Below are 144,179 nucleotides of genomic sequence, written 5' to 3'. Positions count from 1 at the left end.
ATGTCAGTATCTATGTATACTTTATAGAATACGTATAGAAGATGTTGCATCAAACATTAAAGTTGTTCATAACCACTGCTAGAAATGCCCACTGCCATGCATTCTGGCTGACCTGAATGTTTATTTATTTTTTCTATTTTATTTAATTTTTAATTTTTTAAAATTAATTTTTATTGGAGTATAGTTGCTTAACAATGTTGTGTTAGTTTCTGCTGTACAGCAGAGTGAATCAGCTATACATATACATATACACCCTCTTTTTTAGACTTCCTTCCCATTTAGGTCACCACAGAGCACTGAGTAGACTTCCCTGTGCTATACAGTAGGTTCTCATTAGTTACCTGTTTTATACATAGTAGTGTATATATGTCAATCCCAATTTTGACCTGAACGTTTTTATTTTTTATTATTTTTTCTTTTTTTTAAATTGGAGTAGAGTTGCTTTACAATATTGTGTTAGTTTGTACCATACAGCAAAGTGAATCAGTTATACATATACATATATATCCTCTTTTTTGGATTTCCTTCTCTTTTAGGTCACCACAGAGCATTGAGTAGAGTTCCCTGTGCTATACAGTAGGTTCTCATTAGTTATCTATTTTATGCATAATGTCAATAGTGTGTATATGTCAATCCCAATCTCCCAATTCATCCCACCAGTCCCCTTTCCCCCTTGGTATCCATACGTTTGTTCCCTACGTCTGTGTCTCTATTTCTGCTTTGTAAATGAGATCGTCTATACCAATTTTTTCAGATTCCACATATATGCGATAATATATATTTGTTTTTCTCTTTCTGACTTACTCCACTCTGTATGACAGTCTCTAGGTCCATCCATGTCTCTACAAATGACCCAATTTCGTTCCTTTTTATGGCTGAGTAATATTCCATTGTATATATGTACCATATCTTCCTTATCCATTTGTCTGTCGATGGGCATTTAGGTTGTTTCCATGACCTGGCCATTGTAAATAGTGCTGCAATGAACATTGGGGTGCATGTGTCTTTTTGAATTATGGTTTTCTCTGGGTATATGCCCAGTAGTGGGATTGCTTGGTCATATAGTAGTTCTATTTTTAGTTTTTTAAGGAATCTCCATAGAGGCTGTATCAATTTACATTCCCACCAATAATGCACAGGGGTTCCTTTTTCTCCACACCCTCTCCAGCACTCACTGTTTGTAGATTTTTTGATGATGGCCATTCTGACTGGTGTGAGGTGATACTTCATTGTAGTTTTTTTTTTTTTTTTTAGAAGGGAAGGGACAGGAGTCAGCATAGGTGAATTTTTTTTTTTTATTTTTATTTATGGCTGTGTTGGGTCTTCGTTTCTGTGCAAGGGCTTTCTCTAGTTGTGGCGAGCGGGGGCCACTCTTCATCGCGGTGCACGGGCCTCTCACTATCGCGGCCTCTCTTGTTGCGGAGCACAGGCTCCAGATGCGCAGGCTCAGTAATTGTGGCTCACGGGCCCAGTTGCTCCGTGGTATGTGGGATCCTCCCAGACTAGGGCTCGAACCCGTGTCCCCTGCATTGGCAGGCAGATTCTCAACCACTGTGCCACCAGGGAAGCCCCTCATTGTAGTTTTGATTTGCATTTGTCTAATAATTAGTGATGTTGAGCATCTTTTCATGTGTTTGTTGGTCATCTGTATATCTTCTTTGGAGAAATGTCTATTTAGGTCTTCTGCCCATTGTTTGATTGGGTTGTTTGTTTTTTTGATATTGAGTTGCATGAGCTGTTTGTGTATTTTGGAGATTAATCCTTTGCACCTACAGTCACCTAATCTATGACAGAAGAGGCCAGAATATACAATGGAGCAAAGATAGCCTCTTCAATAAGTGGTGCTGGGAAAACTGGACAGCTACATGTAAAAGAATGAAATTAGAACACTTCCTAACACCATACACAAAAATAAACTCAAAATGGATTAAAGACCTAAATGTAAGGCCAGACACTACAAAACTCTTAGAGGAAAACATAGGCAGACACTCTTTGACATAAATCGCAGCAAGATCTTTTTTGACCCACCTCCTAGAGTAATGAGAATAAAACCAGAAATAAACAAATGGGACCTAATGAAACTTAAAAGCTTTTGCACAGCAAAGGAAACCATAAACAAGATGAAAAGACAACCCTCAGAATGGGAGAAAATATTTGCAAAGGAAGCAATTGACCTGAATGTTTTTAAATTTAGCTCCTACAATCAATAACTACAATGGGCCAGGTGATATTTTCTTTAACTATTCCCAAAAATTGGGGATTGTTAGCATTTACACTTACTAAAGGCATTCCCACAAAGCTAGAGGGGGGATGATTTTTAGTTTAGAAAATATGGTGGTCAAAGGTCATTGATCATAATATGGTACCTGAAATATATTCGGAGCATTTCATTGTTAAACCATTTCACCTCACTGAATCCATGAATCATGTTATCTTGTCATTAATATGTTTGTTAAATTGATTGAAAGAGATGTTGGTCATTTTCAAAATTTAGAACTTTTATGAAGAACAGGTGGGTTTATGTATTGACTCTAATTTGTCTTAGTGAAATTGATGGAGTGAATCTTTATTTCAAATACAGAGGTTTTCTATAGCAGAAATCCATTGATTCATCCATTTTATCCACATGCATAAAATCAAGCTTCAGCTGAGAAAAACACCATGACTAAATATTCCTGACTGGTTTTATAAATCTTTGAACTCAGCATGAAGTTTATATCTAAACTCCTCTTGGCCTCATTTAAACGATTTTGAAGCAAAGTATTTCTCACAATAAACACACACTGCTGCCTTATGAAAGTCATGTTTACCACTATGATTTCTTGTAAAAGGAGCAAAGTGTTTTATCCAGAGCAACCAAGTCACATAGTATCCTCATTTCTCCATTTTGTTGCTATTTAAAATTGTAATAGCTGCAGAGATATTAAAGTGAAACATGTAATATGCCATGCAATGTAGAGGAACTTATGCATGAATTATCCCAAACAACTCAAGTCCCTTCTATAACAAAGCAGATTAAGCTAAAATTTTTATGTGGGGAATAATGGTTCAAATAGTTAGACATTTTTGATCTTTCTATATGATTCTTTGGGTAAAAATATCTGTAGTCTTTTCACAATAGTTAATTGAGTGAGTTGATTTACACATTTCCATAATAAAGAAAAATGCACATTAGACTATACTTTAGTCTAAACGTTAACACTTTTCAGGAGCAAATCCAGTTTTCGTACCTGGTGAGATGCACTTTGAGTAATAGCCTTCAGAGAGTCCTGTTAAAAATGCTTGACTAGTGCCTGGAACGAAGTAGGAGCTTGCTAAATGTGAGTGCTTTCCCTGTCCCCATTTTCTCCTGCTTCTTGAGAATTGAATCACATATTTTTCCTTGGTTTAGGATCGTTTGAGGTAACAGTCATTTAACTTAAATCATAACTAAAATTCATTTTTTTGTTCAAAGCATCCATATGAAATTGAGGCTGAAAAAATTGCCTTATTTCATGAACATCTTATGTTGTTTTTCTCAAGTGGCTTTGTTTCATTTTATACTGCTTTTTGAGAATTTCCTCCTGCTACGGGAGAATGGAATCTCATATATATTTTTGGTATAGGGTTGTTTATTTGAAGTAAGAGTCATTTAAATTAAATTATCAGTAAAATTCATTTTTTCTTCATAGCACCTGTATGAAATTAAGGCTGAAAAATTAGCTTTATTTCACAAACACCTTATGGTTTTCTTTGAGATGATTTTGTTTTCATTTTATACTTCTGATAATCATGGCTTGAATTCAGTTTACAGACACTCAGACTCTTCCAACACATTGAAGATTTGAAAATATCAACGTTTAACATAAACTAGGTAACTATATATAAAATTAAGAAGCACTTATGAATATAGCTATCCTTTAAAATTCCTTTTTAGTCTTTGTTTCTACTCAAAAGTTAAAATCAAATATATATAAAGCTTCCATTGATGTAACAGAGGCACTTACAGTTTTAGGATACCTGAGTTTAATATTTCCTCATTAAAAACAGAAACAGCAATTGAAAAAAAATGGAGTGGGGATGACAACTAGTTAAGTTAGTCCATTTAATATAAAGGTAGACAGTAAAATTGGCTTACCATGTAATTGAGTAATCCATTAAGATAAAATTATTCTATGTGAGAACGCCCAATTTATACCTAAAACAACATGTGATCTAGGGCAGTTAAACGTTGTTGGAAAAAACTACACAACTGTGCATCACTAAAATTTATGAGCACTAACCTCAAATGGGTCTAAAAGGCTGATATTCTTCTAATAAATTTACTTTTATATTCTCACATGATTATTTTACATTTTCTCCTCTATCCTCAAATCTCACACATTCTCTCTCTCGGCTGAATTCATCTTCTGCTTTACTGAGGAAGACATATTCAGATGAGAAATTACATCATGTTTCCAATGATAAATATATCAACCTACCGGCACGTGGAGTTGCTTACTGTAACTGCTCTCCTGTTACAGTGGAAAATCATTCCCCCTCTCTTATCTAAACTCTCACCCTCTACTTAGATCCATCTCATCTTACCTACATGAAATAAATGCTATCTCTTCCTTCATAAAATTCTCCCTCTCCTTCTCTCATTTTCATCTTTCCCCATATCTCTACTCTCCTATACAGCAATGCTTCTCAAAATATGGTCTGCATTTGTTGTCTTTCTGTTGACTTCCTATTTTCTTCTTGACCCAGTCTTATTTGGATTTCATCCTTACCATTCCACTACCTGTTCAACATTCCCACTTGTTCCTCCAACAGGTATCTCCAAGTTAACACATCCATATACATCTCTATTTGCCCCATGGAAAACATGTTCCTTAGATGCTGCTTTGAATTTTCATTTAAAATTGAGACATGCTTTACAGACAGTAAAACTTACATATATTAATTGTATAGTTTGATATTTACCGACACACAGACCTTTGTAACCTCCTTCCTGTACAAGCTGCAGAACAGTGTCATCAACCCAGAAAGTTCCTTCATGCCTCTTTTCTTGTCTATACTCCCACATGTAACCTCCACTGTCACTTCTATTATGATACTTTGGCCTAGTCTTGAATGTCATATACATAGAACAATATATGGACTCTTTGTGCTAGATGTATTTCAATCAAACAGTATTTCTGAGAGTTATCAATAGTTCTTTCTTAATGCAGTGTAGTATCCAATTGCATGAATATACCACAGTTTATTTATTCCTTCTCCTCTTGATGGATATTTCTCTATTTCATTAAATTCTGTTCTTATCTTTATTATTTTCTTCCTTCCACCTTCCTTGTGCTTAATTTGTTCCTCTTTTTTTATCTTCTTGAGGTCAAATTTTATCACTGATTACACACATTTCTTCTTCTCTAATATATGCATTTAGAAATAGAAAATTTCCTCTAAATCACTGTGTTAGCTATATCTCACAAGTTTTGATATTCTGTATTTTTATTGTACTTTAGTTCAAAATATTTTCTCATTGTCATTGTGTTTTCGACTCATGGATTATTTAGAATGTATTACTTAGTTTTAAAATATTTTGGGATTTTCTAGTTATCTTTTTGTTATTAATTTCTAATTAATTTCATTGTGATCAGAGAACATATTTGTATGATTTTAGTCCTTTGAAATTTATTGAAAATGATTTATATAGCTTTATATAGCATTCTATATATAGCATACAGCCTATTTTTGTTAATGTCTCATGTTCACTTGAAAATAATATGTATTCTGTGGTTGTTGGATATGATGGTGTATAATCATCACTTAGGCCAAGTTGGTAAAGAATGTTGTTCAATTGTCAATATGCCTTCTGATTTTTGTTGGCTTCCTCTATAAATTACAAAATGACCTGTATTAAAATCTCCAACTATCATAGTAGACTGTCTATTTTACCTTTTGGTTCTGTTAATTTTGCTTCATATATTTAAATTCATATTTAAAGAAATACACATGGGATTTTTATCTCTTTCTGGTCAACTGGACCATTTATCTATATGAAATGCCCCTCTTTGTCGCTTATACAATCATTTGATCTCATATCTCATTTGATTGATATAAATAGTTCCAGACCAGCTTTCTTTAAAAAAAATTTTTTTTTAATGTTTCAATCACCATTCACACCAGTTTTCTTATGGTTAGTGTTTACATGATGTAGTTTTTCTGAATCTTTTACTTTCAACTATTTGTATCTTTATGTTTAAAATATGTCTCTTGAAATGGCAAATAACTGGGTCTTTTTTTAAGTCCCATCTGACAATATCCATCTTTTAATTAGAGCATTTAATCTATTTATATAGATTTTAAGTAATTACTGATATGGATATTTTTGTTTTTCTGGGGTTTTTTTGATATGGATTTAAGTTACCTAATCTGCTATATGTTTATATTTGCCCCATCTGTCCTTTATTCTTTTTTTTTTTAATAAATAAATATTTATTTATTTATTTTTGGCTGCGTTGGGTCTTTGTTGCTGCATGAGGGCTTTCTCTAGTTGTGGCGAGCAGGGGCTACTCTTTGTTGCAGTGCGTGGGCTTCTCATTGCGGTGGCTTCCCTTGTTGCGGAGCACGGGCTCTAGGCACGTGGGCTTCAGTAGCTGTGGCACGCGGGCTAAGTAGCTGTGGTGCACGGACTTAGTTGCTCTGCAGCGTGTGGGATCTTCCCGGACCAGGGCTAGAACCCGTGTCCCCTGAATTGGCAGGCGGATTCTTAACCACTGCGCCATGAGGGAAGCCTCTGTCCTTGATTCTTTTATTTCTTTTTCCCTCCTTGTTTTGAAATAATCAACATTTTTTTCTCACTCCATTTCATTTTCTCCATTACCTTTTTAACTATAGCTCTTTGCATTACTTTTTTACTGGTCACTCTAAAGCTGTACTGTCCAATATCACAGCAACTAGAAAAATGGGGCTACTTAAATTTAAATTTACATTAGCAAAAATTAAATAAGTGTAAAAATTCAGCTTCTACTTGTGGGCAGTTATATAGGGATTATAATCTGCAAGGGGGTATGTGAGAGCAGACATCAATAGCAAGCAAAATTTTGGTGCACACATGGGTTTAGTGTCAATTCCTACAAACCTGGAATGGGGTAAAATCTGTCCTCACCTTCTCCAGTTTACCTTTCTGCTCTTCCTTCCTTGGTCTCCTTTGTGAACTCTTCTACATGTCACAAAGGATGAACCTCCTCAGGGTTTGGTCCTGTGCCCCCTTCTCTCCTCACCTGACATTCCTTGGGTGCTCTTATTTACCCCCATAGGAAGACTGTGTATTATATTTATTCAGAGCCTGTTGGCCCAGGGTCTACTATCCACTGGCCAGAGCCAACTGAATGTCCTACTATCAACAAATTCCCAAATAAAATATGGATAATCATAATATCTAAAGTATAACATTCTTGTCTGATAACTGAATGAGATAATCTATACGAAGAACAACAGTTGTCATAGTAAGTGCTCAATAAATAGTAGCTACAGCTACTATAATCATATTATCTTTCATTGCTAGCTCAATCCTGAATCTTATCATCACCTGACAAGTAAAGAAATTAGAGTTCAGAGATACTAAGTTTAGAGATGACAAGTCCAAGTTCACATAGCTCGACCACGAATAAGAGAGACCTCGTCTCTATTCAAAGTAGACCCCTTGTTACCCCTGAAAACGTAATGAATTTGCTCCCACATTCCTTTGCCCCTGCTGTTCTCCCTTGCCTCCACATTTGCCCAACCCTTGAGATTCAACGCCCCTGTCATCTCCTTTGCTAAGTTGTTCTAATATCTCCCTTCTCTCTGCTGCGTCTCTGTGCTGCCACCACACATCCTTAAAAGTATTAGTTTATCTTTCCAGCTCACTAAGATTCTCCAGGACACGTATTAGAGTTTATTAATTTTCAAACCTCTAGGATCAGGTATATGATGGTACTTATTGTGTGTTTCTTGAAAGAAAGAGTAAATGGATTAATGAAAGAATGAATTTAATGTAAGCCCTGACAGTTGGGTTTTCTTTTTTTTGCAAGTGCTGACTTAAGCTTTGATTGCCGAGGCATCCGCTTCAAAGAGGCATCTTCCACGAAGACGGCTCTACTGAATAAATGCATTGCCAACCATAGGACTAGTTAAAGAGCCAGGACCCCTCCCCTCCCTCCTATGTTTTAAAGATCTTGGTTGGTTTCCAGATAACTGACCGGTGGGCTGCTTGTTTTTTCTCTTCCTGCACATTAAATTCCCACTCTTATATTTAAAATTCACCAATAAAAAGGATCCTGCAAACGCCTTGGCTCCCTGACCCTTGACTCCAATAAAAGCAGAACCCTAGGCTCTCATGCTCATGCCCAGCCCCCCTTGCTCTCTCTCTCCCTCTCATCCTCTCTTTCTCTCTCTCTGTCCGTCCCTCCCTCCTCCCGACCTCACTGTGTGGCCCCAGGTGTGCTGTAATTTCTAGGACTTGTAGGTAATAAACCATGTCTCTTTCAAAATTTCCTCATGATTATTGTTGGGGGTGTCTTGCAATCCTAATAAGAACCACAAGGGCCAGTCCCACCACAACACTGGCTATGGATAGGCTGAGACCTGCAAGGAACAATGAATGAGTGAAAAAAACACGTGTTTAAAGGCATTTGAAGTTAAGAGGCGAAGAAATGGGAGGTATTTCATCACTCCCTGTGCTTGCTGTGGGGAAGTCTTGCCCTGGGTTAGGCTGTTCAGTGAGCCCTGCAGGATTATCAGCTCAGTCAGATAACGCCAGTGCTGTGGGTTACACAGGACTATTTCTGCCTTCATTCATAACTTGGATGACTCAGGAAGTTGGGGTAGCCTTCCTGGGTTGACCTTACTGTGCATTTTATTCTATTTTTCTAGCTGACTGCATTAGTTGCTGGGAAGCCAGTTGTAAAAGGCAGAGCTTTTTGGGTTGAGTGCCCCACATGCCCTTCAATTAATTAGGGTCTAAAACCTTCGGGGCATATATATTCTTTTCCCTGGACAGGCACTGAAGTGTGTCTAGTGACCAGGGACATGCAAAAGAGGGACACTGGGCCATGGGACAATTTTAAGCAATGAAGAAGAAAAATGTGTCAAGGGAAAAGCTCTAAAGCTGTCATCATGAATAGCACAGGAGACATCAGACCACACTACTGAGGACAACTCAGTAATATGAAAATAAAATGAAAAAAAGGCAATCCACAAGAGGGATTAAACTAGACAACACAAAATTAAGGAAATTGATTTTCCAGAAGTGGCAAAACATAAGCAATTTAATGGAAACAGTTTGCGCAAGTGACCTTGTACCCCTAGCACTATAGTATATAAAAGGAAATTCAGAAATGTTACTATCCTCCTTACTGCTTCTCTCTTTTTAGACAGTAATTACTAGACAAATCGTAAAGGAAGGGGCTAACATTTTTAAATTCCTGTAGGCAGTTTACATAAAACTTTTCATCAAGTCTTCCCAACAATATATGAGATACGTATTATTATTCTCGTTGGCTCAGGGTTGGTCAAATAATGTATCTAAGGTCACACTGTGCAGGAGCAGAGTCAGAATTAAAACTCAAATCTGTCCTTAAATTATATCCATTAATCTCCCTGTGCTGCCTTACAGAATAACCCCCTTATAGAACGATCTTTCCTGTGACTTGGTGCCACTGCACTGAATCCAAAATTAGAGTGACAGTGTTCTTCTTAAGTAATAATGTGGTTACATTGGCAGTTATAGAACATCATTTTTTCTTAAAGAAAATTTTAAAATTGAGAAAAGTATCATGAATATTATAACAATACTCATATTCCATATGAGAAATACAGAATTTTAAACATTAGAAGAAAATATAGAAAAAATGTGTAACACTGGTGCTAAGGAAGGTTGTCTTATATAAAAAACAAAAAGAAAAATGATAAAACATGCTTAATAAATTTTATATCAAAATTTTAAATGTATGTTCAACAACAACACATAATCAAAGTTGAAGGTATGGGGCACAAAAGATAGAAGATAACCAAATTTGTATACAGAATATTTTTGTAAACCACCAAAAATCTATTTGAAAAAGAAAAATAACCTCACTGAAAATGGACAAAGGATATGAACAGGTAATAATCATAAGAGGAAACCCAAATGGTCTGAAAAAATGCTCAGCTATTTGAAAAATGTAAATTCAAGCAACAAGAAGATATCATTTCTAGTCATCGAATTGCCAAGAACATTAATTTGTTGGCAAGAATGCAAGGAAATAGGAACACTATACGTGGCTGTGGAAATGTAAATTGGAACAACCATTTTGGAGAGCAATTTGGCAATGTCTCATAAAACACTGAAGTGTAATGCTACGTATAGGCATATATTCTGGAATGGTTTTTGCATTTATGCTCAAGGAAACTGTAGAATGCTATTCATTGCAGTGGTGTTTATAACAGCAAAATAGAAGAAAAAAAAGAAAACAACTTAAATGCTCATTAGAAATGAATAGATACATGACTAATGTTTCTAAACAAAATTCTATGTAACAGTTAAGAGAAATTATTTTTATACAGATATATAGATATAGATATAAACCTCTTCTGTGGAAAAAATAATTCACAGATCAATATTCACATTATATTTGTCATGTACAGTTTCTTTTAAAACACACAAATTTAAAAAGGTATCCAAATTGGAAAGGAAGAAGTAAAACTGTCACTGTTGGCAGCTGGTATGATACTGTTCGTAGAAAATCTTAAAGACACCAAAAAACCATTAGAACTAAAAAATGGATTCAGTAAAGTTGCAGGATAGGAAATTAATATACAGAACTATGTTGTGTTTCGATACACTAACAACAAACTATAATAAACAGAAGTTGAGAAAACAATCCCATTTACAACTGCATCAAAAAGAATAAAATACCTAGGAGCAAATCTAACCAAGGAAGTGAAAGACGATAAAATATTGATGAAAAACGTTGAAGACCACACAAACAAATGGAAAGCTATATCAGGCTCATGAATTGGAAGAATTAATATTATTAAAATGACCATACTACCCAAGGCAATCTACTACCCAAAGCAATCCCTATCAAAATTCCCAATGGCGGGACTTTCCTGGTGGTCCAGTGGATAAGACTCTGCGCTCCCAGTGCAGGGGGCCTGGGTTCAATCCCTGGTCAGGGAACTGGATCCTGCATGCATGCCACAACTAAGAAGTCCGCATGCCGCAATGAAGATGCCGAGTGCCGCAACTAAGACCCAGTGCAGCCTAAATGAAATACCTAAATTTCATTTATATTTCTCATATGCTGATTCTAACACTAGTTCCATTGACTGCTCCCCATGGTTGATCATGAACTCTGCCAAAGCCTGAGCTTCCAGGCAGGCGTCTACTTTCACAATGACACAATCTGCTGCCAGTCTCCTATAGGAGGCCAGTGTCATGAGCCGGTCATACCTGTCTTTTAAAGCATGTCTTGGAGCTTTTTCCTTTTTTTTAAAAAAGCATGTTTAGAAACTGATATCTTTGGGTATTTCCAGAATTACTATTTTGAAATATGTGTAATAAAAACTGTGACTATTTAGAAAAGCAGTTGTTAGCCATAAAAATAATAAGCTTACAAGTGAAAAAAAAAAAAAAAGACGAAATATGCTTCAAAAGCCCTTCTTGTTTCTGAAGGACAGTGAATAAAAATGCACATACATATTTAAGGCTATGGAACATATAAATATATATGTGATGATTTTTCTGAAATCGTTTTTCTGAGAATTTTTAAACTTCATCAGACTCCCCAAAAATTAAATTTCCAAGTCTGGAGAATCAAGTGAGAAGAGAGAGTCTAAAAGTGGTTTGGTGCTGCCAGAGTGCAGGCGCTGTGCTTCCCCAGTCTTCTGCATGGGCCTTGCTCCAATAATGGTATCTTGGCTTCAGCATCAAAGAACTCAGTTTACCTGTGAGATCACGAGCAATTATCCCCTCTTGGATATCACTGAGTTAATCAAATGCACATAAGCATTGATTATCTAGGTGGGAGTGTAGGGTGGTTGTAAAGGCTCATACTTTAAAGCTTTGTGTAAATCTAAAGGGAACTGAAAATAAAAACAAGTATTTTTCCATGTAGAAGTCATGGAAAGTATACAGGAGGCTGGCTTTATGAAGGTAAATTTCACATGCCCTTTTATGTAAGCTTAAGTTTAACTGGGCAATTCTTGTTTTTAATTATCCGTAGGGTTACTTTTAATTTTTCAGTGGTTTTATTCTCTTTTTCCCACTCTATTTCAATGCTATGAACAAATGTAGGAGTGAATTTTTTTCATGGACATTGGAGTTATTTCCTAGACCATACCAGTTGGGGTTAAAACTAAGATTCTAAAGCAGAAAAAGAGATCTCTCAAGGTCAAGATTCACGCCCCATTTATGAAGCCTATTTGGCCTGCCAATGATTTATACCATAATCATGCCTCCCTCTGCATTTCTGCATTTTTCTGAAACATCTTGGGGAACTCAGTACTCTGTGGGGATGTCTCAGACCAGCTGCATGGACATCACAAGTCAATATTTCTCTTGATCCTAAAACATCCAGAGCCTGGGGGAAATTCTTTCTTGTGCCTTATCCAGGAAAGGGGCATGGCCCTCTTATTCTCCTAGATCACCAGATCTTTCTAGGATCCTATAATCTCCAACACTCCACCCTGGCTTTGTCTGGGAGAGGAATAGGAACACTGCAATTTTCTAAAATTTTTGTTTCCTCTCTAATCCTTTCCTTTCTCATCAGACCCAACAACCTTCTAGGCATTTATCCCTATTTGAAATTATCTCGTTTTTTATTTTTACATCTTTATTGGAGTATAATTGCTTTACAATGTTGTGTTAGTTTCTGCTGTACAACAAAGTGAATCAGCTATATGTATACATATATCCCCATATCACCCCCCTCTTGAGCCTCCCTCCTGCCCTCCCTATCCCACCCCTCTAGGTGGTCACAAAGCATCAAGCTGATCTCCCTGTGCTATGCAGCTGCTTCCCACTAGCCGTCCATTTTACATTTGGTAGTGTACATATGTCAATGCTACTCTCTCACTTCACCCCAGCTTCCCCTTCCCCCACTGTGTCCTCAGGCCCGTTCTCTACATCTGCATCTTTATTCCTGCCCTGTCACTAGGTTCATAAGTACAGTTTTTTTAGATTCCATATATATGTGTTAACATACGGTATTTGTTTTTCTCCTTCTGATTTACTTCACTCTGTATGACAGACTCTAGGTCCATCTACCTCATTACAAATAACTCAATTTCGTTTCTTTTTATGGCTGAGTGATACTCCACTGTATATATCTGCCACATCTTCTTCATCCATTCATCTGTCAATGGACACTTAGGTTGCTTCCATGACCTGGCTATTGTAAATAGTGCTGCAGTGAACGTTGGGGTACATGTCTGTTTTTGAATTATGGTTTTCTCAGGGTATATGCCCAGTAGTGGGATTGCTGGGTCGTATGGTAGTTCTATTTTTAGTTTTTTAAGGAACCTCCATACTGTTCTCCATAGTGGCTGTATCAATTTACATTCCCACCAACAGTGCAAGAGGGTTCCCTTTTCTCCACACCCTCTCCAGCATTTATTGTTTCTAGATTTTTTGATGATGGCCATTCTGACTGGTGTGAGGTGATACCTCATTGTGGTTTTGATTTGCATTTCTCTAATGATTAGTGATGTTGAGCATCTTTTCATGTGTTTGTTGGCAATTTGTATGTCTTTGGAGAAATGTCTATTTAGGTCTTCTGCCCATTATTTGATTGGGTTGTTTGTTTTTTTGATATTGAGCTGCATGAGTTGCTTGTATATTTTGGAGATTAATCCTTTGTCAGATGCTTCGTTTGCAAATATTTTCTCCCACTCTGAGGGTTGTCTTTTCGTCTTGTTTATGGTTTCCTTTGCTGTGCAAAAGCTTTAAAGTTTCATTAGGTCCCATTTGTTTATTTTTGTTTTTATTTCCATTTCTCTAGCAGGTGGGTCAAAAAGCATCTTGCTGTGATTTATGTCATAGAGTGTTCTGCCTATGCCTCCCTCTAAGAGTTTGATAGTGTCTGGCCTTACATTTAGGTCTTTAATCCACTTTGAGTTTATTTTTGTGTATGGTGTTAAGGAGTGTTCTAATTTCATTCTTTTACATGTAGCAGTCCAGTTTTCCCAGCACCACTTATTGAAGAGGCTGTCTTTTCTCCATTGTCTATTCTTGCCTTCTTTGTCAAAGATAAGGTGATCATATGTGCATGGGTTTATCTCTGGGCTTTCTATCCTGTTCCATTGATTTACATTTCTGTTATCTTGTTTATTTTTATGTTGACTTATATACTGTTAGTACCTGATCACTGGAAACTAAATTTGAGGTTGAGACTTCTGTCTCATTCATCTCTATATTCCCAGTACCTAGAACAGTGCCTAACACACAGCAGTCACCCACTAAATACTTTCTGAACATGTGAATAGGATCAAGGGGACACTTTATTTAGTCATGGATAGAATTGCTTAAAAAGAGTGAACAGAATAAGAAAATTAATCAACTGTCCAGATGAATTTCAGCATCAATAACAGGTTCCTTTGGTACTGGTTTTATTTCAGAGAGAGAGACACACAGTGTAATTTTCATGAATGCAGAGAGCACAAAGGTCTTTTTGAAAAGGGAACATCCAAGTGACAAGAATGTTCCAAGAGAATGAGAGTGGACTGAAAAGTGTTAAATGTGTGTCAGTAAGGGAAGGAAAGGAAGAACATTTAGGGAAAAACAACTCTGGCTATATTTGAAGATGAGAGGCCTCAGGTTCTCACTTAGCACCCAGAACAGGATTCTGAATTATGAGAAACTCTGTTCTCAGCTGAATATTGTGCTATAACTAAGGAGGGCATACTGACTTTAAATATTAGGGTCTTTAGTGTAGAGAGTTGAGGGACCAAGAAAGAGTAAGGAAATACGAATGAAGCCAAAATAATGATAAAAGAAACTTATTGAGTACTGATTTAAAGGGTAAAATCCAAAAGATCCAACTGTATGCTGTCTACCAGAGATACACTTAATATAAAACGCACATAGGTTGAAAGTAAATTGAGTGGATAAAGAAAGATATGCCATGCAAGCAGTAAGCATAGGAAAGCTGGTGACTATATTAATATCAGATAAAGTAAACCTCCAGACAAAGAATATTAAAAGATTAAAAAGGCATATTAGGGTCAATTCATCAGGAAGATGTGAAAATCATCAATGTGTATGCACCTAATAACAGAGCACCAAGATACATGGAATAAAAATGGACAGAATTGAAGGGAGACAGACAAATCCGCATTACAGTTGGAGGTTAAACTCTTCTTTATAATTGATAGAACAATTTCATAGAAAATCAGCAAAGGCATAGGATTTTTGAATACACTATCAACTACTTTGACAGAATTGATATTTATATAGACCACAGCCAACAATGGCAGAATACACATTCTTTTCAAGTACACATGTGATATAAACCAAGATAGACTATTTAGTATAGACTATATAGTGGGTCATAAAATAAGTCTCAATAAATTTAAAAAGACTAATAAAATCATACAGAGTATATTCCCTGGCCACAATAGAATTATACTAGAAATCAATAACAATAAGATATCTAGAGGAAATGCTAAGCATTTCCTCTAGATAATATACTTCTAAACAACTCATGGGTCAAAGAAAAATTACAAGGGGAATCAGAAAATAGTTTTAACTGAATGGTAAAGAAAATACATCATATTAAAATTTGTATGATGCAGCTTAAACAATGTTTAGAAGAAACTTTGTAACTTTAACTGCTTATTCTAGAAAAGAAGAAAGTTTTAAAATAAATTATCAATGCTTTCACCTTAAGAATCTGGAAAAAGAGAGTAAATTAAATCTAGGGTAAGAAAAGGAAAGTAATCGTAAAGATATGAGTACAAATAATTGGAACAGACAACTGACAAGCAATAGGGAAATTAGCACAGTAAAAAAATAGGTTCTCTGCATGAGCAACAAAATTGCTAAACTCCCAACTCAACTGATCAAGAAAAAAGAAAGACACAAATTATCCATAGCAAGCATGAAAGAATGGTACTCACTACAGGTCTAACTGATATGAAAAGAATAGTAAAGAAAAATTATGAGTAGCTTTTTTGCCAACAAATTTGATCATTTAGATGAAATAAACAAATTACTTGAAAACTGTAAATTACTGATTCAAGATGTAATAGAAAATTAAACAGCACCTTTAAAACACCCTGAGGTAATAATTAGACAGTTCCCTTTTACATAGGTGAAAGGGTTTTTGTTCCTGTTTTATGTGTGCATGTGTATATATGTGTATATAAAAACTGCTATATTGTAGTACAGTAATCTCATTTGTGATATAATCTCCCCTTGAAATACAAATGTAAGTCTCTGGATATTGGGCTTAGTTAAATGAACAATATATGACTAGATAAATGAACAATGGTTAGGATTCTCACCACTTACTGACAATAACAAAATCGTGTGTTCGAATTCAAATGTGAAATTGCTCTATCTGTTATATTTAACACTTTTTCCAAGAGCTTTTGTTTCTCTATTTTAAAGTTCACTTCTCAGTAGGTATGTAATTTTTATTCCCTTTACCAGCATAACAGCTGAGCTCTGTTTATGCATGTATGACTGAGCAAAAACCAAAAACTAAAACATAAAACTCAGCTACAGTTGCAGAAATTTATGTGAAAAAAGATTCAAGCTGGTTACTTTCTTCTAAAATTTTTCTTAGGGGTCAGTGTCAGTAAACTCAACCCAGAAAAGAAATTGATGGGCAAATGGTAAATTTCAAGATCTTATATTCTTTTTGCTCACTGGATCTGCCCCAACAGATACTTGTAATTGTTTAAGGAGAAGTCAGAGAGATTAAAATACACCAGAGAGTGTGAAGGGTATAAAAATCATCTCATGGTTCTGCTTTTCAAAAGGGCCTGCTAGGGTCTCATATTCCATGCATTCCAGAGAGTGTGAAAACCATAAAAACCGTGTTTTACTGGTTTTCTTGTAATGCAACCAAAGAATGGTAAGTTTCCACTTTTGGCTCTAAATAGAAAGCAAACGTGTCTGTTCCTAACATATCTCAGGCTCCCCTTTGATTTAGGTCTAAATATGGCCCTGGCCACCCCTGGGGCAGGTCCTGCAGTCCATCACTTGGTGGGTATTCCCAGTACAGAGTTGTGTGTTGTTGTTCTTATTCTGGGAGTGACTGGATAAAAACTATGCAGTAGAAGAAAAGCCTCCCTGAAGAGCCAAGCTAGAGTACTTTTTAAGTCCCACTGTTTACAGAACATATTTATACTGTTGGCAGGCAGGAAACACAAAAATGCAGAAATAAATCATAATGCATATATCAACTTGCACATTTATGGGAAAAAAAGTGCTAAAATCCCAGAATATTGTGAATATAACAGTGATAAGAATAATTTAATATTAGTTCAGGAAATCGAGGGTGTTGAATAAGAAGGAGTAAAAATAGATTTGTCCAACTAAAACGTTCAAGAATATAAGGCAAAGTTTTAATGGTAAAGAGCGAGAGTTGATGGACAGGACAGGTGGGGAGAAGAGCACAGCAGGACAACGGCACCCCACTAACTTGAGTCCTTAAGGGCGCTGTGTGAGCCCAGGGTGTGTCTCTTCTCTTCCTCATTCCTCTCTGTGACAGGCCCTGGAAAAAGGCTTAATGAATCTCTAGTTTACGTTTCCCTGAGGCTTCCCATCCTGCTTTCCTCTGCTCCCTCATAAGCTGTGGAAGGAAATGCAGTCTCCTAGTATTTTCCCAACTCTCCAGTACAGGATGCATGCCCCCCGACTTATTTGAGTTTGCTAGGGATTTTGACTGTTACAGGGGAACTTAATGGTTTAACCATCCCATATTTTTCCCTCCTTCCCTTTTTTCCTTCCCTCTCTCCCTCTCTCTCTCCCTCCACACCCAACCCCCACCCCTGCCCCAGTGCCCTTCAATGGTTGGAAGGAGATGAGAGCTATAGATCTTCTCCGCCCAATCACCTCTCTACCAGGTGGTATGTTACAAAGAAATAAAGTCTCAGACAGAATTCCACTGTGCCAACTGTGACTTATTAGCCAGCAAGCACAAAACAGGCATCAAACTGTGCCTGCTTGTTCAGTGAATTTGTAGCTCTCTCTCCTTTCCAACACCTGACAGCCCCTTGCATGAAACACTCAAAGCAAATGCAACAATATCTTAACGATAACCTAGCAGCAGGAGTAGCAAAACCTCTAAAATGTTTAAACATCTAGCCAGATGGAATCCTAAACCTGAGGTGCCATTTTCAGATATAGACGGCTGGGATTACTGAGTTTTTATACTTGTTCTTGCAAGAATGTAAGCACAAACAATAAGAGTAGAAAAAATTTCCAAGTCAGAGAAAGCCTCCAAAAGCTCACAATAAAATCCAGAAATTCTTGGAATTTAAGTGGAGAAATCCCAGAATATTTGTCCCCATGGAGAGACAAATAATAAATAGTTTTGAAATGCATAAAATACCATGGTGGAGCTTCTTTGGAATAGGTTTTGTTTTAGGGAATGGCTCAATCTCACTACTCAGCTCAAACAGTTCTTGCACAAAAGACAGAAACTGAACCTGTAGTGAAATAGCACTGGGGTCTTCACAGTCTACAGAGCTGTTGTAATTCTTATAATGACCTTGCTCTCAGTATCAAGAGCCATGAAATATCATTCTAGTAGTGTGAGACCACATTAGGTGTAAAGAAAAGGCTATCATGATTTATGAGGTCTCAGATGAACACACACTTCTTATTCCTCATTCAGAGAAGGGAGAGATGTTTGGAGAGGCCTAGAACTCTAGGGGTGAGGTGGCTGTGGGTAGGTCATGCAGGTCAGGATTTATGAGAAACATGTATGCTGATTTAATCCCAAAATTTATTGCACAAAGAGCAACTGGAAATTAGCATAGGTCTCAGTCTAGACAGAGGTAACCTATTATTTTTATATCAAAAAGTATCTTGACTATTTGTCGCCTCAGTTACAGGCAGGGGTCATGACCTTGTCCCAGGAGCCTCTTCTGACTCCATTCAAAGGGGAGGAGTATTGTTCAGCTTGACCCTTCAGTAACATGAGCCCCATTTCTGGCCCGATCAACAAGTCATAACACCAGCGTCTCCAAAACCGTAATTACTCTTGTCCAGGTGTCTTTTTAAAAAAGAATCCAGGCAGCAGTCAATTATTCATATTAAGGGGATGTGTAGGGTGGGAATCATATGATTGAAATCCATAGTTATCTTAGTTTGCTGGGGCTGCCATAATAAAATAACAGACTGAGTGGCTTACACAACAAATTAATTTTCTCACAGTTCTGGAGTCCAGAAGTCCGAGTTCGGGATATCAGCAGCTTGGTTTCTTATGAGACCTCTCTCCCTGGCTGTGTCCTCACATGGTCTTTTGTATGTGTCTATGTCCAAATTTCTTCTTCTTACAAGGACATCAGTAATACCGGATTAGGGCCCACCCTAAGGACCGCATTCTAATGAAATCACCTCTTTACAGTCCTTAACGCCAACTGAATTACAGTCCTTAACTTCCATTCTGAGGTACTGGGGGTCAGGGCTCCAACATATGGATTTGTGGGGTGGGGGGAGAAGGAATACAGGTCAGCCTGTAACAACCAGTATTTAGGAGCTTCTTTTAAGTCAAATGTTTCTACTTTTTGTTTTCCTGAACTTATTAAAACTATTAATAAATTGCCATAAATATTTGGTTTGAGGTGGAAATGTCCTATCTGCTCAGCTGGCTGTGAAAACTAGAATTATGGTCAGGAAATAGACAGCTGGCTTCTTAAATTTAACCGACTCAAGTAAAAATCACCAAAAACACATATTCATCTTACAGTTTTGATGTTCTTTAGTTGCGCTGCAGCTCTCTCTTAAAAAGTGTGCAATATAATAAAACTTACATATTGCCTGTGTGAAACATAATACATAAACTTGAAAGATTAAGTTTCAAATATATATAAGGCCTCCAGTTAGGTATTTTTATTTCTTTTTAAGTGAAACATGAATTTTAAGGTCATTCCTCTTCTATGGAAAAATCAATATTTTAATACATAATGGACCTATGAGCATTGAATGTTTTTGCCTTAACAAATGCTGTGCCAATCCTGACACCCTGAGTGTTTTATTTCTACTCGATGTGAACAGCTGCAATGGTGAGAACAATAGCACAGAAAATTGCATTGTTCAAGATACTTTGAATATTTCAGGAGACTTTACAGTTGGAAGCCCCATGCCAGGATTTGTTTCGTAATGTTAAGCTGGAAAAAAAGTGAATATGTCATTATAGTATGGCAATTAATTTGCTGTGACTGAAATCTTCCTGCCATTTGCGTTTCTCAAAAGAGAATACTGAAAATCAGGATCTAATCATTAGATGCTAGCCTCAAGTATCTTTCCTATGGAGTTTTATATTTGTGGGCACAACGAACTGGACAGTAAGTGCATATTAGGGGCTACCGATCTCTTATTAGAGGCTGAGAACTCTGTATACTGTGCACAGTGAAGGGTTTGTGTCAATAAAATTTCCATTAGTTTTGAGGTTCATAAACACCGTTCCTTAAAAGCATGCGTTGGCTCACAAACTATATGTATAAGGTGAGACAGTCTTCCATCACAAGCAACCTCTACAACGCATTGGTTTTCCTTAAGGTACTTACCACCTTATACATTTACGCCTTCTAGTGTAGTTTTTAGGTACATGTCTTGCTTCTCCTTCTTGCTTAGCATAACTCACCAAGGCAGAGACTTCTTATTCATCTCTCCGTGCTAGCCCAGGGCATTACGATGCCTCCCCAACACAGCACTGTGTGTTCTTCCTACTGTAGCAATTAACTGTTCCATAATTCCCTGTTTAAATACCCATCTCTTCTACTATACTACAAACTCTTGAGGACAGACTTGTTGACTCTTGCATAGTGTCTACTATGAGGTAACAACAGTGAAAGCCAGAATTTGTTAAGCACTTACTGCTAAATGCTTTTTCCTTGACAACTTGGAGAAAAGATTTGTTATTATTCTCAACTTACAAAGAAGGAAAGTTTAGGGTTAAAATTTGCCCAAGGATATATAGCTAGTAGAGTCAGAACCAACACTGAAAACCAAGTATGTCTGACTCCAAAGATTGTGTTCTTAATTAAGGATGAGGCTAAATGCCAACAGATAAGAGGGCTGGGGGTTGAAGGAATTTTAAATTGGCAATTTAGATTTAACAGCCTATCACGCAAGTATTCTAAACTTGGTACTCCAACCAATTCATTTCAGTTCATAAATACAGACTAAAGTCTCACTTTAACACTTAATAGCTTGTTTTTCTCTTAAAATAGAAATGATTTTCCCTATTTTCTGACATAGTAATGATTTGTAAAGTTTTCTTAGTTAAAATAATTCATCAAACAACTCATGATAATTCTATCAGCTAATGATAGCTACTGTGTATTGAGATCCTAATGTACAGCATCCTATACCTGTTTTGTTATATGCATGACTCTTTAAATTACTTGTTTAATGTTTGTCTTTGAGAATAGAGACCACGTGTTTCTCATTTCCCTCTAGTTCCCTCTCCTTTTTCCCCCATCCAGCATGGTGAGATTAGTAGATGATCAATAATTATTTGCTGATAGAACCTGCCAGGCATTTAAATGTATTTCAGCATTTGACATTCACAACAATGTGGGGGCGTTATTGTAGATAATTTAAATTAACTTACACCATAACTGCCCACAGTAAATGCCAGAGCTAGGCTCACCTCTATCTGTTTGATCCTACAGCTCACTCATTCTGCTGGAGCACACTGTCTCGTACTTGTGTAAGGTCTTCCCCTATGGTGTCTTTTAGATATAGAATTACATTGTTCTACGAGTGTATACAGCATATAGTGTCACAATACTAGTTGAATACTATTATTTTATTCCTCAGTTGATGAAAATTACTATGGGGCAGCACTGTTTTTGAATAGCATATTGCTGGAATTACATTCCCTAAGACTACCTTTGTTGACTTGTCTTTGAGAATCATAAATACTTTTAGAAGTTACTGACTATAAGTAATTCTGTTTTGCCACTATTGCTAACAAAATATTTGGTTTACCAGTTAATTCCTTCAAAGTTATATTTTATTAGATGGCAAGCAAGTAGAAGAAAAAGAAAAAGGAAAGCGATGGATAACTAGGATCTGATTTTTTTGGACTACTTAGGCAAAGCAATAACCCTATTTTACCACATACCAGGATTTTTATAGAAATTTCCGAGAAGGAGGAAACTACAGCATCCAAGACAAAAGATGATGGTCCCAAATGGCCCAAAACACTAAAGCCAAACTGGGGCTGCTCTGATGTCTTGCTTGCTCTGAGACGGTGCTGACCTCTCTGACTGAACTGCATCTGGATAAGGCTGTGGTAGGGCTGACTGCACCTCCCTCCTGTCCCATACGTAGCAGCTGTTACCCAAATTCTCAGCAAAAGCTTTGCTGAGCTGATTTTTAACAGCACACCCCCTGACACGTGGAGAAATCTAAGTAAATAAACAGTAAGTTAAAAGTAATACTGTCTTTTGCTTCTAAAACATCCACAGGTTTTTCTGGAAGCATAAAAAAGAACCATGGAAGCTGGAAGAGATCTGGGGACAGATTTCCATCTGTCTACAGTCATTCCCAGCTAAAACAAGCTTGGCTAAAGGGGAGACTTTGAAGCAAGAGTAATGGAGCTGAATGAAGGAAACATTTCCTTATGCTTCTAACAGGGAAATCAGACTTATGTTGAGGAATGCAGCCCATAGGAAATAGATTGTCACATATACAGCCTTTAGGAAACAGCAACTAACTCTCTCTACTGTATGATGATGATTGTCTGAGGTTCAATTATTGGCTTATTTTAGGAAGAGAAAGTAGAAAGAAAATGTCTTACTTTTTTTTTTTTCCAAGCAAAGAGCAATTATTTATGCTTACACTGACTTTTTTTTCCTATCACCTCAATGGGATAATTATAATTTGTCTTGGAATCTATGTTCTGTATTTCATTTGCTCTTACTGTTTAAGTTGAGAGTTTCCAAATTTCTATCTGCAGCCCTGACCATTCTGCTAAGGTTCAGATTTCTATTTTTAACACACCAATTGACTCATCCATCAATATATTCCACTTGATAAACTTATCAAGTCCAATACTGAATTCCCCATCAGCCACCCAAACCAGTTCCTCCTCCTGACTTGCCCACTTTTGTTAACTTTACCACCAAAATGAATCAGGCTGACAACCTGGGCCTCATCTTTTACTCATCTTTCCTTTTCAGCCTGGCATCCAATCAGTTCCCAAGACTCTGTTCTACTTCCATCAGGGCTCTACTTTTTGAGCTGTTGACACTGGGTAAGTCATTTAACCTCTTTGGGCCTCAGATTCCTAACCTGTAAAAAGAGAATACTACTACTAACTAGCCCATTGGATTAACTCCTTCTTCTAAGCAGTAACTGCTAAAGTTATACATGTATAATATGTACTGCACTGCTTGGAATAAAGAAAAGAGCTTCCTAATTTTCTTTTTCCCTTTTGCAATCCTCTCCCTAAATCTGGCCCTGCTATTTCTCAACTATATTAATTCAGTGTTTCCTAACTGGTCTGCTTGCCTTTTACTTCTCCATATTCAGATCAGTCCTACATTTTACAGATGAATATAGCCCATATTATGGCACATCCCTATTCAGTAATCTTTCATTAATTCATATTCCCTGAGGATATGGCCTAAGCTACTTTGCCTGGTATTAAAGACACCAAAAAGAATGGGCAAACTTCTCTGTATTCCTAAAATGCTTTGAAAGAATTAATTTTTGGTCATTTTATTTTCACTCACCCCACTCTCGAAATTATTAGCAGAAAAATAATTTGGTGTTTCCTACTGGAGGTGAGAGCTAGGAAATTGTCCAGTATATTTATTTGGCTGTTTGGTTTTCATTTCCCTTTCATCCAAAAACTTTTCTCCTTTCCTGGGTTTAATGAAAGAAATGCAAATCTGAAGCTTTGGCTATGAGCCACAACTAATTTTGAAATTATTCATAACACCTTGTTTTCTTAATTTTTAAAATATCACGAGGCGAACCTCAACGTTATAACTTTAATTCAAAATATCATGTCTGGAAATTGTCATTTATAATATGCTTCTTTATTTTCTCTCCACCTTCCCAAGGTGCTATTTCTCCTTTCTTTATGAGCTGTCATTTAATTTAACGTTCAGGCTTAGAAATATCTTTACAACAGTTAAACAAAAAATCCCACTGGACATTTAGAAATACTGCTATAGTTATATACCTTTTATTAGTGTTTATTGAGAGTCAACAGTATGCCAGAGGCTGCTGGTGACCACAAGACAGAGAAAATAAACTCTAACTACAGAAAGAAAATCTACCCTATCACTGTCTCGCAAGTTGTGAGGATCAGTGAGATACTGCATGCATCATACTTTGAACTGTTCAGAATACATGATTGGAATTTATTTACAATCACTTTCTTCTTGTTAGATTTGGGCGTTTAAGTCCTTCCAGAAACTTGGAAAACTAGCTGGTGGCTTAAGTACGGTATGTTGCTGAAAAGTTATAAATTAATCAGTTTCTAATTTCACAACTTTTTTGGGGGGAGGTCTGTTAAAACTCTCTTTAAACAATACTACATCCAATATGTTATTTCTGTCTTCTTTTCTAAAGGCTCATCATATATGGTCAGAGGACAGAGCTCAAAACTTTAATGGATTCTCACTGGCAAATTAAGACAATTCCAACTCCCTGTATGTCATATTTGGCCACAAATGATCTTTTCACTTTCTCTCCCATAACCCCCTTTTCACATGCTGCTCTTTTACTACACTGAACATTTTGCAGTTCCCTGATCTATATGTTGGGCTTTCTTACCCCTTGTCTTTGCTTACACTGATCACTTTACTTGGAACTCATTTATTTATTTATTCAATTATTAAACAAATGTTTATTGAACCTCTGACGTGTGCCAGGCACTATGTAGGCAAGGGAGAAACAACAGCGTCCAACGCATATTTAGACACTGACCTCATGAAGTTTACAACCTAGCGAGGAAAACAAACAAACGGAAGATAAGTAAGCATACAAATAAAGGGAATAGTCAGTAAAACCATGGTAAATGTAGTGAAGGAGACAAATAGCTTGAAACAGCTATTTGAAATAGCTTGAAACAGATTCAGACTGTTTGGGGATGAATGGGGGAGAAACATTACAGATAAAATGGTTAGGGGCGGCCGTTCTGAGGAGGTCACAGCTTAAGCTGATACATAAAGGATGAGGAGTTTGTCAATTCAAAGGTGAGGGAAGAGTTTTAGGACAGGAGGAACATCGACAAAAACTCAGACAGGAATGAGATTGGCCTATTCTAAGAACTGACAGAAAACAAATATGCCTGAAGCGTAGTGAGTGATGGGGAAAGAGGTGTAAAATGAGGCTGGAGTAGTTGTGAGGTTGTGTGCAAGAATTGAAGTAGGGAGACCAGTTGAAAGGACTACTGCAGCAGAACAGAAGAGATGTAGATGACTAAGGTGGTGGCTACAGAGATGGAGAGAAGTAGAATAATTCAATACGTACTTCGGAAGAAAAAAATCAAGGGACTTGCTAACATACGCAGGGAGTGATAAAAAGAGAGGAATACAAGATGACTTTTAGATTTCTAACTTGAGGAATCAGATCAAAGGTAATGATGCAAAGAGTAATGAAAAAAAGACATAATACAGATAAGATAGATTAAATCTGGGGCTTCCCTGGTGGTGCAGTGGTTACGAATCCGCCTGCCGCTGCAGGGGACACGGGTTTGAGCCCTGGTCTGGGAAGATCCCACATGCCGCAGAGCAACTAAGCCTGTGTGCCACAACTACTGAGCCTGTGCTCCAGAGCCCGCGAGCCACAACTACTGAAGCCCGCATGCCTAAAGCCCATGCTCCACAATGAGAAGCCACCGCAATAAGAAGCCTGTGCACCGCAACGAAGAGTAGCCCCTGCTCGCGGCAACTGGAGAAGGCCCGCATGCAGCAACAAAGACCCAACGCAGCAAAAAATAAATAAAAATAAAAATAAATAAATTTATTTTAAAAAAGATAGATTAAATCTTTTTAAAACTTCATGGAAGTAAATTTGAAAAGTGAGAGAAATGTTTTAATTATCTAGAAAAAAACAAATTATCAAAATGGACTGAAGAGGATCAAAAAATCTGAGTAGACTGATAACCATTAAATAAATGCATTAGTATAGATATCTTACTCCAACCCATATTTCAGACAGCTTTATAAGCTAGTTTTGTCAAATCTCCAATGGATATAATTTATTTATAAAAACCATTCTAGAAATGGTAGAAGAGGAGAAACTACCCAATTTATGAGGCTGGTGTAAGCTTGAAACAAAATCGGGTGAGTACTGTGTAAGTAAAGATTATTACAGGCCGACTTCACGTATAAACACAGAAAATATCCTGAATAAATTAGAAGGAAGTTGAATTGAGTAATGCATTAAGAATTCATTATGAACAGGAATGGTTTATTCATGTATATTCGGATGGTAAACATTAGTATGTCTTTTAATGTAATTTTCTATATTAATTAAAGGAGAAAAACCATATGGATCATTTCAATAGATGCAGAATAAGCATTCAATAAAGTCCAACATCTAAATGTTAAAAAATAAAACAGGATGCTGCTTTCACTCTTGTCCCAGTCACCATTCTATTCTCAACCTGTAACTAATGTGTTTAGTATAGAAGTCACTAAGATGATGTCATTCCCTTGCTCAGAACTCTTCAATTATTTCTTATTACATTTAGCAAAAATCCTCAAGATTCTTGCTGTGACCCAAGAGGCCCCGCAGGGTGTCACCTCTGTCTACCTTTCCACCCTCACTTTATGCTAATACGCTCTAACCTCAGGACATTAACACTTGTGATTTCCTCTGCCTAGAATGTTCTTTCTTATGGTATCTACATGATTTGTTCCCTACTTTCATTCAGGTCTCAAATGTTCAAATGCTACCTCTTCAAAGAGGCCTTTTAGGACATCTTATATGAATTAACTATTCCCCCCACCTCAACCTCCCCAATCCTTCTCCTTATGCAGCTTTGGGTTTTTTGGGAGGGAGGGGATAACATTTATTGCTACGTGATATTCTATTAGATGTTTATTTGTTCTCTCTCTCTTTCTTCCTTTCATAAGCTCCACGAGGATGGGTACCTTCCTCCTCTCCACCCCTCAACTGTTTTATCCTAATGTACTCAGAACCGTATCTGATACCTGGTAGGGTCCCAATAAATATTTACTGAATGAATGATAGATGCATGAATAATCTATTTCTAGGGCTACTTTTTGTGAGGACTGAATAAGGTAATACACAGTAAGTGTTCAAAGAAAGTTGCTTTTATAAAAAGACTAAGACGTTTAAAAATATTCCTCAGGGCCAGTCCTATATTTATATTGTACATGTACATAATACATCTATACCATATAAGACTTACCATTAAATTTTCAAGACATCTTTATAAAGGAGTTAACCTTTTTTGATTTTTCTGCAATCTATTAAATTGAAACAAAATGTTAAATTTTATGAACTTATTTCTTCAAAATAAAATGTTAAGTCTTATGATGAAGAGTATAATATCAGGATAAAAAATAAGCCATTAGTGTAATTACTAATTATATTGGTATTTAAAAATTATATTGGTATTTTTTAACCATTAGAAGATCATGGTCCTGAATTTTTAAATTATCCTAGATATAACAAATCTCAGGATAGACTTTCTTCTCCTTTTTCGATCATAATTTATCATAAGGTATTTTATTAGGCTTATGAGGCTATACAAATACATTTTGATCCCTCAAGGCATTTATAATCTAAAAGGGAAGATATGCCATTATAGTGTGGGGTAGAAAATCATATATACCCTAAGTGGTTAGAGATAAAATGCTCTGGTTCACACTGGATAGAGACATTTCCTGTTGGAAGGATGGCGTGGGTGTGTCACTATAGTCACTTGTAAGAGGAATCAACTGGAGTTAATATATGACAAGTAACTATGGAATATCAGGGAAGGAATCACTATAGTGCTATCCTTTCAGTCAACCAATGCAAATTTTGAGTAAGAAACACCCTGTCCAACCTCTCTGAAATCGTTGGTAAAGGAGTTCAAAAAAGTGGGACTAGGAAACATGGGGGCTGCCCAAGGCATGCTAGGATATAGGCATGGAACTTTCTGAGTAACTAGAATAAACCAAAACTCATAGGTGAAAATCCCATGAGAGTTTGCAGCTTAATGATTTTATAGAACACATACAAACAGAAGTTTAAGAATTTTAAATGAAGTTCATGCATAATCACAGGGAGTGATTCTGCAAGTAGATGTGCTCTGGCTATAGACTTTATCATTATTAATGAATATTTCATTTGATTAAATGACTTTTTAAAGGCACTACAGAAGTCGGCAACAGAGCCAAAATTAGAAAGAACTCTGGGTTCACAGTCCAACGTTTAGACTTATGTTTTGGTCATGAGGTTTCTTTGCAAACAGTGCTACTAATGAAGTTGAATTATTTTCCAAACTTTAAAACAAGCCAGCTTAGAAAGACTCAGACCATGATAATAACAGCTACCATTTACTAACAGGCACTATTAAGCACTATGCAAATACTATTTTTAACTCTTACAACAGTGCAAAATAGGCATTGATTGTTTTTTGGCTTAGAACCTAACCTACTAGGTCTGTAGGCTGTATGATGCCAGGGGCCGTGCTGTCCACCTGGATCTACTCACACCTGGGTTGGCTTCCAACACAGCCTTCTCTCCTTGTATTCTAAGCAAGGAAAAAGAGCAGTGCTCTTTCATGTTACTCTCAGCCAGAAAAGAGAGGGGATGCCCACTGGTACTGATAGAACTAACATTTATTGGGTGTCTGTCATGTGTCAATGTTATTCCAAGGATTTATGCATTTAATCTTTACAGGAACTTCATGTGGTAGGTGTTAATATTTTCTCCCCCTTTCGCATGAGAACACTGAAGTACAGAGAGGTCTAGTAACTGGACCAAGATCATATATCTGGTAAGGTAGAGTACATTTTAATCCAATAGCCTGGTTCTAGAGACTGGGCAATGAATCACTCTGCTCTACTTCTCTTGGCAAAGAAATTTAGGTGAAGGCAATGAGACTCCTCTAGAATAAATCATTATTAAGGAGCCCAGATGCTTCTTATCCTGACAATTCAGTGCCTGATGCACATAGAAGTTTTACTTCCCATTCCTTCCTTTCCTCTCCCTTCCCTCCCTTCCCATCTTTTCCCTTTTCTTTCCTTTCCTGCATTGTTTAATGTCTTCCTCAAATTTAACAATTATATATAAATAACATACCAATACTTCCATGTACATATTCATTATTACAAAGTACCTAAAGAGTTAATGTTCCCTCTACCTCCCCTCTCATTCTAACGTAACTTGCTTTTTGCAAGAGTCCTAGCCCACCTGGGGGCTCTTTCCATGTAGGTATATATTAATTTTCCTCATTCCTTTTAATTATTGTGCATATCCAAATATAGATATACCATAATTTATTCAAATATATATAATTTTATATATAATTATATACATTTATATAAATTTATTTGTATACTTATATACATAATTTTATATTATATAGAATATAAAATTTTAACATAGTAAATATATTTTATTATATATTTATTTACTTATTTAACATATATCTTATATATTATTTTTAGATTACATACTTGTTATTTCAGAGAATGCGGAAATAAACATACTTGCAAAACTTTGTGTATGTGCATGAATTGTTCTTTGGAATAGATACTTGGGAGTAGAACTGCTGGGTCCAAGAAGGCAATTGCAAATTTTAATTGAAACCACTAATTACCCACCAAATAGGCAGTAGCAATTTAAAGCAGACCAATTATATCCGAATGCCTATTTCCCCATATGCCAATACTTGATATCTATTTTTTAATTTTGCTCATATGATGACCAATAATACATAATCTTCACATGATTTTATCAAGCTGAATATCTTTTCAGATGCTATTGGCTATTTCTTTTTCTATTTTTGCATCATTTCTTTGTATCTTTTTCCTATTTTCTATTAGTTTGTATACTTTCTTACTCATAGACTCATATTTTCTAGGTATTAAATGTGTATTTATTAATACACTGGCAACATTTCTCCCTATCAGTTGCTGGTCTTTTAATTTTTTCAGCTTTATTGAGGTATACATGACAACTAAAATCACAAAATATTTAAAGTGTATTTTAATTTTGCATATACTTCAACACACACTTTTCTTATTTTTTGTACAGAATTTTTTATAGGGTCAAATCTGATAATATTTTCTTTTAAAATGTTGGGGTTGTTTGTTGCTTAGAAGAACCTTCACTATCCCCAATCATTTTTTAGAAATTCCAATATTTTCTTTAATATTTTTATAATTCAGTTTCTTTTCCCATTTATTGATAGCTTTTTTTTCCCCCCCTTTTTTTAGTGAGGTCAAGAACAGTCTCATGTAGCCCTTATAGTCTGTTAGAAACCAATGCGAACATTCCCTTCCTGACCTCGGCACTTAGAAGTACAGTACGTGGTGGAGCTAAGGACCTTATGTGCTCATGGGAGCCCCTCTTCTGCTGCAGGCACAGATTTTAGTTCTTCTAAAATCAGCAAGTAAAATATAGCGGTATGTGGATTGGTTTTTCTCATGTTATTTGAACATTGCCAATGACTGCTTTCTGGAAATGACCAGAAATACTTTCCGGTAGAAATTGCTCTCTTTTGATCTGGGAGCCGTGGGAAGGATCACATCTCAGGGCAGCTGTCACAGTTAAATTGATCTGAGGATGTTCATGGAAAGGACCTGATTAACGAGTTCAAGGGGAAAATGGGCCCAGGTCCCTATGCTGGTGGATGTATTACACAGACAGTGAGCACTGGAAGGCATTCTCCACATCTTGTTCAACGTCTATAATTCTATGTCTGTATATCTATAATCAAAAATGAGGAAAGCAAGGTAAGAAAGTATCATTTGTCTAAGGTCACTCAGAGAGTAGGACAATGAGTAAACTAATATTGTACAGAAGACATGAAAAACAGAGAAGACAAAAAATATAAATATCACTTTATATTTATCAATATAAAGTGATAGGAACTATGCTGGCTTGCTGTGCTGACCTTTCAGCATTTCTGTAAAATATTCCAACCTTTGAGGTTGTTTAGAATCTCATCCCAAAATATGAAAAAATAAATATAACCTTGTAAATGTCCCCTCTAACTCATTCTGTGATAGAAAAGTCCTCATTTTCCCTACACCCTAAGGGCCCACAGACCTCTGCGGTTTTACCTTACATTAAAACTGTATATTGCTTTTCCTCATTTTCAAAGTACTTTCCCCTGAATGACTGCATTTGATTCTCACTTCAACCTGCTTCAATGAAATAAAATAAATTAAAATACATACATACATAACATCCCTCTGGTTTTTAGTATCACTAGAACATACTAAGATCATGCTTTTTCACCATCCCAACCTTAGACTTTTAATGATGTATTTTCTTTCTTGTGGCACTTTGTTAGTTCTCTCAGTAAAACCCTAAGGCAGTGCCTGCCACACTGTAGGACATCAATAAACTTTAAAAATTTTTGTTTGCCCTTTTGTAAATATGTGTTTAGTTATTTATTTCTGAATAGTGATATTTTTACAAAAGTATATACTATAAGAAGTTACCCTGGACCTCATCCCTGACCACCCGGTTCTCCTCCCACAGGGCTAATCCCAGGCCAGCACCTAGCAGTTGATTTAGAACTAGTGTGTATCTGGCTGTTTCCCAGCCCCCTGATCCAGAAAACTGTCAGTCTCTCTGCACCTGGAAGCCCCATTCTGGCCTTTGGGAGCTATGTTTAAGCAAGCGTTTTTCACACTTAAAAAAAAAAAAAAAATCACAACCCACAATAAGAACCATATTTAAATAACACACACATTTCGGGAAACAGTACTTACTATTGCTATATGATATACCCTAATATTTTCAGTTCTGTTCCATTTTTTAACAACCCACTAAACGTGCACATATACATTTTCTCTCCCCAACTTAATTTGACTGAAGAATATTTCTTATTTTTCTTGCTGTAAAAGTTAGAGGCTTTGGTCACCAGGTGACTGAATGTTCAAGTTTGCCAGAGCTCCCCGCGCCATCTTGCTCCCACCCCTCTATCAAGATAAAGGAATTTAAATAAAAGGGCAAGACCACAGGGGCTAAGAGGAGAAAATAGCAGCAGCATTCTGAAAGCTGGACAGTAGACGGGCAAACGATAACAGATTTAACTGAAGCCTTTCCCTGGGAAAAGAAAGCCTAAAGGTTTCCGGCTGCAGAATCTCAGAAAGACTCGGGAGATGGAGGTCCCAGCTCCCCGTGAAAGAAGCTGCGTTTACCAAGAGGGCGTGACTTTTCCATGCGGTAATTTTCTACGCGGGTCGGGGGAGGGGCGTGGAGTGGATCAGACTTTGGATACACGGAGATGTTCAAAGAAGCTCCCTGCCTTGCCCTCCACTTCTGGCTCCCGCGGTCAGTGTCCACGTTGCCTGGGGCTAAGCTCCCTGTGGGCTCCGTGGCGCTCCGTCCCTCCTCAGCTTTGCGCCTTCCTCCACGCGTTCTGGCTACCGCTTCCTCCGCTGGGCTCCCTCAGCAACACCCTCCAGACACTTTCTGTCTCTCAGAAACGGGTAGACAGCCCTGTTAGCTAATGGCTCTTCTTTTTCCGCTTGGTGCTTTAGAAGAAAAGCCTTTGTTATTATTATCAGTTTTTCCTTCAACGAGGGTTTATAAAGGAGATCAGGTAAGATCATGCGCTCATACTGAATAGGAGCTCGCAGATAAATTTTTGGCTGGTTAATATCTGTGCATCCACATGAATATAGATAATGCAATACAGATAATATACAAATTACACAGCACAATAGTAACCCACTCCCTGACCTGGGACAACGCCAGTGACGCTCCCTGATGCCCCTCCTCAACTGCATCTCCTTCATCCCAGAGGTAATCGCTCTCCTAGATTGTGTGCTTACTGTGCCTTTGCTTTCTTTTATGGCTTTATCACATCTGTGTATCTTATTTTGCTAGTTTTATGAACATTGGATTGCATATAATCTCTTGAGACTATTTTTCAGTTACCATTTTGTTTCTAAAATCATCTCTGTTGATGTGAATACTTGTATTCTTTTATTTTCACTGCCCTGTAGTGTGAATATGCTGCCATTTATTTATTCATTTATCTGATAGTGGGTCATTCCAACTGTTTCTTTTTTCTCTTTTCTTTATGTTTTTATTCATGAACAATGCTTCTATGCATATTTTTCTACATGCTTTCTGATACAGATAAGCAAGAATTTCTCTGGCTTAGGAATGGAATTACCGAGTTGTAAGATATGCCCATGTCCAGCTTTACAAGATAATGCTAAATTGTTTTCCAAAGATCTTTTGCCACTTTACACTTCTAAAAACAATGAGTTCTCATTTTTGCACATTCTTGATAAAAATTTGCATTGTGAGACTTTAAAATTTTTTCCTATTCTCCTGGGAATAAAATGATTTCCCATTGTGGTATTAATTTTTTAACATTACATTCTGCACTGTGTATTGTATAATACAGAAAAGCACACAGAACATAAGAGTACAGATAAATGTTCACAAAATGAACCCGCAGATCAAGAAACAGTATTACAAGTACCCCAGTGACCCCCCTCCCTATGTTCCTTTCGACTCACTCTGCCTCTAAAGAACCACTATCCCAACTTCTAACAGCATTGACTAATTTATGTATGTACATCTTTGTGTGTGTCTGGCTGCATGCCTCAGTGTTATGATTTTTGAGATTCGTGCATACTGTGCATATGGTCTTAATTTTGAATTCCCAGCAAGGTCACTGTAACTCTACCCTGTCCTCTCTTTTTGTTCTATGACTCAACACATTTGGGACACACAGGTTTAGAATTGCTGCCCTAAGCAGCTTAGAGATCTAAGTTCTGTTGTCCTGTCCAGAGGGAAAACACAGAGTGGGAGAGGAGAGATGGATCAAAAGACGTTAGAGGCCAGAAAGACAACAGACCAGAGTAAGAAGGAACAGGGCAAAAAGTCCTAGAATAACTTCTATCAATGGTCAGGGAGCCTCTGAGTCTCCTGGCCATGTTGGTGGTCAGCTTGCTCTAAGTAGACTTTAGTAGACTTATACTCATTCACTATGTGAGGCGCTGAGGATTGAATGGTACACAGACCTTGCCCTCAAGAAACTCAGAATGGGAAAGAGAACTGATACATAGACAAACAAGTAATTGCAATATAAAATGATAGGAACTATGCTGGGAAGGGTAGCACCTAGAGGGAATTATGAAAGAGATGACCCTGCTTGAGAGGGAGGGGCTCAGGAAAGAGCCCTTTTGTTTTATCCAACAAAGAGCACTTTGCCTTAGTTTTTAAAGGATAAGCAGGAGTTTGCTAGGTAAACAGCAGTATACATACAGAAGAGTTTCCAGACACAGAAAATAATGTGCAAAGGAATGAGGTCTGAGGAAGCACAGTTTAATTATGGGACCTGAAAGTCTTTCACTAAATACACAGCAGAGTATGTATGTAGGCACTGAATGTTGAAGACTTAGGAAGAATTTTGATCATGAAGCCCCTTGTATGCCATGGTAAGAGTTTAGGACTTATCTACTAAACCACTAAAGTATTTTGTATAGGGAAAAACAACATTGGATCAGTGTTTTGGAGGGAGCGAGGAGAACTGATTGGTGAGTAGAAGATTGGCCAGAGGGTAACTCTAGTCCCATCTGTAGAAAATTTCTTGCTTACTCCATTCTTGCTCTGTTCTATTGCCCACCTGCTTCAGACTCTTTCCCTAAGTGTCCTTCCCATTGGGTGCTTTCACTTGACAGTAGAAAGTGGCTTCTATGATGTGGGGAATGGAGATGAAGGAAAGAGAATGAATTCAGTTGAAAGCCTCGATGGGAAGGTCAGGCCTAGGATGTAGCTTGGACAGCTGAAGAGGCGTGGAGTCCTCAAGGGTGGCAAAGTGGTGAAGAAACTCTTCATTTAAGGATGAGTCAGCACCGTGGGCACTGAGGTCAACTCAGTGGTAGAACTGAGTTGAAGAGGAAATACTGTGAGTTTGGTGCGAGAACCCTTGATGAATGTAAGGGATTGATCAGCAGGAAATTGACAGTGGCATGACAGCAGACATAGCCTATAAGCACAGGCTTGAAGGAAGATGGCTTTCTGCAGAAAGGGGGAGAAAAAGGATCTGGAAGTGACACTGGGTGGCTAAGAGAATGACAGCATTGTTCTGAGTCCCATGGCCATGGTGTATGGGAGGATGGTTGTCTCCATAGAAGAGGGTTCAAGGAGAGTAGTTTCACTGTGGGAAAGCCAGGTCCCATGAAGGGAAAGAGAGAGGAAAAATGGAAGGAGATATTTTTTTTTAAATTAATTAATTATTTATTTATTTATTTTTGGCTGCGTTGGGTCTTCGTTTCTGTGCGAGGGCTTTCTCTAGTTGTGGCAAGTGGGGGCCACTCTTCATCGCGGTGCGCGGGCCTCTCACTGTCGCGGCCTCTCTTGTTGCGGAGCACAGGCTCCAGATGCACAGGCTCAGTAATTGTGGCTCACGGGCCTAGTTGCTCCGCAGCATGTGGGATCTTCCCAGACCAGGGCTCGAACCTGTGTCCCCTGCATTGGCAGGCAGACTCTCAACCATTGCGCCACCAGGGAAGCCCCGGAAGGAGATATTTTTAAAAAACAACTATTTATTCTTTTTCTTCATTATGATGGTTAATTTTGTGTGTCAACTTGGAGAGTGTTTTTGGTTGAGATTAACATTTAAATTGGTGAACTATGAATAAGCAAATTGCCCTCCATGATGGGAGTGGGCCTCATCCAATCAGTTAAAAGCTTGAATAGAACAAAAAGACCAGCCTTCCCAAGCAAGAGTGAATTCTCCAGCAGAAACCTTTGGATGTCCTGAACCACTGGCTCTCCTGGATCTCCTGCCTGTCAGCCCAGACTACAGATTTTGGAGTGGTCAGCCTCCATCATTGCATGAGCCAATTCCTTATAATAAATCTCTATCTACACATCCTATTGGTTCTCCTTCTCTGGGGAACTCTGACTAATACATTTATCTGTCAGATTTTTCCTGTAGAGTATTTCACACAACATCAATCTATGGAGAGACTGGGGATTTAGGAGAGTTTGTTTACAAAGCAGCAAAGGTTCCAGAGGGCAGAAGGCAAAAATTTTAGAGGGAAAACAACTGTGGGTGGTCAATTAAGTCTTTGGAATAAGTGACAATGCATGGAAACTAGGAAGTTTGTGTGATGAGAAGCCCCATGATATCTAACTAAATTACTGATCTTCACACTAGAAATTGCAAACCCCAGGAGAGCTTGGAAAAATTCCAAAGTTGTGTAATCGAGATGCTGCTTGCAGCCTCTTCTGATGCATGTCAGGAAGCAACTCCTGTCTGCCTCTTTAGGTCACTTCCAGAAGCCACGGGGCTGAGACCTACTCTCTCAGCACAGGGACTGTGGTGCATCAGGGCCTAGGTCTTCAAAGACCCTTGACTCCTCCTTTTCTTCTCTGAACAGCTAGTTCAGATGTGTTCATCTCTGTGGCATTCTGGAAGAGAAGGTTCTTCTTCACGCTTCCTAAACATAACACTCCAGTGGTGTGCATTCCTGCTTAAATCTCTCAGGGAGAGGAAGCCACCTTGTGGTGTCCATATTTTACAGCCACAGGAGACAACTGTCCCTTTCCTCAGTTGGCCTGCAGCAAGGCTGTGTCTACCATCTCCTCTTCCATCAGAACTCAGCTACCTGGAAAAATGTGGCTCACTGTGACCATCCGCCGGCACACTGGTGATTAGATGACCCGTCTTTAGGATGCCTAAAGGACTCTGCTAACCCCTGATTTTTCCTGCATAGTCTATCACAGTGTCTGAAACTTCCACCATTAGTGATCACTTTTCAGTGACGGCAAGAAAAACTCCTTCTTGGTCTCTATTCCCCAAGCCTATAATATCAGGAGGGGAGCCATGAATTAGGGATGATGTTTGATTACACCTAATTATCTTTTCTCCTTAGGCCCATTCAGAGAAAAATCAAACTTATTATTTGCCTCAATTGCTCTGTTTTCTTTTTGATAGAAAGTTTAGTAATGCTTAGTAATAAAGATGATGTTTTATCTAGGTGTCTCCGGTATTAACAAGTTGTCTATTATTCACATTCTTATAACGATATATTTTATCAATAATACTTCTCAAATATGCAAGTGTATAGTACCATCAGCAATATTATATAAAACCTTCTCTATACAAGGATAATGCAGTTCATACATCCCAACGGGACTTACTTTTTTTTTTTTTGGGGACTTACGTTTTAAGAAGCCTCCTATGAACACCTTCCCATGTGCACATGCCATTGCTCATCTCATCATCATTATCACCTCAGTGCCCTTCCTGTTGCTTTGATGCTGGGCCATCATCTTCAGGGCCAAGAAGTGCAGGTTACTATTAAAATGTAAAAGATGAATAATCAAGTCATTATCAATTACTAAAAGCTTAGAAGTAATTAGGTTTATCAAATTTGATCAGGAAGCAGTCAGGAGTTGAGGGACTAGGACCCAAGAATGGTGAGTACACTTTGCTGAGGAATGGAATAAAAGGAGAGTGAAAAGACTGCATGCCTGGAGTTCTTCCAGTGGGGATGGATGTGGCGATGCCTCACAGGAAGGCCTCTCCAGAGCCAGAGCTACATGAACACCCAAGTGTAAGTGGGGTTTCCGTTTGGCTAGCGGGCCACTTGCACTGGAAGAGATGGAGCTAGACCTGGAGCTGGGAAAAATGAGAGTCATCTTCTTCCCTGTTCTGCCTGGAACCAGAAGCTTCATTAACTTAAATGAAGTTTTGCTGTCTGGGGTAGGGAAGAGGACAGCAAGAAGAGTCAATATAGGCACTATGGTTGAACACAGAAAATATGCACTGTTTTTAAAGGTTTGAGTTGGAGGTTTCTGAGACAGAGTAGAATAGAAATTGAGAAATAAAAATAAAGTGGTAGAAAGGAAGAAGACGGACATAATAATGCTGATGGTTAGGGGTACTGTGAATGGGGGCCCGGACGGTGCGGGAGAGAGAGAGAGATTCATCACCACAGGCCTAAAGAGTTCAGATAAAATCCCAGCAGCTCAGAAGCTTCTCAGGTATATACACAAAATGGAAGTCTTAGAAAAGATACATTTATCTGAATGGAAGACCAGAATTGACATGGTGGTCATTTGACTAAATGAAAGCACTGCAGGGTATTTTGTGGTGTATCAGCCCAGCAAGAAAATAAACAGTGATCTATTTGATGTTCTCTTTTCTGACTCATCTAGTTCTCTGATAAGACATCTCTTCATGGAAAACATAATCTCATGGCTAAGAGTGCATCTCAAAAACATTTTCCTAACTTCATATAATTTCTAAGTGAATTTCCCCAATCTATACACATAAAGAATAAGAGGTATGGGAATAAACTACTTTGATCTGCTGCACTTAATGGTGATTCAATTGATTCTACCATCTCTTACTTAGTGGATGTATTTCTTTGGTTTTATGTACCCCAAGCACCATCCCTTTTAGCACTAATAAAAATTTTAGAATAGTTCAGGAAGGTATTCTATTCCTTGTAATTTGGAGCCATGAACACTAATTACAGCTATTATATTGCATATAATATATTATTTTCATGCAATGATACAAATAATTATCTTTTATAGAACATTCCTTTAGGGAAGCTCAAGACTTAGACAGCCAAAGCACTGAATTAGCTGAATTAAACATGCATGCAAAGATCTAACCAAAAGGAGACTCTGGAAGGGTTTATACTAGAAAAGGATTAACCCTCAACCCCACTCCACAAAAAGTGTGGTAAATGTGCCCATCAAAAGTTGGCATAACCAGTTTAATGCAGTCGGGAAATATCTTAGACTTAGTATCATAGAGAATCCATAAACTAGAGGGAAAAATAACTTAGAAAGTTAGAAAGAAGTTGGGAGGTGATCTGGCACAGCTGCCTGGCTTTATGAAGACAAGGTATTAATATTTTTACTTGGCAGATGAGGAGACTGAGGTCTGAGCCCACCCAGCTAGTTAATGGCCAAGAATGAATTCAATCCTATGTTCTCATCTTTGGTACGTGTTATCTAGAGTTAATAAAAATTTTTTTAAATTTATGATATTTTAGAAAAGCAGAGCCAAAACCTTAATATATTAAATGAGAGAATTCAGAAGGGAGATGCAGGGGAAATAAATACTTACTCTTATTGAAAGCATAACATAGAAATGTATGGCTATATGACCTAGCATAGGAGACCTTGGGGAAAGAAAAGTTTTCTTCAATCATGGTGTAGGAAAAGGAGGTAGAAAATATTTTTAAAATCGGCTTTTCATGATCTGTGTTCATCTTTCAAATTTTTCTTCTATATTATTTCACCTAACCGCAAATACTTTCACAGAAGCACAATAGAGCTCTTCGCTAAGAGATCAAACAATTTGGCATTGCTTTTCTCTATTACAACCGCATTGCCACTGAAAGTTTCCCTAGGCTGTCGAGAGAAAGTATGTTTCCCTCTTTCCATATGGCACAAATATATTTAATTCACATTCTACTATTTATTATATGTTTTAAGATATAATTGATGTTCAACAGGATGAAAGAATTATGAACAAAATGACATATTCTCTTTCCTGTTATACTGTGATAGAAAGATCAGATTTCTTCTTTGCTTAAAAAATTTTTAATATATTAATCAAAATAGATGGGATAATTTTCTTCTTTGTTTTAGGATGAATTTCATATTTCACTTTTCCTTTGGGAAGCTTGGAAACTGAAATATGCTTTGGAGTAAACTTCGTAAGACTTACTATGGAGAGGACAAATTAAATTAATGTATAAGACTTTTAATAAATTAATTTTTATTGAAATATAGTTGATTCACAATATTATATTAGTGTCAGGTGTACAGCATAGTGATTCAGTATTTTTGCAGATTATACTCCATTATAAGTTACTACAAGATAATGGCTATCATTCCCTGTGCTATACAGTATATCCTTGTTGCTTATCTATTGTATACATAGTAATTTGTATCTGTCAACCCCATACCCCTAATTTGTCCCTCCCCACCTCCCTCTCCCCTTTTGTAACCACAAGTTTGTTTTCCATATTTGTGAATCTGTTTCTATTTTACATACACATTCATTTGTATTATTAGATTCCACATATAAGTGATATCATATAATATTTGTCTTTGTCTATTTCACTAAGCATAATATTTTCTAGGTCCATCCACATTGCTGCAAATGGCAGAATTACATGCTTTTTATGATTGAGTAATACTCCATGTTTTACATATACTACATCTTCTTAATACCATCATCTCTTGATGGGCACTTGGGCTCCTTCCATGTCTTGGCTATTGTAAATAATGCTGCTATGAACATTGGGGTACGTGTATCTTATCGAATTAGTGTTTTTGTTTTTTCTGAATATACACCCAGGAGTCGAACTGCTGGGTCATATGATAGTTCTATTTTTAGTTTTTTGAGGAACCTCCATACTGTTTTCCATAGTGGCTGCACTAATTTACACTCCCACCAACAGTGCAAGTGTTCCCTTTTCTCCACACCTTTCCAACATTTGTTATTTGTGGTCTTTTTGATGACAGCCATTATGACAGGAGTGAGGTTATATCTCACTGTTGTTTTGACTTGCAGATAAAGTACAAATCTTTTATCTTCACAACTAAAAAGGTTTGAACTGACCAAATATTATAAGACTAAGAAGACATGGAATGATCTTCTGGACAAAAAGAATCAAAATTATAGGACTTGAAGCAACTACAAAGATGATCTCCTTTCCCTTACATAGAATTACAACTGAATATGAGGCTTTTTGATTTAAACGCAGGAAAATATATGCTACCCTGAGAAAATTTTCTTGCATTTCCAGTTGGAAATGAAAGCAGTTGAAGGAAATAAAAAGTGCTCATCAATGGAAATTTTAGTGGACTAATAGAGTATCTCCATGAATAATTTACATATGCTGCCTATTCAAGATATCTTTGAACCAAGATGATGCGCTAGGTAAAAATTTTCTTCTCCTCAAATGACTCTAATTATTTTAGATTGAATAAGTCTTGCTTCATGATAGAACATTAAAGAAAACCAGAATCTGATTCTCAACAAAATCTCAGACATCAGTTAATACAGCTTGCATTATTACATTATTTACATTTAAATTCACAAAGCATTTCCTTGAATTTTTATGTCTTTTCGTTTCAAGGCATCGCTCTTCTTGATAATCTTATCTTGGTGAGGTACGAAGTGTATCATTTCATGCATTGCATAGGTACAGAGAGTTTAGGCAATTTGCTATAACTAATTCTAGATTATAATGTTCTCTTCTTCCTAACACATCATGTCTTTCTAATAAGGAGGGTTTTTCAAACTGGAGACATGAAGGTCATAGGTTAATCTAATACACACATATAAATAAAAATATACATTCTGGATCTTTTGGGTGGCTACTTTATAACTGAACACTCTGATAAAGTTTCAGGGCTCAAAATTATCTTGGTGTTTTCATTTATGCTGAGAGAAGGTCAAAAGATTTTAAGGCTTGTTGTAGGAAAAAGGCTTGTGATAGTTGAATCAGAGGCAAGCATACAGAGTCAACACAAGGTCAGAACTGCCAGCGCTATGCCACATTCAAGTTCCTGCATTATAGGAATCTGTATCACATGCATTTTAGGAGCTGATGTACTGGGCAGCTTATAATTAACAGCAAGTAGGGTAGTAAATAAACGATGAGCAAATATTCTCATTGTGATTTCAGTAACAACTGGATCAAATATCAGTGTAATGCAGATTTTAATAACACAACAAAGCTAATTTAAATTGAACTAAAAGGATTTATATAATTTAATTGAGAATAAATTAAAATCGACATTTGAGGAATGAAGGTTGGCAGGGTAATATATGTGAAGTGATATTATTCTGAGCTAGCCAACAATGACATTTTTAAAGACAATTTTGTCCATTCTACTTTTGTGAACAAGTATCTCTGTATTGGTATCATGAAGTTACAATACAAATATGGATCGAATCTAGAAATGGCCAAGACAGACAATCTTTCTGTTATTAACTTCAACATTGTTGATTTGTTTTCAGCAAACTACATTTATTACATTGAATTAATCTTTGAAAGTTGATGCACTGAATGAGTAGAGCTCTTGAGAAGCAAATCAACTATATTTTGTCTTCCATTGTTCCTTAAAATATATTTGGTGGGGATGAACGTTCCCTTCTGTGAGATGATGCATGAGACCAGGGCTAGCCCCATAGCATATTATAGTCCATCCACTCACTCAAAATAATAAAAAACCATCTGGCCACTTTAAAGTGCAAACACAGTCTTAATTTTGTATTTACAGGGGGCTTCCGTGGCTTCTTAGTTCAAGAGGAATTTCTTCTGTTTTGTCAAGAAAGGGCAGTTTCTTTAAGACATGGTGTCTACTTTGTGGGAGAGGGAATCTCTCTTCTGCTGGTTCTTTAATACTATTTTGTTTTAGTAGGGTCCTTATCTTTGCCTGCTTTCTTCCTCTCTTCACAAAGCCTACAAGGGCCACCACTTGAAGATCCTCCCTTTTCCCTAGAAGTGGAACCTTCCCAAGGGTGCCCTCTGTCATCCTAAACACTTTTAGGCCCTTTCCTTTACCCTCCCCACCTTCCACCCCCACCCCAGTGGCCAGAGCTCTGATCTACGAGACCACACGCCAACGCAGGGTAATTCTCCTTGAGGGAAGGACTCTCCCTCTGGGTGTGTCCTCATTGGTGTTACCCATGTTCCAGCATGACTGCAACCCCAAACCTGCTGCAGTGGCTTCTACATTCTGCAATCCCTACAATCTTATTCCAGCTGTGGGCTCTAGGACAATGGCTGCTCGTCTCTGATGTTAAATTCCTCATTTAGGTGTACAGTACACTGAATAAATCTGTAGTATTTTCTGTCTTCTAATTGGGCAGTAGGCAATGGGTGATTTTGTTTGCTTTCCTTGTTGATCTGTGTGGTTTTTGAAAGTTGTTTAAAAGAGATTAAAATTTATGTGACTGCCATTATCCTATGGAAACTCAAAGGCTCCAATTATCTTTGAGAAGAAAAATAACCATAATTTAGAAAGATCAATTGTTAAGAATGTATGCTTTCTCAAATCATTCCCACACCCTTTTATTTAATCTTCAGAGAAAATTAGTCACTTCAACATGAGTAAATCAAAACAGATGGTTTTATGGTTATTTTAAAATGATATTTCCTTCACCCTCTGTTTTACACGTACTTTAAAATTTGTATCTAATCTACGAAATGCTGAAAGTTACCTGGTGTTAATTAGTTGTGATACAGTGTTTAATGAATTTGAGGGTCACTCATTTGGAGAAGATCAGAGATAGAATTCATGGAGCTTTCTTAATTACTGACTGCCCTTGCATAAAGAAAAGAGATAGAGACCCTCTTAAAAGCTGCTTTTCTCCTGGTTGTCTGAGAGATGAAATGCTATTACAAACTGCAAAACTTTAAGAGTTCATATGTTTGAATTATTTCAGCATGCATTTTCAGTTCTAGTGTAATCCGAGGCTCAATATATTTTTCTTGGAAAGTGCAATTTTTTTTAAAAATAAATTTTTATTTATTTATTTTATTTTTGGTTGCAGTGGGTCTTCATTGCTGCGCGCGGGCTTTCTCTAGTTGCGGTGAGCAGGGCTACACTTCATTGCGGTGCGGTGGCTTCTCTTGTTGCGGAGCCCGGGCTCTAGGCACGTGGGCTTCAGTAGTTGTGGCTCACGGGCTCTAGAGCGCAGGCTCAGTAGTTGTGGTGCATGGGCTTAACTGCTCTACGGCATGTGGGATCTTCCCGGACCACGGCTCAAACCTGTGTCCCCTGCATTGGCAGGCAGATTCTTAACCACCGCGCCACCAGGGAAGCCCGGAAAGTGCAATTTTAAAGCTATTACTATAACTAGGCATTATATTTTTTCAAATCTAATTCTATACTCAGTGTATGCTAAAGTTCCATTGACATCAAAGTAATTTAATTTTGAATTTATGCAGGGTCTTTATCAAAATCTATTGTTCATTAAAAAAAAAATTACTTGAGTCTAACTGAAATCAAAAGATGCTTCAAAATCCATTTAGCTTTTTAAAAATAACTTAATGTAGCTTTAACCTTAATAATAATTTTACTATTTAAGATTGGTTTTGTTCAGAGATTATTCTCATAGAGCGCGAAAATGCCACTTATTCTCTAGTGTCTTTTGTAATCATTTGAAACACTAAAAAATATTCAGAAGAGTATCACTATAATCAAATGTTCTATTTATACTGTCTTCTCCTCCAAGAAAATTAGAATTTCCTTATCATAGAAGAAGCTGTTTGATATTCTCTAATAATCACCGAGCAGTTCAAATCAATAAAAAGCTATTGACTCAGCACCTTATGTGTAAGGTGCTGCAAAGGATAGGACAGAAGTAACATATGCCTTACTTTAAGACATTTATAGTTTAAAAGAAGATAATCAAGGATTTAACCAGTTAAAAAACATATGAATATGAATCTTACCATAATAAAGGGAGAACTAATATATTAAGGAAGTACAAAAGAGATACAGATCATCTCTGAAAAGGGAGATTAGGAAAGGATTTAAAGAAAGGTAAGCAGTATAGAATAATGATTAGTAAAGAGCCAGACTTACGATTTAATTTCTGCTACAACACTTACTAGCTGAAGAATAGTATTAATCAAACATTTATTAAATGTTCACTACTTGGCAGCACTATGCTAAACACTGTACATGTTATCTTTTTTAGTCCTATTATTAATTCTAAAATATTATTATTATAATATCAGATTTACAGATGAGAAAACTGAGGGTTGAAGAAGTTAGGCAACTTGTTCAAGTTCACACAGGTAGTGCCAAGATTTGAAGCCAGAAGCTGGGCTCTTAACTGCTACAATCTACTGCCTCCCTTTCCTAAGTGTAGATAAGTTGGCGTCTTTGAGCCCTAATTTCTTTGTTTTTAAAGTGGGGATAAGAAGACTAATGTCACTGGTTTGTTAAAGATTGAGTGAAATCGTTTGGAAAACCTCTAGTCCAGTACATGGAGTAATTGCTCAAAAATGGTTGCAAAAAAATTATTGACAGTTTACAAGATAATAAAATTTGGGATGGAGCTTGAAGAATGCATGAGGTGCAGGTAGGAAGGGAGGTCAGTGAAAAAGTTGGAAGTACACAAAACAAAGAATGAAGAACCAACATGTAACTGGAGCACAGGTATGGTTAGGGATTGATAAATTGATACCTTCCTGAGTAAAGTCTTGTGTCAGTTAGGAATATTAATATTTCAAGTGTTCAAAAAACCATCTCAACCGACTTAAACCAAAATGGAAATTAATGGGTTGAATGGTCCTGGGGGAGATCCTCTGGTGTAGGTTCAGCTTGATCTAGAACTCCAGCACCATCACTGATCTAATTTTCTAGCTCTGCTTTTTCTATGTGTGCTCTATCTGCAGGCAGGCTCTTTTGACTGGAATAAAAAGGCTGCAGCAGTCCTAAGCCTCATATTATCATAGCACCAAGCCTAGCAAAAGAGAGTCCAGCATATGCAGCAAAACTCCTGAGGTTCCCTTTGATTTGACAAGATTGAGTTTTCTGCTTTACTTTCTTTTGTTTTCCCCAACCCTAATAAGAGTGTCAGAGGAATGGGGTATTCAGAATCTAATTCTGTAACTGGGAGTGGAGTAAATCTCAGCAAAACAGATGACTAAAAATAGGGGATATGTGTTCTCTCAAAAGAAAATCAGGTACTTGTACAAGGAATGAGGGGGGATGGATAGAAGAACCTTATAGGTCTTTAAGGCAAACTGATAGTGCACTTGACGATAGAGAATCATTGAAGAAGGTTTTAATTTTACTTATTTTATATATTTTTTTAAACGGAGGAGTGATATGGTTGGAAGCTTTATGAAGAGTGATCTTGTAACAGTGTGAGGCTTTGTTTAATGGGAGAAGCTTGGAGGACTGGAACTAGGAAGCTATTTAAATATGGGTGGGTGGTAATAAGGATGTGACCTAGCATGGTAGTGGGAAGTAAAAGAGAAAAATGTGAAATAGATATTCCAGAAGCAGAGACCACAAAGTTTTACAAGTGATCAGATGCAGTGTACCTGATAATGTGCATGAAATGATTATTGATCATCTGTTGGAGTTAGATTATAAAGATGAGACAGCTAAAGATAGACCTTGGGGAACTAACTAAATTTAGGTTGCAAGACAAAGAAGAGCCAAGAAGGAGGAGCCAGAGGAAAAAGAAGGGAATCAAAAGCCAATCATGTCAAAACCAGGAGCATGGGATCTAGAATCAAACAATCTTGGACTCAAATACTGGCTCTACCACTTACTTATGATCTTGAGAAAATTCATCTCATTTTGGTTCAATTTTCCTAACCACAAATGAGGGAAACAACTCAGGGACTATTTCATATTTGGCTGAGATTAAATGAGATCATATATGGAAAGTGCCCAAGGAGGTGCACTGAGTAATAACTGCTCAAACATATTAGCTATTAAAAGAAATACAGGCATATCTTAGAGATATCGTGGGTTCAGTTCCAGACCATCACGACAAAGTGAATAAGGCAATAAAGCAAGTCGCCTGAATTTTTTGGTTTTTCAGTGCATATAAAAGTTCTGTTTACACTTCACTTTATACTATTAAGTGTGCAATAGCATTATGTCTAAAAAAAATGTACATACCTTAATTAAAAAATACTTTATTGTTAAAAAATGCTATCAACTGAGACTTCAATGAATTGAAGTAGTAACATCAAAGATCACTGATCGCAATTCACTATAACAAATATAATAATAATAATGAAAAAGTTTAAAATATGAAAATTACAAAAATAGTACAAAGACATGAAATGAGCAAATGCTATTGGAAAAATGGTACCAATAGACTAGCTTGATGCACGGTTGCCACAAACCTTCAATTTGTAAAAAATACAGTATCCTGAAACTCAATAAAGTGAGGCACAATAAAATGAGGTATGACTAAACAGTAGAGATTTTCAGAAAGGGGATGATCCACACTATCAACTGGAAGAAAAAGATGAAAAAAGCCATGTGATGATTTATAGACGTGATTTTCAACAGGACAATTTCTGATAGGCTTAAAGTCATACTGAAGATGATTTAGGGTGTTCTGAAGACTAGAAACTTCTTATTGATGACTATGAGTTGTGAATTAATGTCATTTGCAACAATAAGATAGAAATTAAGTATGATGAGCTGACATGAATTCATAATAACAGCTTAAGTATCAGAATTTCAGTGATAATTTCAGTAGAAATGAATAACAAAATTGTAATAGCTGTTGATGTGCATTATAAAACTACTTTGGGTTAATATAATTTAATAATAAAATAGAATGAAATAACAATTGACATAGAATCTCTAAGTCAGTGTTTGCAGCATGAAACTTGGACAAAAATTCAGAACTGCTGACTTAGAATATCTGGGGTAGGCCTTGAAATCTATCTTTTAAAGGCACTCTCCAGATTATATGCACAATAGATTTCGAGACCTACTACTCTAATGCAGTAGCATAGTAGCCCACATAAAGTAACTAAAAAACAAATTTAGTGAGTAAATGATTTCAAAGAACTGCTACCCAGAGGCTGTTTCCTCATTAAAAAGCTGTCATTAAATGCAGAGGATCACCAGCCCCAGAAGCTCCAAGAAGAGCAAAACATTGACATTAGGTCTATATCTTGGATCAGTGTAGGATTGTTACATTTTAATTTATATGAAATATTCTACTCCTACCATGATTATTACTGGCTACCATATTTTGAGCCTTTTTTTAACAAGGCTATTAAACACTTCATATGCATTATATCACTGAATCATCTACACAGTCCTAAAGAACTATCAATGTTTGGTAGTGCAAACAAAGGCTTAGAGAGTTAAAACTTAGTAATTTTCCTTCCTTGCCCAAGATCTCACAGCTAGTAAGTGGACAAACACAGAGAGATCTTACTCTGGAGCTTAAGCTATGAACCCCTGTGCCATACTATCTTGCATTCTGTCAGAAACAACAGAGTCAAGGTCCAGAAGAGCAACAAGTAAATAAGTCACTAAACACAGAGAATTTCCACATAGGAAGGGATTTTGCAACACTCTTGACAAAAATGAACCTTTTGGGGGCTTTGGGTTCCTTTTATTTGGAACTCTCTGGGTTTCCTGGATCTTGATGCCTGTTTCCTTCCCCAGGTAAGGGAAGTTTACAGCCATTATTTCTTCAAATAAGTTTTCTGCCCTTTTCTCGATCTCTTCTCCTTCTAGGACCTCTATAACATGAAAGTTAGTATGCTTGATATTGTCCCATAAGTCCCCTAAGCTATCTGCACTTTTTAAAATTTTTTTTTCCTCGGATTCAGTGAGTTCCACAACCCTGTCTTTGAGTTCACTGATCCTTTCTTCTGCTTCATCTAGTGTAACGTTGAACCTCTCCGGTATATTTTTCATTTCAGTTATTGTATTCTTCAGCTCTGTGACTTCTATTTGGTACTTTCGTGTATTTTCTGTCTCTTGGTTGAAGTTCTTACCGTGTTCATCCATTCTCCTTCTGACCTTGGTGAGCATATTTATGAGCATTACTTTAAACTCCTTAACAGATAAATTTCTTATCTCCATTTCATTAAGGTTTTTAAAAATGAGATTTTATCTTGTTCTTCTGCTTCAAACATATTCCTCTGTTTGCTCATTATGCTTGACTTGTTTATGTCTATGTATTAGGTGAAGCAGCCACCTCTCCCAGTCTTGAAAGAGTAGCCTTGTGTAGAAGATGAAACTTATCATTTAACCTTCTCCTAACTCTTGGTTGTGTCTCAAACTTTTATGATTGTCCAAGCCACCTATTTTATTTTTCATAGCTCCCAAGGCCTGTCAGTTTCCCAAAGAAGAAGATCACAATCAGCACCTAGATTCAGGCTGATTGGAAGCCAGACCCTCAGGCAGCAGTATTTTTAAAGCATACAAATATATATCAGTCCTGTGGGACTGCAAGTGAAAGCCCTGCTGGCCACCAGAGCCAGGCGATCTGGAGGTGTCCCCTGGATGACAGTCACAAAAACTGGGGCTCTAGATAAGTGTATAAGCTACTTTCTGGGCATACCAGTAAGCAGTATTGAGGCAGAGGGAGAATGCAAAGATAGCGTTCCCCCCAGCCTACGTTCCCTGAGAGCACCTCAATAGGCCTCTAGAAGTGTGTGCAACATGAAGCCTCCACCTCAGGCTGAAGCTCCAGGACAAGCAAATCAGCTTCTTTTCCAGTGCCCTGGGTGGGGGTGGTAGACTGCTGAGAACTGTCTCTCTGATTGTTACAGTCCCATGAGACCCAGGAACAAAAGTCCTCCTAGCCATCAGAGCCAGGTGATCCAGGTGTGCTCCTTGGGTGGCAGCCACAAAAACCAGGGTACCAGACATAAAAAGCAGGACACCAGACATGTGTGAAAGTTGCCCTGAAGAAAGGGTTCTATTTGTGCTCAAATGACTAGCACCCATAGTCTCTACCTTCAAAGGGCTTAGTCTACTGAGATCCAATCTACATACACAAAGCATTTGTGAGAAATTACATATTATTTTTTTCATAAATACTAAATGAAATTGCAGAGTAAATAAGAGCTGGAGGAACAGAGAATAAGAGTGCTTTGAATGAGATGATTTTAGAAGGTCTTCTCTGAGCACTTTGGCAAAATAATTTTAAAACATTCCTGCCACCCATATGCTCCAGAAGATATCTGGGTTGTGTCAAGGAGAATATATGGTCCCTTTTGAAAGGTTTCATTTGCTGGCAGAACATTGAGCTCTTAAGATTGGAAATTAAGACTGGACAACTGAATTTGATCCAAAGTGAAGTAATACACTGCTGCATTTTTGTAACTTTGTGACTTGTGAGGTTGCATATATGTCTTTTAGGCCAGTTAATACCTTCTGAGTACTCTCCAAGTTGACATTTTTCCTTAGAATTTTCTCCCTATGAAGACAATCCAGGTCTGTGCATGTTCTGTGGCTAAGTTTAATCAGCTTGCTCTCCAAGTTAGATGAAAATGGTTAAAGATATGATTGTGATTATCTTCTCCTGAGTGCTACATACTCCATTTTATGGCTAATAAACCACCCAGTGGGTCAATTTTCTTGGAATATGATATAATGATTAAGAGTTGTGTCTCAACTCTGACTGTAAAGAGGTTACTTCAACACTCTGAACTTTGAGTTCCTAATAACAATTGGGAAAATAAGAATATCTACCTCTATAAGGTATTGTATAGATGAAATGAAATAGTTCATGGAAAACACTTAGCAAACTTCCTGGCATATAATTAGTGCTTAAAATATTACTATTATCATTGTTAATGGAAGAGTACCAAGCTTCTCACCCTGGGCATTCTTGCTGCTGATCCTTTCTTCATGCTCTTCCTTCTCTGTGGTACATCCTAATTCTTGCTCTTAGTTCACTTAATATTCCAGGCATCCAAAGATTACTCAAGTTGCATTATGAATTTTCTTTCAAAGATTACTCAAGTTGCATTATGAATTTTCTTTCAGCTGCTTTTTCCTTTGTATGATCTCTGCTTGCATTTTCAATATCAAGTGTGGTACTTAAATGTAAGGCCTCTGGAGCTAGACTACCTGGGTTTGAATCTTGGCTTCCCACTTACTGGCTGGATGACCTTGGTTAATTTAATTAACCTCCCTGTGTCTTCTCTGTATAATGGGCATAAAAATAGGAACTATTATTATCTATCTCATAGGGGTGTTGTGGAGATAAATTAAAACAGATGAATTAGAACAATGTCTCATAAGTAATAACTACTAAATGTATACTAACTATAACCATTACTTTACATTTTTATATGAATTTCTTCTTTAATTGGTTCATATACTAAGTCCACATTATCAATTATACTATAAACTTCTTGAGATCAAGAACCATTGCTCATGTAACATTTACAGTACCCATCACAGCAATGGGTACACAGTAGATGTTCAATATTTGTTGACTGAGTGAGGTCAAGCAAAGTTATATGTAAATTATTGAGAGAAGAAGAGAAACACCCACATACTGAGCACCACTTACCTGCATCATATACATCTTATCAATTTATCTTCATAGCACCTTTGTGTGTGGAAGCTTTTTCTTCTACGTAAATAGGGTTTGTATGAAAATGAAATAATATTGCATGTAAAGTGCTCATCATAATGCTAGGCATGTAGAAAGTTAAATCGATGGCCTGAGGTCAAACAGCTAGTAAGGAATGCAACCAGGGATTGAAACTATGTCTTTGGGTTTTACTAACTCTATTATGCCAACAACTGCCAAAACATTACTTTGAAAAAAAGGCTTTGAGTTTATGGTGATGAGGTGGGGCTCTTAATAAATCTGTTCCAGAAAAACTGTTTTAATATTCTGCTGTTGTAAGATGATCTACAGATAAGGAGCTGGTTATTGGATGAATGATAGGGTCAGAGAAAAAAGCAATGAATTAGGAGCCAGGATCTAGTTCTTACCTTGGATTTGCCTTTTATAACTATTTGTGATTGAACCTTCCTTCAGTTTTCATCTGTAAAAGAGAAGGGTAAATTAGAAGAGAAAGCATCTCTAAGCTCCTTTTAACATCTAACATTCAAAATTATGACCTTAGTATAGAGAATCTTAAGATGTGGCACTCAATAGTCTAAGAAAAAAATTTCCTTGTTTTGGGCAGTCAGGGTAGAACTTCTTCCTATTTTCAGGAAGAAGCTGAAAAAAAAAATGCTTTGAACTACATGTTTGAGTGAGATTTTTTTTGTCAGTATGTATTGCTGTTTCTGCCATGCTATCCTTAGTTGCATGGATACAGGAACACTGAAATCATTCCTCATTAATTGTGAGGAGAACATTCACAGACAGTAAGGCTATTTCCTTTGCTTCCAAAAAATGCAGAGCAAACATCATCTTCCAAACCCATTTCAGGGGTTTTCTCAGATAACCATGTTAGGACTTTAGTAATGTCATATAAGGTCAAAGAAATTCACATATTATTCCAGGATAAATGAGGTGGGGTCTGTGTAATGCCATATGTCTGAAGATTGAAAATACTGTTTATCAAAGGAATATTTTAATATACATAGATATTTGATACTGGGTATATTTTTAAGATGTTCTAGGTGGGGGAATAATGCTGAGTAGAATAAAATATCCCCAAATGGAGACTAATGATCTTGCATCAAAGGCAAAGAGAGCTACAATAAAGAAAAACATCTTGTTTTTAACTCAAAGGTAGATTGAACCTGTGATTTACATTTCTATGGAATCCTTAGAATACCATTTACTAATTGTATTTGTGGGAGTCCATTGTAATAATGAATCATTAAACTCTGAACACAACAGAGAATGAAATTGCCCTGAACTAAATGTGAGATGTGGAAAATCCCTTATTTATTTATTTTTTTGGCCACACCACGCGGCATGTGAGATCTTATTTCCCCGAGAAGAGATTGACTTCTTCTCAAGTCAATCTTGAGAAGTCAGTAAGACTCCACCCAAGCCCCCTTGCAGTGGAAGCATGGAGTCTTAACAACTGGACTGCCAGGGAAGTCCTTAGATTTTTATTAATAAATCAAAATTTTGTCTTATTTGTTGCTTGCTATATGTCCTAAAATGTACTGGACTTTTGGGAGCAGCAGAAGAAATATGCATGATTCCTGCACCCAGGAATAGTGTAGTTGAATGCCCTAAACTGTTGGGAATCACAGCAGGATGCTAATTTATAAGACACAGACTAAAACATTTTCAATGATTAGAGATTCAATTTGGGACAAGCTGAAAGGAAAGTTTTCAGGCAAGAGCAGTGATTGGTGCTAGACTTTAAGTGTCATTTCAAGACTTTGCTAAGAAATATACAGTAATAGGAAAATCAATAATATTTTCTCATGTTTACTATTTCCTGATTCCAGGTTTTTGCTCATGATATTCCTTCCCATCTGGAGTATTGCTACTGCCAATGTAATCAATCACTTCTTTCAAAATCTGGCTCAGAACACACCTCTGCAGGAAATCTATTCTACTAATTCTTTTGTACTTCATCATTTTCAATAATTTTGTCTGACTGTGCTATTTTTCATTTTAATTGTTCTTGTGTCATTGGCTTGGGTGTACTGGTTTTGCCAAAATTAAACTACTAATGAGCAAAAGATATAACATCTTGTTCATTTGATATTATTTTCCTTTTATTATTTCATAACTCATTACAAGTTTTTGTACCAAGAAGATTGCTTGTTTCATGTAATTTATTTTTCTGAACGTTTAGAATGAAGTGGCATTCAGAAAAGCTCTTCTAATTCCTTAGTTTACCCCCTCCCATATTTTTCTCTCTTCCTCCTCACTTTATCATTTTCTATTTTTTAATGAGAGGCAATAGGTACAGGTAAAGAGTATGATCTTTAACATCAGACTGACTAAATGGTATACAATTCCATTTGTATAAAATTTTAGAAAAGACAGAACAGTGGCAACAGAATCAAATCAAAGAATGTGCTCTTGGCCAAGCCCACTCCAGCCCCAGCTGCCCCATCAAGGCACTTTGGCCCAGTGCTCTCTACACACTGCCTCTGGCCTGTACCCACTCCAGCTCCAGACAACCTGCCAAAGCTGCTAGGTGCAAGCAATCTACACAGGGGACACTCTCACATAAGGGCACTCTTTCAAGACTAGGAGAGGTTGCTGTTTCACCTAGTTCATAGAAACAAAAACCAAAGTCAAACAACATGAGGAGACAGAAGAATATGTTCCAAGCAAAAAAACATAATAAAAGCCCAGAAAAACCCTAATGAAATGTAGATAAGTGATTTACCTGATAAAGAGTTCAAAGAAATGGTCATATGGATGCTCATCCAACTTGGGAGAAGAATGGAGGAACTCAGTGTGAGCTTCAACAGAGACATAGAAAATATAAGAAAGAACCAATCAGAACTGAAGAATGCAATGAATGAAATGACAAATACACCAAAGGAAATCAATAGCAGATTTAGATGATGCAAAAGAATGGAAAAATGATGTGGAAGATAGACTACTAGAAATCACCCAATCAGAACATCAAAGAGAAGAAAGAATTCAAAAAAAAAAAAAAACAGAGGAGAGTTTAAGGTACCTCCAAGACAACATCAAGCATACTAACAGTCACATTGTAACGGTCCCAGAAGAAGAGAGAAAAGGGACAGAAAACTTTTTTGAAGAAATAATGGCTGAAAACTTCCTTAACTCAGGGAAGGAAACAGGCACCCAGGTATAGGAAGCATAGAGAGTCCCAGGCAAATGAACCCAAAGACATCCACACCAAGACATATTAAAATCAATATGGCAAAGGTAAAGATAAAGAGAGAATTTTAAAGGCAGTAAGAGAAAAACAACTAATCACATGCAAGGGAAACCTCATAAGACTATCAGATAATTTTTCAGCAGAAAATTATTGGCCAGAAGGGAGTGGCAGGATCTACTTAAAGTGATAAAAGGGAAAAAAAGCTTACAATCTAGAATACTCTATATGGAAGGTTATTTTTCAGAATTGAAGGAGAGATAAAGAGTTTCCCAGACAAGCAATATCTGAGGAGTTTATCACCACTAAACTGACCTTACAAAAAATGATAAAAATTCTCTTTAAGAAGAAAAGAAAAAGCCACAGCTAGGAATAAGAAAATATATGAAAGGAAAATTCTCACTGGTAAAGGCAAATATATAGTAAAAGCAGTGGTTCAGCCACTTAAAAAGTTAGAATGAAGATTAAAAGACAAAATTGGTATAATTAACACATTCCAGTAAGTAGTTATGGGATACACAAAATAAAAAGATGTAAAATATGGTGTCAAAAACAATACGTCTTAATGGGGGGAGCAAAAAATGTAGTGTTTTTTGAATGCTTTTGAACTTAAGCGACTATCAGCTTAAAATAGATGGCTAATATATAGGTTGAAACATATAAACCTCATAGTAACCACAAACCAAAAACTTACAATGGAAACCCAAAAAATAAAGAGAAAGGAATCTAAACATAACATCAAAGGAATCCATCAAACCACAATGGAAGAAACCAAGAGAAGAAGGGAGGAACAGAGAAGAAATATAAAAACAGCCAGAAAACAATTAACAAATGGCAGTAAGTATATACCTATCAGTAATTACTTTAAATGTAAATGGACTAAATACTCCAATCAAAAGATGTAAGGTGATTAAATGGCTAAAAAAACAAGACTCATCTACATGCTGCCTACAAGAGACTTACTTAAGATCTAAAGACACACATAGGCTGAAAGTGTGAGGATGAAAAAGATAATCCATACGTATGTAAAAGTAAGGAAAGCTGGGGTAGCAACTCTCATATCAGACAAAATAGACTTTAAAAGAAAGACTGTAACAAAAGAGAAGGAAGGGCATTACATAATGATAAAAGGCTCAATCCAACAAATGGATATAACATTTATAAACATTTATGTACCCAAAATAGGAGTACCTAAATTTGTAAAGCAATATTAACAGAATTAAATGGAGAAACAGACAATAATACAACAAGGGTAGGAGACTTTAATACCCCATCTACATCAAGGGGTAGTTCATCCAGGTAGAATATCAATAAGGAAACACTGACCTTAAACAACACATTAGACCAGAGGAACTTAGTAGATATATATGGAACATTCCATTCCAAAGCAGGAGAATATACATTCTTTTCCATTACACATGAAATATTCTCCAGTAAAGATCACATGCTAGGGTACAAAACAAGTCTCAATTAAGAAAGTTGAAATCATATCAAGAATCTTTTCTGACCATAAGGGCATGAGACTAGAAATGAACTATAAGAAAAACTCCAAAAACACAACACGTGGAGGCTAAAAAATGTGCTAATAAACAACCATGGGTCACTGAAGAAATCAAAGAGGAAATTAAAAAAATACCTCAAGACTAGTAAAAATGGAAACACAACAATCCAAAAGCTATGGAATGCAGCAAAAGCAGTTTTAAGAGGGAAGTTTATAGCAATAAAAAACTTCCCCAGGAAACAAGAAAAATTTCAAACACTCTAACCCTACACCTAAAGGAACTAGAAAAAGAAGAACAGAAAAAACAGAAAAAATAATAAAAATCAGAGCAGAAATAAATGAAATAGAGACTAAAAAATAATAGAAAGGATCAATGAAACTGAAAGCTGTTTATTAGAAAAGATAAACAAAATTGATAAACATTTAGCCAGATTCTCCAAGGAAAAAGGAGAGAGCACCAAAATATAAACCAGAATTAAAGAGGAGAAAATACAACTGACACCACAAAAATACAAAGGATCATAAGAGAATACTATGAAAAATTATATGCCAATGAATTAGACATCCCGAAGAAATGAATAAATTCCCAGAAACATACAATATTCTAAGACTGAATCATGAAGAAATAGAAAATCTGAATAGACTGATTACTAGTAATGAAATTGAGTCAGCAATAAAAAAAAAAAAAAAACTCCCCCAAAACAGAAATCCAGGTCCAGATGGCTTCACCTGTGAAATCTACCAAACATTTAAAGGGTGTTAATGCCTTTCCTTCTCAAATTATTCAAAATATTGAAGAGAAAGGAACACTTTCACACTCATTTTCTGAAACCAGCATTACCCTACTACCAAAACCAAAGACACCACAAAAAAGAAAATTACAGACCAATATCTCTGATAAACATAGATGAAAAATCCTCAACAAAATATTACAAACTGAATTCAACTGTACATGAAAAGCATCACACACCATGATCATTCATGGGGGGATTCATTTGAGGGATGCAAGAATGGTTTAACATCCATAAGTCAAGTCAATCAATGTGATACACCACATTAACAAAACAAAGAATAAAAACCATATATCATCTTAATAGATACAGAAAAAGTGTTTTAAAAAATTCAACATCCATTTATAATAAAAACTGTCAATAAAATGGGTATAGAGGGAATACACTTCAACATAGTAAAAGCCATATATGACAAACCCACAGCTAACATCATACGCAACATGAAAAGCTGAAAGATTTTCCTCTAAGATCAGGAATGAGAAGAGAATGCTCACTTTCACTACTTTTATTCCACATAGTATTAGAAGTCCTAGCCACAGCAATCAGGCAAGAGTAAGAAATAAAAGGCATCCAAATTGGAAAGGAAAAAGTAAAATTGTAATTATTTGCAGATGACATGATACTATATATAGAAAATCCAAAGACTCCATCAAAAAACTATTAGAACTAATACATGAATTCAGTAAAGTTGCAGGATACTAAATTAATATAAAGAAATCTGTTGCATTTCTATACACTAATAACAAACTATCAGAAAGAGAAATGAGGAGAAAAACCCCATTTGCAAAGGCATCCAGAAGAATAAAATACTGAGGAATAAATTTAACCAAGGAGGTGAAAAACCTATACTCTGAAAACTGTAAGATACTGAAGAAAGAAACTGAAGACAGCACAAATAAATGTAAAGATATACCATGTTAATGATATTAGAAGAATCAATATTATTAAAATGTCCATTCTATCCAAGGCAATCCATAGATTCAATGTAATCCCTATCAAAATGCCAATGTTATTTTTCACAGAACTAGAACAAATAATCCTAAAATATATATATAAACACAAAAGACCCTGACTAGCCAAAACAATCTTGAGGAAGAACAAAGCTGAAGGTATCACACTTCAAGACTTGAAACGATGCTACAAAGCTGTAGTAATCAAAATAGTATGGAATTGGCACAAGAACAGACACATAAAACAATGGAACAGAATAGAGAGTTCAGAAATATACCCATGTTCATATGGTCAATTAATCTACAACAAAGTAGGCAAGAATATACTGATACAATACAATGGGGAAAAGACATCCTCTTTAACAGTGTTGCAAAAACAGGATAGCTACACACACAGAGAATAATACTGAACCACTTTCTTACAGCATATACAAAAATAAACTCAAAATGGATCAAAGACTTAAACGTAAGACCTGAAACCATAAAACTCCAAAAAGAAAACAGAGGCAGTATGCTCTCCGACATTGGTCTTGGCAGTACTTTTTTTTGATCTGTCTACTCAGGTAAGGGTAACAAAATAAAAAAAAAAAAAAAGGGACTATGTCAAACTAAAAAGCTTTTGGATAGGAAGGAAATCACCAGCAAAATAAAAAGGCAACTTACTGAGAATACTTGCAAATGATATATCTGATAAGGGTGTGATATCCAAAATATAAAAAACTTATACAACTCAATATCGAGAAAAACGAACAAACAGCAAAAAGTGGGGAGAGGACCTGAATAGACATTTTTCAGAGAAGACACACAGATAGCCAATAGGCACATGAAAAGGTGCTCAAAATTTCTAATCATCAGGAAAATGTAAGTCAAAACCACCATGAGATACCACCTCATACCTGTCAGAATGGCTATTATCAAAAAGAAAAGAAACAATAAGTGTTGGTGAGGACATGGAGAAAAGGGAACCCTAGTACACTGTTGGTGGGAATGTAAATTGGTGCAGCCACTATGAAAAACAGGATGGAGGTTCCTCAGAAAACTAAAATTAGAACTACCATACAATCCATCAATTCTACTTCTAGGTATTTATCCAAAGAAAATGAACATTAATTTGAAATGGTACATGCACCCCAATGTTCATAGCAGCATTACTTACAATAGCCAAGATATGGAAGCAACCTAATTGTCCACTAATAGATGAATGGATAAAGATGAAGTGATATATATATATACATATATATATACACATATATATATATATGTATATATATATGTGTGTATATATATATATATGTATATATATAAACATAAGGTGATATTACTCAGTCATGAAAAGAATGAAATCTTGCCATTTGTGACAACATGAATGGACCTAGAGGGTATTATGCTAAGTGAAATAAGTCCAACAGAGAAAGACAAATACCATATGATTTCACTTATATGTGCAATCTAAAAGACAAAACAAAAAAACAAACATAATAAAATGAAAACAGATTTATGGATACAGAAAACAAACTGGTGGTTTCCAGAGGGGTTGGGGTAAGGGGATGGATGAAATAGGTGAAGGGGATTAAGAGGTACAAACTTCTAGCTGTAAGGTACTTAAGTCATGGGGATGTAACCCACACTTGCAAGTACAGTCAATAATATTGTAATAATTTTGTATGGTGACAAATGCTAACTTGGTCTTAACTGTGGTGATATTGATAATGTACAAGAATACCAAATTTCTATGTTATACGCTTGAAACTAATATATTTTATGTTAATTACAACTCAATTAAAAAAGAGGGATGTAGGAGGATTAGAGTCACAGAAGGAGAGGTGCTGACATATAGGTATATATAGAGAGAGACAGAGAGAGAGAGAGAAGGAGGGAGGGAGACTTGAAGCTGCTATATAACTAGCCTTTGAGAGAGTTGGAGAGAACTGGGCCAGGAGCCAAAAAATGCAGGTGGCCTCCACAAGCTGGAAAAGGCAAGGAAACATAGTTTTCTCTAGAGGCTCCAGAAGGAAGGCGGCTCTGCCAACATCATCATGTAGCCTGTAAGTCCCATTTCTGACTTCTCACTTCCAGAACTGCAAGATAATAAACTTGTGTTTTTAGGCCCTTAAGTGGTAATTTGCTGCAAAAGCAACTGGAAACTAATATAATAAGAAAATACAGCGTTTTAGGAAATAGTGAGCAGCTCAGTTTGGATATGGTTTGTAGGGGAGTAATGGGAAATAGGGCTGAATCTGTAGGCTGGGGAGTGGAGCCAGCATCTTGGCATATAGTGAACATATAAATATTTGCTAAGTGCATTTTTTTTTTTTTACTTATAATTATGGCTTCAGTTGTCTGTTCCTCAAATTCATATATTGAAATTCTAACCCCTAGTACCTCAGAATGTGACCTTACGTGGAAATAGGGTTATGGTGGATGAAAGTAGTTATGATGAGGTTATACTGGAGTGGAATGGGCCCCTAATTCAAGAGTACTGGTGTCCTTATAAAAAAGAGGAAATTGGGACACAGACTCACACACAGGGAGAATACCATGTGAAGATGAAGGCAGAGATTGGGGTAACGCTTCTATAGGCCAAGCACTATGAGCCAGCAAACCATGAGGAACTAGGTCACGGGCATGGATCAGATTCTTTCTCACAGCCCTTAAGAAGAAACCAACCCTGCTGACACCTTGATCTCAGACTTCTAGCCTCCACAGCTGTGAGATAATAAATGTTTATTGTTTAAGCCACGCCATTTGTGGTACTTTGTTATGGCAGTCGTAGGAAACTAATACACATATATTTAGGAAAAAGTGGGGAGACATGGATGGGGTCAAAACTATAACTTAAAAGACTGACGACAGTGGTATGTGGCGTGGTCTGGAAAGTGAGAAAAGTCATAAGGGCTAAAATGGGAATGCAAGAGAAGGAAGAGAATCGAGAGTTAGCAGAGCAGTGCATTTTGGTGATTAAAATGTTCAAAGCTAAAATCATGGCACACAATGCTTAAGTGGACAACAGGACAAAATATTTGAAATCATGACTGTCCTAGAAAACCCAATCTGTGTCAGCAGTTCCCAAGAGTACTACACAGAACACTAGCCCCACAAAATGCTCTGAAAGAAAAGCATTTTTCAGTCAAATAAATTAGGAAAACAATATTTTAGAGTACTAAAGGCTCTAAGAAGTTTTGCAAAAAAGGAAATAAATTCAACTTGCTATAATTCAGCACTTCTCAAACTTATGTGACCATGCAACCCTTTCTTCATAGAACCCCTATTCATATACATGGAACATTCTTGGGACATCTTGCTCTAGCTGTGTCTCATTCTCTAAGACCCATACTGTCCAATACAGTATCAGTAGCCACATGTAGCTATAAAGCTTCTGAAATGTGGCTTGTCTGAACTGAAATACACTGTGAGTGTAATTATGCACTAGATTTCAAAGCCTTAGTATGAAAAAAAGAATGTAAAATATCTCATTAATAATTCTTATATTGATTGATATGTTAAAATAACAATACTTTGGATAGGCTGGGTTAAATAAAATGTTATTAAAATTAGTTTTACCTACTTATTAAAAAATTTTTAATGTGACTACTGGAAATTTAAACTTATATATATGGCCAAAAGTATATTCCTGTTGGAAGACACTGCTCTTGACTATCCTATTTGCTTAGTATTCTCTCTGATTTCTAGGTTCTTTTTAGAAAAGGACTGTTTTATTCTATTTGCAAACTATGAAGTTGGCTTACCACAGTTTCAGGGATGCTACTACAAGATATGGAACTCATGGACCAAAAAATAAACGATAGTTTACTACTCACAGTAACAATCACCAGAGTACCAATCTTTTTTTTTTTTTTCTTTTTGCACTAGTTCCCTGAGACCCAGTTCCCTTTGGCGATACGATACTTACATGCCTAAAGGGTGTCATTATAGGAGAGGAATTCTGAGTTTAGGAAGCCTTAATTTGTAGTAATCTGTTAGCATGCCTGTACTTTGCTCCAGAGGAATGCACTGCCTTTATTATGCTGAATGATAAGTATGTCTGCTCTTTGCTCTGGAAGAAGATACTATCTCTCTCCTCTAAGAGTGTAGTAAGCCTGCCCTTTGCTGTGAGTGAAGACATTAACTTTATCTTTGTTATACAAACGTCCTTGAAAAGATAATCAGGAAAAGGCAAGATGTGCAGAAATATAAGAATTGTCTCCTGGGACTTCCTTGGTGGCTCAGTGGTTAAGAGTCCACCTGTCAATGCAGGGCACATGGGTTCAAGCCCTGATCCGGGAAGATCTCACATGTCACAGAGCAACTAAGCCTGTGCGCCACAACTACTGAGCCTGCGCTCTAGAGCCCAAGAGCCACAACTACTGAGCTTGCGCACCTGGAGCCCATGCTCTGCAACAAGAGAAGCCACCGCAATGAGAAGCCTGTGCACCACAACAAAGAGTAGCCCCTGTTCGCCGCACCTAGAGAAAGCCCGCGCTCAGCAACAAAGACCCAATGCAGCCAAAAATAAATAAATAAATAGATTTATAAAAAAAAAAGAATTGTCTCCTAACAGTTGTCTTCTCCAAGTCCTTGTGACTGAGAAAATACGTGGAAATGAGGAACACTCATTGTCTTTCCAACCTGCGCTTAAGAGATTAAAGATGAGGAAAACCCTTAAATGGATATTCAGGAGAGAATCTTATTCTCCAGTGTATAAGAGAATGTTAGAGTCTAGAAGGGGTTATGCTCTTCCGGCCACATTTTTGCCCTCCTGGATGTTGTCTTGGGAGCTAGATGATCATCTCTACTCAAGCTTCCTGGACTACTGCAATGCATCTATCAGAGCCTGATGAGAGCTCAAGCATGCACAGTATCTGACACTCCTACCATCTGTCTTGGATGATATTTTGGTTGGTGCCTTAATCACATGTCTTAATCACATTTTTCCTGAATAATAATAAAATATAATAATCATAAAGCATTATATATATAAACATGTGTAGTCAAATATATAATAAAGTACAGTATTTATAGGACTTATGTGATCAAATTCATAGCATCCACCTTCAAAAATCCTTTCAGTAATGCAGAAGATACAAAGATATATGAAACAAGATGCCTTTCCTCATAGAGTTTACAAACTAGCTGGGAAGCAACCACTAAATCCAGTAATAATACCATTGCATAAAGTACCTTTTGCAACTATCTTCTGCATTTTCAGGATCTTGTTTTGATTATTCCTGATGGTGGAAAAATGTTTCTCCTTTGGCAAATGATTAGATTTCTGTAAACATATCAAAGTCATTCATAGCCAAGTCTTGTAAGTTGAGTACAACAGTAGGGTATTACTACTTTTTATTATCATTATTTTTTTTGGCTGCATTGGGTCTTCAGTGCTGTGTGTGGGCTCTCTCTAGTTATGGCTAGCGAGGGCTACTCTTCGTTGCAGTGTGCGGGCTTCTCATTGTGGTGGCTTCTCTTGTTGTGGAGCATGGGCTCTAGGCACCCGGGCTTCAGTAGTTGTGGCACGGGGGCTCAGTAGTTGTGGCTCTCAGGCTCTAGAGCGCATGCTCAGTAGTTGTGGCTCTCAGGCTCTAGAGCGCATGCTCAGTAGTTGTGGCGCATGGGCTTAATTGATCCGCGGCATGTGGGATCTTCCCGGACCAGGCTTGAACCCCTGTCCCCTGCATTGGCAGGCGGATTCTTAACCACTGTGCCACCAGGGAAGCACTATTACTACTTTTCAAAATAAGTAAAATATGATTTTAAGATTCTGTCTTATTGCTTTAAGGGGCTCATAAAGTAGTTTTACAGCAATTTCAAAAGAGGAGTTCCAAAACTATTTTGAGTTAAGGCAGCATTTCTTGAATAATTAAATAGTTACATAAAATGATTTGAAAGTGTATGCTCCTTCTGACTGCATAAATAATAGCAATAGTGTTTTAAAATCGTTCTTTTACTCAACAGCCATGCCCTATTCCTTTGTGAGCATATTAATAACTTTTAATTATGGATCACTTACATTGTGCTAAATACTTTATATGTATTCTTCATCAAAAAATCCTATTTACATGGAGGAAACAGGCACAGAAAGGTGTGGTAACTTATCCAAGACAACTCAGTTACTTTGTAGCAGTTTCAGATTTTGATCAAAGGCATACTTTGTATACATGCTGTTTCATCAAGCCAAAACTAAAGAGACAAAGTTTGAAATATGTGTAATTACATGTCAACTTCTGTGTTTTCGTAAACATTTAACCAAAGATTAATACTTATTGTGCTGAAAATTCTTTTATTGACTTTTATACTCTACATCATATATATTGGTTCCATTCAGTGTCAATAGCTCATTTTCATATTCACTGTTTCCCCTGAGTACAAAAAGGATGTGAAAATCTCATGAAAGATGCCAATCTGGTTTTGCCTTTAAGTGGGTTTTCAATCTGTTGTATTTATAGATTCAACATAATAGACTGGGGAGTCAAGAAGGCAGTGTGGGAAGATGCGAAGTTAGCATCTCCCTGCAACTAGGGCACCTGCCGGCCGCTGGTGGGGGGCTCTGATGCCCAAAGAGACGGGAGGAACCCCAAAGTGAACCAGTAGGACGCAGGGGGACTGAGGGGGGAGGAGAAGTGGAGGCCAGGCAATATTGGCGCCCCTGAGGCTGGGGAGATCAGGAGAGGCAGGTGGGAGGGACTCTGTGGGAAGAGCAGGAGACGCAGGCAGGAGGGACTTTCTGGGAAGGAGAGGAGCGGAGGGCAACCACCCTGGCCACTTGGGCACAGGCAGCCTGCTGAGCTCCCAAGCCAGTACCCTACCCTCCAAAGCCCCCTCCAGGCCGTGTGGGTCCCTGGGGGCATAAAGGGAGGCTGGGGAGATCAGGAGAGGCAGGCAGGAGGGGCCCTCCCAGATCAGAGGAACAGGAGGGGAGAGGAGGGCATTTGCTCCATCCACTCGAGCCCAGGAAGCCTGCTGGGCTCCCAGGTGAGGTGCCATGCCGTCTGAGAACAGAGGGCGGGCACGCCTGGGCCCCTTCTGTTCCTCGAGCCTAAGGCCCACCCCCAACAGTCCCCAGGACTTTTCCAGCCCTGTGGGTCCTGAGCATTGGCCCGCCCACTGCCCAAACCTCGCCCTTGCTTAGGCCCCACCCTCCACAGCCAAGGCCTCCCCCTGCCCCCTTTATAATTTTTTCCTTTTCCCTCCTCTTCCTTTTTTACAATTGTGGTACTGATGTACGCTCCGGTTGTTGATTCATCTATATTTTTATTTATATTCTTTCTAACATATCTGTTAGTTTCCTAGTCTAATTTTATTTTTTACTTTATTATTGTTCTCTTTGTTTTTTTTTTGTCACCCCATGCAGCTTGTGGGATCTTGGTTCATGAGGCAGGGGTTGGGCCGAAGCTCCTGCAGTGGGAGCTCTGAGTCCAAACCACTGGACTAACAGAGAACCTCAGACCCCAGGGAATATTCATGGGAGTGAGGTCTCACGAAGTTCCTCATCTTAGCACCAAGACCCAGCTCTACCCAATAGCCTACAAACTCCAGTGTTGGAAGCCTCAGGCCAAACAACAAGTAAGACAGGAACACAATCCCACTCATAAAAATAATAATAATAATGAGACAGCAAAAAAATATGTCACAGATGAAGGAGCAAGGTAAAAATCTATAAGACCAAATAAATGAAGAGGAAACAGGCAATCTACCAGAAAAAGAATTCAGAGTAATGATAATAAAGATGATCCAGAACCTTGGAAATAGAATGGAGGCACGGATTGAGAAAATACAAGAAATGTTTAACAAAGATCTAGAAGAACTAAAGAACAAACAGAGATGAACAACACAATAACTGAAATGAAAAATACACTAGAAGGAATCAATAACAGAATAACTGAGGCAGAAGTCAAATAAGTGAGCTGGAAGACAAAATCGTGGAAATCGTGGAAATAACTGCCGAGGAGCAGAATAAAAAGAATGAAAAGAATTGAAGACAATCTCAGAGACCTCTGGGACAACAATAAATGCACCAACGTTCGAATCATAGGGGTCCCAGAAGAAGAAGAGAAAAAGAAAGGGTCTGAGAAAATATTTGAAGAGATTATAGTCGATAACTTCCCTAACATGAAAAGGAAACAGTCACCCAAGTCCAGGAAGTACAGAGAGTCCCATACAGGATAAACCCTAGGAAAAACACACCAAGACACATACTAATCAAACTGACAAAAATTAAATTCAAAGAAAAAATATTAAAAGCAGCAAGGGAAAAACAAAAAATAATATACAAAGGAATCCCCGTAAGGTCATTAGCTGAATTTTCAGCAGAAATTCTGCAGGCCAGAAGGGAGTGGCAGGATATACTTAAAGTGATGAAAGAGAAAAACCTACAACCAAGATTACTCTACCCAGCAAGGATCTCATTCAGATTCGATGGAGAAGTCAAAAGCTTTTCAGACAAGCAAAAGCTAAGAGAATTCAGCACCACCAAAGCAGCTTTACAACAAATGCTAAGGAAACTTCTCTAGGCGGAAAACACAAGAGAAGAAAAAGATCCACAGAAACAAACACAAAATAATTAAGAAAATGGTAATAGGAACATACATATCAATAATTACCTTGAATGCAAATGCATTAAATGCCCCAACCAAAAGACACAGACTGGCTGAATGGATACAAAAACAAGACCCATATATATGCTGTCTACAACAGACCCACTTCACACCTAGGGACACATACAGACTGAAAGTGAAGGGATGGAAAAAGATACTGCATGCAAATGGAAATCAAAAGAGCTGGAGTAGCAATACTCATATCAGATAAAATAGACTTAAAAATAAAGATTGTTACAAGAGATAAGGAGGGACACTACATAATGATCAAAGGATCAATCCAAGAAGAAGATACGACAATTATAAATGTTTATGCACCCAACATAGGAGCACCTCAATACATAAGGCAAATGCTAACAACTATGAAAGGAGAAATTGACAGTAACACAATAATAGTAGGGGACTTTAACACCCCACTTACACCAATGGACAGATCATCCAAACAGAAAATACATAAGGAAACACAAGCTTTAAATGACACAATAGACCAGATAGATTTAACTGATATTTACAGAATATTCCAACCAAAAGTGGCAGAATACACTTTCTCCTCAAGTGCACATGGAACATTCTCCAGAATAGATCACATCTTGGGTCACAAATCAAGCCTTGGAAAATTTAAGAAAATTGAAATCATATCAAGCATCTTTTCTGACCACAACGATATGAGATTGGAAATCAATTACAGAAAAAAACTGTAAAAAACACAAATATATGGAGGCTAAACAGCACACTACTAAATAACCAAGAGATCATTGAAGAAATCAAAGAAGAAATTTAAAAAATACATAGAAAAAAATGACAATGAAAACACGATGACCCAAAACCTATGGGACACAGCAAAAGCAGTTCTAAGAAGGAAGTTTAAAGTAATACAATCTCACCTCAAGAAACAAGAAAAATCTTGAATAAACAATCTAAGCCTACACTTAAAACAACTAGAGAAAGAAGAACAAAGAAAACCCAAAGTCAGTAAAAGTCAGTAGAAGGAAAGAAATCATAAAGATCAGAGCAGAAATAAATGAAATAGAAATGAAGAAAACAATAGCAAAGATCAATAAAACTAAAAGCTGGTTCTTTGAGAAGATAAACAAAATTGATAAATCCTTAGCCAGACTCATCAAGAAAAGAAGGAAGAGGACTCAAATCAATAAAATTAGAAATGAAAAAAAAGGAGAAATCACAACTGACACTGCAGAAATACAAAGGATTATAAGAGACTACTACAAACAACTATATGCCAATAAAATGGACAACCATGAAGAAATGGACAAATTTTTGCAAAGGTACAATTTTCCAAGACTGAACCAGGAAGAATTAGAAAATATAAACTGACCTATCACAAGTAATGAAATTGAAACTGTAATTACAAATCTTTAAACAAACAAATGTCCAGGACCAGAAGGCTTCAAAGGTGAAGTCTATCAAACATTTAGAGAAGAGCTAACACCAATCCTTCTCAAACTCTTCCAAGAAATTGCAGAGGGAGAAACACCCTCAAATTCATTCTATGAAGCCACCATCACCCTGATATGAAAACCAGAAAAAGATATCACACGCACAAAAAATTATAGACCAATACCATTGATGAATATACATGCAAAAATCCTGAACAAAATACTAGCACATAGAATCCAACAGCACATTAAAAGGATCATACACCATGATCAAGTGGGATTTATCCCAGTGATGCAAAGATTCTTCAATATACGCAAGTCAATCAGTGTGATACACTACATTAACAAATTAAGGAATAAAAACCATATGATCATCTCAATTGATGCAGAAAAAGCTTTTGACAAAATTCAACACCCATTTGATAAAAACTCTCCAGAAAATGGGCAGAGGGAACCTACCTCAACATAATAAAGGCCATATATGACAAACCCACAGCAAGCATCACACTCAATGGTATTAAAATGAAAGCTTTTCCAGTAAGATCAGGAACAAGACAAGGATGTCCACTATTGCCACTCCTTTTTTTTTAAATTAATTAATTTAATTAATTAATTTATTTTTGGCTGCGTTGGGTCTTCGTTACTGTGCATGGGCTTTCTCTAGTTGCAGCGAGTGGGGGCTACTCTTCGTTGAGGTGCGTAGGCAGTGGCTTCTCTTATTGCAGAGCACGGGCTCTAGGTGCGCAGGCTTCAGTAGTTGTGGCACACGGGTTCAGTAGTTATGGCTCGTGGGCTGTAGAGCACAGGCTCTGTACTTGTGGCACACAGGCTTAGTTGCTCTGCGGCATGTGGGATCTTCCCGGACCAGGGCTCGAACCCGTGTCCCCTGCATTGGCAGGCAGATTCTTAACCACTGTGCCACCAGGGAAGCCCTTACCACTCTTTTTTTTTGCCCTTACCACTCTTATTCAACATAGTTTTGGAAGTCCTAGCCACGGCAATCAGGGAAGAAAAAGAAATAAAAGGAATACAAATTGGAAAAGAAGAAGTAAAACTGTCACTGTTTGCCAATGACATGATACTATCCATAGAACATCCTAAGGATGCCACCAGAAAACTACCAGAACTAATCAATGAATTTGGTAAGGTTGCAGGATACAAAATTAATGCACAGAAATCTCTGGCATTCCTATACACCACCAACAAAAAATCATAAAGAGAAATTAAGGAAACACTCCCATTTACCACTGCAACAAAAAGAATAAAATACCTAGGAATAAACCTGCCTAAGGAGGCAAAGACTTGTACTCAGAAAACTATAAAACACTGATGAAAGAAATCAAAGATGCATAAACAGATGGAGAAATATATCATGTTCTTGGATTGGAAGAATCAATATTGTGAAAATGACTGTGCTACGCAAAGCAATTTACAGAGTCAATGCAATCCCTATCAAACTACCAATGGCATTCTTCACAGAATTAGAACAAAAAATTGCACAATTCATATGGAACCACAAAAGACCCTGAATAGACAAAGCAATCTTGAGAAAGATAAATGGAGCTGGAGGAATCAGGCTCCCCCACTTCAAACTATACTACAAAGCTACAGCAATCAAGACACTATGGTACTGGCACAGAAACAGAAATATAGATCAATGGTACAGGATAGAAAGCCCAGAGATAAACCCACACACATATGGTCACCTTATTTTTGATAAAGGAGGCAAGAATACAGAATGGAGAAAAGACAGTGTCTTCAATAAGTGGTGCTGGGAAAACTGGACAGCTACACATAAAAGAATGAAATTAGAACACTACCTAACACCATACACAAAAATAAACCACAAATGGATTAAAGACTTAAATGTAAGACAAGACACTATAAAACTCTTAGAGGAAAACATAGGAAAAACACTCTTTGACATAAAACACAGCAAGATCTCCTTTAATGCACCTCCTAGAGTAACAGAAATAAAAACAAAAATAAACAAAAGGGACTTAATTAAACTTAAAAGCTTTTGCATAGCAAAGGCAACCATAAACAAGACAAAAAGACAACCCTCAGAATGGGAGAAAATATTTGCAAATGAAACAACGGACAAAGGATTAATCTCCAAAATATACAAACAGCTCATGGAGCTCAATATCAAAAAACCAAACGATCCAGTTACAAAATGGGTGGAAGACCTATATAGACATTTCACCAAGGAAGACATACAGATGGCCAAGAGGCACATGAAAAGATGCTCAACATCACTAATCATTAGAGAAATGCAAATTAAAACAATGAGGTATCACCTCATGCCAGTCAGAATGGCCATTATCAAAAAAATCTAAAAACAATAAATGCTGTAATGGGTTTGGTGAAAAGGGAACCCTTCTGCACTGTTCGTGGGAATGTAAATTGATACAACCACCATGGAGAACAGTATGGAGGTTCCTTAAAAAACTAAAAATAAAACTACCATATGACCCAGCAATCCCACTACTGGGCATATACCCTGAGAAATCCATAATTCAAAAAGAGTTATGTACCACAATGTTCCTTGCAGCTCTATTTACAATAGCCAGACATGGAAGCAACCTAAGTGTCCATCAACAGGTGAATGGATAAAGAAGATGTGGCACATATATACAATGGAATATCACTCAGCCATAAAAGGAAAGTAAATTGAGTTATTTGTAGTGAGGTGATGGACCTAGAGTCTGTCACACAGAGTGAAGTAAGTCAGAAAGAGAAAAACAAATACCATATGCTAACACATATATATGGAATCTAAAAAAAAAAAAAAAAATGGTACTGATGAACCTAGTTTTAGGGCAGGAATAAATAGGTAGACATAGAGAATGGACTTGAGGAATTGGGGTGGGAGGGGAAAGCTGGGGCAAAGTGAGAGTAGCATCAACATATATACACCACCGAATGTAAAACAGTTGGCTGGTGGGAAGCAGCAGCATAGCACAGGGAGATCAGCTCAGTGCTTTGCGATGACCTAGAGGGGTGGGATAGGGAGGATGGTAGGGAGGCTCAAGAGGGAGGGGATATGGGGACATGTGTATGCATATGGCTGATTCACTTTGCTGTGCAACAGAAGCTAACACAGTATTGTGAAGCAATTATACTCCAAAAAAGATCTATTAAAAAAATAATAGACAAAGTGAGATATAGAAAAGCCTTTGTATTCTATTAAACCATGTGTTTAAAAACACTGCATACTCCTAAGAAGGAAATAGCCAGCTTCAAAAATCAAAGAGTAAGGTTGGGGCAGGGCACTCACTCAGGGGCAATGGAGTCTGGTCAAACTCTACCCTCAGGGTTTCTACTTCAACAATTGGGTAGCAGACCCTGCCCCGACAGGGCAGTGTTAGCCATGGAGCAAAGAGGATACCTGCCCAAAATCCAGTGCAGGCTCTGGATACCACAACACCAATCAAACTTCTTATCAAGGGTATAAGGGGCAGCACACTCTGAGGAAAAACATGGCTGGCATCCACACCAAAACCAGCCCTCACACCAAAAATACTGGACTCACACAGTCTACACAGGGAAGCTCCCACGTAAAAACACCTCTTCAAGACCACAGTAGATAACAGTTTCTCTTAAATTCAGAGAGACAGAGAAAGCTAAGTAAAATGAAAAAGCAGAGGAACTACTCCCAATTAAAAGAACAAGAGAAATCCCCTGAAATAATAAATAATGAAACATGCTTCACCAGTCTACTAGACCCTGAGTTCAAAAAGGAGGTAGCTGGATACAAGATACATATACAGAAATCAGTTGCATGTTTTTACACAAAAATGAAATATCAGAAAGAGAAAGAAAAAATAATCCTATTTAAAATCATGTACAAAATACCTAGGAATAAACTTAACCAAGGAGGTGAAAGACCTATATGCTGAAAACTATGAAATATTGATAAAGGAAACTGAAGTTGATTCAAAGAAATGGAAAGATATCCCATGCTCTTGGATTGGAAGAATTGATATTATTAGAATGGCTATACTACCCAAAGCAATCTACAGATTTAATGCAATACCTATCAAAATACCCATGACATTTTTCACAGAACTAGAACAAATGATCCTAAAATTTATACAGAACCACAAAAGACCCAGAATTACCAAAGCAATCTTTAGGAAAAAGAACAAAGCTGGAGGTATAACCCGCCCAGACTTCAGACTATACTACAAAGCTACAGTGATCAAAACAGTGTGGTATTGGCACAAAAACAGACGTATAGATCAACGGAACAGAATAGAAAGCCCAGAAATAAACCCATGCACCTACAGTCAATTAATCTATGGCAAAGGAGTCAAGAATATACAATGGAGAAAAGACAGTCTCTTCAACAAGTGCTGTTGGGAAAGCTGGACAGCTACATGTCAATCAATGAAATTAGAACACTCCCTCACACTGTACACAAAAATAAACTCAGAATGGTTTAAAGACACAAATATAAGACATGACACCATAAAACTCCTAGAAGAGAACATAGGCAAAACATCTCAGACATAAATCATAGGAATATCTTCTTAGATCAGTCTCCCAAAAGAAATAAAAGCAAAAAAAACCAAATAGGACCTAATCAAACTTAAAAGCTTTTGCATAACAAAGGAAACTATCAAAGTGAAAAGAAAACCTACAGAATGTGAGAAAATATTTGTAAATGATGCAACCAACAAGGGGTTAATATCTAAAACATACAAACATTTCATGAACTCAATATCAAAAAAAAAAAAAGAACCCAATCAAAAAATGGGCAGAATATCTATATAGACATTTCTCCAAAGAAGACATACAGATGGACAACAGGTACATGAAAAGATGCTCAATATCACTAATTATTAGAGAAATGCAAATCAAAACCAGTGAGGTAACATCTCATACTGGTCAGAATGGCTATCATCAAAAAGTCTACAAATAATAAATCGTAGAGAGGGTGTGGAGAAAAGGGAACCCTCCTACAATGTTGGCAGGAATGTAATTTGTACAATCACTGTGGAAAACAGTATGGAGGGTCCTTAAACACTAAAAATAAAGCTACCATATGATCCAGCAATTCCACTCTTGGGTATATACCCAGAAAAGATAAAAACTCTAATTCAAAAAGAAACATGCACCCCAATGTTCATAGCAGCACTATTTATGATAGTCAAGCCATGAACACAACCCAGATACTCATTAACAGATGATTGTCTTATGAAGATGTGAATATATATATATATATATATATATATATATATATATATATATATAATGGAGTATTACTCAGCCATAAAAAAGAATGAAATTCTATAATACCATTTGCAACAATGTGGATGAACCTAGAGAATACTATGCTTAGTGAAGTAACTCAGACAGAGAAAGACAAATATTATATGATATCATTTATATGTGGAATCTAAAAAATAATACAAATGAATCTATATACAAGACAGAAACAGACTCACAGACATAGAAAACAAACTTATGTTTACCAAAGAGGAAAGGGAGAGGGGGAGGGATAAATCAGGAGTATACAATTAATAGATACAAACTATTGATACTATACATAAAATAGATAAGCAACAATGATTTATTATATAGCACAGGGAACTATATTCAATATCTTGTAATAACCTGTAATGGAAAATAATCTGAAGAAAACATATATAACTGAATCACTTTGTTGTACACCTGAAACTCACAATATTGTGAATCAACTATACTTCAATTTTAAAAAATGCAAAAAAAAAAAAAAATTAACAAGGAGTAAGTACCAGTCTTCTTCCATAATCTAATAGGCTGCTTTGTGTAGAAACTTCTAGGTATAGGAAAATTGTAACTGAAGTCATTCTTTTAAGTCTTAGAAATGGAATATAAGTGTTTGTCCTTAGCTTTGAAGAGCAGTATAAAAATATGTCCCTGAAAATGGCTTAGTAATAAGATTTATTCATTCAGTTATTCATTCATTCATTCACATTTTAAATTCAACAAATAGTTATTTGGGACATTCTATGTGCGTAATACCATACTAGGGGATGCGGAGGATACAAAGATGCATAAAACAAGATGTCATCCTTCACAGAGTTTACAATCTAGTTGGGAAAATTAAATTTGTGCACAATTAACTTGACTGCAATGTAATATATGACCCAAGGAAATTTTTTCCATTTGATACAACCAACTTCACTGAGCACTTGTGTTCCTATGTTTTACTAGGTCCTAAGAATACAAATATGAATACAACACTTGTAATAACAGAAAAAGTCTTGGATTCAAGTTGGTCTTTATAAGGAATGACTGTGTAGCACTTAGAGCTTGAGGAAGAAGCAAGTTTCTTATCATCAGAGGCGTGATTCATAGGCTGGTGGTGACATTTCGGGAATATAGAGAGAAGGACTTAAAACACAAGCTGATTGGTCACAGGATTTGACCATTACCTTCTTTCCAATCTTGAGACTTTAAAATTTTGTGCTTCTTTCAAAGGTAGACAGGTGTTTCAGAAATTCTCAAGTCATCACGTGTCTGCTCCAGGTTTAGATGGAGTCTTCCTCCTATAGTGGAGTTGAAACATTTCTTTAGAAGTACTAGTGTTTGTTTGTTTTTTTAATATAAATTTATTTATTTACTTTTGGCTGCACTGGGTCTTTGTTGCTGCACGCAGGCTTTCTCTAGTTGTGGCGAGCGGGGGCTACTCTTTGTTGCGGTGTGAGGGTTTCTCATTGTGGTGGCTTCCCTTGTTGCGGAGCACAGGCTCTAGGCGCATGGGCTTCAGCAGTTGTGGCACACGGGCTCAGTAGTTGTGGCTCACGGGCTCTAGAGCACAGGCTCAGTAGTTGTGGCACACGGGCTTAGTTGCTCCGTGGCATATGGGATCTTCTGGACTAGGGCTCAAACCCGTGTGCCCTGCATTGGCAGGCGGATTCTTAACCACTGCGCCACCAGGGAAGTCCCCTAATCAGTGTTTTTAAACATAGCGAGTCCCATCAGCCCAGAGGACACTGTTTGTGGTCATTTTCTTTTTTTTTAAAAGCCTCATTCAAAGAGCATGTTTCTTCACTTAAAAAACTATGAAGTAATCACAAAGATCGATCCAAATTCAGTACATAGTATTGATATTTGGCCCTCTTAATAATGGCTTCCCGCAGTTTGTCCAAAAATCAAAACTTTTTTCTTCAAAGTATTTGACTCACTTCAAATAGCATGCAGAGTACTGTATTTGGGGCCAATTAATTGAATTTATCAAAAGTGAAAGGAAAATAGAGATCTATTACAGCAATTGCATGACGAGGCGACAATGCTCATTTTTAAAATATATTTTGAAGTACGGTCCTCTAAGTTGGTCTGCTTTCTTATTTTGGTTTAAAGGCTCAAGAGCAATGAAAATGAAGTATTTCCACATCCAAAATAACAATGTAAATTTCCATTTTGCTTTTTTCCTATAAAATTAGCCATAAATAATTGGATTAAAAAATTTGAGATGTGGAATTTTAATTGTTAAATTTTACTTCTGAGTCTTTCTCCTAAAGCTTCTCTTATAAAATTTTATCTCTGAAAGAAGAAGAATTTTCCAGTGGTTCTAGAACTGTCACTGCACAGGTTTCTAATCAGGAGGTTTGTTCTGTCATGAGTCCTTACCAAACATCTACTATAGTAGATGGTGTAAGTTCTGGTGGCAGACAAAGGGATTTCGATGAATTGGAGTTATAGAAATCAAACTGATGTTTGAATTATTACATCATCGCAGTGTGTGTGGACAGAACACCAGGGCCATCTAAATGGCAAACTAGGGGTGGTTTGGCCCCTTAGAGACAGAAGGTCAGAGTGAGAAACCGCTGGAGAGCATGCTTGCATTTAGAAAGTGGGTTTGAAAGTTTGTTGTTGTTTTAAACTAATTTGCAAAAACGGCAGCACATAGCCATGACTAAGACTGCAGATTTATAACGAGATTAGCGGGGTTCATATCCAAACGCTATTGCTTACGAGCTTTTTATTTTCTCTTTAGACAACTTCTTTAATTAACCATTCTGTGCTTCAGGGTCCTCATCTTTAAATTGGAGATGATATTAGGATCTCAGTAGTTGTGAGGATTGAATGAGTGAGTGATACATGTTAAGAGCTTTGACCAGTGCCAGACGTAGTAAACACTCATTAAATTCTCAACCCCACGAAATAGGTGTGACAGTTAATTTTATGTGTCAGTTTAATTGGGCCAAGGGATGCCCAGATAGCTGGTAAAACATTTTTTCTGGGTGTGTCTGTGAGGGTGTTTCTGGAAGAGATTAGCATTTGAATCAGTAGACTGCCCTCACCAACGCTGGTAGACATCATACAATCATTGAGAGCCTGAACAGAATAAAAAGGCAGAGGAAGGGAGAATTTGCTCTTTGCTTGGGACATCCATCTTCTCCTACCTTCATAAATCAGCACTCCTCGTTCTTGGGCCTTCAGACTTGGACTAACACCACTGGCCCCCTGCCCCTGGTCTTCATGTTTGGACTGGAGCTGCACCACTGGCTTCCTGGGCCTCCAGCTTGCAGGCAGCAGATCATGGGACTTAGCTTTCATAATCTCATGAGTCAATTAAATTTCACCATATATCTAGGTATATCCTATTGGTTCTGTTTCTCTAGAGAACTCTGATTGATACTAATATCAAAATCCCTACTTTATAGATGAAGAAGTTAAGGCACAAAACAATTAAGTAATTTGCCCAAGAGTACCGCCTGGTAAGTGGCAGAGATGGGTTTTGAACCCAGGCAGAGTGGCTTGAGATTGCATATGATGATCCCAGTATAAATAAGAAATTTTAGTTAAATTTTAGTGGCACTGTCAAGATCAGGTCTTGGTTGGTTAAAATATTGAATACTACATAAGAAAAATGTCTTTAAAGTATGAGTATTGCTAATAAAAACATTTAAGGCTATTAAGCCTCAGGGGAAAAAGAACAAGTTTCCTACAACTATGTCACTGAACCCTACTTTAATAGATAAAAGGAGAATGTTATCATAAAGGCTGTATTTAGATGAAATTTGAACCAATGGGTAAGGATAAGAGTGTACAGCTCACTCACTTAGGGATATTAATCCAATAAAATTGAATAAATTCCTTCCATTATTTTTCTCGGCCTACAGGGAAGTCAGTAAAAGCTAAAGTATGATAGAGTCACGTTAGGTCAGATTCAACTCAGAGTAGGGGTCTTGAGGAAGTGGTCTGAATTTTTTACAAATCTTTTTGGCTTCTCTGGCCTGCCTGGAGTCACGTTTATACTGAACTCTCTACAAGTTGCAGTTTGAAGTGTTTGCTTCCTGAAGCCACCAGCTTTCTGAGCACCTGCACATCACACGGGAAAAGTGGGCAATTGCCATGCTGACACTGTGGTACAGCCCTGCGATTTAAGAGCAGAGATGGTGGAGTCAGAACAAGGGGGTTTACAGTCCAGGGCTGCCACTTCCTTGCTACATGACATTCGACAAGTTACTTACCGGCTCTGCACTTTGTTTTCTTCAGGTACAAAAGGGAGATAGTAATGAAACCCACTTCATAAGAGTCATTGTGAGGATTAAGCGAGTTCATATGAGTAAATCTTAGGTGGATGACCAACACATAGAAAGAATAATGGAAAGGTTAGCTCTTCTTAATGTTATTTGTGGTGGCTCACAGAGTCGCCTTGTTAACTTGGCTGATGTGTCCACTGGTGATGGATGTGCACGCATCTATGCTTTAGTCACAATGTAGTAACAGAGTGAAACCTCGTTTGAGAATCAGGAAGCTAATCAGATCTTTTAATTAACATAACTTAAAAAACACGTTGATTTTATAAGGAAATAGTAAATTAAAATAGCACCATATGCTTTGTGACCACCTAGAGGGGTGGGATAGGGAGGGTGGGAGGGAGATGCGAGAGGGAGGAGATATGGGGATATATGTATACATATAGCTGATTCACTTTGTTATACAGCAGAAACTAATACAACATTGTAAAGCAATGATACTCCAATAAAGATGTTAAAAAAAAAAATAGCACCATGATGTTTTAAGAACTGAGTAAAGAGAGAACAGTGTTTAAACAAAATACCAGAAAACTCCCAATCTCAAATTTTTAAGATATCAGTTCAAGTTCAGTTCCATTTCTAATAGGTTTTAAATCTATCACATGAGGCACTCATCACTGATAAATTCTGCCAATACTCCTCATGTGTCTTAGGTTAGTCCCATAACATTTCTGAACCTCAATATTCTCATTTATAAAACCAAAGTACTCTTTGCCTTGTTTGATTCACTGGACAGTTGGGAGGGGGGTGAGATGCTATACCTAAAAGAAGCCCACTATCATAAAATATCAAACTGTTATAAGTTGGGCAAAATACTGTGTTACTGTAAGAATGATTCTTAGGCGTCACAATATCCTCAGGTTTAGAAAAGCAAATTAATCTAGTCTCGTAAAATCACAAGGACAGAAAAATAGACTAAAATTTTATAAAGATTCTTACCAAGTGTTGAAATGAAAAGATGTGCTGATTATACGAGATATGTAAATTCCTGCAATATTTCAGCCAGAGAGGATATTGCCACTCCCAAATCAGTAAGGCCATCACTCCACTAAAGAGAGGATGCAGAAGGCTGCTGAAGACATGATTTTATCCTGGGAATTCCAGGCTTTTGAGCAGACCAGGAAAGAGATGAGTTCTGGCCAGGAAGGCTTTTAGGGACTCTCATACCATATCAGAAGGGTAGCCCCCTTCTCTGCCTGTGTGTCCTGAATTCTTCTTCTCAGGTGCTGGACCCCGGAGAGGTAGAAGAAATCAGGCTGCAATTGCTGCTTCTATCTTTGCATTCACCATGTAAGAGAGCACATTGACCCAGCAATTCTTCTTGTAAGAACTGGTCCTACAGAAATACTTACACTGGTATGCATTAATATATGTTTAGCATGCAACATTGCTTGTGACACTGATAGCTAAAAATTGGAAACAATCTAAATGCCCACCAATCCGGAGTTTGTTAAATAAATTATGGTACATACAATCTATGGAATATTTACTCCATGTATGCAAAGCATTAAAAAATGAAGTAGATTTCCATGTAAGGACATGGAATGGTGTTCACAACGTACTAAGCAAAAACAGAAAGCTACACTACAGTGTGTGAAGTATGATACCACTTTTGGAAAGAAATATAAAGCTCTTTTGCCCTCTCCTTATCCATATGTAAACGTGTATACATATATGTAAAAGCTCAGAAAAAATGTTTGTGAGAATGTACAACATATGTTAATAGTGGTTTCTTTTGGAAGGAGAACATGGGAGAGAGGACAATTTTTTACTTTACGCATTTCTGGATTGTTTGAATTTTTTATAGTGGGTGTTACTTTTCAATTAGGAAGACAGTCAATTAGGAAGACACTTTAAATACACACACAACCACACACACGAACTAAAGTCCAGGTAAATGTTGTAACCTGTCTCTTTAGCACCTTCTTATTCCCTCCTCCCCATTATCCTTACCTTGCCTAATTAATTCAAGTGCCACTCTGGACTACGTGCAGAGCTTCAAGGTCTAAATATCAAACCAGGAGGGTCCTCAGACTGTGTGGGTGACCACGCCCACTCCCTCCTTCTGGGACAGATTTTATTAGTAGCAGTTTGTGTTAATGGTCTTTGTGGCCCACGCCAAGCTGCTACCAACTCATCTTGTATGTATTACTTTAGGGCTCCATTCAGAACCCCTTGCACCTGCTGAGATTCTGCTTTTAATTTTCCATTGTTATAAGTGTTTTTCCTCGAATTTAAAAGTTTGCTGTTGGGTTGGACTTTATATTTTTTCACCAAAAAAGCAATGTTTGTATATTTTTCCCTAAAATGTTCTTTGTATCAATAATAACATGGTCTCTTGGTTCAGATGATCAACTACATTGATCTATAAATCCTGTTTAATTCATTGAGCATCTGTTGAAACTGGAACAACTATTCTATTTACTGGACCGTTGCCAACATTGGATAGCCATGTGGCAACTGAATGTACCAGATTGGAAGCTTCCCTACCAAATATACTTACAGGTTGCCTTTATCATTTTCCATTTTAATGCATGTTTAAAAATTTTCTGATGATAAATGAATGCCTTTTGGGGTCTAGAATCAAAAAGATTTCCTGACATTTAAATAAATACTAGCACACACTCCTGATGTTTGTAAGGAGTACATGTTTAGAATGATATAATTCCCAAGCACTATGACAGCAAACAATTTCCCCTGTAAGATGCAATACGGCATCACTAAATTTTTAAATAATTCCTTCAAATCTCTAATAATTTTATAAATACGCTACTAAAGTTATATTTGAACTTCTTTATTTATGGAGGTTTTTATTTGTGTTTGTTTTTGATTGTTGTGCATTTTAGAATCAAACCTTTTTTCTTTTCTTTTTTTTTTTTTTTTAATCATTTACTATAAGTCCCCATGTACAAGAAGACAAGTAGAAACAATGAAACCAACTTGAGATGTGGATACTCTGCAGACAGCTAGGCCCATTCACTAGTGGAGAGACTCGTTCTCCCCTTGATGCCACTTTGTAACCTTAGCAAGATCACAACCTATCATGGGAATCAGTCACTTATAAATGGTTAAACAATGAAGGTTAAATTTGTGCATGCTAAGTACCATATTATATCACTTATATGTGGAATCTAAAATATGACACAAATGAACTTCTCTATGAAACAGAAACAGATTCACACACATAGAGAACAGACCTGTGGTTGCCAAGGGGGAGGGGGCACAGGGGAGGGATGGAGTGGGAGTTTGGGACTAGCAGATGCAAAGTATTACATATAGAATGGATAAACAAGAAGGTCCTACTGTAGAGCACAGGGAACTATATTCAATATCCTATGATACATCATAATGGAAAAGAATATGAAAAAGAATGTATAAATATGTATAACTGAATCACTTTGCTATACAGCAGAAATTAACACATTGTAAGCCAACTATACTTTAATAAAATAAATTTTAAAAATTTGTGCATGCTTAAGTCCACTATATTTAAAGTGAATTAGCCAACACTAATAATCCCTTCTCTTTGTTGCTACTTGTCACTTTGTGGAAGAAAAGTGAGCCACCATTAAACAGTACTACCCGTCCGTCTCCAAGTTACCCTTCCAAACCTTTACATGTACCTTAGTGGAAAAGGGTACAAATGGGACAATATATTTTCTTTGCTTCAGGATTCATGTTTCTGTTGGAAAGAGCACTGGACTTAGAGTCTGAATATCTGCCATTTCTAAGCTACGATCTTGACCAAGTCACTTAATCTCCTTGATCTACAGTGTCCACATTGCCACATGACATGTTAGGGCAGCAAAGATCTATAAAACTCCTAAGCTTCAGATCCAAATGCCTACCTGCCTATTAGACAATTCCAACTGGGCATCCTTTGCATATCCATTAAATATCTCAAAGATTACATGTCAGAACAGAACTCTTAATTTTTCCCATCATATTTGTCCCTATCTTTGTCTTCACCTATTTCAGTTAAGGGTTTCATCATGTTTCCAGTTTTTCAGGAAAAAAACCTAGGGGTCAGACGTCAGCAAGATGGCATAGAGGAGACCCTAGCCTCCATCCCCCAATGAAGATCAACAGTTAGACAGCTATCCACAAACAAGAATAGCTCTAGGAGAGCTCCAGAGTGCAACTTAAGAAAATTCAGCAACACAGCAGAGGAGAAAATCTGAGAATAACTGTACAGAGAAGGAAGAACGGTTTCATTTTGATTACTTCTTCAAATGGGCAGATATCTATGCACAGCTACAAGGATCACAAAATCAGGGAAACATGACTCCACCAAAGAAATACAGTAAACTTCCAATAACTGACGCCCCAAAAATGGAGATCCAGAAATTGCCTGACAAATAATTCAAAATAATTGTTCTAAATATGATCAGAGAGCTACAAGAGAACACAGGTACACAATTTAATGACAACCTACGGGATGGGAAAAATTTCTGCAAACCAAATATCTGATAAGGGGTTAATATCCAAAATATATAAAGAACTCATGCAACTCAATAGCAAAAAAAAACAAATTACCAATTAAAAAACGGAAAAAGGACCTAAACAGACGTTTTTCCAAAGAAGACATATGAATGGCCAACGGGTACATGAAAAGGTGCTCAACATCACTAATCATAAGGGAACTGCAAGTCAAAAGCACAGTGAGACATCACCTCATGCCTGTTAGAGTGGCTGTCGTCAAAAAGCCAAGAGAGCAAATGCTGGCAAGAAGCCACCATGTGACCCTCTCAGGAACAACGACATGGTCCAGCAATGCCACTTCTGGGAATACACCCAAAGGAAACAAGACCACTATGCTGAAGAGATATCTGCACCCCCATGTCTACCGCAGTATTATTCACAACAGCCGAGACATGAAAATAACCTGTGTCCATCATGGATGAATAAAGAAGATGTAATACACATATATTATTCAGCTACAAAAAAAAGAAGGAAATCCTGCCATTTGTGACAACAGACAACATGGATGAACCTGGAGGGCATCATGCTAAGTAAAATAAGTCAGACAGAGAAAGACAAACACTATATGATGTCACTTAAATATGAAATCTAAAAGCTTCAAACTCATAGATACAGAAAGTAGAATGGTGATTATCAGGAGTTGAGGGGTAGGAGAAATAGGGAAATGTTGGTCAAAGGGTACAAACTTTCAGTTATAAGATGAGTAAGTTCTGGGAATCTAGTATATGGTGTGGAGACTAGAGTTAACAATACTGTATTATATACTTGAAAGTTACTATTAGAGTGGAGCTTTAATAGTCTCTCCGTAACAACAAAAACAAAATGGTAACTATGTGAGGTGAAGGATATGTTAACTAACCTTATTTTGGTTATATTTTTGTATTCACAAAATATACTTGTATCAAATCATCACATTGTACACCTTAAATGTACACAATGCTATATGTCAATTATATCTCAATAAAGCTGGGAAAAAAAATCCCTAGGTGTCATATCCAAACCCACCTGTTAATCTTATTAGCTTAACCTCCAAAATACATCTGATCAGTTTTCATTATCTCTACTTCTCATCACCTCCAGTGCGATCACTGTTTTATTAGCCTCCTCTTTATTTCATTGGTGAGGGAGGGAATTCCATCCTAGGGTTATGGGGATGGCCAAACACAGCCAGCACTGGACAGATGAAAGTGACAGCAGTTTATTAGTCACGTATACTTACAGCCCAGGGGACACCACACACTATGCAGGGCCAAACAGAAGTTATACTTGGGAACAGAGTGAACAAGCAGAGGCTGAAAGAGACAGGCTTTGCAGTAGCAAGACGATGGGGTGTGCCCCAGTTCCTGCAGGAGGATGTGACTGTCTTGTTTCAATAATCCTGAGTGCTGCTGAAGAACCAAAATTTGCTACTCAGGGATGAGCAAGAATTGCACCCAGTCTGCTTGGTAAGGAGGGTTGTCTGGCTAGGGGACCTTATCTATGGGGCAGAGGGGGAGGGGAACTCGTGGTTAGGCAATTTGATGCCCTTCTGATTTTAGCAGATGTCAAAGCAATACATAATATTAATATTAGTTCTTTCATCACAGTCACCCTAGTCCAAGGCACTGTAATCTCTTATTGGAATTACTGTAGATTCTACTTCCTTAAAATTGCTTTCTTACAATCTTTCTACAACCTATTCTCCCAACAGCAGTTAGAACCATCTTTTACAAAAGATAATCAGATTATAACTCTCCCTACTTAACATCCCTCTATGACTTCCTGTGACATTTAGAATAAAACCGAAACTTCCTATGAAGGTCCACAAGTTTCAGATGATCTGGTTCCCACTTCCCTTTTCAGTCTCAAATACCGAACTCTTGGGCTCCCTCCCACTACCCTCACTTGAGCATAACTTCTGTCCTTTGAAAACACCAAGTTCATCGTAATCTTAGGGCATTTGTACCTGTGGTTATTTCTACTTGGAAAGCTCTTCCCAAAATCTGTGTTTAAATTCCTCCTCTTTATCACCCAGGTCTTTGTCAAATGTCGCTTTCTGAGAGAACTTACCTTGTGACTCAGCAAACACACCTTCCCTGTCACTCTCTGGCCCTGTACCTTGCTTCATTTTTTTCATAGCCACCTATTGCCACTTAAATTATCTTAAGTATTTATGAATTGATTTATTTTTAAGTTTTCCAAGGGCGAGGATTTTGTTTTGTTCACCATTGTACCCCTAATGCCTATAAAAGTGCCTGGCACATAGTAGATGCTTAATAAATATTTACTGAACAAAAGAATACAACTTATGTGTCTTTAAATCTCTGTTTAAACACTTCAGTCTGATACTCTCCTGCAGCCCTAGCATGATCTTAGGAACTCAAGGCTTCTAGGAATTTCAGCCTAAGAAAATAACCTTTTCTATTATTCTCCAAATATCTATCCTCATACCCTGAAGCTGAATCTATCAGTGGCTTTCTGAGGGCTAAAAAAGGATTTACTTTGATGAATCTCACTGTTGGTTCTTTCAATATGAAAACAGTCCAGTCCTGGCATCACACTTGTTTTTATGTTGTAGGAACCCTGCCTATCCCTGCTGGCTTGCTAATGCTCCTCATGGATTGTGATGTGAGAAGCACCAACCAAAAGGAAAGTTGCTTCTCAATATCTTCTCCCCCTTTTTGTATCCAAATATAAAACTAACCAGATCATTCTCCACTGAAATATAACTTTGCTGGCTTTCTTAATTATCTGTAGTATCCCACCCTCAGAGAGCTTGAATCAGCCTAAATTTATGAAGAGACTAGGCAGGATTCAGAATTTTGCTTCACCAAAAGTATGACCAAAGACTTGAGAGAAGGGAAAAAAAAAAAAAAAAAAAGATGATTTGTCACAGAACTGAATTTGCCTTGGGAGAAAAAATTGATTTCCCCTAAGAAGTTGAGAGCTCTTCAATAAGCCTTAGGTCCACTGCTGACAAATTGGCTTTCCAATATTGCTTTCTTATGAAAATACATTCTAAATGGTATACCCCCTCCCACTAGCCATGGTGACTTAACAAATAAGGAAAGAATTATTTTCAACTTTCAAATTCTCCTTTGTTAAACAATAAAGGATGAGAGGTGAAAGTAAGGTTGAAATCCAATTTTTTTCCAAAGGCTGTATGTCTTTATTTTCACATTCTTACATATTCTTGCCTGAAGCAATGGTATTTTATGACCATTTAATTTCAAAAGTAAAGAGAAACGGCCCAGAGACATTCTTATCAGTATTAGGACACAATATCTACATCTTTTATGACAATATCCACTTAGTATTTACTTAACACTTCCCTCTCAATCATCTTCAATTATTATACAAATTGAGCTGGTGCCCAGTCAAGCATAAATACAAATTTATGGGTGAAATATTAAAGCAGAGATTATAAAAATGGCCAGTTACAAATATAGGCAAAAACTGATCTAAGGGAGCAAAATAATTGGACAACTTTTGTGTCTATAGTATTGCTGCTGAAGAGAGACAATTTTGGCTCAATACTTGACATATTTAGAATTCAACCTGTAGCTAAGTCAGTTTCATAGTGATTAAAATAGATGAATACTTTAGTGTTGACTCAGTTCACCCCAAACTCAAACAAACAACGAATGAAACAAATAACCAGCTTGATGTCTGGCTATATTGGTTATCTGCTGCTGCCATAAGAAATAACCACAAACGTAGCTGTTTAATACAACACACACATTTTTTACCTCTCAGGTCTGTAAGTCAGAAGTCCAGGTGGGTCTGACTGATTCCTCTGCTCTGGGTCGCGGAAGGTGAAATCAAGATGTTGGTTAGCCTGGGCCCTTATCTGGAGTCTTTGGGGGAGAATTCACTTCCCAGCTCACTCAGGTTGGTGGTGGAATTCAGTTCCTTGAGGTTGTAGGGCTAAGGTCCCCATTTCTTTCCTGGTTGTCAGCTGGGAGCCTCTTTTACCTTAGGGCTGCCTGTGCCCTTTATCACGCTGCTCACCCCACGAGGCTTTCAGTCTCTCTGCCTTCCCTTCTGCCTCACGCCTTCACTCACCAGCTGGAAAAAATATTCTGCTTTCAGCAGCTCATGTGATTAGATTGGGCCCACCTGGATAATCCAGAAGAATCTCTCTCTCGTTAGGCCTGTAAACTTGATTATAGCTGCAAAGTCCCTTTTGCCATATTCCAGGGTTTTATATGGCCATCTTTGTGGGACCATTTTGCATACCACACTGGTTTATAAAGCTCCACCTAATATGGATTATAAATGTGAATTATAAAACTCTTGTTTTGGTACGTTACAGTCCCACTAACCTTCCTTCTCTTTCATGAATATGCTATGTCTATTTTTCTCCTCCGTTTTTGTACATTCTGTGCCTTTTGCTGGGAATGCTGTGCCCCAGATCCTCCTAAAGCTGATTCTTTTTCTTCATTCAGGTCTAAGTGTAAATGTCACCTCCTCTGAGGTGGTCTTCTTTGCAAGTTGCCTCTGTCCCTCAGTCACTCTGTCCCATTACATGATTTTATTTTATTTATAAGTTATCTTTATCATTTGTTTGTCTACCTGTTTATTGACTGCCTCAACCCATATGATTTAAGCTTCCTGAGGCCAGGGGCTGTAGCTGTCTAGCTTATTACTGCTTCTCCTATGTCAAGATCAATGCCTAGAACATGCGAAGATCTCAATATTTGTTGCCTATCCTGTGTTTTAGTTCTTCCTTTGAATAAATAAAATGATTTTGTACCACTTTACCTTTTAGTTAAAGCCAATACATTATTTTAATGAAAGATATTATAATAAATATATTTCACTTGCTGTGAAAATAGGTACATGTCTAAGCCTAAAACAAAACCAGATTGCAAGCAAATCGGGCAGCTGACGTTCTGTAAGGCTTAAAGTTGGGCTTCTCCACCCTGGCTGCACATGAAAATCACCTGGGAAACATTAAAAAGAAATTGACTCTCAGTCCTCACACCAGACCAATTAAGGCAGAATCTCTGGAAATGGGGCTCTGGTATATTTAAAAATCTTCCCAGTGTCCTCCTGTAATGACCAGCAGCTGTTGCAGGAGCTCCAGAGCCTGAAAGCAGAGCTGAAGCTGGGGAAGTGGGTGCAGGGCCCACCCAGAGTGCCCCAGAGGAAGGGGCCCACAAGCAGAGTCAACAAATTCTACCGAAAGCAAAGTTACTGGTACTGGACTTAGTCTCCTACGACAATGTATTAGTTTGCTAGGGCTGCCACCATAAAGTACCACAAACTGTGTGGTTTAAACAACAGAAATTGTTGTCTCACAGTCTGGAGGCTAGACGTCCAAGGTCAATGTGTTGTCAAGGTTGGTTCCTTCTGAGGGCTGTGAGAGGAAGATCTATTCCAGGCCTCTCTCTTAGTTTCTCGTACTCGGCTGGCAATCTTTGGCATGCCTTCGCTTATAGATCTCTGCCTTTATCTTCACATGGCATTCTCCTGTGTCCTTGTCTGTCTCCAATTTTCTCTTCTTTATAAGGACTAGTCATATTGAATAAGGGGCCCACCCTACTTCAGTGTGACTCCTTAACTAATTACATCTGCCACAATTTTATTTTCAAATAACGTCATGTTCTGCGGTGCTGGGGGTCAGGTCCTCAACATATGAATTTGAGGGGAGGTACTGTTGGGCTGCACCCTGCAGGCCTGCAAGCCTTTTACTTGCCCAGCCTCAAGACTGAAGAAAGAGCCCTGGGTCAGTGACAGACATCGATGGTTAACAGATGGGATATCTTACATATCTGAAGCTAAAGGGTCCCGGAGCAACACCCTACTGTGGACATCAGATGGCAGGCAGGACAAGGCAGCAGCAGTCTTCGCTGTTGACAGGGCTGGGCGGCTGGGGGGTGGATAGGGAGACATCAGTTATAGGGAGAATTGACTATTGACGTCAGATTGGCTCATCGGTTACCAGGGAAACCAGCAGAGGGGCATAACTCTCTTAGCTCCTCCGGCCAAGTGCCTTCAAGAGGCAGAGGTCTTCCCTGTGTTAAACTATCAAAGGGGAGCCATTCTGATCTAAAGATTAGAACAGTCGCTAGCTGCGGGTAGGGGATAGGGCAAGTACGTAGGTATTTACTCATGTGCATAGCGTGTAGGTGAAGCAGGGGCTGGTGGAGCAGGGGCTGTACAGAGAGCTATCCTGGGTGGCCTGACCGTACAGGGACACACGGTTCCACCTATAAGTCACAAACACAAAACTAGAGAAGACACATGCCATGACTGTGTCCAGTCCTGGTCCTGGACTGAGGTCCTTGAGAGAGTGGAAGCACACACAGTGTGGCCTGCCTCTCAGGTAGGGACACTCTCCAGAGCTAGGAAGGTGGAGTGGAGCCCCGGCTGAGCACTGTGGTCACCTTGAGCTAAGGAGGCAGGAATGGGCGGCTGAGGCAGCTGGAATTTGCAAGATAGAGTACTAGAGAGGGAGGGCGTGGGGCAGGCTGGGAGGTGGGGGCAGAAGTCCACCTGGAGGTTCCCCGCAGGTGCTGGTCCAAGGGCGCAGGGCAAAACTCCATGAGGTATTGGAGGGTGGCCATTGCAGAGCTGAAAGCCAAAAGCTGAATTTGACCAATGGTGCTCTTGTAGACTGCATTTTAATTGATAACACTAGGGTTTTTGTACAAAATAGTAAGGATATGGATGTTATACCTTAATCTGTGAGGAATGTTCTTACATTTATTTTTGGGTCTAAATTAAGGATTAGTGGAGTTTTTTTTTTTTTTAATGAAAGAAGATAAATTGTCCCAGGATCCTGTATTAAGATAAATCTAAGGGTATTTCAAGTGATCTATCAATGGAATTAGATGAGAATATTTGGGTCTTTAGTTTCATCACCACTTAGGTTCCAGTGAATTTTGTGAATTTTTGCATCATCTGTTCCTAGAAGTTATTCTTCCCTGGCTCTGTGTCATCTGTCATAAGAGAGATACAAGTGAGAGCCCAGTGCTGGGGACATATGGCTGCCAGCTTGGCTACTGTGTTGAGAACAGATGGAGCACCTCTGACATTCTATTAAGACCCCAGAAAGTTCACACCTGAAGAGTAAGGGCCATCCCCTAGGATTAAAGACAAAAAGTAAAATATGTACTAACAAGAAAATAAATAAAACCAAGCCTGCTCAAAAGGATTGACTTAACAGATTAATACACAACACTGGAATTCCCTGGCAGTTCAGTGGTTAGGACTCCGTGTTTCCACTGCTGGGGTCTGGCGTTCAATCCCTGGTTGGGGAACTAAGATCCCACAAGCCGCATGGCATGGGCAAAAAAAAAAAAAAGAAAAAAAAGATGTTTAAAAAAATACACAACACCAATTGAAGGAAGACAACCAATCCAGATTCTCTACCATGTATTATACGCAACATCCAGTGTATTATAAAAAAATGACTGGACATGCAAATAAGTAGGAAAATGTGACCCATAATCAAGAGAAAAGAGTCAACAAGCCTTGACTCCTACACTACACTACACAAAAATCAATTCAAGATGCAAATGTAAAAGTTAAAATTATAAAACACCTAGAAGAAAAGGTAGGGGAGTATCTTCATGACCTTGGAGGTAGACTAGGATTTCTAAGAGAGGACACAAGAGGCACTAACCATAAAAGGGAAAAAGTGTTAAACTGGACCTCATCAAAGTTAAAACCTCCCACACATCAAAAGACACCATTTAGGAAAAGAAACTGCAAGCTACGGATTGGAAGTATATATTTTCATTTCCTATAACCAACATATACACTTATGACCGGGATGTATGAAGAACTTCTATAAATCAATGAGAATAAGACAAATATCTTAAATGTTTTTTTTAAACAAGGCAAAGATGTCTTTCACACAAGAATTTATACGATGGCCAATAGGTGCATGAAAAGGTAAATCAAAAACACTAGGACCATTGCACATGTATTAGAAATGGCTAAAATTTAAAAATAGACTGGAAAAAACAAATGGTTGGTGAGGATGCAAAGCAAATGTAACCCTCATGCATTGTAGATAGTAAAAGATTGTACAACCACTGAAAAACTGGCAGTGTCTTACACAGTTAAACATCTCCATTCCTAGGTATTTTCCTAAGACAAATGGAAACTTAAAATTTTATCAATAAGGAGAATAGATAAACAAATCATGGAACATTTATACAATGTCATAATAGAGAACTAAAGAGCGAACAACTGTTCTACTCAACAACATGGATGAAATTCAAAAGCATTGTATTGAGTGAAAGAATTCAGACATAAAGATTACATTCTCTATGATACTATTTATGGGAAGTTTAAGAATGGTCAAAATTATATGGTGATAGTAATCAGAATGGTAATTGCTTCTGGGGAAGGAGACTGAGGCACGAGGGAATGGAAAGAGGCACAAGAAGTTAGTGTGACGAACATGTATTGGAGTGTTGGTTTTACAAATGTAACCTGTCAAAAGTCATCAAGTTGTACATTTTAGATGTGAATTTCACAGTATATAATTGACTTTAATAAAAATGTTTCACAATTGAAAAATTAGAAAGAGAAAAGAGAGGCCACTATGGCAAAAAATTGTACCCGTCTTTCACTTTGACCAGCTCTACTGGCAGACAGCTTAGTTTGCCAGATGTGACTGGGTTCCAGGTGGAACACTGCAGGGTTCTCAGCAGTTTGTTGTAGGCTTTGGGAGCCATGACTACCCAGTGGAACTCTGGGGTGGACTTCAGTGCCACAGAGGGGGTGAGAACCACGATGGAGCTTGGTTTTTGGCTGTTCCTAGGGAAGTCACGAGAAGTGGTAGCAGAGCTGCTGCCAGATGACATGAGACCAGGCCTTGTCCACAATAGCCTCCAATGGGAGTCAGTGGTGTGTGTATCCGTCATTGGCTTTTTGGTGGGTCTCTTATATTTGTTCAGACTTATACATTAGGTTAGAAGCTTATTTTATGTGCAAGGCTGGCTGCACAAACACTGGCTGCACTGATTCAGGTGAAGCATCAAGTTTTTGACATGCTTAGTTCTGTTCAAGAGGAATATTTAAATACTGAGTCGTATTTAGAAGATACCAGCCTAGGAAAAGAGTCATCAAAAACACAGAGCCTGGTGGACACATATGGAAAGTTGAAGAGAACCAACTCAATCCCAAAGGAGGAAATGACTTCTCTAGTAAAAGGAATAAAGAAAGAAAAGTCCAGACCCTCAAGACAGAAGGAGAGGATGGATGAAATTATAAGAACGATCCAGTCACCAGAAAATGACTTAAGAGACATCACAGTACAAGAAGACTTTTCAAACACTGCAGTGGCTGGAAGCCTGCATCCTTACTGTCCCGCACTAAGGGTCGGAAAGCAGAGCTCTTCACCTCCCTCCACTCAGACACCGTGTGCCACCAGGTTTGGTTCTCTACCTCCCCCCCTCCAAAATGAGGTCCGTCACTGTCTGTGCTTCTGGGAAGCACTTAAGAACCTTCCTTCACAGGCTGGAGTTTATTTTGTCCACCTTCACATTCTGAAATCAGATGTGAGTTCCTTTAAGGCTGATTCAAACTTCAAATGAACCAACTCTGGAATGCCAGAAATACACCAAGAAACTTGGGACACTTTAGAATTGTCTCTTTTCAAAAGGAATCTTGTTCATTATTTTAAGAATGGATGATACTTATGAGACTCACACTTGTGCTCAAAATAAAGCTTGATGGAACTTAGTTCTCAGAATAGTGTTTTGTAACGATTATTTTCATATAAATTTTATAAGTGAATTAGTTCTATTATTTTTTATATCCTATACATATTATATTTGTTTAATATATACAGTTTATAGCAGAAGGAGATATTTTAAGTGCAAAGGCAATTTTGGTTTGCCCAGACCTATATTTACTATAGTTATAAATCAATGAAAAGTAAAGTTCTTCTTTTCTTAATAAATAGTGCTTAGTTAAAAAGTTTGTTTTTTTAAGTGAATATACCACATATCATAATTGTGGGGTGTAGCTAAAGTGCTATAGAGGGAAATTTATAGCATTTAATGTTTCTATTCAATAAGAATAGATGGTTATTCATATAAGAATAAAGCCTAAAAAGGAAAAATGAAGAAAAGCCATTTATAGTGCTTTACAGAAGTTTTTAGCAATCCCAGTTCCTAGGCTACTCCCCAGATGATTTAAATCAGAATCTCAAAGGGTGAGACTAGACAGCAGTATTTTGTAAAGCTGTCCAGGGGATCCTCATGTGTGGTGAAAATTAAGGATCACTGATTTTAATGGTATGCAGAGCATTATATATAATTTCATTGTAAACCCATATAAAACCTATCTTACAGCTACTTTATCTTAATTATATAATGAAATACTCTTAACTACAAAAGAATAGTCCCATATAAACAGAAGAAAAAAAATTGTCAACAAAAGAATACTTTCATATAAAGTGATAATGAGATGGTGTGATATAGTAGAAAGATTACATTTTTAATCAGGAGATTTATTTATGGATTTATAATTAATAAATTAGTCAAGATTAAAAATTTTTTCTCATTTGATATGGTGTGGTTTCTTATTTTGTCTTCAGTTTCCTTATTTCTAAAATGATTGACTGAACTAAAATGTTTCCAGTGATTCCCAAGATCTTTTATGGCTATAAAATTCTTTGGTTTTAGAATAAGTAGAAAATTTTGGAGATAAAGGGATTAAGATGGAATTTTGACCTATTAAGAGCTACACTTTGTAATTAACCTTAAATGCAAAGAATGATGACACATCTCCTACAGACACATCTTTATATATTTTTCATCTCCCTTTCTAATTCCCTGTCACCCTCTTTTCTGGCTGGAATTTCATTGCTTCCTGATGTTATTATACTCATTGACCCAAACCTTTGTTCTGAATAAGTTACCTACTATCTGAGTATGAGCAATCGCCTTTTTATAATATTTATCAATACTAGTATGGTGTCCGCCAAACTGAAAATTTCCCAACTTCAGTTCTTCAGATCATGAACATAAATTATTTTCTTATTTCATCAATTAAACGAAGTACAAATTTATATACAGATATACAGAGAGTAAGCTATTGCTATAATATATAATATATAATCAGTAAGCTATTTCTACAATAATGCTGTTAAACTACTCCATATGCAGAGGCAAAGCCCAATACAAATATTTCTTGCCCTCAGTTATATGGTGGGTTAGGGCTTACCTGGGGTTCAGCTGATAGAGGCTGGGATTGGCTGGGCTTGGTTTTAGTCTATGGCTTGGGTCCAAGTCTGCTCCATATTCTCTCATCCCCTATGATCTAGCAGTTATCTGAGACAAAAGGCAGAAATGCAGGAGAGTTGAATAAAAACACACAATGCCTCTTAAGCTCTTAGTTCAGAACTTACACCTCATTACTTCTGCCTACATTTCATTGGCAAAAGTCCATGGCCAAGCTCCGTATCAATGGGGACTGAGAGTATAATTTACCACACTGAAGGAGGAGTAAATATTTATTGTACAATAGTCCATACTATCATATCTATCAATCCACACATAAAATGAAGGATACCCCTATTCTACATGATTTTTCTTTGCAGTTTTTGTTTTCTTAGGATGGTTCATCTGCAGAAAATCCTCTTCACATATCTGCAAATCTGCTTCAACAAATATTAACATCCTCCTAGCTTTAAGATGAGCAAAGCATTAGCAATGTGATTGGCCAGAAGTTGAGGGAAAAGCCAATAAAAGTTTTACAGTTAAAATTTTTCGACCTAATTTTTAAAAAACTATGATTTTTGTCTCTAAAAATCATAATCCTGGTGGAAAGAGTTGCTGATTTCTAGCAAAGCACTTAACCTCAAAGCAAATGTGGCAATTCAAAAAGAGTAATTTAGGTTTTCTTTCAGATGGCCTCTGAATCAGAACTTCTCCCCAGAAGGCAAAAAAAGTTTCTCTCATTAGAATGATTTTTATTCACAGAGAAATAAGGAAGAGCGGACATATAGGGATTGGTTGGATACTGGTTTCCCACAGCCTCAGTAATTATTATACTTGTGAAGTAAAACAAAAAATTTACAGGAAAAAGGACTGCCTTGAAAGCTGGTAGACAAATTATCTCTGTCGACTGAAAGCAAAATAAGATTGACACTTAACTACTTAACTGTCAGACACAGAAATGTTTTAAAAATCAAAACAAAAACATCCTGACTTCATGGTATTAAAACCCCTTGACCCTGTCTTAAAGTTCTTCCCTGTAAATTCAGACCTGAGCTGGAGTTCTGGTTTATCATAATGGGGTCTTTCTCAGCAGAATGAAATCTACCACATGACGGGGTTCAGAATTCGTCTTGCTGCCATAAACCCACTTCTTGTATGTCGGGATGATCTCCACGTTCTCGAGGTTTCCAGATCCTGGAATTCTCTCTTCTTTCTCGACTTCTCTGGAGCAACCAGTTTAGCCCACGCTGTCCAGCTGGATTTCTTTGTTGTTGACTTCCCGCCAGTAACCCGGCTCTCTTTTTGATAGCCTGTTGTGCTTCATCTCTTGTCAGTTCTTCATTTGGAGCTTGCGGCTTGATCTCCATGCAACCCTGGGTGTAAGAACTAGTCTTCTGTCCAGCTCTCAGCTGCTAGGCTGTACCAGCCAACGTGAACACCTATCCACTACGCCACTTACCTTACCAAATACCTGACATGTGTCACCCCGTGGCCTACAGGTGTTAGCTTCTGTACCAAGGTTAACTCCCCTACGGCTACCGTACTGATTCCAGCTTTCTTCTTCCTCCCCCATCAATCTACACGCACAATGAGGGCTGCAAGCTCCTACAAGCAAAGTATTTGAGAAGTTGGGTCCTCAGTTAAATTTGTGTAGAAACGATGACTAGACAAATGAAGTAAGCCAGGCGCTGTGCAGCCTCCAATGAAGAAACTAGACATCAGCTGTATTTCTAAGTTATCTTAGTTTTTCTTTTGAGGAAATGAGAGTTATCTTAGGATTTGCATATGAAAGGTGGTTATTTACAAAACAACTCTCAACAGTAGAAACTTGCATCTTTATATTTGCATCAATAACTTTTTAATATAAGATTAAAGTACATGATTAGTTTTATACTGATCTTTGAGATGTTCACTTCCCATAAATGTGCCAGTACTTATATTGTTTGTTATTATTGTCTTTTCATTAACTGAAATAATTTAAGATATCTTGGATATAAGCATGGACTGGGCAGTGTTAATAAAGCCATAGCCAACCATGTCAATTGGTGCTCTGCAAAGTTCAAATTTCTCTTTCTAGATGAATATAACAAAAGTCTGAAGTTCTTGTGCCAGGCGAACATATAACAAAGGGATATCTTTGAAAATGTAAAAACAAAAAAAACAAAAACCCGAAACAAAAAGAGGCAAAAAATATACATATATGAGAGGGTTTACAAATTTCCATGGCTGTAGGAGGCTGTAGCTCACCACATCTGTCAGGAGCTAAGAACTGGCCAGATTGAAGCCATGCATAAAGCACCACTACCTAACTCAATTGATGGGGCCTTTGCAAATAGAGTTTTCTAATTATCTCAGGAGTCTACTAGAATTTGGGCCTTGCTTTTTGGTGCCTTCCACGAACCTGTAATTTTGGGGCCTAGCACAACCATGTGGCTAAAATCTGTCTGATAATTGCTCACTCCAATACGTCATTGTCCCTATATCCCTATATCAAGAATAGCAACAAACTTTCAGAACCGCAGCCATGGAGAGGTTCCTGCCTCCAGGGCAAGGACTTGGAAAGGCAGGTGAGAAAAGACTGTGCTATAATCTCAATTTTATCTGCTTTATGCCTTTAAATAGACTTCTGTTTTTAAAAGGATTAGCTCACACAAATGCTTGTTTAATTGGCCTCATAGAGGTTAGGAAGGACTTGGGAGTCTCTGAGAGCTCTGAGAGTGCTAAGTCTTTACCAAGAAATCCAATCTAGCCTAGAGCATCTCTGGAGCAAGTTTCCCCAGGATCCCAAGGTAATTTAGTCATGACCTAGACTTATTTATTATTCTATACCCTTCTTCCCAATATGAATAAGGTTTATGGATCTCTTCTCTCTCAGGGGGCAGAATATACTACAAAGTTATTACCTCTGCTTTTAATCTTGTAACATGGAAAACCCATAGATGCCTCAAATCCCATAAAGCTATAAGAACATTAAACTTTTATAATAGTTATTATGACTTTTCCAGACCCTGTGTTAGAGCCTCATAAGTATTATCTCCAGTCTCAAAAAAAAAAAAATCCTAACAAAAACATACCACCACCACCACCAACAAAACCCCTGAGAGGCAGGTATTATTCCTATTTTACTAGATGAAGGAAAAGAGAATCGAGAAAGTCTAAGTGAGTTGCCTAATATCACAAAGCTAAGAACAGAATTTGAACATAGGTTCTCCTATACCCAAAGAATGTGGTCTCCCCCGGATTGTAGAAATGCATGTTAGGAGTGACTATTAATCATCTCAGTGGAGTTTCCTTGGTAACATTAATAAGGTAACATTAAAACTCATCTGATTACTCATTTCAGAGTAACAATTACAGATCGATTATCACTCCAAGGGTGTTTAATAAATTGGATTTTCTATGTAATTGAAAAGTTGGCATTGTCTATGTTTCATGACATTATATATCCTGGAAGGGAGCTTTATCAGTCATTTGTCTAAATTGGAAGAAAGACTAGCTCTTTTGTCTAAGAAGCAATTACAATGGCCCTGCTTATAAACTCCCCTAAGCAATTCTCATAGAACAAATACAATTATTCCCCTTTTGGACTACCAGATGTATACAATTTTGGAAACTACAGTACATTTTAGGCTCTGATACATTATTGCTATAGGCCAAGAAGATATACTTTTGGGCTTTTTAGAGAGACTATATTAATAAAAGAAAATGTTACATCTAGTCTGACTTTCCTAGGGAGCACAGTAATTCCTGAAATATTAAATAAAAAGTACACATGCGGGAGGAATTAAGTGCACTACACATCATCAGCAACAAATGCTTGGGATTCCATATTTAGTTGACCAAGTGCCAATTATTGAGTGTCTCTAGATAAATTGGCAATTTTCTTAATAGTGTTTAAAAAAAAAACCAAAAAAATATATACATGAATGCACATGAAGTAACCGTTAAGAAAAACAGCAATGTGTGATTGTTACATTTTTAGACTTAATGTTTGAACTGATCCCAATAAAGGTGATACAACTTATTCCAGTTCACATGATTGTTAAATAAAAGAGCTAAAGAAGGGACAGTTATTTTGTAAGTAGTTCTTGGTGCAGCAAATGTCAGAATCCCAATTGTCTGATCTGGGGGATATTAACTAAAATTCAATGATAAAAAATAGCGGCAAAAGCAATATCTGAATGAGAATTTTGTCAATATTCCAAAGAAAAGGAATTTTAAAAGGTCACTTGTTACTGGTTAATGTTATGTTAATGAATGACACTAGGAAAGAAGCCAGCAAGTCAATTGTTAACATATCCTTTCCCACGAGATACTATGGCTAACTTGATCAAGACCAGTCTCTCCAGTTATGGCAAAATATAATTAAATAAAGTAGGGCTCCCTTCCCTGCTGTGAGTCTTTTATTGGAATCAAAGACAGATTCCCAGAGCTCTCTCAATCTTAACTCTGGCTATCTTCATTCAATCCCATCATATCACTCCTGTAAAACTAGCATTTCCTGAAATTTCACCTCAGAGCTGGGACAGCAAAGTCTGTTTGTTTGCACTGTGGTACCTTCCGTAAGAAAAGTACCATATTCTGGGTACAGAGTATTTAACTCTATTGGGAAAACTGGATAGCAGAGAAACCTGGAGTTTAAATAATCTTACTGGAACAAGGCAGACATTCTTAGCAAGGGATTTTAAAGGCAGTCAAGTGCTGCAGACAAAACAGTATGCTGTTAAAGATATTTTTCAAAAAAAGCTAAAACTGGACTCTCAAGCAAATGTAAAATGAGGACATGTAAAAAAATTATTTATATCATTAATTAAATGAGAGAACCAGAAAAGATGTTGGTTCAAAGGAGAATCCAAAGAACAGACACATTTATGATCAGGAATATTGAAATGAACTTGCAAATGGATCCCAACCTTTCCACACATGGGAGCGTTGTCTCTCTACTGGACAGAAGCCATTTGCATGTTCATAGACAAGAATCATTTGCATTGTCATCAGTTCTGGACAAGTTCATTTTAACTTCTACAGATGCGTAAAATATCCATGTCAAAGACAAAGGTAGACATCCTTATGGTTCAGGTAATTGCTCAAAGCTCCAGCATTCCACTGCGAGGACATCCAGTCATCAGAGAGGGAAGGTACGCAGTGGTGTGCCGGTAAATACTCAAAAATCAGCTCTCCAAAGAGCCCTCAAAAATCCAAACCTCAATTTGCAGCAGCTGTCAATACCCATAGTGTAAATGCTCCCCCTATGCTGGTTCCAAGCTACCAGTGTGTCATCACTGAAGGTGAGTGGGGAAAAGGGGTGCAGCAGTGCTGTTATATAGCATTTTCTCTGTGCAGATACAATAGACATAAATAAGCTCAAGAACATGATGACAGCAAAATGTAGTAAAATAATTGGAAAGTGATAGGGTTTGAGTATTTATTACCTCTGCTTATTTAGTTTGCTTACTGGTGTGCTGTTCTATGAGTTTTAACACTTGTGTAGATTTGTGGAACTACAATCAGTCAATAGAATAGTTTTTAAAAAAACCCTCCTTCCTGCTGCCTCCTTACTGTCATACACCTGCAAATTCCTAGCCCGTGGCAACCACTGATCTGTTGTCTATTACTATCGTTTTTCATTTTCCAAAATGCGAACTAAATAGGACCCTACAGGACATAATCGTCACAGACAGGCTCCTTTTTCTCAGCATAGCATCTTTCAGAATCAGCCAAGTTCTTGCATGTATCCATAGTTCCTTTTTATTGCTGAGTAGTATTTCATTGTTTGGATGTACCAGTTGGTTTGTCCATTCACCTGTTGAAGGATATTTGGGTTGTGTTCCATTTTTAGCTTAGATGATGAATAGAACTGCTATAAATGTTCATATATAGGTTTGTGTACGAACATGAGTTTTCATTTCTCTTAGGTAAACACACAGGAGTTGGATTGCTGGGATGGGGTAAATATATATATATTTTTTACTATTAAGCAGTTTTTAACTATTAAAAAGATAGCTTCTATGAACATCCATGTACAAGTCTTCATATGGACACATTCCTTTCTTTCTCTTGGGAAACAGCTAGGAGTGGAATAGCTGAGTTATGTGTTTTGTGTATGTTTAACTTTTTAAGAAATTGCCAAACTGTTTTCCAAAGTCATTGTGCCATTTCACATTCCAAACACCGCCACTCCTCATCACCACCAATGCCTGGCATGGTCAATATTTCAAATTGTAGACATTCTAATAGGTGTGTAGTGGTACCTCATTATGGCTTTGATTTGTGTTTTCCTAATGATTACTGATAATAAACATCCTTTAGTGCCTTATTTGCCATATGTATATCTTTTTGGTGACGTGTCTGTGTGTCTGTTCAAATCTTTTGGCAATGTTTCATTGGTTTGTTTTCTTATTCTGAAATAAGATAATGATTTGCAAATATTTTCTTCCAGTGGGTTGCGCTTTTTGTTCTTTTAAGAGTGTCTTTCAAAGAGCAGGCATTCTTAATTATGATTGTCTAATTTATTGTTTATTTTATGGACTGTGCTTTTGGTATTGTACCTATGAAATCTTTGCTTAAATCAAGGCAAGCCAGTAAATGACTTCTGAGTGTTAAAATTGCTAGGAGACAATTCTCCATAGGCCTCTCACATTTCAGCACCTCTTGGGAGCAGGGGCACTAAAGTGCCCTATTGTTCTGGACTAGGATATTTGTATAGAAAATCATCTCAGAAGGTAGAGATAGTGCCTCCCCCGGGAGCAAATGAGAGGTTTGTTAACTGACAATGCTTTTCTCTGGCACATAGGTTGGGTATGTTTACTTATAGCCAATTATAATAGATTAGCGTTCCCTAAGTTCAGGGTTCCATAGGTGTGATGCAAACCTAATTCATGCCCATGGCCCTCTCTGAAACACTCCTGTAGGACTTGAGAAACAAAGGAAATTGATGCTACCATGAAGTTTATGATACTTGCTTTGCAATGAGTATTTTTTTAAATTAATTAATTTATTTATTTTTGGCTGCGTTGGGTCTTTGTTGCTGCGCGTGGGCTTTCTCTAGTTGCGGCCAGCGGGGCCTACTCTTTGTTGTGGTGTGCGGGCTTCTCATTGTGGTGGCTTCTATTGTTGTGGAGCACGGGCTCTAGGCACGCGAGCTTCAGTAGTTGGGGCTCGCAGGCTCTAGAGCACAAGCTCAGTAGTTGTGGCGCACGGGCTTAGTTGCTCTGCGGCATGTGGGATCTTCCTGGACCAGGGCTTGAATCTGTGTCCCCTGCATTGGCAGGCGGATTCTTAACTGCTGTGCCACCAGGGAAGCTCTGCAATGAGTATTAAAGTCTTGTCTCTGATGGAAGAGTCTCATGTCTTGTGCCAGCACCCATGAAACTGTGGCAGGCTAACTTGTTAACTTACAAGAAGACTAAAATCTCATAACTTTCACAATTGTTGATAAAACCAACCTTACGTTTCTGGGATAAATCCCACGTGGTCATGATGAATTATCTTTTTTATATAGTGTTGGATCCAATTTGCCAAATTCTTTTTTCCTTTTTTTTTTTGGCTGTGCCACATGGCTTGCAGGATCTAAGTTCTCCAAACAGGAATCTAACCCAGGCCCCTGGCAGTGAAAGTCCAGAATCCTAACCACTGGACTGCAATCCTAACCACTGGAATTCCCAATTTGCCAAAATTTTTAAAAAGAAGTTTTGCAACTGTGTTTATGAAGATATTGATTTGTAGTTCCTTTTCTTATCATATCTTTTGTCTGATTTTGAAATCAGGGTTATGCTGACCTCACAGAATAATTCGGGCAGAATTTCCTCCTCCTCAAATTACCATAAGACTTTGCGTAGAATTGCTACTATTTATTCCTTTAATGTTTGGTAGAATTCACCAGTGAAGCCATCTGGGCCTAGGATTTTATTCATGGAGAGGTTTTAACTACAAAGGCAATTTTTAAAATAGATAAAGGGATATTTAGATTATCCATTTCTCCTTGAAAGAACTTTGGTAGTTTGTGTCTGTCAAGAAATTTGTCCATTTTCTCTAAGTTATTGAATTCATTGTCATAAAGTTGTTATATATTCCGTTATTCTTTAAGTACCTGTAGAATCAGTATTGATGTTACCTCTCTCATTCCTGATTAATAATTATTTGTACGCTCTCTTTTATTCCTGGTTATTCTGGCTAGAGGTCCTTCAATTTTATTTTTGTCTAATGTATTAATTATCTAATGCTGAATAACAAATTACCACACAATTAGTGGCTTAAAACAATACACATTATTACCTCACAGTTTCTCTAGGTGAGGAATCTTGGCATGGCTTAGCCGGATCCTCTTCAAGGCTGCATTCAGACTGTTGGCCAAGGCTGGGTTCTTATCTGTAGGCTTGACTTGGGAAGGGTCCACTTTCAAGCTCATTCAGGTTGTTGGCAGAATTCATTTCCTTGCAGTTGTAAGACTAAGGGACCCAGACTCCTGCTGGCTGGTCACCTCAGCTCCTACATGGTGACCTCAGCTTCTTGCCACATGGGCCTCCTAACATGACTGCCTACCTCTTCAAAGGCAGCAACGGAAAAAGAGAGCAAGTCTGCTAGCAAGATGCAGTCTCATAAAAGGTAACAGAATCATGAGAGTCACAGCCTACCATCTTCGTCATGTAATAATCACAGGAATGACATTCCTTCACACTTGCCATATTCTATTGGTTAGAAGCAGTAACAGGTCCAAGTCACACTCAAGGCGAGGGGTCACAGAAGGCATGAATACCAGCAGGCAGGGATCATGGGGCCCCCTTAAAATCTGTCCACCACATTTTAAAACAAGTTCTGGTTTCATTTAATTTCTGTATTGTTTTCCTGTTTTCTATTTTTTTGATTTCCACCCTGCATTTTATTCTTTCTTTTCTTCTGTTTGAACTTTGTGTTTTATTTGCTCTTATTTTTCTAGTTTCCTAGGGTGGAAGCAGATGTCACTGATTTAAGATCTTTATTCCTTTCTTTATAGCCCTTTACTGCTATCAATTTCCTTCTATGTAATTTTTTTGTGGCATCTCACTGTTTTATTTGTTGCATTTTATTTTCATCACTTCAAACTACTTTCTAATTTCTCTTTCTGATACTTTGTTGTTAGTGTATAGAAATACAACACATTTCTGTATATTAATTTTGTATCCTGCCTGAATACATTTATTAGTTCTAATAATTTTTGGTAGTATGCCATCATCAACAGTGACTAGGATTAGGACTTCCAATACTATATTGAATAAAAGTGGCAATAATGGGCATCCTTGTCTTGTTCCTGGTCTTAGAGGAAAAGCTTTCAGCTTTTCACTGCCGAGAATAATGTTGGCTATAGGTTTGTCATATGTGGCCTTGATTATGTTGATGAATGTTCCTTCAATACCCACTTTGTTGAGAATTTCTATCATAATGGATGTTGAATTTTGTCAGAAGTTTTTTCTGCATCTATTGAGATGATCATATAATTTTTATTCTTCAATTTGTTAATATGGTATATCACATTAACTTATTTGCATATATTGACAAATTTTAACGACAAGAAAAAAAATTCAAAAAAAAAAAAAGACCAACATGTGCTACTAAACAACAACTGAATCACCAAAAAAAGATGCAAAGTCACCCATGCATCTCTGGGATAAATCCCACTTGATTTAATATATTGTTGAATTTGCTTTGCTAAAATCTTGGTGAGGATATTTGTATCTATGTTCATCAGTGATATTGGCATGTAATTTTCTCTTTTTGTGGCGTCTTTGTCTGGTTTTGGTATCAGGGTGATGCTGGCCTTGTAGTATCAGTTTGGAAGCATTGCTTTCTCTTCAATTATTTTGGAATAGTTTGGAAGTGCTAACTCGTCTTCAAATGTTTGGCAGAATTCACCTGTGAAGCTGCTTGGTACTGGAATTTTGTTTGTTGGGAGTGTTCTTATTAGTGACTCAATTTCATTACTGGTAATTGGTCTCTTCATGTTTTCCATTTCTTCCTGATTCAGTCTTGGGAGATTGTATGTTTCTAGGAGTTTATCCATTTCTTTTGGGTTGTACATTTTATTGGTGTATAATTGTTCATAGAAATCTCTTACGATCCTTTCTATTTTTGTGGTGTGTGTTGTGACTTCTCTTTCATTGTTTATTTTATTTATTTGGGTACTCTTTTTTTTTTCCCTTGATGAGTCTGGCTAAAGGCTTATAATTTTGTTATAAAGCTTGTAATCTTTTCAAAGAACAAGCTTTTAGTTTCATTTTTCTTAAATTTTTCTACAGTCTTTTCAGTCTTTATTTCACTTATCCCTGCACTGACCTTTAATATTTCTCTCTTTCTACTAACATTGGGTTTTGGTTGTTCTTTTTCTAGTTCCTTTAGGTGTAAGATTAGATTGTATATTTGAGATTTTTCTTAATTCCTGGGGTAGGTTTGTTTTCTGTAAACTTCCCTCATAAAACTGCTTTGGCTGTATCCCATAGATTTTGGATAGTTTTGCTTCCATTTTCATTTGTCTCCATATATTATTTTTCCTCTGTGGTTTCTTCAGTGACTCATTTGTTATTTAGTAGTATATGTTAGCCTTTTTTTTTTTTTTTTTTGCATTTTTTTCTTGTCGTTGATTTGTACTCTCAACTTTTTGTGGTAGGAAGATGTCTGATATTTCAGTCTTCTTACATCTATTGAGACTTGTTTTGTGGCCTAGCATGTGACCAAACGCTGGAGAATGTTCCATGTGCAGTTGAAAAACATGTGTGTTCTGCTGCTTTTTGATGGAATGTTCTATACATATCTATTAAGTCAATCTGGTATAATATATCATTTAAGGCCAGCGATGCCTTATTAATTTTCTGTCTGGATGATCTGTCCATTGATGTAAGTGAGTGTTAAAGTCCCCTACTATTATTGTGGTACTGTGAATTTCTCTCTTTTTGTCTGTTAATATTTGCTTTACGTATTTAGGTGCTCCTATGTTGGGTGCATATATACTTACAACTGTGATATCTTTTTGTTGGATTGATCCCTTGATCATTATGTAATGTCATTCTTTGTCTTTTGCTACAGTCTTTGTTTTAAAGCCTGTTTTGTCTGATATAATTATTGCTACCCAAGCTTTATTTTTTAATTTCTATTTGTATGGAATACCTTTTCCTATCCCCTCATCTTCTGTCTGTGTGTGTCTTTAAATCTGAAGTGGGTCTCTTGTGACAGCATATATATGGACCTTGTTTTTTTATCCATTTAGTCACATATGTCTTTTGATGGGAACATTTAATCCATTTACAGCTAAAGTAATTATCTATAGGTATATACTTATTGCAATTGTGTTAAAAGTTTTGGGGTTGTTTTGTAGGTCTTTTTTGTTCTTTTTCTTTTGTGCTCTTCCCTTTGATTTGAAAACTATCTTTAGTGTCAAGTTTGAATTCCCTTCTCTTTTTTTCTCTGTTTATCAATTAAACGTTTTTGGTTTCTGGTTACCATGAAGTTTATATACAATAATATTTTTTAAGTTGATGATCTCTTAAGTTTCCACACATTCTAACATACTGCAATCTACCTCCCCCCAATGGTTACTGTTTTTGGACATCATATTTCACATGCTTTTGCTTTGTGTAACACTTAAGTACTTATTGTGATATAGGTGATTTTACTACTTTTGTCTTTTAACCATCCTACTAGCTTTATTAATGATTGATCTACTACCTTGACAGCATATTTGCCTTTACCAATGAGATTTTTCCTTTTATAATTTTCAAATTTGCAAATGTGGTCTTTTCTGCTTAGAGAAGTCTTTTTAACGTTTGTTGTAAAGTTGGTTTAGTAATTCTGATCTCTTTTAGCTTTTTTTTTTTAATAGCTCTTTATTGGAGTATAATTGCTTCACAATACTGTGTTAGTTGCACAACAAAGTGAATCAGCCATATGCATACACATGTACCCATATCCCCTCCCTCTTGAACCTCCCTCTCATCCTCCCTACCCCACCCTTCTAGGTCATCTCAAAGCACCAAGCCAATCTCCTTGTGCTATGCTGCTGCTTCCCACCAGCCAACTGTTTTACATTCGGTGATGTATATATGTTGATGCTACTCTCACTTCGCCCCAGCTTTGCCCTCCCACCCCATGTCCTAAAGTCCATTTTCTATGTCTACCTCTTTATCTCTTTATTCCTGCCCTGCAGCTAGGTTCATCAGTACTTTTTTTTTTTTTTTTTAGATTCCACATATATGCGTTAGCATACAGTATTTGTTTTTCTCTTTCTGACTTACTTCACTCTGTATGACAGACTCTAGGTCCATCACCTCACTACAAATAACTCAATTTCGTTTCTTTTTATGGCTGAGTGATATTCCATTGTATATATGTGCCACATCTTTATCCATTCATCTGTTGATGGGCATTTAGGTTGTTTCTATGACCTGGCTATTGTAAATAGTGCTGCAATGAACATTGTGATACATGTCTCTTTTTGAATTATGGTTTTCTCAGGGCATATGCCCAGTAGTGGGATTGCTGGGTCATATGGTAGTTCTATTTTTAGTTTTTTAAGGAGCCTCCATACTGTTCTCCATAGTGGTTGTATCAATTTACATTCCCACCAATAGTGCAGGAGGGTCCCCTTTTAACCACACCCTTTCCAGCATTTATTATTTGTAGATTTGTTGATAATGGCCATTCTGATTGGCGTGAGGTGATACCTCATTGTAGTTTTGATTTGCATTTCTCTAATAATTAGTGATGTTGAGCATATTTTCATGTGCCTCTTGGCCACCTGTATGTCTTCCTTGGTGAAATGTCTATTTAGGTCTTCCACCCATTTTGTAACTGGATTGTTTGTTTTTTTGATATTGAGCTCCATGAGCTGTTTGTGTATTTTGGAGATTAATCCTTTGTCTGTTGTTTCATTTGCAAATATTTTCTCCCATTCTGCGGGTTGTCTTTTTGTCTTGTTTATGGTTTCCTTTGCTGTACAAAAGCTTTTAAGTTTAATTAAGTCCCTTTTGTTTATTTTTGATTTTATTTCTGTTACTCTAGGAGGTGGCTCAAAGAAGATCTTGCTGTATTTTATGTCAAAGAGTGTTTTTCCTATGTTTTCCTCTAAGAGTTTTATAGTGTCTGGTCTTACATTTAAGTCTTTAACCCATTTGCGGTTTATTTTTGTGTATGGTGTTAGGTAGTGTTCTAATTTCATTCTTTTATGTGTAACTGTCCAGTTTTCCAAGCACCACTTATTGAAGAGGCTGTCTTTTCTCCATTGTATGTTCTTGCCTCCTTTGTCATAAATTAGGTGCCAATACGTGCCTGGGTTTATCTCTTGGCATTCTTTCCTCTACCATTGATCCATATTTCTGTTTTTGTGCCAGTACCATAGTGTCTTGATTACTGTAGCTTTGTGGTAGAGTTTGTAGTTGGGGAGCCTGATTCCTCCAACTCCATTTCTCTTTCTCAAGATTGCTTTGGCTATTTGGGGTCTTTTGTGGTTCCATACGAATTGTGCAATTTTTTGTTCTAATTCTGTGAAGAATGCCATTGGTAGTTTGATAGGGATTGCATTGAATCTGTAAATTACTTTAGATAGTATAGTCATTTTCACAATATTGATTCTTCCAATCCAAGAGCATGGTATATTTCTCCACCTGTTTATGTCATCTTTGCTTTCTTTCATCAGTGTTTTATTGTTTTCTGAGTACAAGTCTTGGCCTCCTTAGGCAGGTTTATTCCTAGGTATTTTATTCTTTTTGTTGCAGTGGTAAATGGGAGTGTTTCCTTAATTTCTCTTTCTGATTTTTTGTTGTTGGTGTATAGGAATGCCAGAGAATTCTGTGCATTAATTTTGGATCCTGCGACCTTACCAAATTCATTGATTAGTTCTGGTAGTTTTCTGGTGGCATTTTTAGGATTTTCTCTGAATAGTATCATGTCATTGGCAAACAGTGACAGTTTTACTTCTTCTTTTGCAATTTGTATTCCTTTTATTTCTTTTTCTTCTCTGATTGCCATGGCTAGGACTTCCAAAACTATGTTGAATAATAGTGGTGAGAATGGACATCCTTGTCTTTTTCCTGATCTTAGAGGAAATGATTTCAGTTTTTCACCATGGAGAATGATGTTTGTTGTGGGTTTGTCGCATGTGGCCTTTACTATGTTGAGGTAGGTTCCCTCTATGCCCACTTTCTGGAGAGTTTTTATCATAAATGGGTGTTGAATTTTGTCAAAAGCTTTTTCTGCATCTATTGAGATGATCATATGGTTTTTATTCCTTAATTTGTTAATGTAATGTATCACATTGATTGATTTGCGTATACTGAAGAATCCATGCATCCCTGGGATGAATCCCACTTGATCATGGTGTATGATCCTTTTAATGTGTTGTTGGATTCTGTTTGCTAGTATTTGTTCAGGACTTTTGCATCTATATTCATCAGTGATATTGATGCATAATTTTCTTTTTTTTGTGATATCTTTTTCTGGTTTTGGCATCAGTGTGATGGTGGCTTCATAGAATGAATTTGAGAGTGTTTCTCCCTCTGCAATTTTTTGGATGAGTTTGAGAAGGATTGGTGCTCGCTCTTCTCTAAATGTTTGATAGAATTCGCCCGTGAAGCCTTCTGATCCTGGACTTTTGTTTGTTTAAAGATTTGTAATTAGAGTTTTAATTTCATTACTTGTGATAGGTCTGTTTATATTTTCTAATTCTTCCTGGTTCAGTCTTGGAAAATTGTACCTTTCCAAGAATTTGTCCATTTCTTCATGGTTGTCCATTTTATTGGCGTATAGTTGTTTGTAGTAGTCTCTTATAATCCTTTGATTCTGCAGTGTCAGTTATGATTTCTCCTTTTTCATTTCTGATTTTATTTATTTGAGTCCTCTTCCTTCTTTCTTGATTAGTCTGGCTAAGGATTTATCGATTTTGTTTATCTTCTCAAAGAACCAGCTTTTAGTTTTATTGATCTTTGCTATTGTTTTCTTCATTTCTATTTCCTTTATTTCTGCTCTGATCTTTATGACTTCTTTCCTTCTACTGACTTTGGGTTTTCTTTGTTCTCCTTTCTCTAGTTGTTTTAAGTGTAGGGTTAGATTGTTTATTTGAGATTTTTCTTGTTTCTTGAGGTGAGATTGTATTGCTATAAACGTCCCTCTTGGAACTGCTTTTGCTGTGTCCCATAGGTTTTGAGTCGTCGTGTTTTCATTGTCATTTGTTTCTATGTATTTTTTTATTTCTTCTTTGATTTCTTCAGTGATCTCTTGGTTATTTAGTAGCACACTGCTTAGCCTCCATGTATATGTGTTTTTTACAGTTTTTTTCTGTAATTGATTTCCAATTTCATAGCGTTGTGGTCAGAAAAGATGCTTGATATGATTTCAATTTTCTTCAATTTTCCGAGGCTTGATTTGTGACCCAAGATGTGATTCATCCTGGAGAATGTTCCATGCACACGTGAGAAGAAAGTGTAATCTGCCACTTTTGGTTGGAATGTTCTATAAATATCAATTAAGTCTATCTGGTCGATTGTGTCATTTAAAGCCTGTGTTTCCTTATTTATTTTCTTTTTGGATGATCTGTCCATTGGTGTAAATGGGGTGTTAAAGTCCCCTACTATTATTGTGTTACTGTCAATTTCTCCTTTCATAGTTGTTAGCATTTGCCTTATGTATTGAGGTGCTCCTATATTGGGTGCATAAACATTTATAATTGTCATACCTTCTTCTTGGATTGATCCTTTGATCATTATGTAGTGTCCCTCCTTATCTCTTGTAACAGTCTTTATTTTTAAGTCTATTTTATCTGATATGAGTATCGCTACTCCAGCTTTCTTTTGATTTCCATTTGCATGCAATATCTTTTTCCATCCCTTCACTTTCAATCTGTATGTGTCCCTAGGTGTGAAGTGGGTCTCTTGTAGACAGCATATATATGGGTCTTGTTTTTGTATCCATTCAGCCAGTCTGTGTCTTTTGGTTGGGGCATTTAATGCATTTGCATTCAAGGTAATTATCGATATGTATGTTCCTATTACCATTTTCTTAATTGTTTTGGGTTTGTTTTTGTGGGTCTTTTTCTTCTCTTGTGTTTCCCGCCTAGAGAAGATTCCTTAGCATTTGTCGTAAAGCTGCTTTGGTGGTGCTGAATTCTCTTAGCTTTTGCTTGTCTGAAAAGCTTTTGACTTCTCCATCGAATCTGAATGAGATCCTTGCTGGGTAGAGTAATCTTGGTTGTACGTTTTTCTCTTTCATCACTTCAAGTATATCCTGCCACTCGCTTCTGGTTTGCAGAGTTTCCACTGAAAAATCAGCTAATAACCTCACGGGGATTCCTTTGTATGTTATTTTTTGTTTTTCTCTTGCTGCTTTTAATATTTTTTCTTTGAATTTAATTTTTGTTAGTTTGATTAATATGTGTCTTGGTGTGTTTTTCCTAGGGTTTATCCTGTATGGGACTCTCTGTACTTCCTGGACTTGGGTGACTATTTCCTTTCCCATTTTAGGGAATTTTTTGACTATAATCTCTTCAAATATTTTCTCAGACCCTTTCTTTTTCTCTTCTTCTTCTGGGATCCCTATAGTTTGAATGTTGGTGTGCTTATTGTTGTCTCAGAGGTCTCTGAGATTGTCTTCAATTCTTTTCATTCTTTTTTCTTTATTCTGCTGCTTGGCAGGTATTTCCACCATTTTGTCTTCCAGCTCACTTATTCGTTCTTCTGCCTCAGTTATTCTGTTATTGATTCCTTCTAGTGTATTTTTCATTTCATTTATTGTGTTGTTCATCTCTGTTTGTTTGTTCTTTAGTTCTTCTAGATCTTTGTTAAACATTTCTTGTATTTTCTCAATCTGTGCCTCCATTCTATTTCCAAGATTCTGGATCATCTTTACTATCATTACTCTGAATTCTTTTTCAGGTAGATTGCCTATTTCCTCTTCATTTATTTGGTCTTATAGGTTTTTACCTTGCTCCTTCATCTGTGACATTTTTTTTTGCTGTCTCATTATTATTATGATTTTTATGAGTGGGATTGTGTTCCTGTCTTACTTGTTGTTTGGCCTGAGGCTTCCAACCCTGGAGTTTGTAGGCAGTTGGGTAGAGCTGGGTCTTGGAGCTTAGATGAGGAACTTTGTGAAACCTCACTCCCATGAATATTCCCTGGGTTCTGAGGTTCTCAGTCCAGTGGTTAGGACTCAGAACTCCCACCCCAGGAGCTTTGGCCCAATCCTCTGCTCATGAACTAAGATCCCACAAGCTGCATGGGGCGGCAAAAAAAAAAAAAAAAAAAACAAGAAAAACAAGGAGAACAATAACAATGTAATAAATAAATTTAGACTAGGAAACTAACAGATATGTTAGAAAGAATATAAAAATAAAAATATAGAGGAATCAACAACCAGAAGCTACATCAGTACCACAATAGTAAAAAGAGGAGGAGGGAAAAGGAAATAAAAAAGGGGGAGGGGAAGGCCTTGGTTGTGGAGGGTGGGGCCTAACAAGGGCGAGGTTTGGCTGGTGGTCAGGGCCTATGCTTAGGACCAATAGGGCTGGAAAAGGCCCTGGGGTCTGTGAGGGGTGGGGCTTAGGCTCAAGAAACACAAGGGGCCCAGGTGTGCCCCCCCACCCCTGGTCTCAGAGGGCAGGGGACCTCACCTGGGAGCCCAGCAGGTTTCCTGGGCTGGAGTGGGTGGGGCAAATGCCCTCCTCTCCTCTCCTGCTCCTCTGGTCTGGGAGGCCCCCTCCCACCTGCCTCTCCTGATCTTCCTGGCCTCCCTCCTATGGCCCCAGGACTAATACAGCCTGGAGGGGGCTTTGTAGGGCAGGGGATCGGCCTGGGAACTCAGCAGGCTCCCCATGCCCAAGTGGGTGGGGCAATCGCCCTCTGCTTCTCTCCTGCTCCTCCTGGATGGCTCCTCCCACCTGCCTCTCCTGATCTCCCCAGCCTCCCTCCTATGCCCCCAAGGACCTACGTGGCCTGGAGGGGGTGTTTGGAGGGCAGGGGATTGGCCTGGGAGCTCAGCAGGCTCCCCGGGCCCGAGTGAACAGGGCAATCGCCCTCTGCTCCTCTCCCATTTCTCCTGGCTCGCTCTTCCCGCCTGCCTCTCCTGATCTCCCCAGCCTCCCTCCTATGCCCCCAGGACCCACGTGGCCTGGATGGGGCTTAGGAGGGGGCATACCCGCTTGGGAGCTCAGCTGGCTCCCTGGCCCGAGTGGGCCAGATGATTGCCCTCCGCTCTTCTCCCGCTCTTCCTCAATAGTCCCTCCTGCCTGCCTCTCCTGATCTCCCTGACCTCAGGGGTTCTGATCCTGTCTGGCCTCCACTTCTCCTCCCCCCTCAGTCCCTCTATGTCCTACCGGTTCGCTTTGGGGTTCCTCCCGTCTACTTGGGCATCAGAGTACCTCACCAGCGGCCGGCAGTCGCCCAAGTTGTGGGGAGATGCTAACTCCCCGTCTTCCCACACTGTCATCTTGACTCTGCCTCTCTTTTAGTTTTTTCTTTTCTAAAACTCCTTATCTCTCCTTCAAATATGAATGATAGCCTTGATGGGTAGAATATTCTTGGTTGTAGGGTTATCCTTTCATCACTTTGAATATACCATGTCACTCTCTTCTGGCCTGCAGTTTCTGCTGAAAAGTCGGCTGATGGTCTTATGGGAGCTCCCTTGTACATAACTAGTTGATTTTCCCTTGCTGCTTTTAAGAATCTCTATCTTTAATTTTTGCCATTTTAATTATACTGTGTCTTGGTGTGGACCTCCTTTGGGTTGATCTTGTTTGGGACTGTGCTTCCTGGACCTGGATATCCGTTTCCTTTCCCAGGTTAGGGAAGTTTTCAGCTATAATGTCTTCAAATATGTTCTCCATCCTTTTCTCTCTGTCTTTTCCTTCTGGGAACCCTATGACAAGAATGCTATTACACTTGATGTTGTCACAGAGGTCTCTTAAACTATTCTCATTTTTAAAAATTCTTTTTTCTGTTCACCTTGGGTGATTACCACTCTATCCTCCAGATTGCTGATCTATTCCTCTGAATCATCGAATCTACTGTTGATTCTTTCTAATGTATTTTTTGTTTCAGTTATTGTACTCTCAGGTCTGTTTGGTTCTTCTTTATATTTTCTAACTCTGTTAAACTTCTCACTGTGTTCATCCATTTTTCTCCCAAGTCCATTGCCTCTTATTTCACTTCTTGATTCATGCACATTCTACCAATGCTCTCTACTTTATGCTTATTGATGAGTAAAGAAGAACTAAGTGGAATAAGAAGTACAAGTTGCCTGATCTTTCCTTTTTTTCTCTATGTCATCATTTTTAGCATAAGTGGTCGGCTAATACAGGGAAGTAACGTGAATTAAAAAGGCATGATAGGGTTCCTTGATTGTTTGTGTTTCTTAGAAAGTTATTCCCTTCTTTCTGTGTTCAAAGCAAGTTCTGTTTCAAACGGAAAGCAAGGCCTTTCAGGGCTGCCAGAACCCCTACTTACTTAGATATAGACATAACATGATTACCTTGCACTTAGGTACTCTTTGTATCTTGCTGAACTCCCATGCATCGGCGGTCCACCAGAATTCTGTGTTCATGGGGCATGGCAAATGCTATATGCAAATGAAGTGGCAAAGAATGGGATGGACACCCATATTGTACATATCTCCTCTGCTGACATGCATGCTCATTGTTCCCTTGGACTTCACATACAAAACACAAATTCAAAGATAAAAATGATTAAGAATTTTAAAAACCCAACAACAGAGCATTAAGCTAAGTGCAGGGCCTTTTTGAATGTGATACCCTGTGTGACTATAGAGATTACATAACCCAGAAGCCAACCCTGATTCATTGCAATACATTTTAATAAATATTGCTCTAACTCAGTATATGGTTTACTCCTTTGTAAAATAGTAACATTACCCACTTCTTAGTTTAATGAGTTAGATGAGTTAATATGTGAATTAGTCAGCAGTTGTCAAAACAATGTTGCATAACAAGCTACTCCAAAACCCAGTGACTTACAGCAGCATTTTTCTCTTACTTAAAGGCCTGTGGGTAGGCTGAATAGATGGGTTTCAGGCTACAGATCAGCCAGGTTTGGTTTTGGGTTTGCTCCACAATTCTCACCTTCTTTTTGAACCAGCACCCCTGGGGCATGTTCTCCTTATGGGCAACAACAGGAGCACAAGAGGGGCAGACTACATAGCCCACTGAGAGCTACTACTCACTCTACATCTGCAGCCATTTCATTAGTCAAAGTGAGTCACATGGCCTAAGTAAGTGGGCTGGTGCAATATTGAGATTTATAAGAAATACATATTTCATCATTCAAATATATATTTTCATATATATTTGGTCTTCATCCTAAGTTCCTGGCTCACAGCTCTTAAAATGCTTGAAATTTCCTGAGAGACCTGAGGTCTCTTGTCCTCAATTCCTGAAAATGCTTTAGGGAAGGTGAGTTTTGAGTCTCACCCAAGGGTGGGGGCTGTTTGCCAGGAGAAACAACCATGTGATTAGAGGGTTGGAACTTTTTGTCCTATCCACTGATTTCCAGGAAGAAGATAGGGGCTAGAGGTTGAATCAATCGTCAGTGGCCAATGAATTAGTCAATCATTACTATGTAATGAAGCCCCCATAAAAACCCAACAGGACAGATTTTTGCCCTTTTTTAGAGAGTTTCTGTCTGCCACAGTGCAGGGCTCCATGCTCCACTAGGACAGAATTACTTTTGTTCAGGACCTTGCTCTGTGCACCTCTTCATCTGGCTGTTGATTTGTATCCTTTAATGTTCTTTTATAATAAAGTGGTAATCTAGTGAGTAAATGGGGTTTCCTGAGTTCTGGGAGCTGTTCTAGAAAATTAATCAAACCCAAGAATAGTCTGTGGGAACCTCTGATTTGTAGCCCATCAGTCAGAAGTGCAGTTAACAACCTGGACTTGTCTGAAGTATCTGAAGTAAAAGGCAGTCTTGTGAACTGAGCCCTTTTCCCGTAGAATATGATTCTATCTCTGGGTGGATAGTGTCAGAATTGAGTTGAGTTCTCGAACACCCTGCTAGTGTCTGAGAATTGCTTGTTGGTGTGGGTGAAGGCAACACACACACACACACACACACAAATTGGGTTCAGGAACCCTTTGCAGCAGGAATGTCCACTCTACCATAAGGGAAAAGAGCATGAATATTTGCTAAATTGTAATCCAGTCTATCTTGGTGCTATTTTTTGGACTCAATTTCCTAATTTATCTTTCTGATTCTACATCTTTTGTGGAGCTATGAAATGAATTTGAAGTTGTTGCCAAGTTTTCTGAATCTGGACACTACTAGGAGATTTTGTGTCTGTAGGTCTATAGTACAAAATACTGGGAGAACCTCTTTGGTGACCTGGCAGACTCATCATATGCCCTTATCTCTAGGGATCTTAGGAAGCCAGTGAAGAAGACACTGTGGTATTCCTGAGTGCTGGACCTGAAAGGGGTCACTACCAGGCTCAACAGGAGCCTTGATATTGGCTCCTGGGGATGCTGAGAGCACAAGAGCAACTGTCAGACTCAGCATGCTGAGAAGGAGACTTTGCCAGCTCCTGACACCCCACAAGAACCACAAATACTGATGTAGTGGATTCACTGTGCAGCATGCCAAGATAGGTAAGTGTGGGTCTAAGAAGACTGTGCTATGTAGATGCTTCTAGGCACACCATGTCAAGAGTCATCAAGAGATGTTAGCCTTTTTAAAATAAATATTCTAAAAAGAGGATAGATTTTTGTTTGATTTTTATTTATTCTAATAAATGCTACAAACGTGGGGAAGGTAATGACTGTCTATGAAGAGATGTAAACTTTAAATTCAGAAACCCTTGGAGAGGGTTTGCTCTTACAATAGTAACTCTTTTTGGCTCTCAGATTCCTAAGAGAGGAGAAATCTAAAAAAAAGAGAGTTACATAGTTAACATGCTTCATTGTATGTAGTTTGACCCGGACTGCAGGCACCACTGATTTATAAATAACTGAACTGCTGCACAAATGTCTCTCTTGATTTAGCACCTTCTCAAAGAACAGTAAGAGTCCTTCAGAAATAAGGCCAGTATCTGCCCCAGCTACAAAACATACACCTCTCCTACCCAGCCCTGTAAAACCACAGATTCTGGCTTGCACCCTGATGAGGTAAGAATACTATCATGCTACCATCCCGTAGCTTAACTGTGGCAGCTATCAGGGATGTTAATCTGGTGTGCCAGTCTCCAAAGACATAATTACAAGTGTATTGTTAAGTATGTTGTTAGAAATGGTGGCTCCATCTCCAGACCAGAGTGCAAAAGTCTATTTAATTCATCCTATGGCTGTGGATTTTTGAGCTACCCTGGTGCCTGAGAAAAGAAGTTCTTAATTAGATCTGTGAAGCCACTGAAAGTGTATGAAAAATTAGGGTACACATGCATATGAGAATTTTTCCAGGAAGTGTGTCTATAGCTTTTAGGATATTCTCAAAAGGGTTCACAACACAAAGCCCAAGAACTACTAATTTAGAACATTGTTTATAAGAGAAATGGCTTTTCAGATCCAGAAAAACAAACTTACAAACAAACTTTTGGAAGCCAGCCTGCTGGGAAGCTGAGGGTTACAAATATATCTTGTAATGATGAATCATACTAAAATATGATTTTATGAAATTTTTAGTAAATGCTTGCTTTGATTTTGCTTTTAGTCCAAATTGATCTTAAAGTGTTCTTATACTTCTTATCCGCTCTGTCATTCCCTGAAATAACCCAAGGTACATAGGAACTCCAATATCAGATATTTCTATGAAACCGTTTATCTAGGCTTTTGTATTTCTTCTTTTGCATTTAAAATATATCTAAGTCCCTAAAGAGCCTTTGCTCTGGAGAATCAATGGGTCAGAGGTGAGAGAGAGAGTGCAAGGCTGTGGTTGAATATGAAAAATAGAAGTTTGGGGTTAAGGACACCTTGTCAGAGAGTGACACTGTTGATCTTCAGGGACTTGTAAATAATTCTGAAAAAACCTCAGCCCTGACCCAAGCCTTTTTAAGGTTCAAAACCTCAGGGCTAATTTTGCGTGTCCTTGCTGAATTTTCACATGGTCCGCAGTGCCTGCTTCCAGCTGGAACTGGATGTGGAAATACTTATACTGAAATAACATTAGGAAGGGAGCCCTGTGAGGTTTCTGATCTAACAGGAACCAAGGAAAACTGAAAATCCCAGGAGACTGTCTCATTTATTACTTTCATCTCTACTTCTACCTCATCCTAAGAAAGTCTGTGGGCTGACAAGGATCTGTATATAAGAGACATTTTGTGAGATGTATCAGCCTTAGATCTCTTCGGAAATCCTAGTTTTAAAGAAACTTACAATAAAGTGAGTTTATCTGCATGTGAATTGCTCAAGAAATCATCCTTCACAGTGTTGGCATTACTGGAGGCTGCCATATTTTTTAGTTAAATATTTTTTCTTGATTTCTGACAAATGAATTCAGTGAAAGAAGGAGAAACCTCCTAGTTCTAGTCAGGTTATGTTTCTAGTTTCTCTCAAAAAGCAATTTATGTATTTATTCTTGCATAGAGTACACTAAGATTACTAAGAAGCATAACATATATAAGTCAAAATTTAAATATTGATTTATATGACCCAGATTAGACGTCTATGTTCTACTTATCCATGTATTATGCACTATAGCCAATAATCTCGTAAAAGTGTATCTGTGCTGGCAAGATGGGTGACTCTGCCTGCATGTGTAAGAGCAACATGTTTTAACAGGAGCAACGGGAGCAAAGAAGACACATCTGAGCATCGGAGCCCTGAGCTCTTTGTTTCTGCATTTACCTGGCAGGAGTGGTGGGTCTTTTCAACAACTTGTCCGCAGACCCAAGTCATGTGCGAAATGCCGAGTGCCCCTTTCTCAGCTCTGAAGTCTACTGAGAGTTGGAATCAGTTTTGTTTTCAGCTAAAGGGGGAGGTTTACATTGTGCATTTTGCTTATGTGTCATGCTAGATTGTTTATATACAATATAAAACCAACTGACTACACTTTCACATTTTGTAGCAAAATTGTACTCTGAAAATATAACACTTCTAAGGGAAGAAATAGGAATAGAAGGATGTTCCCAGGATTCTCAACAAAAAGAGAAGTCTCAAATCTTAGCTAAGTTGGGGAATATCTTTTCATACCTTCATTTTCCTAACAGATAATAAATTAATTTTTAAAAACCCTTTCTGAGTGATCACAGGTAAACAAATGGAATATTATTTCTTGAATGTTTCCAGAGTTGAACTATTATGTCATATTATGAGTTCCTCATGGGCAAACACTGTGTCTTGTTTATCTTCGTATTATTACATTTTTTGTTTTCTGTTTTTAATTCGTCAGAGCCTGGCATGGTGACTGGCGCACAGGAGAGACTCTGTAAATGTGTCTTTCATTTGCTCAATTTGGTCAAAAGGAGTACAGAATGGGAAAGTAAAGGTTCAAATTTCAAGCATGAACATCTTTGGGCAAAATCATTAAGTGGAAAAACGTATCTCCAGAATCCATCTACTTTCCCTTTCACTGCGTACATCACAGGTACCAGTGTAATTTTGCTGTTCTCTGGTTGAGATTATGGATTTCCACAGTGACATGGTCACCCAGACTGTTTCTCATGATTACATGGGTTCTTGATAAAATAAGAGTAGGTCATGGTGATACAGTGGGGAAGATCCCCACATAACATATGCTTTGAGCTCCTGGGAATGATATTCATAGTAAGAGGAGAGATATTTTAGGGTGTGGTGCCCTTGTAAAACTGCTGGGATTACAAATCACATCAAGCAGGAAATAGTCCTAGTTTCAGGCTTGGTTTTAAGGACTGGAGAGGAAGCAACATAATATCCCCCTGAGACAATACAGTCTTTCCCTTCATTTTGCAGATGGGAAAATTGAAAAATAGAGCATAAATGACTGCCCAATTTGACATTATGAGTTAGAGCTGGAGTTGGGAATAAAAACAAGTGACTGGACTATACTTCTATCATGTTAAGCATTTGTTTACCCAAAAATGTATATATTAACTTGGTCTACAACTTTGACTCTTTCTCTAGAAAGTGGTAATTATAGTTCCCCCAGCTGTAATTAATACATGTAACAAACATAAATCCTCCCCCTGGTATCCTGACATATCCAGTTTTCTAGCTCAGTTTGTATTTTTCTCATAAAGCTCAATAAAACTTTTAAAGCCTATTTTGAAATAATTTAAATATAGTGACAATTTTTTTCTTTTTAAGGGAAATCATATTTGCTGTGTGCTAAATTTAGATGAAGTGTTTTTCCTCCACATGTCTCTCATTTAGCTAGATGTTGAAGATTGGGTAATAAACTTTTTTATTTGACTGTGGCACTAACATAATATCTATATTGGAAGTCTTGATTTTTAAAAGCTATTTCAAGGGTATATTTTTGCAACAAGCTGCAATTTTTGTTAAATTCTCTTCAAACGATTTTAATGTTCTAGCTCTTCCTGGAAAGCACAGAGTGGAACAAAAACAACTATTTAAGTTATTTTTAAGTCTTCAATTTTGGGAGGCAAGCAGTCTTCTTCATAAGCAAACTCTCTTATTAATTAGGTTTCATTTAATTTATGTAATAAAAATTTATTTAACAATGCAATTTAAGGCACAGCAATATTCTAATGATATTTTGAGTGTATGAATAAAATACAGAATTGATTTCCCCTAGTCCATCCCACATAGCTGTGGCAATTGTTCTAGGGAAGTGTGCTGAATATTTAGGCAAGAAAAATATGGTATTGAGATCTGCATTAATAACAGAAATATCCAGGTCACCTTTAGAACCTTTTATTCATGACCCTGTCTGCATGCCCTGATCATGCTCAATCAGTAGTTTTAGCCACTTTATAATTGGAAATTCAGAACAGAAAACATAGTTTTCTCCAGATGTCTTGTCATATGGCAATTCCAGGTGAGGTCCCGCACAGTTTATTTAACACATAATATCCTAGTAATTATGGCACATTTAGAATAGATAATTTCTAAGACAAATCTGCAAGTACTTAGAAGGTAAATCCATACCTGAAGACTGATCCATCACTGAGGTTGGCTATTTTATGCCTCAGAGCAGTGGTTGACACTTCTGTTTCACACAACTTTCAGAGATGCCAAATTACACTTTTGGAGTGCATGGAACCTTTGGGAAATTAAGGTATTTTTCTGCCTTTAACCTTAGCCTTTAGTTAGAAAACCATTTGTATGTTTTGTCCCATTGGATTTTGTATTAATGAACCCCATATGTGCCAGACTATATATGACTTTAAAGGTAGGCAGTGAAAGAACAATTTCTGCTAGTGCATGTGCTCTTAGTTAACTGAAAATATGATGATTTTTATATGCTGTGAATTATAGCACCGTTTTGCATTGACTTAATGCAAGTTTGTCATTCTCAATATTCACTTATGGTTTCTATGCTAGGATACTGGGGGAACACAAAAAGTGAGGAAGAACATTTATCTGGAAAAATCTATCATAATAAATCTTCCATGTAACATATGTAATAATTCTTATCTTATTCTTTATAATACTTAAAAACATTAAGTATGAGGTAACATCCATTGTCAGCAAACAGGCTTATGGTACTAACTTTATTAACTCTAAATTTGAAAAATTATGAAGCCTATTTTGGACATTAAAACATGTATTTAAAAATTTCTGAATTCATCTCAACAAATTTAAGAGGATAGAAATTATATCAAGCATTTTTTCCAACCATAATGGTATGAAATTAGAAATCAATTACAGGAAGAAAAATAGAAAAAGAGCACAAACACGTGGAGACTAAACAACATGCTACTAAAATACCAGTGGGTCAATGAAGAAATCAAAGAGGAAATTAGAAGATACCTCAAAAAAAAAATGAAAATGGAAACAAACCTTTCCAAAATCTATGGGATGCAGCAAAAGCCATTCAAAGAGGAATGTTAATAACAATACAGGCCTACTTCAAAAACAAAGAAAAATCTCAAAAAACCCCAACCTAACCTACTATCCAAAGGAATTAGAAAAAGAAGGACAAACAAAGCCCAAAGTCACCAGAATGAAGGAAATAATAAAGATCAGAGAAGAAAGAAATAAATAGAGACCCCCCCCCAAAAAACAACACACAATAGAAAATGTCAATGAAACCAAGAGGTGATTTTTTTTTAAAAAATAAACAAAATTGATATACACTTAGCCTGGCTCATCACAAAGGAAAGAAAGAGGACCCAAATAAACAAAATAATAAATGAAAGAGAGAATAACAACTGATACCACAGAGATACAAAAAATCATAAGAGAATACTACATACAGTTATATGTCAACAAATTAGACAACCTAGAAGGAATAGACAAATTTCTAAAAACCTACAACTTTTCAAGACTGAATCAGGAAGAAATAGACAATCTGTACAGACTGGTCACTAGTAGTGAAATTGAATTTGTAACCAAAAAAACTCCCAGCAAACAAAAGTCCAGGACCGGATGGCTTCACAGGGGAATTCTACCACATGTATAAAGAAGAGCTAATACCTATCCTTCTCAAACATTCCAGAAAGTTGAAGATGATGGAACACTCCCAAATTCATTTTACAAGTCCACCATTACCTGATACCAAAACCAGACAAAGACACTACAAAAAAAAAAAAAAATTACAGACCAATAACTGATGAATATAGATTAAAAAATCTTCAACAAAGTATTAGAAAACTGATTTCAACAATAAATAAAAAGGTCCATGCACCATGATCAAGTGGGATTTATTCCAGGGATGCAAGGATGGTTCAATATTTTCAAATGTGAATCAACGTGATACACCACATTTACAAAAGGAAGGATAAAAATCACATGATCATCCTAATAGATGCAGAGAACGTCTTTGACAAAATTCAACATCCATTCATGATAAAAACACTCATTAAAATTGGAATAGAGGGAACATATCTCAACCTAATAAAAGCCATTTATGACAAACCCACACTTAACATCATACTCGATAGTGAAAAGCTGAAAGCCTTTCCTCTAAAATTAGGAACAAGGCAAGGATGCCCACTCTCACCACTTCTATGTAACATAGTAACAGTACTGGAAGTCTTAGCCACAGCAATTAGACAAGAAAAAGAAATAAAAGGCATCCCAACTGGAAGGGAAGAAGTAAAACTGTCACTGTTTGCAGATGACATGATATTTTATATAGAAAACCCTAAAGTCTCCACCCCAAAACTATTAGAACTAATAAATAAATTCAGTAAAGTTGCAAGATACAAGATTACTATACAGAAATCAGTAGTTTTCTCTACACTAATTATGAACTATCAGAAAGAGGAAGCAAGAAAACAATCCCATTTAAAATCACATCAAAAGAAAAATACTTAGGAATAAACTTAACCAAGGAGGTGAAAGACCTATACTCTGAAAATTATAAAACATTGATGAAGGAAACTGAAGATGATACAAAGAGATGGAAAAATATCCCATGCTCTTGGATTGGGAGAATTAATATTGTTAAAATGGCCATACTACCCAAAGCAATCTACAGATTTAATGCAATCCCTATCAAAATACCCATGACATTTTTCACAGAACTAGAACAAATAATCCCGAAATTCATAAGAACTACAAAAGACCCCAAGTTGCCAAAGGAATTTGAAGAAAAAACGCAAAGCTGGAGAAACTATGCTCCATGACTTCAGACTATATTACAAAGCTACAGTAATCAAAACAGCATGACCCTGGTACAAAAACAGACACATAGATGAATGGAACAGAACAGAGAGCCCAGAAATAAACCTACACATTTATGGTTAATTAATCTATGACTAAGGAGGCAAGAATATATAATGGAGAAAAGACAGTCTCTTCAACAAGTGGTTCTGGGAAAACTGGACAGCTACTTGTAAAAGAATAAAATTAGAACATTTCTTCAAGTCATATACAAAAATAAACTCAAAATGGATTAAAGACCTGAATGTAAGACCTGAAAGCATAAAACTGCTACAACAGAACATTGGCAGAACACTCTGACATAAATCACAGCATTGTTTTTGTTTATTTGTTTGTTTGATTTGTCTCCTAAGGTAAAAGAAACAAAAGCAAAAATAAATAAATGGGACCTAATCAAACAAAAGCTTTTGCACAGCAAAAGAAACCATCAATAAACCAAAAGACAACTTACTGAATGTGAGAAAATATTTGCAAATGATATGACCAATAAGTGGTTAATATCCAAAATATACAAACAGCTCATACAACTCAATTTAAAAAAAAACCTGATTAAAAAATAGATGGGGCTTCCCTGGTGGCTCAGTGGTTGAGAATCTGCCTGCCGATGCAGGGGACATGGGTTCGAGCCCTGGTCTGGGAAGATCCCACATGCCACGGAGCAGCTGGGCCCGTGAGCCACAACTACTGAGCCTGCGCGTCTGGAGCCTGTGCTCCGCAACAAGAGAGGCCGCGATAGTGAGAGGCCCGCGCACCGCGATGAAGAGCGGCCCCCACTTGCCGCAACTAGAGAAAGCCCTCACACAGAAACGAAGACCCAACACAGCCAAAAGTAAATAAATAAATAAATAATAATTAAAAAAAAAAAAGTCAAGCACGGATGGCATCTTTAAAAAATAAATAAATAAATACATCTAAAAAAAAAATAGATGGAAACCTGAATTTTTTAAAAAATATATGCTGATTGCCAACAGGTACCTGAAAATATGCTCAACATGGCTAATCATCAGAGAAAGGCAAAGCCAAACCACAATGAGATATCACCTCACCTTGTCAGAATGACAGTCATCAAAGCATCTACAAATAACAAATTTTGGAGAGGGTGTGGAGAAAAGGGAATATATTGGTGCCACCACTGTGGAAAACAGTATGGAGGTTCCTCAAAAAATTTAAAATAGAGCTACCTTATGATCCAGCAATCCCACTCCTGGCTATATATCCAGAAGAAACAAAAACACTAATTCAAAAAGTATATGCACCCCAATGTTCATAGAGCATGGTTTACAATAGCCAAGATATGGAAACAACCCAAGTGCCCATCAACAGATGAATGAATAAAGAAGATGTGGTATGTATATATAATACATGTATATATAATGGAATTATATGTATATAAGGGAATATTAGCCATGAATAAGAATGAAATTTTGCCATTTTCATTTATGTAGATAGACCTAGAGAATATTATGCTAAGTGAAATAAGTCAGAGAGAGAAAGACAAATACTGTATTATATCACTTATATGTGGCATCTAAAAAAATAAAAACTAGTGAATATAATAAAAAAGAAAAGCAGAAACTAACACACCATTGTAAAGCAATTATACTCCAATAAAGATGTTTAAAAAATTTTTTTAAAATAAATAAATAAAAAAGAAAAAGATTCACAGATATAGAGAACAAGCTAGTGGTTATCAGTGGGGAGAGGGTGCGGGAGTGGCACGATAGGGGTATGGGATTAAGAGATCAAACTACTATGTATAAAATAAATAAGCAACAAGGATATAGTGTACTACATATTTAAATATAGCCATTATTTTGTAATAACTTAAAAAATTTTTTATTCTTTAAAATAACTTTTTTTATTGAAGTATAGTTGATTTACAATATCGTGTAAATTCCAGGTGTACAGCACAGCGATTCAGTTATATATGTTTATAAGAATATATATATATAAGAATATATAAATATTCTTTTTCACATTCTTTTCCCTTATAGGTTATTACATAATACTGAATATAGTTCCCTGTGCTATACAGTAGGTCCTTGTTGGTTATCTATTTAATGCATAGTAATGTGTATATGTTAATCCCAGCCTCCTAACTTATCCCTCTCCCACCCCTCTTTCCCCTTTGGTAACCATAAGTTTGCTTTCTGTGTTTGTGAGTCTCTTTCTGTTTTGGAAATAAGTTCATTTGTGTCTTTTTTTTTTCTTTTAGATTACACATATAAGTAGTATCATATGATACTTGTCTTTCTCTGCCTGGCTTACTTCACTTAGTATGATAATCTCTAGGTCCATTCATGTTGTTGCAAATGGCATTATTTCATTCTTTTTTATGGCTGAGTAATATTCCATTGTATATATGTACCACATCTTCTATATCCATTCATCTGTTGGTGGACGTTTAGATTGCTTCCATGTCTTGGTCCCTTTCAATTATACTGATAGAGGACAGGAAGAACTCAGGATCCTGAGAGAAATGTATAGCTGAGTTTTGTTTATTTATTTGGAGGGACTAAACAAAACCTGTCTTTCTCTTAGGTATGCAGAACTCTGAGTAGGGAGTAAGCGAAATGAATCTATTTGTATTCAGGAGGCTAGGGGCTTTATATGAGAGAAGTGTTCAGGAGCCCAAAACTTGTTTCCTAAGATTCAAAGTTTGCAGAGACTTACTGTAATAAAGCAGGCTAGTCCTAATGGAAGTAAACAATACCACCCATAAGGTCATTGTACACACCCCCCCAAAAAAAATCCAACCTGAATCTAATCAAGCCTCTATCAATTTCCCAACTACACAAGAGGAATAAAGAACACATTAAGTGACACCACTGGGATGCAACTAGCAAAATCCACAAAAGGTCAAATCACACAAATTCTTAAATATATATATATATATATTGCAAAGGATAAAGAAGAAATGTAGAGGAGAAATCTTTAGAGTAAAATAGACTTAAGGGACCTGTTGCAATGTATTAACTTTGGATTCTGATTTGAACAAGAAAGTTATAAAAAATAAAGAATTTTTGTGAGACAACCAGGGAAATTTGAACAATGACTGGATATTTGATCATATGAAGAACTTGTTTATATTTTAAGTGTGATAATGGTACTGAGTTTAGATTTTCTTTGTAATAGTCCAGATCTTTTAGTGCTACAAACATTATTACAAATGGAATAATATGATGTCTAGGATTTCCTTCAAGACACTGGGGATGGGGAGGGTAAGTAAGGAAGAGTATTGATGAAAAAAATTGTCCATAAATTGAAAAAAATTGTTGAAACTGGGTGATGGGTATACTATGCTTTGGTATATGTTTGAAACATTCCATGATAAGCAGTAAAGATATAATAATAATTATTATTATTATTATGGCACTGGCATACAGCATGGGCACCCCGAAGCCTGGGTTAGGACCTGAATTATCATGAGCGTGCCTCAGCCGTGAGTGGACAGCATGGTCTGATCATCTGTGCAGGACTCTTCTTCAACAGCCTTACCATGTGGCGTAAATGAACAGACCAGGCTCCAGCTCCTACCCATTTGCTATTTTGGAAGCTGGACTAGTACAGTTTGGATGGGGTTAAGCTCCTGGTGTTCTTGGATAAATTGAGGGGTAGAAAAAAACTTCCAGCAAGATATCCTGAAATTTTGGCCAGCAAGAAACAGTGAAGGCTCCAAAGGAAACTGGCATCATAAAAGAGATGAGTCTGTATTTCGGACATAGGGACTTAGTAAAACAGTTATATCAGTTATATAAGATTCATATCACCAACAGATTTTAATCCTCTGTTGATTTTTCCCCTACTTACTAGAAAACATATTTTCTAAGACTTCTGGAATTCTAGGTCCCAATGTTGATCAAGAGATAAAACAATTTTAATGCAGTTACTGTTTGAACAAAAATTGAATTGCATCATTTGCTGACCAAAGAGCTTTCCATCGCTCTTAAGATCACATTTAAACTTATTAACACAACCTAATAAGCTATTTTCCCCCTTCACCATACTCCAGCTTCATTTTCCTTCTTTCAGTTTCTTAACGCTCTTTAATGTCCCAGGTTTCTTCCACTTAGTATTCCCTCTTCCCAAAGTCCCTTCTCCATCATTTCCATCGTCTTAATCAATTCCTACTCATTGTTAGGACCTAGATTAAATATCTCTCAGGAATGTCTTCACTGATAGCTCTGTGTAGGATAGGTCCCCCTGATGAATGTTAGAATAACATCCTGCCCTTTGCATTTATAGAACTTCTACCTATAATTGTCTAAGCATTTGCATTCTTTTTGCTCTTTGTTCATCTCTGTAACAGGAATGAATGCTCTATGGCACTGGAACCATGTCTATTTTGTTCACTGTTTTATCCCCAGCACCTGGAGTGGGTTACACTGCTGCCTAATAAATATTTGCTGAATGAACGAAGGAAGGAAACCATGGTGTTTTCCTTATTAAAAATTCTGAAAGCCTTTTCCTCATATTTGGCAGACTACACTTGGGCTACTTATCAAGATTTGTTTTATTTAAATTCTTAGCTCTGTGTCATTGACAAAAACCACATTTCTAACAGTCTACTGTTTTGCTTCATCTAGTGACAGTGTTTTCATCAAAATGGCTATGGTGTGAGTACTATTTTCAGTTTTAAGTAAAATGAGAAGGGAAACAGAAGTTTTGCCTTTTTGCAGACAGGAATGACCAACAATAAGATGGTCAGATATTTAAACACAAATGTGTTGGCTCCAAATTTAATCTCAATGTCTTCAGCCTCCTAGACCAACAGTTATGATAGCATTTCCTATCGTAGTCCAAAGTCATCAGATCCTTACTTCTAGGTTTGTAGGACAACTTGGTTGTTTTTTCTTTTTAAAAAATCTGTCTTTAAAATTACACAAAAACATGTTTATTATTGAATAATCAGGAGATGTGAAGAAACAAGATGAACAATATCCCTCACATGCTCATTATCCAGAGACACCCTAAGTTGATATTCTGTTCTATCATCTATATAATTTCTGTCTTCACAAAATGGATTCTAGTGTATGTACTGTTTGTAATATGATTGTTTTCACTCCAAATGTTTACAAAATATGTGAGTCATATTGTGTTTGTTAAGCAAGGGAAACCCACATTTATTTCTAGGAACAGAGGTTTTGTTATGTGTTCCTCAGATTAGCACCATGCTCCCTGTGGACACCCAGTGGACGACTGTTGGCTGAGTCATGCTCAACTGCTGCTTTGTTTAGGTACAACATCATAAAATGTTTAAAAGAGTAACTCTGATGGTGGATATGCGACATACAGTACTCTGCTCTTTGTGGACATGTAAAGCTTATTGTTCTTACCCTTGGATTGACTGATTCCTCAGTGAGTTCCCATGGGACAAATCTCAAACTCTACCATCTGAAATTCATTCTTTCTCAGTATAAATGTGTTAAAAGTTAAAAGGTTTTATACTCTAAATTTTCTCTTGGAATGCTTCAACACTCAAACTTCCCAGTAAGTTCAATGTATTCTAATCTTAGTAATCTGAAACCTACTTAATATACTTCAGTTTGCCAGACCACGTAACTTCTGGTTGTAGTTATTTCACTAGACTTGTGAGGAATATCCCATCACCTGCCACTTTGTTTGGAGTTAAGCATAAGCAAATATAAATTCATTTTTACATCAACAATACTAAGAGGTACCCCTGCTTATCACATTAGTATATATGAAGGCTTATCTTCTCCAAGCCAAGCCAAAACAAAACAAATCAAGAACAACAACAATTTTTCCCGCACTAGTGTGCTTGATTATTCCAAATTGTTGAGGAATTACCAGTAAATCATTTATGTATTTTCTCATTTCTTGGCTCAACATTCTAACATCATTCCCGTGTGATAGGCTTATCTTCTCACTCTTCTCCAGATAAACCATGTGACTCAGAAGTAAACACATGGTCTTATAAAAGCACAATGACTTACACTGTATAATCACTATGTAATTATAGGAATGTAGAAAATACTAGAATAAATGCGCAAAGTGAGTTCATTCGTTCTGGAGTTCTTTGTTTATTCGTAATCCTTGGACACTGACCTCCAAATTTTTAAAAAGGTACCTTTATCCATATCTTCTTAATCTATATCTTCTGAATATTTTCTGATGTGCTTCACTAGACCAAAATCCCTAAAGCAAATGCTCAGTGGAAACTACAGACATCGTACGGCATCAAGTAATGGAAATTTCATTGCAATCACATATTGGCAAACCGTGCATTTTAACTGCTTCCACAGTTCACAGAAACAATGCAGATGTAAACATGTACTCAAATCCTGAAAGCTTTAAAGAATGCCCCTCTTTGTCATCTGAAGGTACTTTTGGTTGCCACAGAAAGGAGAAAGAAGGTTTGGCACTACCAGAACTGAAAGACCTTTTCATGATACTCTTTGCTTCTATTCTTCTGCCTGCAGTGTCAGAATGTTGCCAACAAGTGTAGCTGTCAATCATGGGGACAGAAAAAAGAATTGCTTGACTGATATAAAAGGAGGCATGGTCAGCCTTGTGTGCTCTCCCTTCCCTCAAAGCCTTGGCCACAGTGCAGATGAGAATTGCACAGAATTGAAAGGCACATTGATAGAAGGACAGAATAACAACTGACATCTAACAAAGAAGTACGCAGATTTTATGGAAACTATTTTAAATAAATAAGAATTGTCAAGTGTACATGTTTCCATGGCAACCTCTCCTGCTGTGTTGAATCTCATGAGATAGAAATTATAAAAACAAAACAAATGTAGTTAGGTACATATGCAGAGCCATTCTGAAGACCTCCAGGTACCTACCTAGAGGATATAGAGTACATTTCCTGGGCTCTTCTGTTCCACATTTATTGCTCCTCCTATCCTAGGAAGCCTCTTATTAATTAGTTTTGGCTGTTTGTGGCATTCATGACACCACATATACGAATAGTTTTAGTAAGAACCAACAGTAAGGTGGGAATGTAAATTGATACAGCCACTATGGAGAACAGTATGGAGGCTCCTTTAAAAACAGAACTACCATACGACCCAGCAATCCCACTACTGGGCATATACCCTGAGAAAACCATAATTCAAAAAGAGTCATGTACCAAAATGTTCACTGCAGCTCTATTTACAATAGCCAGGACATGGAAGCAACTTAAGTGTCCATTGACAGATGAATGGATAAAGAATATGTGGCACATATATACAATGGAATATTACTCAGCCATAAAAGGAAACAAAATTGAGTTATTTGTAGTGAGGTGGATGGACCTAGAGTCTGTCATACAGAGTGAAGTAAGTCAGACAGAGAAAAACAAATACTGTATGCTAACACATATATATGGAATCTAAAAAAAAAAGAAAAATAAATCTGGTTCTGCAGAACCTAGGGGCAGGACAGGAATAAAGATGCAGATGTAGAGAATGGACTTGAGGACACAGAGAGGGGGAAGGGTAAGCTGGGACAAAGTGAGAGAGTGGCATGGACATATTTACACTACCAAATGTAAAATAGATAGCTAGTGGGAAGCAGCCACATGGCACAGGGAGATCAGCTCGGTGCTTTGTGTCACCTAGAGGGGTGGGATAGGGAGGGTGGGAGGGAGACGCAAGAGGGAGGAGATATGCGGATATATGTATATGTATAGCTGATTTACTTTGTTATAAAGCAGAAACTAACACACCATTGTAAAGCAATTACACTCCAATAAAGATGTTTTAAAAAAAAAAAGAATGCTGGAGCAAGAGATTATCCATACAGAAAAAAGTAAACTTTTCCTCATATCAAACAAACAAACAAAACCAACAGTAAAGTGATATTATTTGCTAGGCACTGGGCTAAACCGTTCATCTTCTTTGTACACTCTCACAATAAGCATATGAGGATAGATGATTTTATTATCTCCATTTTACAGATAAGGAAAGTGAGGCAGAGAGATGTTAAATAACTTACCCAAGATTAGTCAGCTAAGAAAAAGCAGGGGCAGGGCAAAATCTTGATGTCAGTTCCATCTGGCTCAAAATTCCATGCTTTATACTGATAAGTTCAGCAATTGAGAAGTTGCTTGCTTCCTCTTAGATATTTTGACTAAAATTTAGGAGTGCTGTCCATCAGAGATGTTGCCTCTGTTGAGGTGATATTGTCCAAGCAGCAGGTTTGTACCTATTCATATTTGGTTATAATAGAGTACCCTCTTTAACAATTTGAGCCCTATGTATTTTAGGTATTTTTTACTCATTTTACTTTTGTTTTGTTTATAAGTATTGATAGGAAACAATGTTAAAGGGAAGGACCTGGGGAGAGAAGCATTGATCCTTTTCACCCATCTGCTGCCTATGCCTGTCTTGCGCCATAGTTGTACCACAGCCAAGGGAGCTCTGCCTTGAAGGACCAAAGAACAAGACAAAATTGATCCACAGTAGCAAAGTTTCATCAAGAGCACAAAAATCCCCAAGAGTGGTTCGCCAGGTGCAGCTTCTTTGTATCTAACAGTATTATTACAATAGTTGAGCTCAGAAACTCTTAGAGCTTTTGGAAACAAAAATTATATTTAATATAACTTTCTATAAAGAAAATTACATACTGAAAACTAAAAATATTAGAGATGTAAAATGGTTGTGTTCTAGTATTTATGGATTCCATTTTGTATCACACATTTACTCTCTGGCAGATTGATAGGGATAGAATAAGATACTTACACAGCTAGAAATCCACTAGGGGAAGAGAGATCAAGAGAGACTTCAGGAGATCACCATAAGCTAGACACCAAGCAGAAAATGCCCAGAACATCTGGCAGCTATGCAACAATCAGAACATTTTGAAACTAAGCAGACTTATTTAGGCCGCTGCCACAGAAAAATGGATACAAGACCTGCATTTGGCCTTGGGAGATCTATAAGATAACAGACCCTGAAAAAACCCACATTCCTGCATATAGCTAAGACAGGAATACAGGTGAAAGGGGAAAGATACTAGGTGAAAGGGGACATTCTACTGAAACCTGAGATGAGTTACCATATTTTAGTATATGTTACCACTCTTTTGCTAATATACATATAGTGCCATGACAGGCCCGGTTAGATCATATAGGTTTAAAGGAGGAACTAATGATGTAAGCCTTGACGTCTACCCAAAAATGAAGGTGATCTTCTCCCCTCCCACTTGTTCTTTGATTATAAAAATGTAGCCTTCTTTGTTCTTGGAGCTGAGCTCCCTTGCCTGCCAGCTTGTATCTCTCACAAGTGTCCTATGATAATAAATTTACTCTTTGCCTGTCACTTTGCCTCTCACTGAATTCTTTCCGCACTGAGACAAAAGAACCTGAGCTTCAATAAGTCCTGAGACCAAGTGAGTGGTTTCAGTTAGAAGACAGTGGGTTCAGGGCCCGCCCCCCTCTTACTCTCACGCGCGCACACACAGCCCCACTGGCTCACTCGCATTCAAGCAGCCTCACTCTCTGCGGAGCTGCAGCCCAGACGTCTGGAACTACTGCACCAACTGCCACCGGGACTGCAGGAGATGCCCTGTGGCCCGGCATGACCCACCGCTGGCCCCCGCACCCGAGGCTCCTGCCCACACCACTGCCGCCAGGGACGGTGAGGTAATCAGGTACCCAGAGTCTTCAGCATTAATGTCTTCCCTTCTCAATGGTGTTTCTGGTGTCCACCTCAGGAGTCTCCTTGGCCAGCCCTGAAACACTTGAAAATTAAGCAGAGAATCCACTGCATATACTCTTCTTGAAAATTTCCATCGTATATGTTCAGAACTTTCTGAATAAGAATAAGGATTTGAAGTATTAAAATAGGGGGGAGACCTTCAAGATGGCAGAGGAGTAAGACGTGGAGATCACCTTCCTCCCCACAAACACATCAGAAATACATCTATGTGTGGAACAACTCCTACAGAACACCTACTGAACGCTGGGAGAAGACTTCAGACTTCCCAAAAGGCAAGAAACTCCCCACATACCTGGGTAGGGCAAAAGAAAAAAGAAAAAACAGAGACAAAAGAATAGGAATGGGACCTGCACCAGTGGGAGGGAGCTGTGAAGGAGGAAAAGTTTCCACACACTACGAAGCCCCTTCACTGGTGGAGATGGGGGGTGGCAGAGGGAAGCTCCGGAGCCACGGAGGAGAGCGCAGCCACAGGGGTGCAGAGGGCAAAGCAGAGAGATTCCCACAAGAGACTCGGTGCCGACCAGCACTCACCAGCCTGAAAGGCTTGTCTGCTCACCCGCCGGGGCGGGTGGGGGCTGGGAGCTGAGGCTTGGGCTTCGGAGGTCAGATCCCAGGGACAGGACTGGGGTTGGCTGCGTGAACACAGCCTGAAGGGAGCTAGTGCGCCACAGCTAGCCAGCCAGGAGGGAGGCTGGGAAAAAGTCTGGACCTGCCTAAGAGGCAAGAGACCATTGTTTCAGGGTGCGCAAGGAGAGCGGATTCAGAGCACCACCTAAATGAGCTCCAGAGGCGGGTGGGAGCCGCGGCTATCAGCGCGGACACCAGAGACGGGCATGAAACGCTAAGGCTGCTGCTGCAGCCACCAAGAAGCCTGTGTGCAAGCACAGGTCACTCTCCACACCTCCCCTCCCGAGAGCCTGTGCAGCCCGCCACTGCCAGGGTCCCATGATCCAGGGACAACTTCCCTGCGCCTCAGACTGTTGCAATGTCACATTGGCCTCTGCCGCTGCAGGTTTGCCCCACATTCCATACCCCTCCTTCCCCCAGCCTGAGTGAGCCAGAGCCCCCTAATCAGCTGCTCCTTTAACCCTGTCCTGTCTGAGCAAAGAACAGATGCCCTCAGGCGACCTACATGCAGAGGCGGGGACAAATCCAAAACTGAACTCCAGGAGCTGTGTGAACAAAGAAGAGAAAGGGAAATTTCTCCCAGCAGCGTCAGGAGCAGCAGATTAAATCTCCACAATCAACTTGATGTACCCTGCATATCTGGAATACGTGAATAGACAATGAATCATCCCAAAATTGAGGCGGTGGACTTTGGGAGCAACTGTAGACTTGGGGTTTGCTTTCTGCATCTAATTTGTTTCTGGTTTTATGTTTCTCTGATTTTAGTATTTAGAGTTTATTATCATTGGTAGATTTTTTTTTTATTGATTTGGTTGCTCTCTTTTTTTTTCTTTTTTTGTTATATATAGATCTATATATATTTTTCCTTTTTCTCTTTTTGGGAGTGTGTATGTGTATGCTTCTTTGTGTGATTTTGTCTGGATAGATTTGCTTTTACCATTTGTCCGACGGTTCTGTCTCTCCTTTTTTTTTTTTTTTAATATAGTTTTTAGTGCTTGTTATCATTGGTGGATTTGTTTTTTGGTTTGGTTGCTCTCCCTCCCTCCCTCTTTTCTGTCTTTCTTTTCTTTTTTTCTTCCATCCTCCCTCCCTCCCTTCCTTCCTTCCTTTCTTTCTTTTTCCTCCCTTTTCTTCTGAACCATGTGGCTGACAGGGTCTTGGTTCTCTGGCTGGGTGTGAGGCCTGAGCCTCTGAGGTGGAAGAGCTGAGTTCAGGACATTGGCCCACCAGAGACCTCCTGGCCCCACATAATATCAAAAGGCGAAAGCTCTCCCAAGATCTCCATCTCAATGCTAAGACCCAGCTCCACTCAATGACCAGCAAGATACAGTGCTGGACACCCTATGCCAAACAACTAGCAAGACAGGAACACAACCCCACCCATTAGCAGAAAGCCTGCCTAAAATAATAGTAAGTACACAAACACCCCAAAACACACCACTGGACATGGTCCTGCCCACCAGAAGACAAGATCCAGCCTCATCCATCAGAACACAGGCACCAGTCTCCTCCACCAGGAAGCCCACACAACCCACTGAACCAACCTTACCCACTGGGAGCAGATACCAAAAACAAGGGGGAACTACGAACCTGCAGCCTGCAAAAAAGAGACCCCAAACACAGTAAGTTAAGCAAAATGAGAAGACAGAGAAACACACAGCAGATGAAGGAGCAAGGTAAAAACCCACCAGACCGAACAGATGAAGAGGAAATAGGCATCTACATGAAAAAGAATTCAGAGTAATGATAGTAAACATGATCCAAAATCTTGGAAATAGAATGGAGAAAATACAAGAAACGATTAACAAGGACCTAGAAGAACTAAAGAGCAAACAAACAATGATGAACAACACAATAAATGAAATTAAAAATTCTCTAGAAGGAATCAATAGCAGAATAACTGAGGCAGAAGAACGGATAAGTGACCTGGAAGATAAAATAGTGGAAATAATTACCACAGAGCAGAATAAAGAAAAAAGAATGAAAAGAATTGACGACAGTCAGAGACCTCTGGGACAACATTAAATGCACCAACATTCGAATTATAGGGGTCGCAGAAGAAGAGAAAAAAAAGGGACTGAGAAAATATTTGAAGGTATTATAGTTGAAAACTTCCCTAATATGGGTAAGGAAGTAGTCAAGTCCAGGAAGCACAGAGAGTCCCATACAGGATAAATGCAAGGAGAAACACGCCAAGACACGTATTAATCAAACAATCAAAATTAAATACAAAGAAAAATATTAAAAGCAGCATGGGAAAAGCCAAAAATAACATACAAGGGTATCCCCACAATGTTAACAGCTGATCTTTCAGCAGAAACTCTGCAAGCCAGGAGGGAATGGCAGGACATACTTAAAGTGATGAAAGGGAAAAAGCTACAAGCAAGATTACTCTACCCATCAAAGATCTCATTCAGATTCAATGGAGAAATTAAAACCTTTACAGACAAGCAAAAGCTAAGAGAATTCAGCATCACCAAACCAGCTTTACAACAAATGCTCAAGGAACTTCTCTAGGCAGGAAACACAAGAGAAGGAAAAGACTTACAACAACAAAACCAAAACAATTAAGAAAATGGTAACAGGAACATACATCATGATAACTACCTTAAATGTAAATGGATTAAAAGCTCCAACCAAAAGACACAGACTTCAGAGGCCTCAACCAAGATGGTGGAGTAGAAGGACGTGCTCTCACTCCCTCTTGCAAGAACACCAGAATCACAACTAACTGCTGAACAATCATCAACAGAAAGACACTGGAACTCACCAAAAAAGATACCCCACATCCAAAGACAAAGGAGAAGCCACAATGAGATGGTAGGAGGGGCACAATCACCATAAAATCAAATCCCATAACTGCTGGGTGGGTGATTCACAAACTGGAGAACACTTATACCACAGAAGTCCACCCACTGGAGTGAAGGTTTTCAGCCCCACATCAGGCTTCTGAACCTGGGGGTCCGATATTAAAAGGATCATACACCATGACCAAGTGGGACTTACCCCAGGGATGCAAGGATTCTTCAATATATGCAAATCAATCAATGTAATACACCATATTAACAAATTGAAGAATACAAACCATATGATCCTCTCAACAGATGCACAAAAAGCTTTTGACAAAATTCAACACTGATTTATGATAAAAACTCTCCAGATAGTGGGCATGGAGGGAACCTACCTCAACATAATAAAGGCCATATACGACAAACCCACAGCAAACATCATTCTCAATGGATGAAAACTGAAATCATTTCCTCTAAGATCAGGAACAAGACAAGGATGTCCAGTCTCACCAGTATTATTCAACATAGTTTTGGAAGTCCTAGACACGGCAATCAGAGAAACAAAAGAAATAAAAGGAATAAAAATTGGAAAATAAGAAGTAAAACTGCCACTGTTTGCAGATGACATGATACTATACATAGAGGATCCTAAAGATGCCACCAGAAAACTACTAGAGCTAGTCAGGTCAGTGAATTTGGTAAAGGTGCAGGGTACAAAATTAATGCACAGAAATTTCTTGCATTCCTATATACTAAAGATGAAAAATCTGAAAGAGAAATTAAGGAAACACTCCTATTTACTGCAACAAAAAGAATAAAATACCAAGGAATAAACCTACCTAGGGAGACAAAAGACCTGTATGCAGAAAACTATAAGGCACTGATGAAAGAAATTAAGATGATACCAGAAGATGGAGAGATATACCATGTTCTTGGGTTGGAAGAATCAACATTGTGAAAATGACTCTACTACCCAAAGCAATCTACAGATTCAATGCAATCCCTGTCAAATTACCAATGGCATTTTTAAAAGAACTAGAACAAAAAATCTTAAAATTTGTGTGGAGACACAAAAGACCCTCAATAGCCAAAGCAGTCTTGAGGGAAAAAAGCGGAGCTGGAGAAATCAGACTCCCTGACTTCAGACGATACTACAAAGCTACAGTAATCAAGACAATATGGTACTGGCACAAAAACAGAAATATAAATCAATGGAACAGGATAGAAAGCCCAGAGATAAACCCATGCACCTATACTAATCTATGACAAAGGAGGCAGGATATACAATGGAGAAAAGACAGACTCTTCAATAAGTGGTGTTGGGAAAACTGGACAGCTACATGAAAAAGAATAATTAGAACACTCCCTAACACCATACACAAAAATAAACTCAAAATGGATTAGAGACCTAAATGTAAGACCGGACACTATAAAACTCTTAGAGGAAAACATAGGAAGAACACTCTATGACATACATCACAGCAACATCCTTTTTGACCCACCTCCTAGAGTAATGGAAATAAAAGCAAAAATAAACAAATGGGACCTAATGAAATTTAAAAGCTTTTGCACAGCAAAGGAGAAGCCTTTTAACAAGACGAAAAGCCCACCCTCAGAATGGGAGAAAATATTTGCAAATGAATCAACGGACAAAGGATTAATCTCCAAAATATATAAACAGCTCATTCAGCTCAATATTAAAGAAACAAACAACCCAATCCAAAAATGGGCAGAAGACCTAAATAGACATTTCTCCAAAGAAGACATACAGATGGCCAAGAAGCACATGAAAAGATGCTCAACATCACTAATTATTAGAGAAATGCAAATCAAAACTACAATGAGGTATCACCTCACACCAGTTACAATGGGCATCATCAGAAAATCTACAAACAACAAATGCTGGAGAGGGTGTGGAGAAAAGGGAACTGTCTTGCACTGTTGGTGGAAATGTAAATTGATACAGCCACTATGGAGAACAGTATGGAGGTTCCTTAAAAAACTAAAAATAGAATTACCATATGATCCAGCAATCCCACTCTTGGGCATATACCCAGAGAAAACCATAATTCACAAAGACACAAGCACCCCAATGTTCACTGCAGCACTATTTACAATAGCCAGGTCATGGAAGTAACCTAAATGCCCATTGACTGACAAATGGATAAAGAAGTTGTGGTACATATATACAATGGAATATTACTCAGCCATAAAAAGGAACGAAATTGGGTCATTTGTTGAGACGTGGATGGCTCTAGAGACTGTCATACAGAGTGAAGTAAGTCAGAAAGAGAAAAACAAATATCGTATATTAATGCATATATGTGGAACCTAGAAGAATGGTACAGATGAACTGGTTTGCAGGGCAGAAATTGAGACACAGATGTAGAGAATAAACATATGGAAACCATGGTGGGAATGCGGCAGGTGGGTGGGGGTGGTGGTGTGATGAATTGGGTGATTGGGATTGACAGGTATACACTGATGTGTATAAAATTGATGAATAATAAGAACCTGCGGTATAAAAAACTAAATAAAATTCAAAAAAAAGAAAAGAAATAAAAGAATAAACTAGTTATACATGCAACAAAGTGGATACATAAAAAAAGTGCTGGGCTTCCCTGGTGGCACAGTGGTTGGGAGTCTGCCTGCCAATGCAGGGGACATGGGTTCGAGCCCTGGTCTGGGAAGATCCCACATGCCACAGAGCGGCTAGGCCAGTGAGCCACAATTACTGAGCCTGCGCGTCTGGAGCCTGTGCTCCACAACAGGAGAGGCCGCGATGGTGAGAGGCCCGTGCACCGCGATGAGGAGTGGCCCCACTTGCCGCAACTACAGAAAGCCCTCACACAGAAACAAAGACCCAACACAGCCAAAAATAAATAAATAAATAAATAAAAATTTTTTAAAAAAAGTGCTGAGTGATAAAAGCCATGCAGAAAAGAATACTTTATATATGTCTCCATTTATATGAAATTTAAAATTATATGAAATTAAAAAAAAAAAGACACAGACTGGCTGAAAGGATACAAAACCAAGACCTGTATATATGCTGTCTACACGAGACCCACTTCAGACCTAGGGACGCATACAGACTGAAAGTGAGGGGATGGAAAAAGATATTCGATGCAAATGGAAATCAAAAGGAAACTGGAGTAGCAATTCTCATACCAGACAAAATAGACTTTAAAATAAAGACTGTTACAAGAGACAAAGAAGGACACTACATAATAATCACGGGATCAATACAAGAAGAAGATATAATAATTGTAAACATTTACGCACCCACATAGGAGCTCCTCAACACATAAGGCAAACACTAACAGCCATAAAAGGGTAAATCAACAGTAACGCAATAATAGTAGGGGACTTTAACACCCCACTTTCACCAATGGACAGATCATCCTAAATGAAAATAAATAAGGAAACACAAGCTTTAAATGACACATGAAACAAGATGGACTTAATTAATATTTATAGGACATTCCATCCCAAAACAACAGAATACACATTCTTCTCACGTGCTCATGGAACATTCTCCAGGTTAGGTCATATCTTCGGTCACAAATCAAGCCTTGGTAAGTTTAAGAAAATTGAAAGCGTATCAAGTATCTTTTCCGACCACAATGCTATGAGACTAGATATCACTTACAGGAGAAAATCTGTAAATAATACAATTACATGGAGGCTAAGCAATACAATACTAAATAACCAAGAGATCACTGAAGAAATCAAAGAGGAAACCAAAAAACACCTAGAAAAAAATGACAATGAAAACATGATGACCCAAAATGTATGGGATGCAACAAAAGCAGTTCTAAGAGGGAAGTTTATAGCAATACAATCTTACCTCAAGAAACAAGAAACATCTCAAATAAACAACTTAACCTTACACGTAAAGCAATTTGAAAAAGAAGAACAAAAAAATTTCCAAAATTAGCATAAGGAAAGAAATCATAAAAATCAGATCAGAAATAAATGAAAAAGAAATGAAGGAAATGATAGCAAAGATCAATAAAACTAAAAGCTTGTTCTTTGAGAAGATAAACAAAATTGATAAACCATTAGCCAGACTCATCAAGAAAAAAGGGAGGAGACTCAAATCAATAGACTTAGAAATGAAAAAGGAGAAGTAACAACTGACACTGCAGAAATACAAAGGATCATGAAAGACTACTACAAGCAACTATATGCTAATAAAATGGAAAACCTGGAAGAAATGGACAAATTCTTAGAAAAGCACAACCTTCCGAGACTGAACCAGGAAGAAATAGAAAATATAAACAGACCAATCACAAGCACTGAAATTGAAACTGTGATTAAAAAAGTTCCAACAAACAAAAGCCCAGGACCAGATGGCTTCACAGGCGAATTCTATCAAACATTTAGAGAAGAGCTAACACCTATCCTTCTCAAACTCTTCCAAAATATAGCAGAGGGAGGAACACTCCCCAACTCATTCTACGAGGCCACCATCACCCTGATACCAAAACCAGACAAAGATGTCACAAAGAAAGAAAACTACAGGCCAATATCACTGATGAACATAGATGTAAAAATCCTCCACAAAATACTAGCAAACAAAATCCAACAGCACATTAAAAGGATCATACACCATGATCAAGTGGGGTTTATCCCAGGAATGCAAGGATTCTTCAGTATTCGCAAATCAATCATTGTGTTAAACCATATTAACAAATTGAAGGATAGAACCCATATGATCATCTCAACAGATGCAGAAAAAGCTTTCGATAAAATTCAACACCCATTTATGATAAAAACCCTCCAGAAAGTAGGCATAGCGGGAACTTACCTCAACATAATAAAGGCCATATATGACAAACCCACAGCCAACATCGTTCTCAATGTTGAAAAACTGAAAACATTTCCTCTAAAATCAGGAAGAAGACAAGGATGCCCACTCTCACCACTGTTATTCAACATAGTTTTGGAAGTCCTAGCCACAGCAATCAGAGAAGAAAAAGAAATAAAAGAAATCCAAATTGGAAAAGAAGAAGTAAAACTGTCCCTGTTTCCAGATAACATGAAACTATACATAGAGAATCCTAAAGATGTTACCAGAAAACTACTAGAGCTAATCAATGAATTTGCTAAAGTAGCAGGATACAAAATTAATGCACTGAAATCTCCTGCATTCCTATACATTAACAACGAAAAATCTGAAAGAGAAATTAAGGAAACATTCCCACCTACCACTGCAACAAAAAGAATAAAATACCTAGGAATAAACCTACCTAAGGAGACAAAAGACCTGTATGCAGAAAATTATAAGACACTGATGAAAGAAATCAAAGACGATTCAAACAAATGGAGAGATATACCATGTTCTTGGGCTGGAAGAATCAGCATTGTGAAAATGACTATACTACCCAAAGCAATCTACAGATTCAACGCAATCCCTATCAAACTACCAATGGCATTTTTCACAGAACTAGAACAAAAAATTTCACAATTTGTATGGAAACACAAAAGACCACAAATAGCCAAAGCAATCTTGAGAAAGAAAAACGGAGCTGGAGGAATCAGGCTCCTGGACTTCAGAGTATACTACAAAGCTACAGTAATCAAGACAATATGGTACTGGCTCCAAAACAGAAATATAGATCAATGGAACAGGAGAGAAAGCCCAGAGATAAACCCACGCATATATGGTAACCTTATCTCAGATAAAGGAGGCAAGAATATACAATGGAGATAAGACAGCATCTTCAATAAGTGGTGCTGGGAAAACTGGACAGCTACATGTAAAAGAATGAAATTAGAACACTCCCTAACACCATACACAAAAATAAACTCAAAATGGATTAAAGACCTAAATGTAAGGCCAGACACTATCAAACTCTCAGAGGAAAACATAGGAAGAACACTCTATGACATACAACACAGCAACATCCCTTCCGACCCACCTCCTAGAGTAATGGAAATAAAAACAAAAATAAACAAATGGGACCTAATGAAACTTAAAAGCTTTTGCACAGCAAAGGAAACCATAAACAAGACGAAAAGACAACCCTCAGAATGGGAGAAAATATTTGCAAACAAAGCATCTGACAAAGGATTAATCTCCAAAATATACAAGCAGCTCATGCAGCTCAATATCAAAAAAACAAACAACCCAATCCAAAAATGCACAGAAGACCTAAATAGACATTTCTCCAAAGAAGATATACAGATTGCCAACAAACACATGAAAGGATGCTCAACATCACTAATCATTAGAGGAATGCAAATCAAAACTACAGTGAGGTATCACCTCACACCAGTCAGAATGGCCATCATCAAAAAATCTATAATCAATAAATGCTGGAGAGGGTGTGGAGAAAAGGGAACCCTCTTGCACTGTTGGTGGGAATGTAAATTGATACAGCCACTATGGAGAACAGTATGGAGGTTCCTTAAAGAAACTAAAAATAGAACTACCATACGACCCAGCAATCCCACTACTGGGCATATACCCTGAGAAAACCATAATTCAAAAAGAGACATGTTCCACAATGTTCATTGCAGCTCTATTTACAATAGCCAGGACATGGAAGCAACTTAAGTGTCCATCGACAGATGAATGGATAAAGAAGATGCGGCACATATATACAATGGAATATTACTCAGCCATAAAAAGAAACGAAATTGAGTTATTTGTAGTGAGGTGGATGGACCTAGAGTCTGTCATACAGTGTGAAGTAAGTCAGAAAGAGAAAATCAAATACCGTATGCTGACACATATATATGGAATCTAAAAAAACCAAAAAAATGGTTCTGAAGAACCTAGGGGCAGGACAGGAATAAAGATGCAGATGTAGAGAATGGACTTGAGGACACGGGGAGGGGGAAGGGTAAGCTGGGACGAAGTGAGAGAGTGGCATGAACATATATGCACTACCAAATGTAAAATAGATTGCTAGTGGGAATCAGCCGCATGGCACAGGGAGATCAGCTTGGTGCTTTGTGTCCACCTAGAGGGCAGGATAGGGAGGGTGGGAGGGAGATGCAAGAGGGAGGAGATATGGGGATATATACATACATATAGCTGATTCAGTTTGTTATACAGCAGAAACTAACACACCATTGTAAAGCAACTATACTCCGATAAAGATGTTAAAAAAATATAAAAAATAAATAAATAAAATAAAATGGCAACAAGATGATAAGACAGTTGGAAACAAATCTTACAAGAATTGTATAAAACCTTTATAAGAAAAACATTAAAACATGCCTAAAGCACACACAGACACACACACATATGCACACACACAAGATTTTTAGTATACCATGTTTTTGAATAAAAAGATTCAAAATTGTAAAGATTTCAGTACTACCTGAGGTAATTTATAAATTAATGTGGCTCCCATTAAAATATTAGCAGTTTTTTTCCTTTGAGTTGCCTTTCTCCTGACCTCAAGCAAATTGAATTTGTCTTGACAAGTAGGACAATGGTTTTTCGAATTTTTTCTATCTCCCTCTACTCAGTCAGAACTTGGACTAATTTGAGCATGAGGTCAAGAAGATTAAAACACTTTTAATGAAGGATGAAAAAAGAAATAAGGGACGGAGAGAGAGAGATAGAGAAGGAATGACAAGGGAAAGAACAAATGGATTCTAGAGTTCATATACAAATTGAAATAAGAAAAATTAGCCAGGAAATCTCTTGGAAGAACAATGTAGGTATCAGATACTGAAACACATTAAAAAACCTCAATAATTACCACAGCATGGGGTGTATATATAATGGTACATAGAAGAGAATAGAAAATCCATGAACGGACCCAAGTACATATAAGAATTTAATATATAATAAAGATGCCATGTCAAATCAGTGGGGTAAGGATGAACCTTTAAATAAATGAGACACTTGGTTGAATTTTGATACGACTGGAAGTCTCTGGGAAGAGTTACCTTTCAAAGTGATATTACTTAAAATGTGTTTCTCAGGCCATCTCATCAGAAAAATCAGTGACATGTTGTAATGCAGATTCTGAGGCTCCATTTGAATCATCCACTGAATTAAATACTTTTAAGGTTGCTCCTGAGAACTTCCACATTACCAAGCTTCCCAGATGATTCCGACGCACATAAGTTTGGGAACTACTGCTGTAAAGGGTCAGACTTGGCAGAGGGTAGCATAACAATGACACAGTCTCTTCACCTTGTGGGCAGCTGTATCTATCCTGCTACCTCAGCTCGCCCTCCTTTCTTCCCACTAGGTCTACAACCATTACATCTGGGCAACTAAAGGCAATTGAAAAGGGCATTGAGGACTTCCCTGGTGGGGCGGTGGTAAGAATCCACCTGCCAATGCAGGGGACATGGGTTCGAGCCCTGGTCCAGGAAGATCCCACATGCCGCAGAGCAACTAAGCCCATGTGCCACAACTACTGAGCCTACGCTCTACAGCCCGCGAGCCACAACTACTGAAGCCCGCACGCCTAGAGCTCGTGCTCCGCCACCGCAGTGAGAAGCCCACGCACTGCAACGAAGAGTAGCCCCCGCTCGCAGAAACTAGAGAAAGCCTGCATGCAGCAATGAAGACCCAATGCAGCCAAAAAAAAAAAAATTAAATTATATTTTAAAAAAGGGCATTGTCCCCACCTATTTTGTTTGAATGAAATATACAAAATCCTCTTTCAAATCCTTAGTTTAGCTAAGGTTGGAATTTCTTTAAAGAAATGTTCAGTAGAAAATAAAACAAATGCAAAGTTAAACAAATGGTTTTGGTCACTTAGTGCTGATTTCTTACTCTCACTTATCTAAAAGCTGAGCATCAGGATGACTAGGGCTGGAAAATGCAGGTGTTGTAACTAGCACTTATCACCCACGGAATTTAACATGTATTTTTGTGGTTTTGTTTTTAATGAGTGTCTCCTTTACTAGAATGTAAGGTCATAAGGATGGAAACCATGAGTGCTTGGCTCATCCCTGTATCCCAGCATCTAGCGCAGTGACAGCCACAGAGAATGGGCCCCTGGACAATACTGGCTGTATAACAAATAAACTTATTCCCAGTTCTGTTAATTTTTTTATTTTGTTTTGTTTTAATTATTTATTTATTTATTTATTTATTTATGGCTGTGTTGGGTCTTCGTTTCTGTGCAAGGGCTTTCTCTAGTTGTGGCAAGTGAGGGCCACTCTTCATCGCGGTGCGCGGGCCTCTCACTGTCGCGGCCTCTCTTGTTGCGGAACACAGGCTCCAGACGCGCAGGCTCAGTAATCCAGTTCTGTTAATTTTTAAGGTTGTCCAGGGTGGGTATTTGAGTGAATGCTGGGGAAAGATATTCAATAAGACAAATAATAAGAGCTAATATTTACTGAGAGTATTTTGTATACCTATATAT

General features: G+C 37.6%; 1 long non-coding RNA gene across 1 annotated transcript; it reads right to left on the bottom strand.

The window, feature by feature from the left end:
• Nucleotides 1-37,527: 37,527 nt before the first annotated feature.
• Nucleotides 37,528-93,121, bottom strand: LOC132372590 (uncharacterized). The gene is made up of 4 exons (XR_009505207.1): nucleotides 93,021-93,121; nucleotides 74,253-74,366; nucleotides 51,812-51,864; nucleotides 37,528-37,655 (listed from the first exon to the last, which is right to left on the bottom strand). It is a non-coding gene; the product is annotated as an uncharacterized LOC132372590 (long non-coding RNA).
• Between the last annotated feature and the right edge of the window lie 51,058 nt (nucleotides 93,122-144,179).

Source organism: Balaenoptera ricei, chromosome 10 (genome assembly GCF_028023285.1).
Source record: "Balaenoptera ricei isolate mBalRic1 chromosome 10, mBalRic1.hap2, whole genome shotgun sequence".
NCBI classification, from domain to species: Eukaryota; Metazoa; Chordata; class Mammalia; order Artiodactyla; family Balaenopteridae; genus Balaenoptera; species Balaenoptera ricei.
Note: the sequence above shows the minus strand (reverse complement) of the source record. Positions and strands in the feature narration are given on the sequence as shown.